The sequence below is a fragment of the Pithys albifrons genome, chromosome 2 (assembly GCF_047495875.1).
Source record: "Pithys albifrons albifrons isolate INPA30051 chromosome 2, PitAlb_v1, whole genome shotgun sequence".
NCBI lineage: Eukaryota > Metazoa > Chordata > Aves > Passeriformes > Thamnophilidae > Pithys > Pithys albifrons.
In genome coordinates this window covers 61345742-61465176 of record NC_092459.1, presented here as the reverse complement: position 1 = coordinate 61465176, position 119435 = coordinate 61345742, and the positions used below count along the sequence as shown (strand labels likewise).

Below are 119435 nucleotides of genomic sequence, written 5' to 3'. Positions count from 1 at the left end.
CACCACACATTTTTAGCCTGAGACGTTATAATTTGCTTGATTATTAGTCAATTCATCCAAAATATTCTTGAGAAATAAAACTGTTTCTCACAAGAAATATAAGTTTCAAAGTAAGAGTAGTAGCCACCTCAAAATCAAAAGGAAGGTGTTTTGCTTAAAATAGGCACAGTTATAACTGGCAAGATATGTCATCACATGTATATTCTCAAAGACAACAAAACTTTTTAGAAAAAATATGTGTATGTATTTTGAACATAGTGTTTAAAATTTTCTCTAAAGTACACTTGCAACAATTTGCAAGCTGTGTGAGAACTGAAAAGTAAAGATGGTGATCTATTTAATTGACTAAGATAACCAAAGTACAGGAAGGAAGCAGCAGTTAAAAATATGCAGCTAGTCTAAAGTCTTCACTAGCTGTTATCTAGATATCACAGGTTGCTGAGTTTTTATTTTCCTTACAAGTATTCCTTTTAATACCAGTGGGATATTTAAGTTAATATATGCCACTGGTAATTATTATTCCAAGTGTAGCTGACATTTGAAAACCAGTAATCACAGTGAAACACCATGTAAAATGTTAAATTTTATATAGGACAAGCCACCTAGTCATCCTTCCAATTATGCCATTTCAATCTTCCCATTTCTTTTAACATGACAGCCTAGAGAAGAGCAACGCAGCCATACTGAGAGGTACACAGAGCATGAATCAGGTGTGATTAGCCTTTCCTCTTTGTTATCCTTGAAATCACCTCACAAGGGATTCTTCTTAAACTTTGATCAAAAGAGATTTTTAATCTTATTTTATTTTCTTGTCCTCACATCTCTTCAAAGTAGGGTAGACTCAGGGAAGATTCATCTCCAAAGATACAGAGAGAGATGCTGATGAATGTTTCTTGCTGTGGCTGTGAGGGTCGGGACTGCCAGCTGCAGCCAACTGAGTAGAGCTTTATTCCTCCCAGTGATGACAAGAGCAGCTGTGACTCCAAAGCCCCTGTCAGCTCAGAGATAATTTGTTATGGATGATCTGTCAAGGGCTATCCCAGCTGATGTCTCTGTGCCACCTCTGCAAATAAATGAGAAGTTTTGCTTAGTGGTGAGCACCATGTTCCAGCTGAGCAAGCTCACCTTTCTGTCCCCAGCATGCTGTTGTGATGCTCTACATGCACAGCAAGGGCTGCATGACAACAGGTGTCACATCACTGGTTAGCTGTGACAAAGAGTTTTTGGGCAGGAGGAGGCAGCCAAGTCATGATGGCCTGGGGCAAGGCAAAGGTTATTCACTTCCAGAGTTAAGGCAGCAGTGAAGATCAAGGCAGAAGGACTAAAGTCATGAGGTTTCTGTGGGGCTCATCACAGTTTCTACTCATGCAGTTTGGGGATGCTCAGTGACAATTGCTGTATGTGGTGAGACTCAGTAGCATATGTGCAGCTGTATAAGAGCAGCACAGGCCCTCTTACCTTGGGAGAGTCAATATGGACATGTGCTTGTTTCTGCGTCATCCGATGTGCCAGTCCTTAATTCTACCTGGAGGGAAAGAGACATTGTTCCTTTCAGCCAGCAGCTGCCACTGCAGCCTTTCTCTGTCTCAAAACAGTTTTGAAGAAGAAAGTGTTTGCTAAGCAGCTGGACTTCTGTTTGTGAGGTTTGTTCTTTTGCTGAAAAAATAAAGGGAGGGACATGAGTTGGCAGCACTTATTCCCTTAATTTCTCAGCACCAGCTGCTATTGCTTCTGGAAGAGCCCAGAGTAATAATCCTGGTGATTTTATGTGGGTTGCTAAGCTTTGTGTTTAGCTACTATCACAATTTAATACATGTGGCTGGTGCTGCAAAAGGGTAACTATACACAGGGGTAGAAGTGAGAAGAAAAATGTTGGCAGGGACTTCTGTTAAGCTCTACCCTCAAAATAAACTCAGTCCATGTTGTGTGATAGGCTGCAGTGTGTTCAGCAGATGTTGAGTTTGATCACATTTTAGCCTAAGATTCTTGGGGCTTTTCTTTCCCTCATGAAGTCCAGAAGCACTTGGGGGATTAATTGAGTTCCAGCTGCTTAAATTCTAACTCAGAGTTGTAGGAGTCTCGGTAGGAATTAGATTGGTTTATTCTTAGATGTGGTTTGGTGCTGCCTCTCTTTGATTATGTGCTGTGAAAATCAGCAAAATCAGGTTGACATAGAAGGTGCTGTGCTTGGATGAGTTAGTGTGCCCTGAAATGAATGGGGCGAGTCATAGAATCATAGATTCAATTGGGTTGGAAAAGACCTCTGAGTTCGTCAAGTCCAACCCTTGGTCCAACTCCAGTCCATTTACCAGATCATGGCACTCAGCGCCATGTCCAATCTGCGTTTAAAAATCTCTTGGGATGGTGAATCCACCACCTCTCTGGCCAGCCCATTCCAGTGCCTGATTACTCTCTCTGGAAAGAATTTTTTTCTGATCTCCAACTTAAATTTCCCCTGGTAGAGCTTAAGCCCGTGCCCCCTCGTCCTATTGCTGAGTGCCTGGGAATCATATCCCAGTGCAGGTAGTTTGCAAAGCTGCCCATGAAACCTTGGCTTCCCTTTGCTTAAGTCATGCTTTCAGCAGAACCAAGTGCTGTGACTGCACTGGGCAGGAAAGACAGACAACCAGGAAAGGTAGAAGCGTGATCTGTTAGTGTCTGCAAATAGCAAGTGGAAATGTTCATCAGGTTTTGGCAAAAGAAATTAGATGGACAGTTTTAAGAGAGGTGCCTGATTAGTATAAAAGGTATGTTTTAATACTATTGTCATTTACTAAAGAAAGTGAAACCTGACATTTCTCTGATGAAAACATTGGGATGGAAGCTATTTTGTTTCCTCCTTAAAAATGTTACTTAGGTTTGCTACTGTGTAGCAAGGACAGACTCTTAACAAAAGCAGCGGCTGGTTTTATTAGTAGGGTATCATTTTCTTCCAGTCACTTTCTGGTGGCTGCCTTTCACCAAAGTCCTGAGCCCTTTTCTTGGCTGCCCAAGCCATGGCTGCTACAGCTCCATATGCTCTTAGAGGCTAGTTGTTTCCCAGGTAGAGAAAGCCATGCATTGAAAATGTCTGATTTACACACTGGTACATACATGCAACCCCGGGTATTGCTTGTTTGATCAATGTATTGAAGTGTTTTGGAGACTCAAAATGAATTCTTGATCTTCTTAGAATCTTTGAGCATCTAATATGGATCACAATGGGAATACATGGTTACCTTGTGTCTTCACACAAGCTTTGCTATTCACAAGTCTAATAATTTTAATCCTGTAATGTCTGAAAATTCTTAGTTGAAACACTGTGTGTTTTTTTTCTTGGGATAGCGGAGGTTGGTGCATTAATATGTAGTCAGCGCTCACATCTTGTCTGGGAGCAACCTGCATGCCTGACTGACGGCTTTCCAGAGCAGGTGTGGGACCCTCCTGTGACATTTGAGGTGGAGGGAGAGAGACACCATTGGAAGCCAAGCCTGGATAATGTTCAAGGAGGAAACTAGATTGCATCTCTGGAATGGTGCTGCTCGGGACCCTCAAAAAACCAAAAAGCAACCAAACAAAAAAAAACCTCTAAACCTGTGTTGTTGGGTTTGTTGTTTGGGGTTTTTTGTTTTGGTTTGTTTTTTTTTTTTTTGGGGGGGGGGGGGAGGGGGAAGGGAAGGGAGTGTTAGTTGGTTGGCTGGTTTTTTGTTTTTTTTATTTTGTTTGGTTTTTTTCTTGTTTTTGTTTTTGCTTGTTTGGGGATTTTGTTTCTTTGAGAGGGTTTTTTTGATAAAAAAATGCAATAGAGTTAACTTAATTGTAAATAATTAAATGGTAATTGGTTTTTAATTTTTGAGGATTTTTTTTTATTACTTTGCCACACTGACTGCATAATTCCCAGCAGCAGCCAGTTTTTACTCAGCTGAAGCCCTAAATGTTTTATTTCTTCCTTTTGGTAAATATTTAAAGATCCCATTGATAATCCCTGCCTCTGAGCCTGAGAGCAGGAAGCAGCACATTCATCACATGTAACAAAGAATTTTAATTCTTATTTAGGAAATTTTTTTAATGCTTTGAGGGAAAACATGGCTAAATCTTGACCCCAAATTAAATGCATCCCCTGAAATAAACAGTTCCAGGAAAATCCTACATGGCTACATCAGCCACATGTACTGTAATGAGCAGAGTGCTGGCAAGTCATAACATAGTCACAAAAGCACAAGGGACCTGCTGAGCTGTTTCAGGGTTTCATAGTAGCTATTCAGAAGCTGGTCAGGCTCTGCCCTTGAGCTTTTTGCTCCTCTTTAGAGCATGCTCCAGAGCAACAGTCCTGAGGTTGTTAGAAACCTCCTAGTCTCCAACCTACATGTGCTTTTATCCTGCTCCCATGTCTTCTCAGGCTTTGAAATATTCATAGGTAGGAAATAAAAAAAAACTTGGTCAGAGGTGAACCTTCCACTCCCTCTCTCTCCCACCTGCTGGGGAAGGCATTTTTTGCCTCCTCCACTGCCCTACCAGGAATAACCTCTTGCCACCACATATTGGTGAGAGATCAATTTAAGTAAAAATGCAAGTTCCAGTCTTACTATGTGATGACATACAGACTAAGGGCAAAGCTGGGAAATAACCCAGCCAGCCTTCTGAATGTCAACTGGAAAGATATTTACATGGGAGAAGCAGTACAACAGGCTCCTATATTTATACTCTCTAGAAACAATTATTGCATATCAATAGTAACAGGGGGTTTATGTTTAATATGGATATTGTCATTGTCATTATTTAATGGAAATTAAGGCTTCAACTGATAATTGTTTAAATGTGAATTTGTTTATGAAGAAAAGATGAATGTGAATGAAGCTAACATGGTGCCCTGCAAATAGACTGGAGCTCAGCTCACATTTTCTAAATTTACACAATGTGAACAGCGCCATTCTTAGTTTTGGATCATGAAAGGTGGATTTAGCATAGGACTTCTTGTACGTGTCTGCTAGGTTGGGGAAAAAACAGTAAAAATAAGGACATTTATTTTACATAGAACTGGTATGCTTTTAGGAACAAACCCCTTTCATTAAAAAAAAAAGATATTTTCAGCAGAAATGATTCGAACTCTGCTCACTTCCCGTGACCGGCCGCCCCTCTCCGTGGTGCTGAAGCAGCTCCCACCGCCCCCGCGGGCGCGGACGTGCGCCGAGGGCCCGCCCCGCATCCACCGCCCCCTCATCCTCCATCCCCGCATCCCCGCGCCCCTGCATCCCCCCGCACCTTCATTCCCCCGTCCCTGCACCCTCCGCCCCTGCATCTTCCACCCCTGCACACCCCGCCCCTGCGTCCCTCCCCTCTGCATCTCCCGCCCTGCTCCCGCCCCTGCATCCCCCGCCCCACATTCCCCGCCCCTGTACCCCTCGCCCCTGCATCCCCCGCCCCTGCATCCCCCGCCCCGCTCCCGCCCCTCCCCGCCGCCGCTGCGGCTCCTGCGCTGCCCCCGCCCCGCGGCCGCGCAGCGCCGGGCGGGCTCCGGCGGGGCTCCATGGCGGAGCGCGGGGCCTGAGGCGGCGGCATGGAGGCGGATTTCGCCGCCTTCGGGAGCCCGTTGTGCGGCGAGGTCAAGCGCTTCTGCAGGCGGGTGCGGGAGACCTACCGGGAGATCCAGGAGGACCTCACGCCCTACAAGGATGACCGATACTACCGGTACTACCGGGCGCGGCTCCGGCCGGGCCGCCGAGGGGGATCAGGGACCGTCTCGGGGGGCGGGCGGCGTGTTGGATGCCGGGCATCACGCCAGGAGGCACCGGCTGAGCGCCCGGGAGCGGCAGCCCGGCCTCGGGGCTGTCTCAGACGGGCACCGGGGCCCCGCAGCCCCGGCGGCGGAGGGGCAGCCTGCTCTGCCCGGGGGATGTGGGCCGGCAGTGCCTCCCGGGCAGAAAGCCTATCAACATCCCTACACATGCAATTTCCATCCGCGCTACACCTTCCTCTACGCTACACCTTTTCCACTGTCGTAGCAAGCTAGGGGGACGTGTTCCTGAGCAACCGTGAAACAATACCGGAATAGGGTAGGAATAGGTTAGGAAATCAGAGTGGTTGGCAAAGGTTGAGGGGACAAGAAACAGATATATTGCGTGGGCTACACCCACGTTTCTCTGTGCCTTGCCCTGTCTGCTGTTTCCATGACTGACCAGTGATGTCTGGAGAATATTGATGATTTGAGATTACACAAGGCTAGGAACAGTTCCAAAGGTGTTGGAGACCTGAGTTATAAATGAAAAGAATTTTTGAATCGGAGAAAGGTTCTGAAAAAGTAGAATGAAAATCAGGAGAAACAGATGCCAGGAACTATGCAGAGGATGAATGCTGTTCAGTCACACAAATACAGGTGGGGGAATGAACAGTCATATAACATTTTTGTGAAAAAAGGATATAAAAATTATAATCCTTTATAAAATAATCTCTTTCAACAATTATATTGTCTTATACATGTGAACGAGGTAAATAATTTGGGGTGTGCAGCAGAAGCACAGATCATAAAATGTGAGAATTAAACCATCTGCTTCAGTCACCACTCCAGACATTAGCTGGAGCTATGTCTGCTTCTGGGCAACACACTCAAGAGTCTGCCAGTGGAAGAGAGAATAAGGACAGGGATATGGATAATCAAAAGCCTAGAAAGCATTGCTATGAGGAAAATTTGGGGTTGCTACTGCAAAACTACAAATGCTGAAGTTGGAGGAACAGGAATTTCTGTGAAGAGAAACTTATGTTCATCTTGGACAAAACATTGCAGAGTAATATTAAATGAAGAAATAGAAGTTCATATTAGCTGTTGTGAGATTGCTTGCAAAAAGTTAATTTCTGAGCAATCCAAACTGCTTTAGCTCCGTGAGAATCATGCTGATATTTCAGCCTGCAAGGACACACGCCTGCTGTTTGTCCAGTAGGCGACGGTCACTCCTTGCAAGTGTTTTCATGAGAACGTCTCAACTGCCTTCCTGGTCTCCGGACATGGACCTCAAAACATCGGGATGAGATAATACAAACACTGGACTTGTGAGAGATAGGCTTTTAACCAATTAGAAGTTCTAGGGTGTTGGGGTGAGACCCTTTTAGCCAATAAGATGTACCTCTAACCCTATATAAACCGTGTGCTGTGTGAAATAAGATGTCTTCACTATAAACTTCATAAGCTTGTTGGTGAAGTCCTTTCTCTCCGCGAAAGTTTGTTTTACTTTAATTAGCTATTAAGAAAAAAATTTCTGAAAGGGAAGGATGGTAAAATACTATAGAAAGGATTATTCAGGGAGACTGCACCATCTCCATCATCTGAAGCCACTAAAAGCTTGACAAATGCAAGCCAAGAAAGTCTTAGGTCTGGCAGGTGTTCTCCTGAGACAGAAGGAAAAATGAAGTACCTTGTGAGGCCTCTTCCAGCTCTATTTTGTGCATCTGGACAGTTTGTTTGTGCACAGCTGTTCTGCTTACATCATTTGACCTAAGTACACTGTGTCTGTTTTTCCCAGTGAAGGGGCAGGTGGTCCATTAGATTGAATTTGTCTCATTGTTCACAACAGCAGCAGCTACAGAGCATCACAGAGTTTGGAAATGATGCCTGACATCTTGGCAGAGTTTAACATAACCATGGTCCTTCTTGGCAAAACAGCGGCTCTTTGTACCTGAACATGGTGTAAGAAGCCATGGGAGGTGATAAGGAGTGATGGAAATGTACCTGTGTGCACCTGGCAGCACAATAATGAATATTGGCACTAGAATGGAGAAAGAGGGGAGACATAAGGCTGTTGAATTAACAAGTAAGAGGTGCTAAGAGAGGCATTTGGCTCAGCTTTATTTCCATACAAAACGAGCTCTCCAAGGTGCACCATTATTAATTCATTTTTATGACTTTTAAGTGTGTATTGAGGGATTGTCTGTATTGAAAAGATGCTACCTCACTCCAGCCCTTAACCTAAGTGACTGGCATAAAATAAGTTTCTTTTACTGGCACTGGATACCTGCTGTTCTGTTTAGTATCTCCATTATTATGGATGGATGTAGCCATGGCATCTGCTTTTTAGATTCCTGGTAAGGAGAAAGGTTACTTGATGCTACCATACATTCTTCTTACAGCCAACTCTTACTTATGGGAAAAAGGATTGAATGCTTGATCCTCTTCTCCCTCTTTATTTTGCTTAGATGGTTTGATCAGGTTATGCATGAGCACACTCAGGGATGTAATGTAGAGACTTACTGATCTGACAGATGAAGGAATTTCAGAAATTTGCCTTGACCAAGGAAATCTGTGTGATTGTCTTTACATCAGATAAAGGAGGTTCTCTACAATAACCAGTTTACTAAAAGAAAACAATATCTTATACCAGACCAACAAAATGAAAAGATGGGAAAACCATATGAAAGCAAGTGTTTTCCCTTTCACACACTGTATCCACATATGTGAGGCTCTCAGCTACTGCCCGCCTTAACTCTTCTCTCCTGCTGGTGGAACAAAGTCATTGAACTATCAGCTAGTGGTTTCCATTGCCTCTTCAGAAATGGAGCAATCTCTACTCTGTTAAGTGGTAGGGAAAGGGGCCCATGAATTTACTTGTAATCAGTATTTCCTAGAAAAAAGAATGACTGCTGCAATCTCACTCCTGATTTCTATGAGGAAAACCTTCTCCAAGTGCCAACTGGAAAACTCAAACCTGAAAACTTTTGAAACAGAGCTGATACAGAAATGAAAAAGCACCACACAGTGACTCAGGAGTGCTCGTTGTATGCTGTGCTGTTCATGCTCATTCTCAGCAAGGGAGGGACTCAGTACAAGGGGATGACCTGGCTCAGAGACAGCTGATGAAGCTGTTATCCCAAGTAACTGTCCTATTGCTGCATGGATGGCTGAGTCATTTCTGATTCAGCTCTGAGGCTGGCCCAGTTTAGTGATATTTTTGGTGATGTTTTCCTTTAGAGCACAGTGCTCTTGAACATGTGTTTCAGCAGCTGTCTGAGCAGCCTATTTGTTGAGCTCCAGGGACAACTAAGGTTGGCAGACTCCTCAGTCATCCAAAGCTACATCAACCTTACTCAGCAGAGCCCCAGAACTCTCATTCACGCTATAGAGAGGAGGGAGTGTCTATGTGTAGTGGTTTTAGCTAGGCCTCAAATTAGCAGGCTCAGAGAATCTATGTGGATTGGGAGACAGCTCTCACCTGACTGGGTAACCAAGGAAATATTTCATACCAGATGATGCAAACTTAAGATATGAGTGCAGCAGTGGGAGGTGTTAGGTCAGTTTCACCATGGCTGAAGTATAAGAAGAACATGCTACAGCTCTTCCACTGTGCTAGGCCCCTGCTCCTGCTGCCCTATTTGCATTTTGTTTGAGTTTCAGGGAAGTAGAAACATTTTGTTGTTGCTCTTTTTGTTCTTTGCTGGGTGTCTTTTGGAGTGCTTATGAATCTAGAGTAATAGACTTTGTATTAACTGGGGAGTGGGAGGTTATTTCTTGTTATACATAACTTGTGTAAGTGTGTGCGATATTGTAGTTTTCTCTTAATTTTCTCTTTTCTGTATAAATACATATAGTTAGTTTCAGCATAAAACTAGTTTGAAAGGGTTTTTTTCCCCCTTCTCCCTCTTCTCAGCCAGAGGCTAACTCTGTTCTTTGGGCTGTTGGCATTTTGCCAGCTCAACCCAAGACGCTATGCTAGTGAGTTTGTTCCTCCCAACGGTCCAGAATAGTCTCTACCTTGTGCCTCTTGGTGTATTTCCCGCGAGCAAGTGCTAGTTTACTCAGCCGTCTGGGAGAGATGGAGAGGGCAGGGCTAGCTGTGGCTGAGCACACTGATGAACGCCATCTGTCTGGGTTAATAGTTTCCTTAGGCAGACACGGCACTGCATGGTGTGCCTGTCATAGAGGCTGTATATTTACAGACTAATGGGGGTGATATTAAATAACCTCATTGGTAACCCAAATACAAGGTTGGTCTGAACTCATTGCACCGAAGATTAGCTGGTGTCACATCATGTGATGTGGATAAGCTCAGTGAAGGCAGAAGAAGTGTTACACTCTTCCATCAGTCATGGGGACTGCCAGGAAGCACATCAGATTTACTGCAGCAACTTCAGGATTGTTCTGATTTACACCTCCAGACAAGTCACTTGAATGAACAGTTTGTTCATTTGTTTGCTCTCTCCCTTCTCCCACTCCAATATGTTCCTTCCTCCCTTAGCAAGCCTCCTAGCTGGGATGGCAGGGCAAGGAAAGCCCACGGAGGGCTGGCAGATGATGGCTCCACCACAGCACTAGGCCATTTTAAGTAGACTATTGGTATGAAAAGAGCTTTGTACCAATGTTACTAAAACACAGTTTTGCTATGCTAGTAGTGAGATACCAAAGCTTACCAGAAGACACCAGGCTTCTCAATCAGCTGACAATTATTTTTCAGTGGGAATTCAATAACTCTATCCCCCTTACTAATGTCGAAGAGTTCAGCTTGCTGAAAACATTTTGACAGGGAGGGAAGCAATTGAAGAGCCTACCTGATGGAGAGGAGATAGCAGAAGGGTGGCCAAATTATAGTCTGACATCAGAGTTGCATAACTACCAGTAATGACATGGTGTTCCTGAAAATTCAATTTCTAGGTTAATGAACCTGTCCCACTGACCAATCAGCTTACACTGGGAAGCCCTGTATATAATCTGTCCTACTTTAAATAAGGGATACATTTTAATTTCCTATCATGCAATAAGATGACATTTTGGACAACAAAAAGAAAAGAGTACGTGTAGAATATCATGAAATATATGACTTAACTTGCAGCTTTAATTAATGCTTGATGTTAATACAGGTAACATAAGAGATAATTACAGATGATACTGATACTCTAAGTTCCTCAGCATCTCCTATTAGTGTTTCCGGTTCATTAAAACACAGTCTTCAAAAATGTGGGAAAATTTCCTTCATTGTAGTTCTGTTCCTTTGGCAATGTGAATGACCCTGATATGAAGTACAAAACTAAGGCCAGAAGGCTTGAAACAGGAGGAGGAGGCTTACACTCTAGCTTCATGATGGCTTTAAGCCGCTATAAACCAGCTCTGTGTCCAGAAGAAGCCATCCTAACTTACATTTCCCTGGTCACACATTTCTGCCCTTTTTCTCATCTGCCCACAATTAATCCATACAGTGACTGAGTGACTGATACCTGAGTGAGTTTTTAGCTCAGATAACTTCTATTATTTGATTCACCACTCTAGAGCACTAACATGTGTGCTGGCAAAAACCAAAGAGCTCCACCTACAGAGAAGCTGGATTCCACCTTTTGTCACCTGAAGCTGTATGTGTGAGCCATGAAAGTATAGCGTCAGTGTTAAGGTGGTTAGTGTAAGAAGAATCCTGGCTTAGCTAGTATTCAGCCTGTTTATTCATAGATCAGCCAGCCTGCTCTTGCAAGCCTCATTCATCATACACTGCCCAGTTCCTACAACAGATGAAGCAGACAGTAGCTTCTTGAATTATTTCATCCCAGAGCAGGTCAGATAAGGCACTGAGTGGCACTGTCTTGCAAGAAGCAAAAAAGGGTGAGACACTGACTGACTCTCTGGCGAAAGAGGTGTTTCCAAGTGCCTTCCTTCTGAGTGTTTATTTCAGTGGCACAGTTTTCACAAAAAATAGTGTTCGAAGTAAATGTTTCCAGTGCATTCACAACCGTTTCAAAGCTGGTAGATGGCAAAGAGAAATGTGGTCCCATGGCTAAGTGAAGTGAGCTGGGCTTCAAGCTATGCCACCCACACCGTTGTCCAAGTTACTTTTGGTAAGGCTCAGTTTCTCTGTATTTCAAGTTTCCTACTTGTGCAATAAGAAGAATATGTTTTTGTTTTGAGGAGAATAAATTGACATTAGTGAGACAGCTGAGTGCTGGAGGAATTGGAGCAGTCATCCAAACAGCTCACTTGTGTGCACATAAATGGCAGCCTAACTGCAGAGTCATAACTGCAACTGCACTTCCCAGAACACTGGAAATGGTCACAGATGCTGTAAGCACCATTTCATCATTTTCAGGCCAGACAGAACTTGTTCTAGAAGTGTCCTGAAAGCTACACAATGCATGTCATAGTCACCTGTGACCTAATGACTTCAAATTGTGCCTTAGCAATGCTGACTTGTTCTGAGCAGAGGCAGTTTGTTGTCCTGATTACTAAGAGCTTTTTTTTCTTCCCTACAGTTAATTATTCTTTACAGTTTAAATTCTTGTTGATTTAAAATACACAAACATATTTTCTTAATCAATTGGTATTATGTATTTCTCAAGACAGCCTTTTTATGAGATTACTAACTAATTATCAATGCTGTAAACCACAGATCTATGTGATGGGATAAATACTGGTATCTATGACTGAATTAATTCTCAGCATGTTTCCTTTAGGTTCAATGGTGTTACATGAAAGTCACACTGGGTCCCACCGGTCACAAGTAATGGCATAACTGGCCATAAGGCAATGGAATGAAATTAATAATATTATTAAGTATTTCTAAAAAGTAGATGCAATAAAGCCATCTTACCATTCAAATAAGCTTTTAATGGAAGTATTTGACTGCTGAAGAGATAATTTTTAAGTTATATATTGACTGATTTACCTAAACATTTCTGGGGTCATCCCAAGATGGCTCTGCCTTATGTATATGACAAACACCAAAGGCAGGCAGTTGCTCTGGATTTCATTCCATGCTACACACCAGGTATCCCCAAATGTTTAAGTAACTGCAGTGCTGGCTTTCTATGAGCAAAAATGAGTACAAAATATAGCTTGGCTAAATTCCTAAAACTGCCTACTCTTAATCATCACTACCCAGGGAAACAGCTGACAATTTTTGTTGCCCCATCTTAGGACATTTATCAGAATATCAGAACAAAAATCCAACTTCATCCTAACATCTGTGCAAGAACAAAATAGTTCTAGGTGTGATCTAGATATTTTTATTAAGTAGTGAATCTAAAGCAGTCGCTTACTCCTAGGATTTAATTTCTGGTGCTTGCAGGCTGACTGAATTCTCTGCAAACATGATACATCAGTCACATCCCTTGAATACCACAAAGCTGTGTGCAGGTGACGGCAGCAAGAGCATTTTAATTCACCTGAAAGACCTGGTAAACAAATCATTTGCAAACTGGGCAGATGTCTCTGACAGGCATTAAACATGCAAATGTTCAGCATGGATATGTCATGTTGGTCTTTTCACCTAAAATGGATAGGTTTCAAATGGATTCAGAACCACTTCTCTGTCCTAAGTATTTTCTTTTTATATGGTGAAGTTTCCCTCTGATGCATGTGGTTGCTACTACTACAACACAAGCTTGAAAAGGGCAATGGAAATCTGGGAAATATTATTATTGCCCCGACACAATGACACATTTGACCTCATAACCAACGGTATGAGGTTCAACAAGACCAAGTACACTTTGGCTGTAACAACCCCATGCAGTGCCACAGGCTGGGGGCAGAGTGGTTGGAAAGCTGCCTGGCAGGAAAGAACCTGGGGGTGCTGGTCAGCAGCAGCAAACACAAGCCAGTGTGTGCCCAGGTGGGCAAGGAAGCCAAGGGCATCCTCCCTGCACCAGGAACAGTGTGGTCAGCAGGACCAGGGAAGTGATTCTTCCCCTGTACTTGGCACTGGTGAGGCTGCACCTCAAGTGTGGTGTCCAGTTCTGGGCCCCTCAGTTCAGGAAGGACATTTTGAGATGCTGGAGCAAGTCCAGAGAAGGACAGTGGAGCTGGGAATGGGTCTGGAGCACAAGTCCTACGAGGAGCAGGTGAGGCAGCTGGGGTTGTTCAGCTTGGAGAAAAGGAGGCTCAGAGGAGGCTTTATCACTCTCTACAAGTGCTTGAAAGGAATGTAGCCAAGTGGGGGTCTGTCTCTTCTCCCAGACAACCAGCGATAGGATGAGGACATGGTCTAAAACTGTGACAGTGGACGTTTAGGTTAGACATGAGAATTTCTTCACAGAAAGCGTGATAAGACATTGGAATGGGCTGCCCAGTGAGGTGGTGGAGTCATTGTCCCTGGAGGTGTTTAAGGAAAGACTAGACGTGGCACTCAGTTCCATGGTCTAGTTGACACAGTGGCGTTGGGTCACAGGTTGGACCGGACGATCTCAGAGTTCTTTTCCAACCTGGCTGATCCTGTGACTCTGTGATACGGTGATTTTCAGCCCGCAACGCTCGGCAGGGCAGGACCAGCCCCTCATGACGTGTGGCCGGGCCGTGACGTGTGCCGTGACGTGTGAGGTCTGCCGGGCCCGTGACGTGTGCCGGGCTGTGACGTGTGCCGGGCTGTGACGTGTGCCGGGCTGTGACGTGTGCCGGGCCGTGACATGCCGGCGGTGACGCAAGCGGAAGCGGGCGCGCGGCGCCGCCGGCGATTGTGCCACGGCAGCGGCGGCGCCGGGAGGAGGGGCCGGGCCAGGCCGGGCCGGGATGGAGCCGTAAGTGGTGGGCGGGGGAGCGGGAGGAGGAAGAGCGGGGGTCGCTGCTCCGGGGGCCGGGAGGGGCGGCGGCGCGGGGGGGCTGGAGCCGGAGCCTGAGGGAGCACTTGGTTGCTTGGGTCCGGGTCCGGGTCCGGGTCCGGGTCGGGGTCCGTTGTCCTGGTCCTGGTCCTGGTCCTGATCCTAGTCCGGGTTCGCGTCCGGATCCGGGTTTGGCTCCGAGTCCGGGTCGAGGAGAAACGCAGAGAAGAAAGTCCTTCCCCCGTGCAGGTGCGGTAGTTTTAGTTTTCCCCCTGCAAAGACCTGAATGTTGTCATTAACAGACTCACAGAAGGGGTCAGGCTGGAAGGGGCCACACCTGGTCCACCCTCCCTGCTCAAGCACTTTGCATCCAGGCGGGTTTGGAGTATCTCCAGGGAGGGAGACTCCACGACCTCTCTGGGAAGTGGGAATCTAATTCAGTTTATACGTGTTAATTCTCGCTGAGGAAAAGGGTTAAATTTATGTTTCCGAGACTGGTCTGCCACTCAGTGACTTCCTACCTCCTCAGAGGAACGCTCTGATTTCTCCTTTTCTGTGGTGAACAAACACCCACCCCTCTCGATATCTCCACTCTCAGATTGTCTGTTAAAGGAAAAAGAAAAACTTGTTTTCCTGCATATCTCTTTGCATGAACGGAGCTGTGGCCGTGCCTAATTATTCAGACTTAAATGAATGCAACAAACAAGAACTAAAAAAAAAGAAAAGAAAAAAACCTGCCCAACCCACTATATGCACATAAATGTTTAGCATAGCCATGGTTAGGTGTCGGTTGTCATATAGCAGTTCTGTATAGTACTGTTAATGTTAATTTTATGCCTCTTTTTATGTAGTCATGTGTTGCCTCATTAGCTATTAAAGGTTGTGGAATATGTCTGCAAGAAGAAATTCAAGGTCTTCTGAGGGACACTGAAGCAAGCAATGTCTTTAAACTGTGAGAAAGTGCAGGGTCTATGGATAGACCCAGTACTGTGAAAGTAGGTAGCATATATAATCATTTAAATCACAGAGTATTTGATGGTTTTATTTGGGAGTGAGCCTAAAATAGAAAAGAGCAGTTGGAGGCAGAGATGTTGAGCCTAATTTGTCAGGAAAACTGCCATGCATAAAAGTGAGTTATTTCTGATTCTAATATCAACTCAGCGCCTACATACTCCTTAATCTCAGTTTTGCCACAGCCTTCCCTTCTGTAAAGGGAAAGTCTTAAGTGAAAACTGTTGTATAACAGGCTGTTTTTCAAGATGGCCTTTATTAGAGACTGTTGTGCAGGCATGAGAAGTGATTTGAAGATGAGGAATAGCCTGAGAAACATTTTGCTGAAACTTTGAGCCAAAACTTTGCTCAAAGAGCAAGATTTAGCCCTCCTGTACATCTCACTTGTGAATGAATACTGAAAGATTGCAGTTGTTAGCATTGTGTGCTTCCAAAGTTCACTCTTATCACAGGTCGCATGAATGCAGTTTAGTTTTTACTACTATTTGATATGTCTTAGTATTTCTCTGTTTGTATCTCAGGGCTTTCTGCTACTTTACAGTTAGTTGCAGACATAATTTAATTATAAAATACTCCTGAGTTAGAATAAAGCTCAGTGTAGGCAGTAAAAGCTGCCTGAAAGATCTGGAGGCACTTGGATGGCTAGTCCTGAGCTTTCTGTTGCCACGGTCTGGGTGATTAAAGCATTGTCCACTGGTAGAGCAAAGCACAACTCTTTACTTGTTTGAACAGGTACTTCCTTCATAAGGAACCTTTTTTGATTTTCCCATAAATGCATTTCAAACATTTTATTCTTTATTGGGCCTTTCAGATGTAAGAAAGAAGCTGTTACTGGGGGATCACCAGCTTGCACTTCTGTATATTCAGAAACTTTATATAATCTCTCTCCAAAAGGCCAATGTTTAACAATGAACATATGGGAAGACCATCCAATCTGCTTTGTATGTTGGCTGGTGATAGGTGAAATGAGACATTTAAAACCACTCAAGGAAGTTCTGTTGTTGCAGTAAGGGGCAACGAAACGTATATAACCTGATAGGAATGCTATAAATAGTTGTTTGCACTCATGAGAAATGTAGTTAGGATTTGGCTGAGTTCTTACATTTGCTCCTAATAATAACATGTCCATGTTGCCCTATAGACCTATAAAGCAGCATATTCAGTCAGTGACTTAGATGAGACTTGAGGAGTACAGGTATGAAAGGAAGGAAGACACGAAGTGTGTCCCTACTCTCCTTGTGTTTGCTCTTGGTTAGGTATCAGCATCGTGGTTCTTAGGCAGGTGTACACCTGCCCATTTTGACTACTAGGTGTTGCAACACCTGGAGAGGGGTTGAAATAAAGAAGGAGCCAATGTCTGGAACATGTTTCTTCAAAAGCTCACAAGCCCATCTGTGCTTTGGCATAGGAGCAAACCAGGGTGATAATTGCCAATAGTTGTAACCCTCTGTTGGCTGGGTGGGAAACTCTGGTGACCTTCCTGCAAGGACTGTAGAGAGGGAGCAGCTTTTCATGCCATATTATGTATTTTGAAGGGTCTACAAAATTTCGTTGGAAATTAGGAAACTTATCAAAAGAACCAAGAATCTGTGCAGCAAGTGAGAAGTAACCTGCATCAGGCTGTGGCTGTTAAGTGGATGCCCAGATGTAACCTGTTCAGAACAGCACAAGCACATGTTATACTTTCCTGCAAACATACATTACTCTTCCAGTCATCAGCAATTCTTGACCCGTGAACTTTCCCATTCAGACCTGGTTTCTGTGTATTGAGAGATCCTCAGTATGTGCTCTTCTGTGAGGCATTTGGTATCCACTTGAAGCCTTATAGTTAATTTCGGCATGTCAGCATTTTAGCTGCTGTTTTTATATGTCAAGGATTATCTTGTTAAGATTAGTACTTTAGTATCTCAAGATAATATCCCATACTTGGAATACATAGGTAGACAGAGAATACCAGGCCATGTGTGGAATTGAAGAAGCCTTGGAACTGAGAGAAAAATGCACCCTTGACTAGTTCTCTGAGTACTAGTACAGATGTAATAGCTTTACCATGGTTTAAGTACATGAAGGCTGAAGTTTTTAACACACTAATTTAAGAAAAATACTGTAGTTATATCTGTGCAAAGGTCGTGCAGACAAGTTCTGGTTTGGAATGCCTCTACTAATTAGCATTTTTAAAAGTCAGCTTAGAATCATATTCATCTGTGACACTTCTGTGTGATGATCCCTGACAGAAATCTGATCCCGTTTATTTCTGTAATGTAATGTACGATTTGGCTTTATTGTCTGTGCAGTCAGCTATTCTGACTTCTAGACTGATGCAGAGTTTCTGCGGCCCGTAAGGGCGTGTGGCAAGGCAACTTACACTGTGTTTGCAGGTGCTGTGCCTGCAGTCCTGCCCAGCCAGATTGTGCAAACTTGTAACATTTACAGTAACTTGCTTGCTGTTCTCATTCCTTCAGTGGCGTTTTCCTCCCTTCCCCATCTCCTTCGTGAATTAAATTAAGCTTTGGATCTCTCAAACTTTACAGGAAAGGAATAATGTAATTTTTTTGTACTGCTTCATTTGGAGAGAATGATTCTTAAAGAAAATACAGGTTGTTATTATTAAATCCTTGTACTGGTTTAAAGCAAATTGTTTGCCTTGCTTTTAACGGCTGCCATGAATGCAGGCACATGGTACCCGGTCCCGGAGTTCAGGCTGGGCTTATGGAAAGGATTTCACCCCCTTTTCTACAATTTTATTCCAAGCTAAAAGGGAGTGCTACCATTAAAGTCTCATGGTTTCATTTGTTTCCATGACGGTCCTCATACAATTGTATCGTATAACACCATCACCATCCCATCACCTCCCCAATCCTAACAGCTTTCCCATAGAAACTGTGCAGCTTTCTATGATCTGGAACAGCAGTAGAAATTCAGCTGTTTGGTGGCTCAGTTCTGGCATAACTCAAAAGGAAGTGTTGGCTGTATTTTGAAATGTGCTGGATTTGTGCTTTTTTTAATTATGCATTTAACAAAAAGGAAGATACAGGAGGGATATGTTAAGCAGGATTAATTATCTTATCTTATTTCCCTTAAGCTAACAGAACTGGAAGTTAGCCATTTCCAAGAGAATGCATTTGGTCTTTTCGATATTTTTCCCCTCTCTGTTTTGTCTTTAACCTATTGGCAACCACCAAAGAGTTGTGGAAGAGATGTCATCACTTGTATGTGTACTTGTACTTAAGTGTCTAATAATAAACTTAAGTTCAGTTTTCTGTTTCCTAAGCTTTGTTGAGATTCAGACAAGAATTCAAAGCCCGAGCGTGCACATCAAGCAGATCTGGAGTTCTGCCTCACTCCTTGTTAGGGATGATCCTGAAGGGATGAAGTGTATATATATATATATATATATAAATATATTTATAAAACTCATCAAGATCCTGTGCAGATAACTGAGCTGTTAGTGATGTCAGTCCCTTTAGATTAAGCTCTCATCACAGGAGACATGGTGTCTTGAACATTTAAATTATTAATGTATGAACTAAAATGCAGCTTTTCATCTCTAAGAAATGCTTTCTCTTACTGAAGTCTTAGGACAATAGACAGCCCTAGCATAAAAAGAGTGGACAAAATTCTCACATTTTGGAGCACGGGTGCGTGTGCACATACATATGTCTAATAATTCCTAGTTGTTATCCTTGCTCTGTGAAGCAGCGTTAATATTTTTTCTTCATGTTACCTCAGAGTTCAGTTTAATTTTCTTTGTGGAAGAATGAATGGGGTCTATTTTCTGTCCCTTTGAAAATATGACTGACAACTAATTCTGTGCTTTCGTTTACTTCCTGTAGGCTGGCACCAATGCGATTATATACACTGTCCAAAAGGCATTTTGTTCTGGTCTTTGTAGTATTCTTTGTTTGTTTTGGTCTGACAGTCTTCATAGGAATAGCAGGTAAGGACATTATTTTAAAAAGATTACAGTTCTTGTATGCTTTGTCTAAAGCTGCTGGTATTTACAGATGTATTTAAATGCTAATGAGCTTACTGCCCTTGAGATGCCTGAGGAAGCATTACTTCTGACTTCTGGGGAAGTATTTCTTCCATGTCATTTTTTCATAGGAGCATTACCTACAAAGACTTGGTATTTGCAACTGCTTTGCAGGAGAGAGTCAGCAAAATAAAGCAAAACCAGGTTCATTGTAACATTTTTTTTAGCAGACTGCTACATTAATTTTCTTTGTATTTCTAGCTGTAAAATGGTGGTGCTAATACTTAATTTCCTGAGGAAACTGGTAACATTTTGTAAAGCCTTTTAAATGTTTCAGTAATAAATGCCACAGAAATAATAAATATTTTAGTAGTATAAAAATATGAACTTCAGTTGTCAAACATGTATGAGCTTAGTTCTCTGGTTTCAAAGAACTTTGTGGGAGTCCTCATGTGATCTGGGAGGCTGAGCACTTGGTGTCTGGGTACTTATCCTGGGGGTCAGAGAGATTTGTGGAAGCCTGGTGGACAAAGATGCAATGTCACTAGGGAGTTGAATAGCATGGGAGCTCTTTATTTTGTGCTCAACAGCTTTTACAGGTCTAAAACATACTTTCAAAGTAAGTCATTGTGCTGTCACAGCAGTGTTAATATCCTCACACTCTGATGTCAGGAAAGCTTTGTCGATACAGAAGTGGCAGACAGGGAGAGGGGAAGGGAGGGACTTGTACTCGTTAAGCAACCTACTTCCTATATAAGAATTACTTAAGGTTGTTACCACTTTCCCCCACTTTACTGTTTACTTCCATGTCACTCAGCATGCCCAATATGTTCTCCTGTGCCCCTCTCTGGCACTTTTTGACCTGTTTGTTGGGTTGTCTCCACCTCTGCTCTGTCCTTCACTTCCTTTAGAATGAGAAGGGCTGCTCAGGCCTGGGAGTCATCTGCTCCTGCCTGCCTTGGAAAGAAGGGGAGATTAATTGGAGGCAGCTCTCAGGGCTTTTCATGCCCATCTGTGCCTTGTAGACAGTACATTTTTCATAATAGCATTAAATAATAAAATTTGCCTGTGAAATAAAATTTTCTTTCCTACTGTTTGATTTATTGTAGCAACCTGAAGTCCAAACAGACTTTCAGTTCATAAAGATTAATCACTGATATTCCTGTGACTTGCCTAAGGATGCTGAAGGGCATTATTTGGCCACTAATAAAACATAGAAATACATTTACAAAAATGCATTTTATATGAATGATAGATTAAAAAAAATGGAATTACTTAATTTAGTGTAATTTGGCCACTTGGCTTTAAAATTGAACCATATTTGTAGTTGTGCGTTTTTACTGCCAGGCTGCAAGAAGTGAAAGTTTTTTTACATAAGACCAGGTAAAAAGCAGTGCTCCTGGAAGAGAAAGCTGGGCATTTCTTTCTTATGTGGTAGCAGAACCTGAGAGAGAGCTGTGTCAGTGTGTTGCATTGTGTCTGTGTCCAGAGTGATCTCATGATATGGTTACCTTTGGCCCAGGGCACTTGGCTGCTGTAAGGAGCACTTGGTCCTCTGTACCCTACTGGGGTCCCAGGCCTTGCCTGTAATCCTTGTCAGGAACTGGCATGACTGTGGGATTCTTGTCCTGGTAAGATTGGCTTGCTGAATAGTTTTGTTGACAAAGCATGAACACTGTTCATTATTATAACTTAGTTATTTTTAAAAAAATAGTGTTTACCATGGGAGGAGGGCTACTGAACACTTACTCTGATGTTTTTTGTGGCTTTTGTTGACAGCTGCTTGCTTCCTGTGAATAGAAGGAGGGGCAGTTACAGTAGAATGCTTTGTCATTGAAGGGTGCAGTCTGACAAAAGCTCACCAAACCCACTAAGTAAATTAAAGCAAGGGAGATACATCCATATTTTCCGTGCTACTTGAATACGCCGTTGCCCATACTCGACATCTCTACCTGCAGTTTGGGAAGCCTAGCACAAGTCTGGCTTTTCAGCTGAGAAAACAAGACAGTTGAATCTGAGGTGGCTGTTGCTCCTCAGTTCTTGTAACCCAACACAGATGCAGACTTGTTTGATGTTTTTCCTGAGTTGCACTTACTTTCTTTCCCTTTTCCCAATGGGTCTGTGTTATCTTCAGGGTGAGACAAGTGCAAGGAAAGTCCAAGGTGTAGAACTCATTTTCTGTACCTGTGCAGTTTTCCTGTTCAGCACCTCAGGGTGGTTCTTTGCTTTCAGCTGTAATTCTGTTAACTAAGCAAGACTGGAAAAAACTCAATAACAATTTAAATTATTCTCCACAGCATCATTGTGGTCATTGCTTAACAAAGCTTTTATATATTGCTTGCTAGAGGAGCAGCAGTTTATGGCACTAGAACTTTATTAGTTGTTTGGTTACTGCTCTTAAAAACTGTGACTGTGATTTCTCCCAATTTTGGTTTGTATCTTCCAATAAAAAAAAAATAGAAAAGAGGCTAATTCTTTTGGCTTTGTCAAGACTTAATTATTGACATATGATGATTTTTCAAATGTGAACACTTACTGAAACTGAATTATGCTCTTTTTTTTGAAAGAAAAAGGCTTTTCAAAAATCTGCCTTGTTTGTATGTACTTGAGAACTGAAAAGTTCAATGATGCAGAACTGACTTTATAGTGGGTGGCTATTAGTGATGTTGAACTGCAATTCTGATATGAAATTTTGACTGTGATGGGTGAAATTCATAATTTTCCCATTTAAAGTCTGTGAGATGGTCAGTACTGTTATTAGAGTGGTTGCAAGAGCCCAAGCAGTACTGCATATTTAGAGCTGTCATGACAGGTAGCCTAAAATACTTCTTGCACAGAGTGATCCCTTGGTGCTTATTTATAAACTTCCTTCTTTTCCATAATCTCTCTGTAGTAACTTTGAAGTCCATGGTCTTTGTGAAAAACTGCTTTTCTTTTTTTATTACTGAGTTTGTGGTAGAAAGAGCATATTGTGAGGATTAATAAAAGACATTAAATTGCCAGACAAAATATATACAGGGAGAGATCATTTGGACAGAGAAATCTTACTGTGACTGGGAAGCCTCCAGTAACCAAATACACGCACATATGTCCTGCTTTTGTCAGTACCTGCTTTATATCTCTTCTGTGTTTGTTCACACCCCAGTGTATCGACACAGATATTTTTCTACTCTTCCATTTCACTATTCTGGTTTAGTCCTTTCATGTTTTGTGTATGTACAAACACATTTGCATTCTTCTTCTCTCCAGTGCCATGTGTTCTTGCATACCTAAGAAGGCTGAGGGGAAATTGTACCCATCTCTAGAACCACTTAATCAGAGGATACACAGAAGATGGGCTAGAGTTTTCTCAGAGGTGCACAATGATAGGGGGATAGGCAACAGACACAAGCTGGAACACAAAAAGTTGCAGTGAGATATTAGGAAATATCCAGTTAGATATTAGGAAACCTAATCGACTCTATGATTTTCTTACTATATGGATGGTTAAATGCTGGAACAGGTTTTCCAGAAAGGTTGTGGGAGTCTTTGTCCTTAGAGATGTTAAAGACTTATTTGGACAAGGCCCTGAGCAACCTAATTAAACAAGAATGGACTAGATATTCTCTGGAGGTCTCTTCTAACATAAATTACAGTTTTATTGCTTCCCGTTTACTGCATACAGAACTAGAGGTAGCGTGAGTGGATGAATGCTTTGATCAGTACATTTAACTGTGTCTGTGTCTGTATCCAGAATAATTGGAGGAATGGTTGCATAAAAGGTGTGGTATCGAGCTGAACATCTCCCACTACAACTGGACATGAAACTCAATATTAAGTAGATTGTCTGCTTTAGGAGAAATTGCTTATACAACCTCTGTGCGGTTATCTCCGTTGATGTGATGACATACATCATGTATCATAGCCCCAGATTTCTGTAGAAAAAGAAGGGCCCAGTCTGAGTAAACTGAGAACTGTTGCTAAACAAACATGTGGGTATCTTGGCTTGAACAGACCAATGCAATGAAAATCCATCACTAGCCAGAAAGTACTGTGAGCAGGTACACTACATATGCATAACAAGGCGCAAGTGTCATACATACAAATACAATGGGTTGTGTTTGCCCTGGTGCCCGAGCCTTGAGTGCAGGCATTATGGATGCTGTGCTCCATGCAAACCAGGTCATGGTAACAGCTTGGCCATACAGACTTTATAGTTTGGTTAAACATGCTGGTTTTTTCAGGTGGTTTCTGCAGCCCTTGTTGAGCTTTGAGTTGCTATAACAAGAGGGTCACTGGTGCTTAGCCAGCTTTTTCTATAGCTGAGTACTTTCATGACTGCACTCCCATGAAAAGCTTGGGATATATATCTAAGTACTCTGTGATTTGTTGCAGTAGAGTACACATTTCGGGCTTCTGACATGGAGTTCTTGATTTATAACTTACCTCCTATTTAATCATGCCTAGAAATACTATGGCAGAGATGCTTAAAGGAGCATTCAGGCCAAATTTATAAATTATATTGAAATGTCCAAGTAATCTACCCTTCAGCTTAAACATTTGAAAAGTGGGATACTATTTACCTGCTTTCCGGGGAAGTATTTTCTACAGTCTTCTGAATACCTATATTTACATCATCACCTACCAGTAATATGTATACTTCAATATTGTTTTCCTTTTTCCTTCTTATATATTGTGTAGGTCCTAATGTAATTGAAACTTCTGTAGCAAGAACTGACTTAAATAACAGCCTAAAGGTAAGAGTTAAGTATCACTGGATTACATGACTGGCTTTATTTGATGTTAGTAATGTTAAACATTACCCTCCTCCCCACCAGTTATTTTAAGTATTTAAACTTTTACTGGAAAACATCTTATTGGTGCTTTCCAGTTTGCAACTGAATGTGCAATATTGTCTTACTATGGTGTTATTTCATGAATGGCCCACCAGCAATTTCTGGTCTCTCACTGTTGTGAGAAGGCCAGGTAGAGAATTCCAGGATGTTTCAGCACAGCAGTTCCTGAGAAAGTAACACTTGAGTTTTTCCCTGGTGAAGTAATGTTGGAGATTCTTGTGGGGGTTTCAGAAATACAAATTGAGAACATAAACTGAAAAACTATATAATCAGTGGCAATTAATGATAGCCCTCTTGTCATCATCTGGGAAGGAATATTTCTTTTTCTTGTTCACTGTCATGTGACCAAGGCATGGGATATTGCTTCCTAACACGAACCTTCACATTTTCGTTTCCATATTTTGGTTCTCAGTTTGCTTCTGGGTAGCTCTTCACTGTCAATCTGAAGTATTTTTTGTGAAAGTGCTAAAAAGGTTTTGGTTTGGTTTGGGTTTTTAAAGTAAATTTTCCGGAACATTTCTTTGTTTTTCATTTATTAGTCACCTGTATGGGTTTGGATTGATACTGTTATGGGTGGATTTTGGTTTTTTTAAAGCATATTTTGATTTCAAATAAGAGAAGTCTTTCCTGTATGTAGGTCTTTGCTGTTAATGTTATTTTCCATTCTTTTGAACCAAATGTGGCATTTTTAGAAACCCTAGTGGAAAATAGTTTTGTTTTCATAATTATAGTTGAACAGGTTTAAAATTGTGTAGCAGATGAAGAGCCAGAAACCTGACTTTTTATGTAAAATGCTAAAAATTACTTGTGTTCAGCCTGTATCTCAGGATTTTGTCTTTTGTGTCCGAACGTTTCTGTTTTAGTGCTACTGCTTTTATGGGCTTTAGGTAGTCATACCTATCCTTACTTCAGTGCTGTGCAAAATACACGTGCTGTTTAAGCTAATCCCCTGGAAGACTTCTATTTGAGTTGCTTGTCATACTGTCCCCTGAGTAGCATAAATTTTTCTCCAAAGCATTGTCACAAATGTGATTAACGTGGCTTTTATCATTGTACCTACAGATGGGTCATGTAACAGTGTAATGGCTGGTGCTAATCCTGTGGGTTTTTTTACAGCTGAAGCCATTCAATTTAAGTTCGCCACCACTGTCAACTTACAATCAGCAGCTGTGGCTGACCTGCATAGTTGAGTTGGATCAGCATGATGGTGAGAATCTGACATAATTCCCAGGAAACTGCTATAGCAACCTTTCTATTATATCTTTAATTTCATTTGTCACACACGCGATCCTGTTGCTTTTTGTCTGTGGTTGGTGTGTCTTTCCTCTGATACTTTTTATTCCCCTTCACCCCCTTCCCTCAGTAAAGACATGGACAGCACTGACTGAATTGTAAGCAACAGGTGTGGGAGAATATTGTTTGTTATTTCTGTGAAGACAGTACCATCTAGATAATCTATGTCTTTCCTCCTTCATTTTTGGGGGAATTAGATATGTAGATGGTAATGATACTAATTTGTCAATAAAGCTTCCCTGTATATATGTCAGAAATACTGTGTTGGTACTTGTTAATCTGTCAAGATTCAGTACAGGGCTTGACTCACTGCCTAAGTACAAAAATATTTACCCCCACTCCAGTAAAGTAAAACTGAGTAACATTTGGATAACACATGTTTTAAACTATATTTGGAACTCTATTTGAGATTTCATTTCTGCATGTGTCAATAGATTAATGTTTTCTGTTTTAATTACAGTATCCCTCAAAAAGAATGTTACTATGACAGTCAGAGTGCTTGGAGTGGTGAAGGATGGAAGCACACCATATGTCAATAACCAAGTTCACAATCGGACAAGATTACTCAGTTGTGCACAAGTATGTACTTGCTTAAACAAAACTGATGCAGTGCAATTTCTTTAAATCTATTCGTTTTAAATCTAATCTATTTACATTGCAGATAAGAAGAATGTGTTAGTTAAACCTGTCTCAGGAAAGACTATAGAATATGATTTCATTTATAATGGCAACCTAGTTAGTAATGCTGACCAAGTATCTACCTATCCATCATTTCCCTGTTAACTTCTGTGGCTTGTGTCTATTACCCATTAAAGACCCCTCTTGTTAGAGTTGCTCTTCGTGAGTAAAGCAGTGTGACCTGGTCAGTCACCTAAACCAGTTTAGCAGTACTGAAGAAAGAGATGTTGTAGTAGAAGATTGGATCGGGTTCCAGAGGAGAGAAAAATTCTCTTCCAGCTCTCCTCCCAGAGTCTGGTTGAAATCAGCTGGCAGTTGTGTTCTGAAAAAGCCAAATTTTTTGCCGCTTGTGAAGAAATGTTGAAGGCTTGGAGATTCTAGTATAATTTTCCCTGAAGTTTTTAAGCTTAGAAACATCCAAAACAGCTTCTCCAGATGCAAGTCCTTTAGGAAGGACAGAAGCTTTTTATCATAAGCATATACAGTAAATCAAGTGTTTTCTCTCTCTCTCTCTCTCTCTCTCTCTCTCTCTATATATATATATATATATATATGCACATATCTATGAAATTTGCAGAACTTAGTTAACAGTGTTCATTAGATGTAATCACACACAGCCAAGAGAACAATATGCTTGGGTTTTCTCTTTCTCCTGTTAACTTTTAAAAATGGGTGGTACAAGATAACCCCATCTTACAATCCAGTGACCTAGATCTTGACTGACAGTGATTCAAATCCATCCTGGTGCTTCAAGCAGGTGCTTTCACCAGCTTAAGTGGAAAGCCAGGCTTGTTCATTATTCAACCATTGACTTTATCCCTGATGGACTTTATCAGTTTCCTCTGTTTTGTCTGATATCTTTCAAGAAATTCTTGATTGGACTGATTGAGATTGGTGAGACATATAATAAATATCATCAATGTCCAACCATTTATAAACAAATTCTCCAACCTATGCTAGCAGTGCATATTCTGGAATAATTTGAAGACTTTTACATGCTATTCTCTACTCTATGTATTCACAGAAATGCAGTGAAATCATTGTTGCTCACCTTGGCTACCTGAACTACACTCAGTACAACGTATTTGTTAGCTTTGAAGATCTAAACAAGTTAACATATACCATCCAGAATATTACTTTCACAGTAAGTATAAAGTTTTACACTAGTAAAAGAAGTCTCTTAAATGCTGTAGAAGTGTGCTTGAGCTGTAACAAAAAAGTATCTGATTTTTGAAGATAAATATAAAAATGCATCATAATTAATTTTTCTGTCACTACTAATGTCAGAATTATTATAGCATTTGCTGTTGATAAGGGTCTAGACCAATTTTTTCACCTCTATAGGGAAAGATTTTTCTCTCAGAACTGCTGATCTGTTTTCTGTAACAGATACATTTAGTCTTAATTCCTGGCAGACGTTTTTAACAATAGGCAAGCTAGACTAGAACATCCAGTTTTCTGCATTTGCTTAATAGAGATGTTGCCTCTCTGAAGCATGGTATCTTCTTCCTTTCCAAAAGATATATCTGAATTAGCAAAATTTTCCAGACTTCACAAAAGCATGAGCTAGAAATTTAACAAAGTTAAGGAAAAACGAAGCTTCTTTTTTTTAACTGTGCTTATGAGGAAGAGAAAAATGGGGGGATTTTTCAACTAAAATAAGCAGGCTACTAATATAATTCACTAAAATAATTCCCAGGGAAATAACTATCTCAGTACATAGCACTGAAGACTGCTTATAAAACACATCATCAGCATGTGTTGGTTGGCTCTGGAAAGCGATTTAGAAACATTTGCATTGGGAGAAAATGGAACTATATCAAGTTTGTAATACAGGTTACTATGGTATGTTCTCTCTATATATAGCATTCAGTATGTCAGAGCAGGTAGCAAGCAAAAATCTTACTGTAAAGCAAAAATGTTTTTATATACTAAATTAACTTTTTAAATACTAGTATTTGAAATATTCTAGTTCATAAAGCACATCATTAAACATAAGCTCCAAGGGGAAAAACCCTTAAGCTTACAAACCTTTGTTTAGTTCCAGATTTCAAACAGGACAAAGTGTTGGGGCATTTATAGTTATACAGTGATCAGCTTGCTTCGCAGTCTGCCTCTAAGGCAGACCTGTGTACAATCCCAAAAAAACCCAAACCCAAAGCCCTGCTTTCCTGCAGCAACTAAAATTATCAAATTTATTTTATTGTTATGATTGTTTATGGTGGCCTCAGTTGAAATCATGGGTTGCATTTTGTAAAATAGGATTCTCTACATATAATTTTCATTCTACATTTACAGTTTAAAAAGGCAAGACAAAGGTTGACAGATTTAATACATTGAAAGGTAAAACATCTTGTTCAGATGAGCAAAGCTTATGTTGTACCAGGGAGTTTACATTTCAAAAGTGGCTTCAAAACACAAGCCTGCCAGGTATGAGATAAACTGTCAATGGGGCAGAGTTTATGCAAACTGATGTGTCATAGTTAATATTTGTGCCCTTACAGTAATTAGAGGAGAAGGAGCTTTCCCGCCTAACCTATGAAAAGATTTCTGTATTTCTAGTAAGCTTATTTATTCTTCCCTTACTTGATTTTCTTTTTTTCCTCTTTTGAGACAAGTGAGCAAGCTTTAGGAAAACAAACCCCTTATGGGAAGCTCCCCTGTATCTTACCGACCTTTTCATAATCAATTTATGCAGCTGCCCTTGGTAATAAAGAAGAACATACTCGGTTTGCTCATTTATTGGTATTCAAACTTGGAATGGAAGTGCAGTTGAAATCAATGAAGAAAATACCCTTTTTGTCCTGAGAAGTGCTTTAACTTATGAGAGGATTGAGCATGTTACCAAGTGGCAGGATTAAATGAGAAGCAAGACTGTTGGGCTGCTTTGCTTATCTTTTCTTCAGATAGTCCTGTGGGTACGAATTTCTCTTTGTCTTTCCATGGTGAAATTTGGCTATACCTTTAAATTTTGAAAAGCCTGAGAACTTTCCAGTATCTACATTAAGTGCTAATTATCAATGTCATATTTACTCTGTCAAAACATTGTTCATTGGCTCTTTCTTTTTCTTGTAGTGGAAGACCTACAATCCAACTTTTTCCCAAGTGGAAATATGGTTCCGATTTGTCTTTGTAGTTCTTACTTTTATGGTAACGGTAAGATTTTGTTTCAGTTTTTCTGGAGTATATTCTGTAGGCAGCTGATAACACTGCCTTGTCGTGCTGTGTAACCCCAGGCTGAGCTGACATTTCACTAAATGGGTGAACAAAATGTTTCTGAAATAATTATGTAGTTGCTGCTTTTATGTTTTTGCAAGTGGTATTGAAGGGACATTAAGAGAATAGGATAAAGGGGAAAACTTGCTTTTCTAAAGTCTGATTTTGGAATAAAATAAAGAATTTTGCTTAAACAAAGGAAATTGTGATTAGGTACTAGAAAAAATATTTTTTTGCAGTGCAGGTAGGCTCAGACTTTGGAATTGGATGGCCAGAGTGTGGGCTGTTTGTCTTTGAAAATGAGCCAAACTCAGTTGAATATGACCTTGATCTAACTTTAAAGTTATCACTGCCTTGAGTGTGAGGATGGGCCAGATGACTTCCAGAGGTTCCTTACAACCAAAATTATGCTATGATTTAGACTATCTCTCCTTTCCAACTTGATTGGTCCCCTGGAAAAGAAGTTTATCTGAAAAAAGCCAACATAAAATCTAAAATGCTGAATTTTTGGAGTAGGGACACCAAAGTACTGCACACTTGCATTAACATTTTTGTCACATAGATGATGTCACTCAGGTAACTGTGAATATAAAATGCAAGCTGCTTTTTTAAAAAATGAGTTTAAGTGGAAGTTGTTAATAGTGTGTGACCAGTAACATGGCAATGTTTTTTTTTCCACACATTGTTGATTTTCACAGTACAAACTGGATTACTTCTCAGTTTCCTTGAAAAATTAAATAATTTATATTGGGGTCAGCCTGTAAACTTGAAGCTGAAGTAGAAGCTAAGAGACCTGGCTTCTGTTTACAGTGTTCTCAGTGGCAAAGACCTCATGAAGAAGCCTTTACAATGTGCTCTTAACTCTGGTTAAACCATTAATACTGTATTCCTTCCTTACAAATTGTTGATGTTGTTGTTTTGTTTTATAGTGTCTGTTTGCACATTCTCTGCGGAAATTCTCCATGAGAGACTGGGGTATTGAACAGAAATGGATGTCCATCCTACTTCCTCTCTTGCTACTTTACAATGGTACTTGTATCCTGCAATTTTTAGAAAAGCTCCTTTTAAAGAAAGAAATAAAAAAATTTTAAAAAGACAAAAGAGAGAGAGGAGCAAAATGGAATTTCTCCTTGAACTTAGAAGCCACTGTTTATGAGGCTTCAGAAAGCTAAGTAAAAAACTACAAACAACCCTTTTCAAATGTAGTAATTCAAGGGCATAATGAGTAGGTGGATTTCATTCTTTTCAGTCACATGAAGGGGAGCTATTTGTTCAAGTCTCTGATTGGAATAGGTGCTTACCATACTGAACCTTTCAATTTGTTTGTCTGCTAAGTCTTATTTCTTCATTTTTCAGATATTCACACTGTAGTTAAAAATGGAGGCTACTTTTAGTCCATTAAAACACATAGAATTCTAGCACTTTCTAGCAGTACCAAAAGAATATTTGCATTTTAATAATTTTATGGTAATTTTTAGGATATCACCATTAGCAGCGGTTTAGTAGAAAGTCTAATAAAACCTGAAATCTTTTAGAAACGTTGGTAACCATTTGAGATTATTTCTACATCACAGAGGATTGCTGCTGGAGGCACTATTTTCTTTGTTAATTCCTTTAAGATAAAGCAACCTTTAATTCCATTTACTGGTGTAATTTGAAAACTCTAGTGGGTTTTGTTCCTCTGAAGATACATTCTGCTTTACTTTTCATAATAGAAGGTTTTTTCCCCTCAGTTTAACTTTTTTTTCTTATTTTGTTACAGATCCATTTTTCCCCCTTTCTTTTCTGGTGAATAGCTGGTTTCCTGGAATGCTGGATGATCTGTTCCAGTCACTGTTTCTGTGTGCATTGTTGTTGTTCTGGCTTTGTGTCTACCATGGTATAAGAGTACAGGTGAGGGTGCAACAGTATTTATGACTAACTGAGAAGACAGTACTTGTCTTTTTTCTGTTTCCTCAAAAGGTGACAAAAATGAAACCAACTTTTTTGTAAAAAGAGACATTTATTTCATTCATAAAATACAGTGTGACATATGAAGCTTTGGAGTTAAAATTATGGGGAAGCAGATTATCTTGAGCCTAGCAAGCCTAAATGAGATAGATGGGGCAGTCTTCAGAATTATGATGCCATGATACTTTGTTCTTGCTTGGATGGTTTTGTTGCTGTATGTGGTAGTTGATTGTTTTCTAAACTAGTTTAAAATACCTCTTAAGAGAAATATAAATTCCAGACCTCTTAAGAGAAACATGAATTCCAGACCATATTCCTGTATTTGCATTATCAGTTAAATATGTCAGACCTTATAAATAGGATGTTACTGCATCTTACAATTTTTTGTCTTCTCTAGTCACTTGTGCAAGATAAAAATACAGAAGGTAAGTCTCTTAATCTAGTTCATGTTGGGGGAAACAAATATGATGGTTATTTTATTCCGTCAAGAATGAATAAAATTTCAAATGCGGTCTCTCTTTCACCACCCTGTTGTTTTCTCAACAGGGGGAAAGGAAGTGCTTAACTTTCTATCTGCCCAAATTCTTTATTGTTGGATTATTGTGGCTGGCCTCCGTTACACTGGGAATATGGCAAACGTAAGTAATTTAAAATTTAGGCAGAAGTATGAGTTGAGAGTGTTCAGGAATGAGAAGATTATTTCTAACTAGTGGTAGAGATATGCATTTTCTAAAAAACAAGTGGGGAGGTTAGACATTATTACAATTTGAATCCTCCATATTTCTTCCAAATTTAGTTTGGGAAGGGGAGGATGTTATGTACAGGAACTTGTCATGACTCCATTGGAATAAATGCATTGCACCAACTTATATGGCAAAAACCTTTAGTTATAAACTCTATGTAGTAAGTTTAAACCCTTTCTTTTGAGTGGGTTTCTTGGTCAGTACGTCTTTTTGACCTTGTCTGGAATGATGCACGTACCACTTTTTAATTTTGAATCTTTTCTAGCATTAATGAAGTACATGATCCTACCTATCAATACAGAGTTGACACAGGTAACTTCCAGGTAAGTCAGAAGTGTTTTCTTGCCATGAAATTTTCAGGTAGAGTTCAGCAATACCCAGAGCTGGGGTTTGTTCTTCTATAAAAATCTATAGCACAATCTCAAAAATAGAAAACACCTGTCAGATGGTCTTACTCTGACTACAGTATTTTTCATTTTGCTTTAGATGAATGCATAGATCATATTGAGCTCCATCCCAATGAGAAGAGTAATTTGTCCTGCAAATCTGGAGACTCACCACAAGTTTAATTAAAGGCTCATGACTGTTGATTTTGAAAGAAAAATTTTTAGGCCTCCTACTAAGTCAGCTTTGTACATCTTTACTCCTGCCAAAATCCTCTGTCTTAGTAAATTTCAGACTTTCTTATTGTAAAGGAAGGTCTGATGTACATGGATCCTTGTACTGTTCTTGAGAGCTGTGTTTTAGAAAGTCATGCTGATTCATCTCACTGTGAATTTGGTGAAAAATGATGAATTCTATTAAACAGCCTTTCTTTACATTCCCCAAAATCCAGCCTGGATGTATCAGCATCCTCATTTCATGAGTCTACTTTTCGTGCATAAATGGACCATTCTATGTTGTGCTTTGGGAAATAATGATTTCTGTTGAGGGAAGAAGGAATAGACTAAATCTCATTAAATTATAAAACCTAACTCTTTTCTTACAGGGAATGAAAATCTTCTTCCTTGTGGTGGCAACCACATACGTTCTGTATCTTTTATTCCTGATAGTGAGGGCATGCTCAGAACTTCGAAACATGCCTTATGTTGGTAAGGAATGTTTCTTTTGATTCTTCCCCAAACAGGCTTCCTTCTCCTAGATGTTGGTGTAAATTCACTAATAGCAAATTTTCTCATTCTTTTTCAGATCTCAGGTTAAAATTCTTGACTGCATTAACCTTTGTAGTTCTTGTCATTAGGTAAGGCTTTTCAAAGGACATTTCTCAGTACTGTAACTTTTATAACCTTTTCTCAGGGCTTTGAGTATGTTTTGTTGATAATAAAATTGTCAGAGAGACTGAAGAATGTCTTTGATATGGCTGTTAGGGTAAGCATTTCTTAATTTTTTAGAGCTTCTTTAGGTTTTTTGATCTAACTTTATATTATTTCTATTACCGTGGCAATGCACTGCAAGATTTAGAGGTTCACTTAGCAGAGGTGTTTTCTGTACTGCTGAGTGCTCTGCAAGTGCACCATTCCCCTCTTCTGGAGCTTTGTAAGCTTCATTTAATCAATGCAGAAGTTTACTGTTGACTATTGGACTGTATGTAGTGGACAAAATCTGATGGGTTTTTCTACTTTTTTCAGCTGACTCCTAACTTTTAGTCATAAAAGAGTAATTCTTAATTTAGAATTATGAGAGCAAATATATTTTAAAATAAATGGTCAGCATATTAACATAATTATTTTCTATTGACCTACTATTTCAATTTTGTGGTTTAAAGACAGAGTGCACCTATATATATGCTTCACTTTTTTTTCCCCACAGCATTGTTATACTCTACCTACGCTTTGGAGCACAAGTGCTACAGGACAACTTTGTTGCTGAGCTGTCGACTCATTATCAGAATTATATCCTTGTGTTGTGATATCGGTCAAGTAGGAATGTTAATCTGTTTTCATGCAGAAGGTACTTAAAAATTATATACCTGAGACCTTTGAGTTTTAGGTGGAGTTTTGCAGTTCAATCTGTTTTGTTCAGGGTTTCGCATCAGCATTTTGTAATGGATCTTTGTAAAGATTATGAGCCAGACAGTCTCAGTCTAATTTGTTCACATTACTTTAATCACAACTGCTTTTGACACTCTCCTAAAGGAAAGAAAGCTTGCGTATGCATGCCTGGTGCATATCTAAGTCATTTTAATTAGTTAGTGTAACACATTTGGATGTGTTTGGTGCCTCAGTTTTTTTCTGTATACTATCGGTTGGCATGGCATGGGGCATACTAAAATAGGAGAAATTAATAGTTTAGAAGTCACTGTTTGTCTGCCTGTGGTGCAGGTCATAGCAGAGAATTTAAGTGACTTGAGAGAGACTATTTCTGATGTCTATGGACAACAGGTTGACAACCTGTATTCCTGGACCTGAACCATGAGATTCTAGTTCACTGTACCTTCTGAAAGTGCCTTTGTGACTACAGCTGCTCTGGTTACTGAGAAGCTTAGACATGTGTTGGGAAGTAGTAGAAAACAGTATGTAAAGCCTTTAGCATTTTCCTAAAAAGATGGTGAAACCATCTTCAGAGTTCTGTCTACAGAGAGTCCTTTCTCCTTCCTCCTCGACTACTGTGCCAAGGAAGAACTTTTTTAAAAACAAACATTGCAAAACTCACCTGAACACCCTCCCTTACCAAGCTTTCTTTTAGCACTGAGGGCAGAACCATTTGACTGACCGTGCACTTTACTGCTCAAGAGTAGACCATACCTCAGCAAATGTTACTTGTGTTAAAGCTTTGTTTTCAGTGGGGCTTTACCTCGAAATAGCTTGAGTACATTAGTTGTCACTGAATTTAAAACATGTGGTTTTGTTTAGCCATTCATGGTCTCAAACTACAGTAAGGTAAACATTCTTTCCATTGAAACAGCTTGTGTATGGATTGGATCTTGTTTCCAAAGTTAATGTGTATGGAACTATATGGAGCAATATCCTTGACACTTACTACCAGCAGAATTCTTATCATTTTATGGTTTACTGAACTTTTATCTCTACACATTAGCCTTTGTATATTCCCCCTCGAAGAATGCACTATATGGTAAGTGTAAGCCATTGTCTGACAAACTTGGATGACAAGAGCTACTGTATTAGTAGATAGTGTGCAATGTCTTTATATTTCCGTTGTCTCCTTACTGTTCCAGTCTGCTTTGAGTTAACATAAGCAGAAGCTGCACTGCTCCTGAGCAAATTAGTATTGGAAATGTAATAACTAATGAGCTAGGCTTGAATTCTTATGCACTTAGATCAAGCTTATAGTCAGTATGATGTTTGCATGTAATGCAACAACTTTTGAACTGACTCACAGACAGTCTTGAAGGAACAACATTACATCATTTGTACTTTGTTCTAACGAAAGTTAATACATTGGTATGCTGGCAAACAGGACTCTGAAATCAGTAACACGCTGTTGGAAAAGTAGGAGTGAAGCTGATCTCTACTATGGGAGGAATCTTGGAGAATGAACTGTGGGGAGGGCTGCGTATGGTCCATGTAAAAGGACATAGAGGATTGAATCAGTGACACTTTTGCTTTTGCATTCCTACGTAGGAGATACAGTCTAACTTACACAATGATTTTAAAGCATTTCCCTCTCTAACAGATAAAGATCTTTAAAATAAATATTTGTACTGAGTCCATTCTTTGCTTTAAGCACTGCGTTCAAGATACATAAACGTAGAAGAGCCCAGGCTCAAGGGACCTTGAAAGATCATGTGGTTCAATCTTTCATGGGAAAGGAAGCCTCGATGAGATTATCTAGTGGGCTGTCCAATCACATCTTGTCTGCTGAGAGCAAGCAGAGGGGAAGGCACTAAATAGTGTAGCTGGTCCTTTCTCTCAATTTTTACAGTTGAGATGGAACTGTTACAGAAAATGCTGTTACCCCATTAAGAATGGAAAAAGAACTGGATGGATGAGGAAAAGGTTGAAAACTTTCTTTTGGGTTGCAAGAAATATTTGTTTGTAGATGGCAGAAAGTAGAAGGCTGCCAGGAAAACATGTTATGGAAAATTGGTAAATCAAATTTTACTAAGCAGCAGAGATTATGCAAGAAATTAAGGCCTTAAAACAAAGTAGAGGGAATTGTCATAGCTAGTGGAAAGTATGTGTTTCTGTTCATCTCAGCATAAAGGTACAAGTCCTTCCTTCATCTCCTACAAGGGTGAAAAGTAACTGAAAAGTGGATAATCACTTACTTGAAGTCAAGGGATTTAAACTGGTCTACTATATTTGTAGATTAGAAACAGCCGAGAAGTCTGTTTTAAATACATACAAACATTTGATTGAGAATAATAAGCTCTGAATTAATATATGTACAAGTTGAAATAATACGACATAGGAACTGCACACAGGGGGGAAATCAACTTACACAACATGGAGAATATCTGTCTAAAAATGAGATGATTATGTCATCTCTTTCACTCTTAATACCATGATAATGTGGCTGAAGAGCAGAGAATTTAAAGGAGAAAATTCCTGTTTGGGATATAGTTTTGTTCAATTGTGAGTGCCTTGGAAGTTGTCATGTCCATTGCTACAGTGCTGTGTAAGAACTACAATCACATTTCTACATTTAACACACTAAATTAACTGTTATTTGTATTTTTCAGAATCACAGTTGAAAGACAATCCTGCTTTTTCTATGCTGAATGATTCAGATGATGACGTGATTTATGGGTAAGGTTATAAAATACTACGAAGAGTTACTTCTGGTGGGTGTGTATTATTTTTGTATTGTTCTTTTCCATATTCATTAAATACGTGAATGGTTTGTTAGTGAAAGTATTCTGCCTAAAGAACAGAAATACAGCCTTTTTCTGAAACAGAAATGCAGTGAGAATGCATTTTGTTTTTTTCTTTTCTTTGGTTTCTGAAAGGGATTGCCATGGCACTGATACAAACAGGTAAGCAAGTATTATGATGCTAGTAAGTCATGGAGCAAAGGCAGCAAGAGCTGTGGAAGGAAAGGGCTTGCTTTTTCCTCTGGGAAGGACAGCAGGAGTCAGGTGGAGTTAGTAAGGAGGCATCTCATAAGTAAATGCACCAGGGAAGGAGAATGGTGCTTCTTAAGTGTCCAGCAATTTCTGAATTAAGAATAACTAAGTCTAGCAAAACTTCCTTGACTTGTGTGTTTATGTAATATGACAATTATAGTAGCATTGCAAACCCATCTCAGTCAGGTGTCTCGGTGCTAGTCACCTGTTATCTGCCGTTGGTTTTTCACCTCTTACCAAAGACACTGAAATGGCTGGAACCATGGATGGGACCAATGCTGCACTAACGTGAACAAGTTGATCCTGGACTAACTATATCCACTGCCTGGGATAGCTTGCCTTTGGTTAGTTAGATGAGTAGTGGTATTGCCAGCTTGCTTCTGTACAAACCTGTGTGAAAATTGGCTTGTAGGTACTGGAGTAACCTTTATTATGCATTGTCCTCTGGAGAAAATTCATATATGCTGTTGATATCTCCCACAAGGAAGAAAAACAGATATCAGGTTTTTACCCAAGTAACAATTTGATGCCTCAATGTAGTTTAGAACTTTCCTGTTTATTTTCAACTTTCTATCTGAACACCATATTCAGAAGTTTCAACAAGTATCTGTTTCACAGGAGTGACTATGAAGAAATGCCCCTACAGAATGGCCAAGCTATTAGAGCCAAGTATAAAGAGGAGTCAGACAGTGATTGATTGATTTGGATGTAGACAGATTTGTTCAGCTGGAATTAAGCCAATTTTGAAGTTTTCCTTGATGGACATCTTCCTTGGCTTCCTTACAGTCTGCTGTCATCTGAACACTGACTCCCAGGAAGGACATCCTGCTTCTGTTTCTGTTTACAAAGTTAAAACTGAGAAAACAAATGCTTGAAATGGTTGTGGTGAAAACGTAAGAAACCAAAATTTTTACATGTCTTCTAGAATGCCTGATAGCAGGATGTCTGTGGACTAAAATCTGTAAGTCTATTCCATTTCAAAGTCTCATGGATTTGCTTCCTTGCTGCTTGTTTTTGGGTTTGTTTACTTTTTGGTTTTGAGCTTTTTATGATGATGTACAGCATACTGTCATTCATTTGTTGTATTTGCATTAGCTGCTTTGTATATTGTCTACTGCTGTATGAAGTGCCTCATTTCCCTTTCAATTTTCTACCTTAGTCTTTGAGCTGGAGGCAGGGAATGAATTGGTCTTTTTTTTTTCATTAATACAAGAAAACGCAAGCTTTCTATTCTTCCCTTGAATAAGTGACACAGACTTAAGACCCTTTTTTAATAAGTTTATCAGATTTGTAAGTGTAAGATACTTGTAAATTGTCAAGTTCTAGTGAGCCAAAATAGTCTCAGTGCTGCAAAATTATTTGTATATGTTTCATGATATCCTTTACTGCCATAACAGAAGTGTCTGTATTGATTTTTTTTAAAACAGCCCTTTCAAATAGACATATTTCAGCAAGTCTCAAAAATAGCCAGTACTCTTCACACTGGTCTTTTTGTATGCAGAGGAGAGAGTTATGTGTATGAGTTTCAAAGGGAATTATATTTTCAAATTTCCAAACATTTCACTTTTAGAGGTTTTTTTTCTACATCAGGATTTTTCCTTAACTTGTATTCATATGTAGTTAATCTACATCCTAAGAACAATTGTGGTTGCTCATGTATTGAATGTGCATGAGCGTTCGCTTGTGAGCATGTTCTGTGCTTAATTCAGCTGCTTTATCATACCACAGTCACCACCTGTACTGATAGGAACTTTTACTAGCACATTTTGGGATTATCTGTATTCCAGTCTGTGCTGTAACAAAGTTATATGGGAATTACTTAAGTCCCATAAATTATTATATTGTATATTATTATATTGTATATATTCCTTGTACAATGCTGCTGCTTCTCTGTTTAGAAGTTGGTTTTCTCCTACACCACTGTTCAGTTCTTTAAGTAGATGCTGTTTGCTTATAACAACTTTTGTTTTCAGATACTTGGCTTTTCTAAAAGTATCTCTTTTTCTCATGGATTTATAACTGAGATTTACTCTTGTAAAATTTCTTTGCCCTGCTGCTGCAGACACTCTCAAAAGCACTGTTCATGTATTAGAATATGGTGCTGGGTTGCACTAGGAAATTGTGCTCATCGCTGAAGTAGTTTGAGCAGAATAGTGCAAGGAAATCCTGCTAGAGTTGCTGAATTGTATTGGGGAAAAATAGATTTGTTCTGCTTTGATGGAACAACTGCTCTAGACCATTCCCATTGCAATAACCTCATGGTTCAAGAGTGTGAAGGGGAGAATTCACAGGGCAGCAAGTCACTTGGAGAGGACCAAAGGAACTGCTTCATGTGGTTGCATCCTTGTTATGATAGTTCAGATTAAATCAATGCTTTGCTAAAGACCTGTGTAGTGAGACATTGTGTGTGAGAGAGAAAACTTTCTAATTATGTAGAGCTGTGAAATTTTTTGAGTGTCTGAGATTTCAAACTTTCTGTGCCAGGGATCATTTATTTGTTAGAAGCCAAAGCACTGTTGTATGGCAAAAGCAAGAACTGCTGGGAAGGAAGAGAAGGTTTCTTCCTTTAATTGCATAATTGGTGTCACTTGAGAAGAACATAAAAGGAAAACTCTAAGATTTCAGGTTAGTAGTGGTTTTCTTTCCAGGGAACTACAGTAAAGCTCTACCTTCAGCACTTCCTTTTAGACTTTTTTTTTACAAGTATGGGGGTGTTCTGTATCCTAAAATCGGAGAGCCCATTCTAATTTTTACTATTCCTGAGATGACTGTCCTGAGGCTTACAGCTATTCAAATTTGTAGTCAGGCTTGAGAGCCAACTGGGATTGTTTGCATACCCCAAATCCTTTCGAGTTCCATTGGAGTAACACTGGGTATAGGAAGTAGGTCTTCAAAAACTGATATTAACATGATCCTTTATATATTCAGGTATTTTTTTGTTCTGGTATTGTTTAATTCTCTTCTAAATAGTTCTGAAGAGAGAAAATTTGACCAATGTGCAAAGTACACTAATGTTTCTTACCACAGTCTGAACTGGTTGTTACAGTTAACTCTGGAATAGTGTCACATTTTGTGATTTAATTAACTAAAGAATGTATTTATAATCTACCTTTGAGATTATTTTTTTCTAAGCTGTTCTCAACCCATTTCTCTTGTTGTTTTGTTGCATTAACTTTACTACATCACTACATTCAAAGTGGCAATAGAAAAGCTAAGAATAGGACATTGTACTTAAAGCAAGTATCTCACTATGAAAATAGTGAGAGAATAGTTTCCTTGTTAACTTTAAGAGATTGTATGTAAGCAATGTTTGCCATGCAAAATAGCTTTATATTTTGGAAGTGCTACAGTGTTATGGTAAGCTTGGTTGAAACACTGTTGCATCAAATTTAATTTACAGTATGATGACAAAAGCAGCGAAGCAAATGAGGCACTAGTTGTGGTAGCAAGAAATCTCAATTTGACTCCTATTTCTTCCATGATTGGAAAGCAGAGACAGTATTTGAAGAATGTTACAACATGGATTGTAAACAGCTTGGATGTAATAGGTGGCATAAATTCACCTGAGTAAAGTATTGTAACCTGAGGGTGAAACAGAGGAAATTGGGGTAAGAGACTATCTAGACTTTCATTACTGCTGAAGTAATTATCTCCATCACTAGCAGAGCTGTATAAAACAAGAAAAGTGCACAAAGAGGCCCAACAGCATACAGTGATCCTGCTCTGAAGAGAGGCTTTCTATTAAATAACTGCAAGACTTTCACCTGCACAGTGATCACAAGGGACATGCAAGAAATCAATAACAAAGGATGAGCCATTCATAACAACTATTTTCTGTAGTATTTGCTTTAAAAATACAGTTGGTGTTGGAATTGGTTGGAAACTTTTCTAGGAGTGGCAAAGTAGAGGAAGCCTAAGGCTTAACACCAGTGAAAACCAGCTAGTGCATCGAAGCTGTGGTGCAAATACTGGAGAGAATGGTTCCAGCTAGGAAAGACTTTGAACTATTGTCTTTCTCTGAGCCAAATGACAACTTTTTATCCATAGTCACCTAATTTCCCCACCCGTTTCCTTTTGCTTATGCCAGTAATAACCTTTGTATTACTGTAAAACTTTTTTTAGAAGTTTGTAAATATGTAAAGTGAAACTATGGATTAATTGTGTACCAAAATGGTATAAAAATGTGTAAGATAAATGCTCTGTTTAATGAGAAGCTGTAATTAAATGCTGCTTTGAGAAAGTGTGCATGAGGACATGTGTTAAGTATTCTGTGTATCCAGAAGTTGTTCTAGTAACAGCAAATATTGTTTATGTTGTAAAACTTCATGCTAATATGGAATATGAAGGAAAACTGAGTACTTCAACTGAGTGTTTTGGAAGATTTCATGTGCATAATCATTGTTAAATATGTTCATAATAAAGCTTTATACCTTTATATTGTATCTGGGTTTTATTTTCCTTCTAGTGAATTTTACTTTCCTTCTCATGAACTGTATCATTTTCATGACTTGCACATATTTTCAGTTTACATGCATTTTCTTACTCATATTTAAACTTGGTTAATCAGGTAAGGATGGGATCCAAGAGGCTGTGTCAGCACAGATGTTTTGTGTTGTTTGTTGGGTTTATCTTACCTTACCCTGCTGAACTTGTAGGTGGAAGGACTGGTTGCTAATTTTCCTAAATATGTTAACCAATTTACAAAGGGACCTAACATTCTAAAATGGCTTCACAGTGGCTTTGCAAAGCCTGCTGTGGTCATGCTGGCAGTGAGAACTCCCCTGATTAGTGTTGATGCCAGTGAGGAAAAAAAGGCCTAGACATGGTGAAGATGCTGATGTCATTTGTCAACTTCTTATGGTTCTGTATCTTCCAGGAGTCTGCTCATAGCTGGGAAGATGGCAGAAGTGATCAGCCCATCACTTGCTTTTTTGGGTGATGCAACAGAGGTTTTTCCTCCCATACAGCCTTTACACTCAAAACCATCTCAAATGTTTTTTTCTGCAGCTCAGCATATGCATGAACCAACAAACAGCAAAACATCAAGGGATTTGCTATTATTAACATGAACAAAGGACAAGGAATGTTTGAATGGCTTGACCAAGAAGCAAATAATGACTGAAAATGTTTCTTTTAAATGTAAATAAATAGCTGAATAGGTACCACACTACCAGCTCCACTCTAGCATGCTGATGGAAAGGAGATAAAGTATCTAAGCATCCAGATGAAAAATTCAGAGTGCAAAGATTTTTTATAACAATTTTTCCTCTCACCCTAATTACTATTTTAGGCACTTCATTTAATCCCTCATTTTAGTATTTTCTTTTACAGGTATTGTATAATTCTGACACTGAATACTTGGTGTTCTGTTTCTAGTTAAACCCGTGCTAAAGCCTACTCTGCTATGAAAATGTAAGGTATATACTCACCAGTCTGAGGTATATACACTGTGTTTAGCCCTGTAGCACTCACTAGGACCTACATAAGAATAATGAAGTGGCTTGTCATGAAGGAGATATATTTACAGAGATGATTTGAAACTGGTATGTTGGCAAAAATATTATCCCCTGTAATTTGAATTTGCAGTAATACATCTTTCCAGGTTATCGAGATATAGCAGTTCACAGAGGGTTCCTGAAATTTATAGCATGCTCCCATTTCTTTCATTAGCTGACAAAACCTTATCCAAGCCTATGCTGAAAACTGGTTTTAGTTGTTATTCCCCTGCAACTTTAGAAGGCAGGAGACTTATTGACGCCTTAGTCACATCACCTCAAGGCAGTTTTTTCCCCTTTCAGAAAGGATCACATTTCAGCAAACTCACTATCAGCAAAATCAACATGGAGGGGAGCAAGTAAGTTCAAGAGCTACTTCACACATGTAACTGGCTGCAGAAGTAAACCAAGTATAGCTTGCTGAGCACTTCTAGAATGTGAAAAATTTCTTATCTGTCTTTGTTCAATGCAGATGGTTATTTCTGTTATCGTTCCATGCCCTAAATACCATACAATCAGATGAAACAGGTCCCAAAAATGTAGTCAAGTTACTTTCTGATAAGCATAATCTAATTTTCTTGCAACTTTGTAGTGACTTTGGCAAAATTATGAAAGTGCTTTGCATTCTGGTATGTACCTCAATTACCTTAAAGAGAATTAAAAGAACTGGAACTTTTTTTTTCAATACCAAAAGAATTAAGTTTCAATGAGTCACAGCAATGGTTATGAATTTCAATAATTTAATGCTAACCAAGAGTACAAAGTGTGAAAGTGAGTGTCTCACTTATATCGGTCTTAAAAAAGAAATCTAGAGAAAGTGTTTAAACTGCAGCAGATTTCAGCAATAGCACCTTGAAGAGAAGTATTGAAGTGATAAGAAAGTATAGAAACACTGGTATGATACTAGGTACAAACATAAACCATGTAATATGTTCTCATATTTCTATGTTTGAAGAAAAGTTACTTAAAAAATACATTAAAAACAAGTTGTTCAGGTATTCACAGTTTAAGTGGAGGTGGAATCAAGTGCTGGAATAGAAAAGAGAAGGATGAACGATTTCAAGGCAATTATATTGCAAGTCCAAAGGCACTGACAATACAGTACATGGTCTTATTCTCCCATCGCACAGTGCAGGTTCCTGTAAACACAAAAAAAAGGTTTCAGAAGCAGAAGAAAGCTACAACGATTAAATGCATGCCCCTATATGCAAGTTTATAACTGTTTAAGAACCTTAAGAACAAAGCTTTCACAACAGCTAAGTGTTTCATATAGCATCACAGCCAAATAGAAAAAATACTGAACAGGATGCTATTCCTCCAAGGCTGTCACACTTAGGAAAAAAGAAAAGTATGCTGCCTAGTCTTAAAGAGACCAGCATTAAAGCTGCAAGCTGAAGAATCCAACAGTCATGCTCCTTACCATCACTGGAGTTGTCCCAGAAGCAAGAGCTTGCTGTATGTAGCCCAGCACCATTCTTTTGCATGATCACACAGGTCACTGTTAAATAGCAGAGCAGCTTTTATTAATTCATTACTAACATTCAGCTACACTTTGCTCAGCATGGCATACACACACACACACATATGCATATGTGCGTGCTTAGGAACAGTGTACAGACATGGTTCCTGCTGAAATGTTCCCCCGCCCAGCAGTGCACCTGACTGTATCAGCTTTCACAGCAGAGAGAAATGGAGCTCACCGATGTACTTGAAGGGCTTCCCCAGCTTTGTGAGCTGGCTCAGCGTTTGTTCCACCACGCTTGTTGTCCACTGGTTCACCTTGCTGTGCTGGTAGGCATTGCCACCGATCGTGCTCTCTATGGCCTGTGGGGGGGACACACACGTCAAGGAGCTGCACTGGGTGCCTCTGCAAGGCACACATGAACCCATTCCACACAGACCTCCTCACACCCACAGAGAAATCCTAAATACTGCTGAGCCACACTGCCTGCTGGGACTGGTTTCGATTATTAAACACTTGCAGGTCAGAGTCTGAGCCAAGCCTCTGAGCCAGGCCTTTCAGATTCCATCCTCTGTTCATTCTGTGATATTCAGATTATTTGGCATTTCTATCCCAAGAGTTATGAAAAGGGTCTTGCACATAAACAGTCCTGAACAGAATGAAAAAATGCACATGATAATGGCTCATTCACACATATTCTTCTGTGGAAATGAAATTCAGATTTTTCTGCATAATCATTTTGGGGAAACAAATCCCCAGATTAAAACAAAAGAGTCATGTGGTTGCTGGTTACTAACAGAGCAGAAGCCTTCAGCCAAATAATCCATCTTACTTATGAGGATAGTTTCCCTTTTTAGATACAAATAGAAGTACATTAAAGCAGTGTGTTTTTCATTGACACATTTTTCCTGAAACTGCTTCAAAAATAACCACAAAATTATTTCAAATTCAGAAGAGATAGGAGCATATATTAGAGCATATATATTCAATTTACAGTCTGACCAAAGCATTTATTTGGCAACAAGAAAAAGATTGCACCAGTTTACAAGACCGATTTCAAATCCCTCTGGAAGTTTTCTAGACAGAATATTCATGTTTCTTAGCAACAAGAATAGTTCAATCATTCCAAACAAGCAAGAACAAGAAGAGCATCTTGAAGAACACAGGAACATGCATATGCAGACAGTCTATAAAAAAGTCCTGTATTTTACTGAAACATAAAATCTATTTCTATAGGGCTTAACATAAAACATCCTCCTAGAAATTCTAATAGGGATGCCCTTCAACCAGAGAGGAGCACAGGAAATTATTTTAATTATCTTTTGGATTTGCAATACATATCACAGCTAAAGCTGGGTATTATTTTTCCTTAAAGTCTGTACATTGATTAAATCAACAGTTACCTCCTACACTTTGAGAGCAACCTATCTAGAAATCTATTACATATCAGTTATCAGATTTTACTGAATGCCTTTTAACACACAGCATACAACATACTATACTTTCACACCAACAAAATGAAAATGTTAATTTACCTCTTTAATGATGCTACTGACTTCATCAACCACGAAGGAAGTCTACAAAAGAAAGAATTTTAAATAATCAGTGGACACATTCTTCTATTTAGATCTGTTAAAAACATGCACTAGGAGTTTAATTTATGCTTGTCAGATTTCTGACAAGGCAGAAGATACCGAATCTTCCTTTTTTTGCTCATATGTACTCTGGCTTCTTGAACCCAGTAACGTTCTTAGCAAAGTAATGAAGAGATGAACTAATATTGGCTGGCCTTTTGAGTCAAAAGAGTTTTCAAATTTTAACACAGAAGCATTTTAAAATAACTTGTATAGCACTTTTGTGCATATATATTCTGCTTACGCATCAATGTCTGCACACCACAGTGGGCTTACAGAGAGACCCTCAGTGCACAGACACGGCCTGCAGTTAAAAGAAACCGACATCTCCAGGGCAGCGATGCGGACAAAGCATCAATTCTCAGCTGAAGGAAAAACTGTCATGGCAATCTCAGCTGGGGTTAAGAAGAAAACTGCCCCTTGGAAACCAAAGGCGAAATGTAGCTCCCTGGACCTTCAGCCTTCTCTCAATCTGGGGAGCAGATTAAGCACATGGAATCAGGGCAGAGCAGACCCCAACATCTTATTAATCTTAAAACTACTACCCATGTACGTGTATGGTTAGTAGGTTTTCTAGGTTTAGTCCCTCAGCTATTTTTGTCCCCTACGTCAGGAGGCCTGAACAAGCTGCCTCCACTGCTGGGTGGGGCAGCCACTCACAGGGCCAGGCAGCACTAATGGCACCCCACACACATCACATTGTCCCTGCTGGTACCTCGCAACCTCAGCTCACCAACCAGGGCACAAAAGCGCACATAGAACCAAACTAACTCATTTCAGCAGAGTGAATAGGGATGTAAAAATGAACTTAATCAAACATATGTTGACTGGGTTTTCACTGGGAGGTCAGTCAGCTTCTCCAGCTGACAAACACGAACAAAAGCGTAATTCATGGTGTGGGCAGGATGAAGTTACACCTGCCCAGGAGAATTTCAGCCTTAGGTTCATAAACCTTTGATCAGAAGGTGAACGGCTTAGCCATTTTCAATGATATGTGATATTCAGAAAGATGGGAGCTGCCGATCATTCTCCATGACAGAAGAACAGCACATTCCAGGAGACACACAGGCAATTCCTGTACTGTAACTATTTGGAGGCACTACTTGCTTGCACTTTCTAATGTTTTTAAAAGCTTTTATGTGCTGTGGCAAATTGGCCTTTATTTTCACCTTCTTGACTTTGATTTAATTTTCATATGCCTCGTTTATTTTCCTGGTACCAAATTTTACAGGTGCTTACATTTTAAGGTGCACCAGTGCATTTAACCAAGTAAGAGCTACAATTACCAAAATACTTTCTCTCACAGAGCATAAATTAAGAATATGCATGCCAGACACGCTGGCAGACATGAAGCCTGCTGTCAGGCAAGATGATAAACCACATACAGGTTTTTTTCTTCACGAAGTCTGGAACTCTGCTCAGAAAGGCCTTTGAGCATGAACATGATTCATGAAAGTAAAATGACTTAAATTCAACCCAAGTTCTCAAAGGTATTTTGATATATAATTTTTACTGAAATAACAAAGAGATTTGAGAATTTGCTCCTAGAGCTGCTGTTACTTTTCAGTCCTCTTCCTTTTTTGAGAAGAAAAAAGAGAACATAAATTTCTGATATCCAACTTTGGGATTTATGTGCTATAACTGAGCTGCCAAGTAATGCAACACTACTACTTCATCTTTTAATAAGATAACATAATCACTTTTCAGTATTAAAAATAAAGGGGAAGAAAAATTGTAAGCATTACAATCTCCCTGCAGTACCTCTCTGGCACAAAGAAACCAGACACGATGTTTCCAACACCTTATTTAAATAGGATGCTTCCAAGGCAACAAATGCAATCTGTAGAGCACAGTACTATCCTTTAGTAATTCTGAAAACGCCTTCGAAAGCAGCTATAAGAATTATGCTTGAGTATGTTAATTATGTATGTTGTTTATGTGTAACACAGGCCCAGCCTGGCAACCAGAAGGCTTTAGAACAGCACAAGCCTGACACACCTTCACCCCTCTCGCTGCTTCCCCATTGTCTGACCCAGGCACTTTAACAATGACACCGCTCAGCAAAACTGTCTCCCTGCAAGGGCAACACTGCCTGCGTGGTCATTTAGACCTTCATTTATCCCACTTAGTATCCTCCTAGCGGGGTACGACGCCCCATCAGCGCGCCTGTAACTCGCAGACCATCGGCTGGACAGGAGCAGGTTGCTCGGGTGTCCTCCCGACCTGCACGGCACGGGCATTCCTTCCTTCCTTCCCGCACGGGCAACAGCCCTTCCCGCAGCGTCTCACGCTGCCGGGGCAGCCAGGGCTCCCCCCACGGGCTCCTGCGGGACCCGCCCGGGGAGAGCAGCCCAGGGCACACCCGGACAGGGGGCGACTCCGGGAGGCGGCAGAACAAAGGCTGGGCCCGTCTCCCACCGCCCTCTGGGACACGCGGCTCCACCCCGGGGCGATGGCGGCGGAGGACGCCGAGGGGCGGGATGCGGGGCGGACAGGCGGTGCCTGAAAGCCTCGGCCGGCCCTGAGAGCGGGCGCCGTGCGAGCAGCTGTCCTCCCTCTGCCCCCCATCCCGTTACCTCCTCTGCGGACTGGAACTCGTCCATGTTCCCCGCGGAGCCGCTCCCGCCGCCGCCTCGCCCCGGCACCGCCCCCCGCGTTGCGCCTGCGCGCCCAGAGCCCGCCCAGATGGCGCGGTTCCCATGGCAACAGCGCAGCCGGCCCGGCGGGCAGATGGCGCTGGGGCGTGCCATGGGCCGCTGTGGCCTTGTCAAACAGCCTAAAGCCCTAAGATCCTAAACATCCCAAAGGCTGAGAGACGGGGAAAGGTGCGTGCCACGGCTGTGCTTTCCAAACGCATCGCTCGCCGTTTGTGTTCAGTGATCCAAGAGGTCCTTCCCTAGGAGGTCCTTAGGGGTTGGCCTCTTCTCCCAAGCAGTCAGTGTTAGGTCAAGGGGGCACGGGCTCAAGCTCTGCCAGGAGAAATTTAAGTTGGATATCAGGAAAAAATTCTTTCCAGAGAGAGCAATCAGGCATTGGAATGGGCTGCCCAGAGAGGTAGTGGATTCACCATCTCTGGAGGTTTTTAAACTGAGATTGGACGTGGCACTGAGTGCCATGATCTGGTAAATGGACTGAAGTTGGACCAAGGGTGGGACTTGATGATCTCAGAGGTCTTTTCCAACCTAATCGATTCTATGATTCCCTAGGAGGTCCTTCGCTAGGAGGTCTTTCCCTCTTTCCTGGGGAAGACAAGGTGGATCTGCACCTTGTTTCTGGAAATAGCTCTTGAAAAGAAGGCCTGCACATCTCATGTATGCTCAGGAATTGGAAAAAAAATAAAACCCCAAGGATACGGAAGGGAGTCACTGCCCAGCTTTGGTGGGCACCGTGCCCAGCCAGGGTCAACCCACCAAAAAAGAGGAACTGAATTCTTACAAGTCTCAGCAGATCACGTCATTTTTAGCAGACAGAATGTTGGGGTCACCATTTGTAGGGGTAAGGGGGGTGCTAATGACAGCCAGAAGAGATCAGGCACAGCCAGACATCAGAAGGCTTGATCAGAAGGCTTAGCACTTAGAGTTTATTTTTTAGTTACAGTTTCACCTTTTATCTACTCTTGTATACAATATGCCATCACACAATTGGTTAGTCAGTTCTAGTTCAGCTAAGCATACATGGAAACATTCTACTGGCTACAAGCTCTCCCACATTCTACAGATGGCTATCTGTCCTTAAGGGTGCACTCCAAACTGCTTTCCTTCAACAATACACTCTGGACTCTGAATCCCAAGGACCTGAGTTCGAGTCTCAGTGGGGACCGTTCCCTGGCAGTTCAATGCCTCCCTGCCATCCCATCCTGACAGATCTTGGATGCTGAGCAGTGTCAGCCCCGGTTAGTACTGGGTGCTGTGACAGTCATGAGGACTTAAACAGTGGGGCCAGTTCTGCGCACGCTGTGCCTCACCTAAAAAATCCACTGCACAGGCTGTAAGGGCACACCCATGTGGGGAGAGCCCTGCCCAAATCTTCGTTTGTGAAGTTTGGCCATACAAATACGTACATACACTCTAAACTGCTCCATATCAATCTCTTCATCAATTACCTCAGACATTAGAGGATAACAAACACAATGTGATCCCCACAACAGAGTAAGAATCAGGACAATTAAATTAAAGGGCACACTTGTCACTCTTTATATGTGCTCTGAGTCTGCAGTGTTTACAGACAGTCCAAATCACTGTTGAGATTGGAACTCCGAGAGCTGCTCTAGGCTGGGGGAGATGCTGTTCAGGCTCAGAGTGGTCTGGATGAAGCGCAGAAATGGTCTGGATGAAGGAAGAAATTACTTACTGGGTGCAAGTGCAAAGGGCTATAGCGAGGCAAGAATAACCAGCCCTACAAGTGCAGACAGGGCAGGACCAGCTCACTCAGTGGCTGTTCACAGACTATAGAATAGGGGGTGTTTGGGTACAATTTATCTCAGTTTGTAAAGCGGTCCCATGGTGTCATGGAGAGCACTCCGGACTCTGAATCTCAAGGACCTGAGTTTGATTCTCAGTGGGACTGTCCCCTGGCAGTTCAATGCCTCCCTGCCATCCCATCCCGTCAGATCTTGGATGCTCAGCAGGGTCAGCCCCGGTTAGTACCAGGTGCTGTGACAGTCCCGAGGACTTCACTGTCACTGTCCAAGCTCGCTTGGCGGTGGCAGATGAACCTTAGGACTTAAATGGTGGGGACAGTTCTGCACATGCTGTGCCTCACCTGAAAAAATCCACTGCGCAGGATGGAAGGGCACACCCATGTGGGGAGAACCGTTCCCAAATCTTTGTTTGTGAAGTTTGGCCATACATATACATACATCTCAGTTTGTCCTTTGGTGCTGTTAAAAAAAAACCTTACCGGGGTGTGTAAGTGGACACATAGCCTGGAGGATGCAGCATTCCTATTACCCTCTCTACAATAAGGGTGCAGAAGGACTACTGTGTCCAGTTTAGGGTGTTGTATTTCAGACTGAGAGAGTTGCAGCCTCAGAGCCTGAGTGTGCTGATGGGGCCTCAGCTGCCCTAATCAGGTTTGACCTTATCTCCAGTCCTGTCTCAGGCTCTGCCTCCTCTTTCTCCTAAAAAAGGAGACCCTGACCAGTCGCCTTACTCTAGGGCTCTGTGCGCACCCTGCAGGCAGCATCAGCCCTGCCCACTCCGCAGAGATACTGTGGAACTGTGGCTGGCTGCTGAGCACACCCTCAGCCCCATTCCAAGCCTTCTGCTTGCTGCTTCCACCTCCCAGAAAGCAGAGACAGAAAGGTGAGGAAGGCTGAACAAGTGATACTTGTTTGAACAAAATCATAAAAGCGTATAGTTTGTTTATATTCTTAGCATGTATAAAATACTGCAGCAGTTTTTTGCATCCAATGATAAGAAGGAAAAATACAATGTGCTAAAGGTGTGGCAATTAAGCTTTATTTGAATATTAGGGGAAAACTGGTGGTAAGGATAATATTCATCAGGCTGGGTTTGGGATGCTACTAATCTGTCACTGTGGGTAGCTGTAATCCTAAGGTTAGTTCTGGTCTTTCATTCGGTTAAAGTTTTGCCTGAAATAAAGGCCCATATTAACGAAATATCATCCATATGTGCATAGCTCTGTAACCCCACTAACAGCTACTTTCCTTCCATGATGCAGTTGCAGAAGGTAATTGAACTTGACATACACAGGTGGGAATGCTTGAACCTATTTAACCTGATAAGATTATAAAAATGCAGGCTCTTAAACTTTGCCACATGAGTAGAATTGCTCTGCTTTGTTTAATTTTAACTAGAAATAAGGAATCTTAAGCCACTTGAAACTCTAAGAAGGGCTTCTGTGTTGTGCATACAATTTGGTACAGCCAGGAACAAGAAAGGAGATTGACCTGTGAGAATAGCCTCTTTTATTTTCTGTACTTCTAAATAATCAGGATGTAATTTTGAACTTCATTACCCATATTTAGTTCTGTAATAGACTGATTTGGGATATCTAATCCATACGATATTTTAACCTTCAGGTGTTAACTGAGATCAGACTTCCAGTTGTGAGGTAAAACAACTTTCTTCTTTTTACAGATGCATAAAAATTAATTCTTTGGAACTTTTGTCTGTTCTAAATGTTTTGTTATACAGACCTAAATAGAAAACTTCTTTGTTTCCAGGAAAGAACTGTTTATGATACAAGCCGAGTTTTCTGCTTGAGTCCTGCAGGCGTTGAGGTTAGAAGCGTTTCACATCTATGGCATCAGAAAAAGAAACAATGTAGAACTCAAAGCCAGCTCTCTTCCTGTGTGTGGCTTGAAGACTGAGCATATATTAATACATCAGTTAGCTTTTATAGGCCCTTGTGCTGAGTCTCTTTTTGATGTCGGAAAAAATAATCTCTCCTCTTTGCTTGTTGCTGGTAACAAATCCAGAGACTTGACAAAAGCTTTTGTAACAGTAGAGCTCTTTGTTTAGTGCATTTGCTTTTAGCTGTTTTGGGGGTGCTTCTCTGAACACGTGTCAGTAGTATCAGTGCTCAAAGGAAGGAAAGGGGGTGGTGAACAGCCGCCAGTTTTCTTTAAGGAAATATAAGTATATAATGAGAGTGCTACTCATCTTTTAAAAGCAGTTTACTTCTAGATGTCTTTCCTTGGTGGCTGCTGATGAGGTAAGGGCACTGTTTTAATCTGTTCTGTATGGCATTGCACAGGGGGAAGCATTTTTACCTGCTGGTAACAGCAAAGATTTAATAGAAAAGCTGCAACTGCATCTTAATTGTGTTGGGTTTTGTTATTTGTTTTTATTTTTACTGTAAGTTTTGGGTGGAATGTAATTAGTATCACAGACAAAATTTTGGCAAAGCATTATCAAATAACTTAAAAGTAATTTGCATGGGCACAGGTAGGGATGTGGAAATTAAATTGTTGCAGCCAGGTAGTACAAAATAGCATTGTAATTTTCTTAAATAAATGAGATTGGCCTCAGCAGAATAGAAAATGGCCACAAATTACAGTGGCTATTGTGATTATTTTTACTCTGAACCTTCTTAATCTGTATCCTAGCTACTGATGTATTATATCCATTTTCTGGGTTAATGGATGAAATAAACCAATTATCTCAAGTCGGTAAAGACTGTCACTTTAGAGACTCAGTTTATTTATACTTACTTAATTGTCATTATTTTGTTGATGCTTACGGATCTGAAAGAAGATCAATAATGCATTACATGTAAAATTGCCTTGAGGAAAAGCTTGCAAAGTCAGGCATTTTCAAGTTTAAAAACTTAAAAAATGAGCTCCCTTTTGCAAATTTAATCTTCTGTTAGATGGGCCTTTTGATTGATCTTCAGTTATAAAACTATATACTATTTTAGGGTGATAAAAAAGCATGGTTTTTTGAGATTACACTCTGCATTCATGTCACTCTCTCCTAAGACATAGCCAAGTGCTCCCTTACAATGACTGTGACTTCATATATTTTCAAAAAGCTACTGATCTGTGTGTAATTTAAAATAAATAATGCAATAATAATAATAAGTGCATAATTGAAAATAATGTTTGACAGAATATTTTATGTGAACTTTGTGCTGGAAAGGAAGAACTGACATGGTATTTACTGAAGAGATTTCTACTACTTTTAGTTTTACGTAGAAGATGCTCAGCTTTGAGGTGAGCTGACCATGTCAAACAGCTATCTAGCTGAATTCAATGGGTAAATGTGAAAGGAGGGCATCTGTGAAGTTTATAAGGTTGTTTCTTCCTGTCAGGGGGGATCATTACTGAAGACACTTCTTCATTAAAACCAAAAACCTAATCTAATGCAGACAGCTTTGGTGTAAGAGAAAAGCTCTTCTTTTGCAATGCTAGAGAGCTTTTCAGTCCAATTTGAATACCTCTGTGAAATGATTACAAGTTCAAGTCTGTTGTAGGGCCAAGGATTGTCTCCCATTTGGAGAGTTATAATTCTTTTAGAATGCTTTGTTTATTCTTAAGGCTACCTCATCATCAAGCTAGATTTTTAGTTATCTTTGGATGTGCAAGAAAAATTGACAGATTGCAATGATTGTCAGAGTTGAAATCTTCATGAAGATCAACAAACCAACAACTTTAGGAATGTTCAGGTGTGATATTGCTAGAGCTGTTGTCTTCATGATGTATTTTAAGCTTTATTGTTATGATCTTGCTGAGTGGTGAGAGAACCATGGTGACTTTTCCCCCTCTCTGCATAGTGCAGATGCAGTAGGATGGAGGGCCCCAGCCCTTTACTCTGCAGTACATTTGTTCAGTTGTTTGGTACCAGACAATGGTCCTGGTCTTTCCCTCCTGGCCCCTGCTGGCACTCTACTGTTGGCATTAGATTCAGTGCATATGGTTTATCACTATGAACAGTGTATGGAGTGTAGCAATGGATTAACTGGGTTAGATGATGGTTCTGGTGTTTGCAGTATCACTGATGGACTGAGGTTGAATGCCTTTCTGGAAAACCCTGCCTGGGCTAGGGCAGAAACTGTCTCCCAGGATGAACAGCTTTGAGCAAGCCAAAGTGGAAACAAGTGTAGGCTGTAAGCTGTTTCTTCCATCACACCATTTAAATTTGTGCAAGTTTGAATAGCTGAAATTAATGGTTTGTTTGTTTGTTTTATGTGTCTCTAAATAAGATCCTGTATGCCCTCAATATTTTTCATACACTAAGATGTCATCTGAGAGCCATTTCTCAAAACTGTCTTGATATGTGGAAAACTTTGTGCCCTTCTGTGAAGAAGAGAGGTAGTCCTTTTTTAAAGAATTTGAAGAAGGTATCAAATAGCAACTACTCCTGTGCTTGCTTATCTGCAGGTGATGTCTTAGTAACAATTTGATGGTGGCATGTTCTTAATAGCTCTGTAAGACATTAATGTATTTTCTTTAAGATCATTAGAGTAGTATTATTGGATCCACCTGATACTGACTATCATGAATTTGCCAGCTTTTACTGATGTTTCAGTGGGATATTGTGATGATGATGTAGATATGCCAGAAACCTTCAGAGTCTATAGCAAATGTACCTTGCCCTGTAAAGGAAATTTTGATATCCTGTATAGTGCAGAGGCCCCTGACTTTGTACTGACTTCTCTTTCAGGTTGTGTTGACTTAAATGGGTTTGAAGGCTTTAAACATGCTCATCAGTCCTGGGAGGTATCCTTAAGGTAAAAGATGAAAGCAGCTGAAGGATGTAGGGGCCTTTGAAAGTGACACATACTGTGTTAAAGATTGCTCAGGCTTTCTGTGTTTCAACTGAGTAATTTCCTGTGAAACTGCAGTTGGTAAGGAAATAAAATATGATTGTGCCTATCTCTGTCTCTTTTGTTTCCACAGGAAACCAATCTTTCCCCCCTCCCCTCCTCCTTTAACACTGCTTCTGAGAAATGCTTTGTCCTTTTGTTGTCTGTTGAAGGATTTCACAAAAAAACCCCATACAAGAATGGAAAACATACTGTTTATAAATATATATTATCACCTTCTGTTTTTTTTTTAGTGGGAAACTAGGTAACTGAAAATGAAGTAATTGGGGCAAGTTGTATGTAAAGTAATTTTCTTCACTGATAAAAGTATGTTGACACTATATATACTAGGTTTTAGTGGGTGGGGCTTTTTGTTTGGTTGGTGGGTTTTTGTTTTGTTGTTGTTTTTATTTTTTCTAATTAAATTCAGTATCTTGAAATAATGCGATCAGCATTGCATCAGAAATGCAGATGGTTGGTCAGATTCTCAGCTGAGGTCCATCAGTGAAGCATCAGTAACTGCTTTGGGAAGGCTTTACCCTTCTGTCCCAGTGTCTAGACCTTTTGCCTAGAGCCTGACTGTGTGCATTTACCTGAGATTGTTTGAAACACTTAACCAGTTTTCATATACACATCCTTAATATTTGGTGTACTATAAGTAGAATTGTCTTACATTTCTTCTAATACACCCTAGATGCTTGACAGTAGTATAGAAAATGAATGTGGTGTTAAGCTGGTTTAGATTTAATTTTCTTTGTGGACTTTGTTGCAAAGTATATTAAAATTGTTTTACTTTTTAGTGTGAGTGTTCTGCAAAAATGAAGATCATAGAATATATCCAAACCACAGTTGAGATTCTGTTTTAATTTTATACTTCTCATATGTTTGTACAATAACATCATCAGTTGGAGGCCAGAATTTTTTAGTGAACTGAGCTGAAAATAATAAATATCTAAACTTTTAAGTGTTTCTGTGTATTAACAGAGATAATAGCATTATTTGGTATTAAACTGTTTATCTAGAATTAACAGGCATAGATAATTGATAGAAGCAACTCTTAAGAGTGTCTTTCCTCTCAATCTTGTGATGTTTTGTCTTTTCAACAAAATAAGATTAGAAAGAAGCACTTTTTCCTCAAACATTTCATCACAAGAACTATGTGCCTGAGTGTTACTGCACAATATGGTAAGACTCTGAAGAACAGGACTGTCTTAAAACCTCTTCTGTGTCTAACTTCATGCATGAAAGGTTTGAAGATAGCAAAACGTGTTCTTCACATATTATTTGAATGTCTTGAAAAGGTGAGGAGAAGAGATGATAACATGTATTCTTTTTTTTATAGGCCAAATGTCCCAAATCTACAAGACCAATAAAACCCCCTAAACCAGTCCACACACTCCTTTACACCATCTCTTGGCAAATTGTCTCTCCATCTGGTGACAGTTAAAGCACTATCTGGGACATTGCTGCAAGCTCTCATCTCTTTTGGAACCACTCTCAGTGGAAAAAAAAATAGAAAAGAACAGGAGGTTTGAGGACATCAAAAAGTCGACTGCTGTGACATTGGTGACTATTCATATTCCCTGCTTAGCAGAGACACTTAAATGATGATTTATGTGAAGACAGACCAAATTATTTTTCTTTCCAAGGGTATGACACAGTGAAATTTCACCAATCAAGTGAGAGTGCAGACACTTTAGTAAATACTACCCAGACCATTGTTCTGGCTGTAGTAGAACCCATAGGACAGGAAGTCTATAAACCAAGTGAAATTTGAAGAAAATGGCCTGCGAATTTAATCTGAACTTCCTTAAAGAATTGGAACGAGAGGCTGTTCTGAAGGTCCTGTACCGTGATGAGATGGTGAGAAAAACAGAAGAGGCAAGAATAAGGTATCGGCTGCTCCCCTATTCCTGTATTCTGTTCCTTTTTTTTTTTTTTTTTTTTAAGAAGAACATTTCTTCAATTTTGCTCTTCCAAATGCACTCCTTTTTTAACCTCTTGTTAGCTCATGCCTTTTCTTTTCTTTTCTTTGGGAAAACTGAGGGTTATCCAGAGCATCTGGAATTTACCATTACATTGACTCTACATTAAAGGTGAGTCAATACTGTTCCGTGAATAATGTACTTGATGAATTTTACCTTCAGCCTTCATAGAAGCAACTTCCAGTTGCTGCCTGTATTTTTTCTATGAAGGCTTTATGGCATTCTCATTGTGTCCTTGTGTTTGCATATGTAGTCCTGGTTACACAGAACACGTTCAGATCTTTGTCTGGCTTATTTAACTTATGTTATGCCAAGACTGGGGTTAAGACTCAGTGGATACCTGCTCATTGTGCTAAATCCATCATCGTCCCTTCTCACACACAGCAGGTAGCAAGCACATCATGCTGTTTTGAAGGTTGTTACTGGTGTCAATAGGTGCCATTGATTAGGAAAAGGATTTTATTAAATAACTTCACACTATGTAAGTATCTCAGTTGGAGAGGATAAAGGATAATTCTCCAGCATTTTATTTGTTTTATATCATGGCCAGGACAAGGATTTCCTTGCAGCTTGTACCTTTTTGTGACATTGCATCCCTCTGTAAAACAAGGTATTTGTGTGGATTTAGTTTTTAGTCTCTTAAATGTAGAAACTTAAACTTGGTTTACAGCAAAAAGTTATGTAAGTATTACTAGAAATATTAAATAAAACAATTAAGTGAAAAGTAAGTAAAAGATTATATAGAAAGTCTGAACTGGTTAGAAAATCCCTTTCAACTGTTGGTGTTACTAACAAAAACATAGATCTTGGCTATTGGTACATGTAATGGAAGCAAAGTTATTGAAAGGGAGAGGTTTTGGTCTTTGGTGCTGGTGTGTTTTTTTCCTCAGCTTTCAGATGATGCATTTGTTATGATTAGTTTTACTTGGTAGAAGATCTGATTCTTGGATAAATATGATAAAAAACTTCAAATGAAAGCTTTTGAAGTGAATGCATAATCATTTGCATACATGATTTCAATGCCCTCCTCAAGCATGCCTAACATGAACAGAACCCCATTTATACTAAACTATTTCTGTTAGTACTCACAGTTCTGTCACATGTACAGCCACACTGCAAAAGTGCTGTGTGTGAATGCCTTCAGACAGGGCTTAACTGAGGTCACACTTGAGAACATATCTCTCGCTAGTGATGGTATTGCTTAACCAGGGTATTAGCTTGGGACTTTCATGGGGATTTTGGTCTATTTAACTTTTTCTTTTTTTTCTTTTTACCTGGGGGATTAGGAAACTGAAACTGCACCTGCAGCAGCTTCGATGGAAAGGGGCAAAAAATGTAAGCCATGAATACCAGGAGAAATCTTGTGCTCGCTGTCAGAAATCACTTGGGTTACTGCTGAACAGAGGGGCAGTTTGCAAGGGGTGCAGCCACCGAGTGTGCTCTGAATGCCGTGTCTGCCTCAATCCCTGCCTTTGGAAATGCACCATTTGTTATGCTCAAGGGTAAGAAATTTTGCTGATTTGAATAAATGCTGGCTTACATTGGTCATCCAGTGGATACCCACTGGTTTTGTGTATCTGTTGCTTAAGCAATTAATGAACCAAAGCCTCTGGCATAATGAAAATGTTGGCTGAAGATCTGGTTGCAATGAAATGGATGGGAACTTTGTGTTACACTTCACATAGTCGGAATTTCCCATCCTGCGTTTAGTAAAATGGATCCTCGGGGTAGGTCAGAGGCAGTGTGGCAAAGATGATAACAGCAAAGCATAGAAACAATCTAAACCACAGAGAGAACTCCTTCCCCTGACTCAATATTGAACCAGTGCATCCTAACAAGCTGCTGAAGGTGCTATACTTTAACGTATAGCAAATTTCTTGACAATTTCCTAATCATTATTTTATGCCTTTTACTACAGCAGAGAGAAACCTGATGAATAACAGGAAGTCATATTTTATAAAAATTTAAAAAGCAAAAGGTATTAGTAACATTATCAGAATTTGTTCAAATATGGCCAGAAATCCAAATTTATTTACTTTGAATTAGTTAATTTTTCTTTTACTATCACCTTGGTTTTGTTTTCCAGGACAGAAGGAACCACCTTTCTTTTATTATATTGGTACAATTTTTATATCAAAATACTTTTTCATAGTCCATTGTATTTGTTAAATCTTTGTAAAACCAAGGGTTTAGAATATTTCCACATTTGATGAAAAATAAAATTATAGAATTGAGCAAAATTATTGTATTTTTAGATGGTTACAAAAAATTTGAAGAAATGCATATGGGAACATGTTGATTAAAGTACCTTTTGATTGTTTTTCAGAGATGTGAAAGTAAAGGCTGGTGAATGGTTCTTTGAGGAACGAGCAAAGAAATATCCAGGTGAAGGTAATCACTGGAATAGACCATAAACTTTTATGCAATCTTAGTTGTCACCGAAGTGGAACATAGAATGCAGTCTGCCCCTGCATTTAATGTTTCTTCCATTTGATGACAGGTGTCAAAAATTGCCATGCAGTGTGTCTGTGCACTAAATAATACATGAACACAAACCAGCAGAATGCATTTTGAAGTATAACTTTGTTTGAGTAATAAGAATAAGAAAATTGCTGGCCATATCAATTTGAATTAATGATTGTGTAAGAGTTCTAAGAAATACAAGGACATGAAATAAATATAGAAATGTTAAAATATATATGCAGGAAGGAAATGATCTTGCATCCATCATTTGTCAAAGTTAAAACTTCAGTTGTTTTCACTGGGAAAGTTCTAAGGCAGAAAGAAGTGATGGAATGGAATAGAAAGAAACATGTGTAGCTATAAATCAACAGAGAGCTAAACACTATTTCATTACTTTCAGCCAGCTGTGCCATTGTCTTGTGTTCAGTCTTTTCAGTGCCACTAAAACTACAAACCCTTAAAAGAAATTATGGAGGATGTGGATGGATCATTCCGTGGGGAATGTGTTTTGCCAGCCAAGGGGCTCTTAGTTTTTGTTTCACCTCCAGTAACTAGTGAGGTGGAGAGGATTTCTTTCCTCTTTCCCTTGAAGCGCCTGTTCAGATAGGCAACTATTTCCCTTTGTGTCCAAATGTAGTCAAACGTTACAGTTTCACTTTCAGTATCTACATTACATCTAGGTTTAAGAGTAGCTGGTGAAAAGGAAGAAACTGGGCCTTAAATGCCTTTTGGGAAACTTGAATTGGAAGATTTTTATAAGTGTAAGAATGTACTCAGGAAAGTTTTGGGTAGTAGGTGTTCATGAAAGACAGCAGGTAGCATATTAAGAAACTAAACTGCAGTTCCTGCTAAAACAATTCATTTAAAATTTGAAAGATTTCACTGAAGTCCATCCTAGCTAGCACAATTTCTGATTTTAAAGTATTAGTTGACTGATCTTCAACATCACAGTTTTATCCAATAACCACTGTAAATAATTTCTGCTCAATCTTTTCAGCAAGTCTAAAGCTGCTGGTTTTATCAGTCTCTCTCAGTTATTGGAAGTATTGATGTTCTCTTTTTCCAGCAAAACAAATGAGTTCTCCCTTTGAATTATCAAAGCTTTGTGGGTGCTTGAAGCATTTTACTGAGTTTAATAGTAATACTGTTGAAGTCAGAAAGATCTAAGGATATAAAGAAGACAAACCTGCAGGGAGAAATGTGTTTTGTTTAGCTCCTTTGATTAGACCAACTGATATAATTAAACGGGTAAAAAAAATGGCGAACTTTAAAACACAACAGCCGTTATTCATCCTTCAGTCCTGGAGAGACAGTGCCCTCTTTTGGTTTGAAAATATAGCATAACTGAAGTATTCACTGGAAAGTAAGTTTAACTGAAAGAAAAAAATCATGTTACACTGAAATTTTCTCATGTTGCAGAGGGGAAAAAAAAAGGGCAAAAGGTTACAGCAGTATACTTTTTATTAGGTTCTTTTTGTAGGTTCTACCTAAAAAGTAAGATTAGTATTTTCATAGAAGTGGTAGGTTGCTTTTGATGACTAATAAAATTAAAATCTAAGATGGCAAATATGATTTATTAACAATACGGTATGAATACTGGAGTGCTGATTGAAAGTGGTAGTATCAATGAGCTGATTATTATTTCCATCACCACCAAAGTCTATTATTTTTATGTTAGCAATATTATAAATTATGTCTTCAGCAAAGTGTGGATTACATGCTACTTTCTATATTAGAAATTATTAGTGATTAAAGATACTCCAGATAATTTCAGTTGGTCATTTGTTATATGCTTTTAGCCCTTCTTTGTGATCCCCTAGGAACAAACTAGTTTTATGAATCTTCATTCTTCGTGCCTGATGGAGCGCTTGCTCCTTGGTGTTCTTTACACCATACAGCTGCTCACCTGAGCAATGTGACATGGTTGCTATTTCCCTGCAGGTATAGACTTAGCAAAGGGGTTTGCTCACATTTGTGAGTTAGTCAAGCAATTTTCATGATTATGTAGGTCTCTTGTAGGAAAAGTGAGAAGACTTCTTTGTGAAATGCAAGAGATGGCCATGTTCCTGCTCTTGTACACATTTTCAAGCTTTCCTTAGTGTCTGAGTTTTATGGCTGAAATGTTTTAGTGCAGTGGGCCTGTGCACTACCTGCCTCCTGGATGTCAGGAGGCTGAGAGCACTCAGCAACCTGTAGGAATGGGCTTGTTAGCATCTGTGTGTGATTGTCCTTAGTATTTGTGAAGAGTTAGTCTGAACATGTCACCTGTGAGAGGTGAAGGTGAAATCACAATACAGTTTGTGGTTCAGGAGGAACTTATGTAACTTGACTTGTATGCTGGTGCATTGGGTGGGAACTGGTTGCACTCTTGACTTGTTGAGCTTCTGTAAATACAGGCCAGTTCTTGAAAGGCACTGATTTTAAAAATACAGGCGTTAGTAACTGCTGTTGTTGCTAAATGACCTTTGAATTTTTTCTCCCCCCTCCTTCACAGGCAGACATGAAACAGTTGGTGCAAAACTCTTGAAATCTTACCAGAAACTGAGGTAAGGGTCATAAAAGGAGAAACGGTCCTAGAACACTGAGAATTTGTATGGGTGATATATTTTGTTATAAACCAGCCAACAGTTTCCATTTTTTTGTTATGAAAAACAAAATTCAACACTCTTGGAGTACAAATGACAAAGGCATAGAAAAATTGTCACTTATCTGTCAGCAATTCATAGAACAGGTCTCAAGTGCAACAGAGTACTGTTTAGAGTTATAGAGTATTACTTGAAATGAAGGGACGTGCATTATTTTTATCTGTTTATATTTTTTGCATAACTGTTTTTACCACTATCTGTCAAATTTGCACGATATTTCTAAATGTTCATAGATGAAAATTATTTACTAGGTGTCATAATAGCATCATTATTCGCTCGATGGGAGATATTACTGATATGAGAGTTTTAGAATAACTACCACACAGGAACCTCTGTATTCAGTTAGAGACTTCCACTTACCAAATTTAAAAAAAGGTAAAAAAAAAAAATCTGATTTGCAATGAATAATACTTTGACTAGAGGCTGAAGCATTTTTGTACTTAAATTATTACCAGTGGTATATAATGAAATAACTAACTGCTTTAACTGTATGGTACTATATTAACCTTCTTCCTTTAAAAAAAAAAGCACAACACAATAACAAAAACAAAAAACAAAACCACCGAAATTCAAACCAACCAACCAACCAAAAAACTCTCCCCAAAACCCCACATAAGATACGAAGAGATGGCCTCAATTTATTGTAATTATCTGGCAAGGACTAGCTGCACAAGACAGAAACTTGCAGTCAGCTAGATAAGATCCTGATCAGAGCTTGCTTTTACATAGATGTGATAAAACTAAAAGAGAATTAAAAAGGAAGTTTACCAGCTGCCTTAAGATCTCTGATTGTGCTGTGATAACAGAATCAGGCAGATAACAGTAAGGGGGTTTTTTTGTTGCTTCACAGACCAGAACTATTACCATGGATGGAATGGCAGGAATGCTGTAAAGGGTCTTTAACAGCTCTGGACCCAGGCAAGGAAGGGTCCTTTTAGTGTTGTAAATAAGGATGACTGTTTTCTGAAAACATCTCTGAAACAGAGATAGGGTGTGTTATACAGGAATTGTGTTTTAGAACTCAGAACACAGACTGTAATCCTGCCAGCCATAGAGAAGTCCAGGGAGTTTGTCATAAATTAGTTCTTCCTGGTAGTTCTAATTTAATAATTTTACCTAGAGCAGACCAAGATGAAGAAGATAGAAAGGTAGTCCCAATTCTTCAGAACTGGCAACTCTTAAAGACAGAGTGTCAACCCAGATCTTTATAGAGTAAAGGAAAGACAGACAATAATGATACTGGACATAGTTTACTTATCCATCTGTTGGCATAATATATTAATTGTTGTTAACTGTTTATCTCTTAAATTTCTAGTGAAATTTCTGTCGTACCTCCAACTCCACCTCCTTTCACAGAATCAACAGCAGGAACGAATGTGATGGTCAATGTGCGTATATGCAAAACACACATATCCATGCACCTCCCAGGTGTTATTCATACGTAAGGGCCAGCCACAGAAATGCAGGAAGTTAACTGCTGTAACGTCACACTGCCAAAAAAATGGTGCCTTACGGTCTTTGTCATTATTTTTATGCTGCATTGATACCAGGAGAGAAAGATTAGAGACTATGAGGGCTGTTTTCAACTAGTTTTCAGTTTTTGAGGGAAGTGATTAACCACTCTACTTGACACTAGAATACTGCATCTGGTTTTTGATGCCTCACTACAGGAAGCCTGGACTGGGATTTCCTGAGATCCCGCAAACCTGAAGGATCCCATGTTCCTATGACATTCAATAGTTATTTATAAAGTGATCATTTCATATGTCATTTTCATTAATGAGTGAAGAACAATGAATTTGGTAGTTGCCTTTGCACTCCAGTTTCTAGTGGACAGAGTAGTAGGACATGGCTCAGAACTCATAGAAATTGCACTGAATTACTATTTTGGTTCATTTTGAACTGAATCTTCAGGCTCTGGTTTTTAAGCCCACTGCAATCCTGTAAACATTCTTATGTGCTTACCTGGAGTTCAACAAAAATTCTTTGATTCAGAGGGTACAGGAATATCTGTAATAGGTAAAAATATTAAATACAACAAATCAGTGATGTAATGAGTTGTATTTATGAAATTGCTATGTGATCTTCCTACAAGGAGTTCCACTTATATGTCAAAGACCATGGAACTGGAAAGATTGCTTTCCATCTTCATACATTAGTGTGACAGTTTTTACCCATGTTAATGCATGTCCTCGGATATATTTGCCTACAGAAGTGAGCAAAGGGCTACAGCCTTACCATCTGATGCAATCATAGAAAGTTTAAAATGACAAATATTTTATGTTTTCTTACTCTTGGCATCTCCTGTTTGCAGGAACTTGGACAGTCTAAAAGGTTTAATAAATCGGTGGAAAACTTGTTTTTGTCTCTCACAACACATATAAAAAGTAAGTAGCTTTCACTGTTTTGTCATTCTAGAGTAATGTAGTCAAATGTTTCCATTTTTGGCCACAGTGTTGGCCAAGAAATAGTTATTAAGAAAAGGATACGGAGTAATGGCTGAAATTATTAATGCTGCACCTGTGCCAACCTGAAAATTAATACAGTAAGTCTCATTCTCCTTTGGTATTTCGCTAGTTGTTAAATAAGCTGATTATATCAACCCAAGAATGTCTTTCTTGTAAAAATGGAAAATATTGTTTAACACTGGTTTTAAGTTTATCCAGTGTTCAGATGTGATGTATTTAACTCATGCTGGGACAGAATAATGACCAGTTCCTGCTGTAGTGGTCTTCATGTTTTCTGTCTGACTGAAGCACAGCTGACCCTGTCAAAGAGTGTGTCATTTAACCAAAGTAGAGTTTAATATTTTCAGTCACTGGCAGTTTTCATAAGGATTTTCTTCTTTCTTTCTGTCTACTTGTGTGGATTTTTCAATACATACTTCTAAGTGACACCCAGTCATAACAACTCTTCTTTAATTTTGATGTTTTTGGTTCCTTCTATTGTCTTATGCTGCCTGCTATTCCTTGGGGTGCAGGCTGCGTGTTCATCTCTAAGACTAACTACACCAAGGACAGCCAGCCTTTGTGAAAAACAAATTAAAGGCATTGATGACCAGAGAAAACCAACCTCTGAGTCTTAAGAAGATTACAGACACTTGCAAATTTGCATGTTTGAACAAACCTTAGTATTTTCTTACTGGCTTCAACTTACACAACGCTGCATGTGAGATTAGACCTGAATAAATCTGGCTTTAGTGCCTTTCTGCCTTTTCCCCTAACTCTTGCCTTAACTCTTGTTTGGTCTTTCCTTTAGCTTTTTCTACCCATCCTTATGGGTTGTTGTGCTTTAACTATGCAAATTTAATGTTATGTGAACACATATTAATGCTATGCAGAGACATAGTGACTGTTGCTGCTAAATAGAAGGATAGGGTGGTGTTGGACACTATTTCTGGAAGCAGATAGCTGAGGCAGCATGGAACTGGATGCAAAGTAGTTTATTCAGCTCTCTAATAGTTTAAAGTCTGGTCACATCCCACAGTTCTTGGTGAAGACTGCCAGGATGCCAGCAGCTCATCTGTTAGTTCACTTACTACCAAATGGAAGGTCCTACTCCACCCATATCTTCCTTCTCTGTTTCTAGTCTTATGCTGCCATCACTTGAATTAACACTAGTGTTTCTGGACTCCTCTGGAAACTGATTTAGCTAATTTAAAGGGTAGAACATTTATTTAGACAAAACACATAGTTACTTTTCTGTTGTTTTAGTCAGTTCAATAGTCTCAAGGTAGGACATACACATTGGAATGTGTACAACGTAGGGTACCTGACCTTGTGGTCAGGAGCCAGGGCTTGAGGAGGAAAGAACAGTGGTTGGAGAGGGAGATGGCAGCAAGTTGCTAGTTCAGCTCAGCTGTGTGTGAAACCCCACTCAGTTGCTATCATTTTCAGTTAGGGCAGAGCAGTTTAATTTGTGAGAAAATAACAGGCTGTTGCAATCACTGAAGTCAATAATTAAAAAGTATTGAAAGAGATACTTAAAGAGAAAAACTTGGGTTTCTTGTTCTAAGAAACCAGCTTTTTCAGACAATATGGCCTCCAATGAAGCCTGGTGCTGTGTTGATAAATGCTTTTGGTCACGAGTGTCTAAAGTTAGTACTCTGTATCTTATCTAAATAAAAATGTCCTGGTTTGCAGAGGTATTTAATATACCCAGCTCTTGTGTATTGCAGTAAATAAACGTGGAGAACCTTGCTATGCCTCTGATTCTATCACTGGAGCCAGTGTGTGTGTGTCTGAGAGCAGCAGGAACAAAGGATTAGCGCGTGCAGCACAATGTAGCCATTGTACAGTCTGCTCTTTCTGCTGTTACCTCCTGTTCCAGGGTGGTTTGGCAGCAACAGGAGATTAAAATCCAATGGTTGCCCTTTGGTGAACGTAAAATGAATTACTGGTTGTAGGTTCATTTGCAGTGAAAAGTTGCCCTTGGCTCTGGAGATGGTGTCCATTTGGGTAGAGAAGCCAAATGAGGAATACATATGAAAACTGAACATTCATGTTTTCTCACAGTAAACTGTTCTGTAGCCCATTCGTTTTAAGAGAGTGTGAGGCAAGCTGGTGTTTCTGCTTGGACTGCTACTCAGATTGTATCTATTTCACTAGAACTCTCACTCCAGTCTTTTTATGATCTCTGATTTCACTGTGTATTTTAAAAACCTGGTTTCATTTACAGAGATGGCTTAATTGAGCTTGCATTTGAATAGATCACATGGTTCCTTAATGGTGTACAAAGAGTACAGTAAACATCTGAGGACTGATTGCTGCTAAGAACAAAACTAAACCAGAGTGTCTTTAAAAATCACACTTGAGCGCCAGTGTTTTTGAATACCTCATTGTCATATTGTCTGCTGGCTGAGGTTTCTCCACAGAGGTTCATGTTGTGAGAAAAATATTTCTTTCTCCTGTATGAATTAAACATATGATAGCTTTTTCATGTACCACTTATAAGTTATTAATTCTTCATGAGAAACTGGGATTGGCAACAAAGTGTCTGCAGCTAAGCCTGCTCATGTTCAACTTCAGAAATGATGGATGAGTGCTGCCTTGCCCTTAAAGTGAAATTCTGAATGTACACTGAGGAATAAAAAATGAAAAGCAGTACATTAAATGTCCAACTGTCCTGTAGATTTGACAATAAACTAGATGTTACAGAAGTGCTAATGTATGGACATAAGCTCATCCATATGAGTAATGTTATTGAAGTCGATGAGGGCTACTCATGTTCTTAAAATTGTATGTGGTTTGGGACCACAGTATGTAATATCTCTCCTTTCATACATATTCTGGGTAAATCTCTAAATATTTTCCAATATGCTCTGCTTTCTGATTTTCATTGTCCTATTGCTTTATGTTGTTATAGTGGTCTTGCTTTTATCCTGATCCAAACCAAACTGCTTTACAAATCAAACTATACTATGGACTGTAATAGCTATTTCTGCAAGGAAACTGTATTTGGTGGCATACAATTCCTTGCAGAATCTCTAATTATAGGCAACAAGGAGTGTAATTTCCAGTTGAAACAGCAGGAAAGGTTTAGACAGGCAAAGTATAATTACATAAAATGTGACAAGCACTTGTCTTCCCATCTGTTTCTTACTCTTAGGAGATCAACACTAATGTTGAGGGATGAAAGTTTGAAAGCTACAGAATTAGACTATAAATTCAGAGGATTGCTTGCAAAGTTTGTTATAGTGACTTTTCTCTTTATTTTCACTTCAGAAATCTCAAAGTCCCAGAATGATATGACTGACAGATCTGTCCTAACCACAGATTGTGGGAAGAATGTGGAAAGAAGGAGGCAAAGAAGAAGCCAGTCTGACACAGCCATCAATATTACAAGCAAGGTATCCATATTATTATATGCAGTCTCTAACTTAAGAGCTGTTTCAGGAATGAAATATGTTTGTCAGAGCAATGACTTACACAGTGGAATTCTACTTTTATTGTATGAACAGGACTTAGCTGATCTTCACTGACCGTGGTCAGAACTCCAATTCTTCACAAGATTTTTGACAGTCTGCACAACTGATTTCAGCCCACAGTGGAAATGTTAGACTGAGATTTTTACAAAGACGCTCACACAGGGAGTGAAGGGATGGGGTCCTTGTACTCACAGACTCTCTTGAGGCTGATTTGATGTCTGGTTGGTGTGATTGCTGGGTTGCAGGGATGTGGTCTGCCTTGTCCTCTTTTTGCCTCTTTAGCTGCTGAACAGGACCAAGCAATGACCATCCCAAAACCATTCTGGCAGTCTCTGAGCATTTTTTAACTTGGCAGGGAGAAAACACTGCTGTTAGTTGCTGTGCAACTTTCCTTTTGCTTTGGTTACAGTCTCTAGTTTCAGTGTCTTCTTGAGAAGTTTGAGAAAAATCCAGTCATCTGTTTTCCCACATACTGTGCAGGGCTGAAGATGATGTCATGCTTCTGCTTTAAAGTTACACTGAAGATTTTGTTTTATACACTTTTAGCTCTCAAGTGACTGAACTTCATTCATACTCAGTTTTCCACATAGTGAGTACTTACTGAATTGCCTGTTCATCTGAATGAGGAAAATGTGGTCTGCTAAGTGCCTGAATTAGATGCTGAGAAAAGCTCTTGCTTTGGGCCAGACCTCATGGCACATATTACTCACAGCTCCCTTGGTGCACATTGTTCACTTTCCTCTGAAGTGTCAGGTGCTGATAAATGGAAGGGGTGGGATGTCAGACTGCATGGACTAGCAGTTTGAAATGGCCCAGCAAGGTCTGTGAATTCTGTGACATTAGTTCTGGTATTTTTGTATGCAATTGAATTATGAACAGAATTGGCAAGGACTATTAATTACTTGAGTACTGCTTTTATTGTGACAAGCTGAATTCCAGCGTTACCTTTCTTCCACTGGCAGAGCACTACTCTTTTAATGTATTGAAAAGCATCAGAGTTGGAGTTAATGTGGATTTAAACTATGCGTCATCACATGGTGATCACAAACAATCTATTATGTTTTAAAGATGGATACAGATTCTTTGGCTTGAGAAATGTATCAGTAGGAGATTCCAAATTATTTGTATGAGTTTTAATTGCTCATTTAAAGATTTAGGACTTAATTTATGTCTAGGTTTGCATTGCAGGTTTTGCAAGATAGATTTCAATGTTCTTTGTGTGCCAGAGCACTATTTTCTGAATCATAAATCGTTTGTTTCATTTAAACCAGTTAGACTATACTTAAGCTACAGTTTTAGTTTTGTTTGAATTACTGTTGGGGTTTTTTTTGTAAATGTAATTTTTAACACTTTTTTTTAATATTAAAGGAAATGTTGATCTTCTGTCTGTTGCTTTGTCAATCACTTATTGTCTGTATTACACAATAGAGAAGTCTTTCTGATCCAAGTGGAAGCTAAAATTCAGTGTGTAGTAGGTAGTTTTCATAAGCAAGTGAAATTGGTGGTGTTTTAGGTTTTATAAAGCAGAAACCAATTTCTGTGCGGCAAAATACACTATTTTGGTTTTGTTTGGGGTCTGTGAGCCTATTTTCTCAATGCATTTTCTGTCTGTTTCTCTCTCACAAGGGAATGTGATTCTTACATCTCTTCTTAAGGTAGGGCAGTTATTACACATAACAATATCTGTGTTTTGTAATAACAGCACACTGTTTAGGATTTTGCCCACCCTGTTTTTTTTCAGAAATAGTCTCAATTTATTATCTTATCTGTTGTCCTCATTCTTTAGTGCTTTCTGCTGATTGTGCAGGAGGAGTTCTCAGATTTGTTAAGTATGTATTACCTATTTTTTATATACAAAAAAGTTCCAATTCTTTTTGTTGATTTAGTCACACTGTATTGTTTCTAGTCTTTCAGATAACCTCTGTTACACAATTTTTAAAATAAATTATTTTCTTATGTCCCAACCATATAAAATTTCTTACCTCACTCTTTTTGGACCCATTGAACTGTGAACGCACTTTTCATAGGTTGTATTATCCAGGGAAAGTGGTGTGCCAGAATGAGCTAAAATCTATTTTCAGCATATTTCTAGCCATATGTATTAGTGGCACTTCATTCTATTAACTGTTGTTCCTGGTAAGAGAGGTGGCTGAAGAAAACTCTCAAAGAGTTTCTATCTATCTATCTATCTATCTATCTATCTATCTATCTATCTATCTATCTATCTATCATCTTCATATATATGTATCTTAGTTTTTCTCAAATTATAAGGGATTTCATGGGGAAATGGGAAAGGTGAATGGACATAGTCAAAACAAAGTCAAGAACACCTTGAAAATTTAAGCTTTTTATATAAACAAAGTTAAATAAGATCTTGTAAGTCTTTTTCTGTTTGAGTCTCAACTTACATTCATTCTTGCATAGGTAAATATGGGCGTATGTCATACACATTGTAAAATACTATTTTTTATTTCCTGAAGGCAAAATAATTTTTTTCTTTCAGAAAATTACTGTTTTGTTAAGGGCCAATAAAGCCTTTTATCAGTGTATTACTACTTTTGGTGTATTATTAGTAGACTGCTGTTAGTAATTGCTGTGGTAGTGATCCTTAGATTAGATGGTGGTATGTAGATTTTAGAAAACTACGAATCTAATGGATGTACTACTAGCTGGGATGAGACAGTCATAAATCAACATTTAAATTAAATTACTGTGTTATCTTTGAAAGTGTTACCTGCATGACCTTGATCAGAGTTAATTGTAGAGTTAATTGTAGCTATTTACTGAATTTTCTTTTGATAGCATTCCTGAAGGAATCATGAAGGTATTTCTTAAATTAAAAACAAAAAAAATTACTTTGTGAATTTCTTACAGGTGAAAAGCACACCCAGTCTGCAACAGCTCATCACTGGAACCCAAAATGACAGTGAAATTCTGACCAAAAGTCATTGGAAGGAGGAAGAAGACATAACAACCAGTCCCACAAGTGATACAGTTTTCTGTGATGGCAGAAAACATGTAAGTTAAAGGGTAAAACACAACAAAACAGGTGCTTAAAGGGAGCGGATATAAAAACTTGTGCAAAATATTGGTATATTTTGGTTTATATTACAAAATGAAGGAAGAATTTTACTTGAGTTTGTATCTGATAAAAGACTGACTGCCTTTGGCACAGTCCTCATAGTAACACTGTGAACTTTCCGAAGCGTAAGTCCAATCAAATTATTAATGGATAATTGACAGATGGATATATCAATTAATAATGAATAATTGATAAAGCAGCTTCTTCTGAATTTTGTGAATGCAAAAAACATTCTTCTCATTTTATATTAAGGCTGGGATTGTGAATGTAGCACTTTCTAACCTTGTAGCTCACTTTTTCTCTTCAAGCTTCGTTTAGTAGAGGGGTTTTGTCAGTGTGCAAGAACTGTGGTATTGGAAATGTCAGTGGAAATGCAAATGTCAGAATTTGGGTGAATGAAGAGGAAACTGCTAGTGATGGAAGCCAGGGCAGCAGTTCACAGGCTTAGGGGATGATGTTAAATCATCCTCTGATGGATGGCAGTTTTAATACTGCAAATGAGAGAGAAGGGAGCCGGTTATAAATGAATTCAGTGCCTGCTTTAAAGCCTCTGTGATTAACTGTGGAAGCTAATTTCTATGTATTAGCAATGAGGTTAAGCAGGGTGAAATATCCAAAGAATTCATGACTGATTTTGTAAAATGATTTAGGGAATCACAGTTAACCCAACCTGCTCACTTTACAGAGATATACAAATGCACACAGGGACCACGGTGCTCTCTTAGTTTACTGCACTGTGGAGTCTGAGGTATTAAGCTGACAAATGGGTAAAAGTTTTGGATTGCATTTGTGATTCTAATGGCAACTATTTGAACTGGGCTATAGACAGCTCAGGCTTAAAAAAGAAATGTTTTCTACTATCTTGTAAGGCGGGAGGTCAAATTCCACTAAACTTCCCTTTGTGAGTAAGTGCTAGATGTTGAAGGCCACTCCATAAAAATGTATCTTCCAAAATATCAGATGGCATTGCTGCCAGGCATGCCAGCAGAAGTACAGTACATGAAGTCATTGCTAAATCCCTGTTCACAGAACCAAAAGGATGGTGACTTCTACACTGAGTATATGTGATGCCTGATTAATGGAAGATGTGTGGTGATATTCAGTTCAAACATCATTAATCAGAACACCTTTCCAGCCTTCCTAATTAAATAAGGTGTTCTGTGAAATAAGTATTAGGAACTTTCACAGAACTTTTTTTTTAGGATGTATGAGCTAAAACAAAACTCTGTGTTCCATTGCCATGAAGGATTTTGGTGAAAAATAAGCAACAGGTGAATAAAAACGTCACTGAGTGAAAGAGCAGAGTTGAACTGAGCTGCAAGGGAGATTGATTACACTGATGCGTATCTTGTGGAGAGAGCAAGATTACATACAACAAGCATCAGGTCAAAAAAGTCCTTGCACTTCTTTTGAATTCCTCAGTAAGCACTCTGGCCCTTCTTTTGTCATGTATGTGTGTTACTTAGAGGAGATAGCTGCTTTAATCTAATGGATCTGTTGGTGTGAATTGAATATTTAGCATGTTACACAAACTAAGCAAAGCATCTACATGGAAGAGAGTACGATCTTATAAACACTACTCTGCACTCTTAGCTACTGCGTTGTGCAATTCAGAACTCCTTGGTTAACCAGTCCTGTGTGGGTTGGTGTTTATTTTCAGAGGGAGGAGTGATCTAACACAGATATCTTAGCAATCTAGGGCAACGTTGCTGTGAGACTAATCACAACAACCGCTGTGTCTTCGTGACAAATGTCACATAAAAAGTTTCTAGAGCTCCCCTTATGAATATCATCGCCAGTGAATGGAGCCCAAACTATTTTGAGTTGATACTTTGTTACAGTGCCGGCTAGATAGCGCCATAACGTTACCTGTCTGGGCTGGATCAGAGAAGGGATTATAGTCTCTTCCCTCGTTGCCCTGTCATGGCCTCTGTAAATGCTAGGTACAAGTGCTCTTTATATACGTGGATGGACAGCATCCAAACCTTTGCCCCAAAGGTAAAAGTAGATGAAAGCAGGACAAAGTGCTTGAGGTGAACTAGGAAACATCTCCCCTATGCACCAGAATACAACACCTGGAAGTCATTCTATTGTAATCTTTCCTGAATGGTCTGCAGTACAGAGTAAGCAATTTTTATACAGAATTAGGGCATCTTGTAAGGTACTTACTGATTGTGCAGGCCACTTTTGTTTCCTTTAATACATAATAGAACTTAATGTCTGTGGTGTACCCTACGATGAACTACGTATTAAACGGAGTCTAATTCAATGTTTTGTATGCTCTTAAGTTTGCAGAGGGTTTTTAAACTCCCTTTCAGACACTTGTCCCAATTTTCTCATGGGAAACAACATAGCAGTTTTATTCGAAGATTACTGCTAGATCTAGAAGTCACTTAAGAAAACATTTTCCTAGCCTGGAGAACTTATTGAAAGAAAGAGGGCAAAGCAGTAGAATTGCAATTACAGTTATAATTTTCAGGGCTATTATAGAAGCAAGAGAATGTTTTATACAGGTTATCTTAAATTTTGTGATTTACAGTAGTTTTACAGTTGAGTCTATAAAGATACTGACTATTAAAAGGAAATAAATGAATTGTCCTGTTTGATCTGAAACTCCTTTTCCCAAATGTTTGTCTTTTCTTAGGGGAGTTTGTTTAGTCTTAACAGCACTTGTACTGAATCCGGCAATTTTGACAAGGCTAATGTCACAGGAGGGATAGAGTTTGCCTTAAGATATATCTTCAAAGCTTGCATCTTGGAAATTCACATCAAGAGATGCAAGAACCTGGCTTATGGAGAAGAGAGGAAGAAAAAGTGTAACCCGTAGGTATTCTATAGAGAAAGAGAAAAAAAATAAGGAAAATATTCTGTTTTTTAAGATACTAATGCATGTTATGATTGAAATGGATTGATATGATGGTATGCATACTGGCACTTTCAGAACACTCAGCGTATATACCAGCCCTTTGTACATATACACACTGCAAGACAAATAGGTTTCATACCAGTGCTTATTCCATTCTGACCATTTTCTGCCAGGAATTTTCTTTTCTCTTGCTGTGAGCTGGTGGTTGGGTACCTGTGTTACTAATGAGTACCTTTGGACCTCAAGAATAGTTGTTGATAGAAAAAAGTTGTTGGTAGTTCTTAAGTTGTGCCCAGAAAATTAATGTGTAAGTGGCTGACACATGAGATGTCCTGTTCCTAATTCATCTGCTGACTCACAGTGGGTCACTGGGTGATTGCTGTACTATTTAGGTGTAATAAGAGTAGATATTTCACCTGCTGCAATGGATCTTAAACTCTAAATCTGCTTAATAATAATGTATCATTGTAAGAGGAAGAAGTATCTGCTTCTGTGAATAAAATATGTCATGGAAGTTTTTGTTGGACAGTTAAACCTTATTTATTTCTCTGTTTATTACTTAATGGTCTTCTCTGACCATATAGCAACATTTGATAGAATATCACCAGGCAGAATACTGTTCTTGCCCCTGCTGCCACACCGTATTTGAGCATTCCACATTGGAATTGTGGACTTGCAGTCACCTTCACCCAGAAGGTGGATGGGTTTTGTGCATCTTGGAGAGAATGTTCATCAAGGCAAGCTTGGTGATGAACAGTGCCTTGCTGGAACAGCAGCTTGTGGAGCAGGGCAGTTTGGGAGCACTTCAGAAGTGGGTCAAGGTTCTTTAAGTTCCCTGGTAATTAAGCCAGGCAAACAATTACAGGAAGCCTGAAAGGCAATGTGGAAGTGCTGTGTAGTGAACATTATGTTCTCTATTGGCATATATTTATATATTTCTGTTGGTTTCCAAGCCTACAGAAAAAGTACAGTATACTCAGCATGAAAATCAGACTTTTAACTGATGTTTAAAACCTGTTGAATTATTTATCTTATTTGCTGGTTTGAAGTCGGACTGGCTAGTTTTTAATTAAATTAATCTGAGGTCATAGAACAAGAGGTTTCTAGTACTTGCATATTTTAAAAATAGTTTTACCTACAGATAAGGTTGGAAAAAATAGAGAAGATGTGCGAGTTCTGCACTGATGACATGAGATACAGCTGATTTTATATATCCAGTAAATTAATTGAGGCTGTTTTAATATTGGCTTAAATCATAGTATGTGAAATATATACATCAAATAGAGTTTAAAAATATTATGTAAACAATCACTCCTTTCCCTGACAAGCTATGAGCATTCACTATTGCTAAAACTCTTTAATTAGAAGTCATAACCCAATTACAGCCCTCTGAACTGATATTAAGGGGAATATTTGATATTAGTGTTCACTTGACACATGAGAAGCTTTGGGTAGGAATCATTAATGCTTGATATTGATCCAACTCAGCTTTCAGAATTTTTTTTTTACTGGTTTTCCTTGTATCAGTGTCAGGGCAATTTGGACCACTTTAGGCACTCTCCCATTTTCACTCTAGTGACTGTTAACAACAATTAGCATTTATAAGATTTATGAATTGTTATGTATTATTTATGTGATAATTCCTTTTTCTGCTACATTGTGCCTGGTGTAATGAAAACAAGGTATTTTCATCAAGCTGCTGATCCTAAAGTTGATTGAATTTATATTATTTTTCTTTAAGCACATAATATGGTCTTTGTTTTTATCATAAAACTGTCACTACAACTGGCAAGTTGAATTCTTTAGGAGCTGTTTTGTCAGAGGTCAGGAGTATGAAAACAGAAGATTCCTACTCAGATTCTAATCCTTTCCCCCTTACAATGGAATTGAAACACATTAGCTGAATGATACGTGGGTTCCTTGGAGTCTATCTTCTTTTACTGAGAAAAGATATAAATCACATTTTGCCATTTTAGTCATGGAAACTTACAAAGTCAATAGAATTGTTTAAGAATTAAGAAAAAACCTCCTCTCATCTAATTGCTTTCTTAATTTGATCTCCCCTGCCCCTTCTGATCATTTTCCATGTATCTTTCTCTCTATCTGCAAGGTATGTTAAGGTTTATTTACTTCCTGACAAATCTCCTCGGGGTAAGCGAAAGACAGCTGTCAAAAAGAGCACAGTGGATCCAGAGTTCGATGAGACTTTGAAGGTAAGTTTTGTAACTGTATGCTGCTGAGTGTGCTTTTCCATGGTACAGTCCTGCAAGTTCCAAATCAACCTGATGGGACAAATTTAGGAGTCACTGACAATAATAATTAAAACTACGTGTTTCAGTCCAAGTAAGGTACAACAGTAAATTGCAAACTTATTAGAAGAGTCTGCCTTTGTTCAAGAGAGCACTTTTAATGTATACCAGTGTTGTTCTGAGTTACCTTGTGGCAAAAAAGCAAAGTGTCTTCCAAAGACACATTCATTTTGTACATTCAGGAACTGGGTGTATTGCAGAACATTTGGAATTTTACACAAGTATCCCTTTGCTCAGTGACACTGGGAGTGTCGTTCTGTAGTTAAATGAATGCTCACTGACTTCTACCATCTCTAAAACATTGTCTACTTCCTTTTCCCTGTGCAACTAATGCCAGGCCATTTCTTTGTAGTATCTAATTTCAAACATTAATAATCCTACCAGAGAACAGTAGTTATGATTTCAATTCCTTAATGCCTTGCAGTATTACTTCTTGTATTATTGCAAGAACTGTGTGTAGGAAATAGGAGCCTTTATTCTTACTTCACAGCCACTTGATGAAATACGAAGCTGAGTACTCTCAACTGGGAGAGGCTGGATTAGTTTGGTTTTTCCTAGCTCCAGTTTTGCACTTGGATCTCTACAAACCAATATTTTTGTGTATGTGCTTTGTCAAATTACACTAGGACATAAGATGATGAGTTTTAGCCGCTTGTTCTATGAGTGACATATTGTCTTGGAAGAGACTATTAAACAAAGCTAACTGGTAGTTTTGCTTCTCGATCTACATAAAAGTTTCAGTGGTACCTCCAACTCTTGGCATGTATAAATATCAAGAATTAGTAGTGAGTGAAACAGGCAAGATATTTGAAAAACTACAGTGAAAATTTGGGATTTTTGCAATGCATGTAATTTGCACAGCCTGACGTCTGTATATAAGGTTTAAGTTGTGGGGGGAAAAGAGCCTGCAGTTGAAATCATTGGTCCTAATTTTATAGTCCTTTTTCAATGCCAGTCATGTGGAGCTGACAAAACAAGAGTGAGAGCCATGCCTGAGTTGGCTGCATAAACTCTAAAGGTGTTTACTTAAAATCTAGTCTGATTATTAGTTTATCCAGCATAGTAAAGATGTTCAAAAGTGCCTAGCACTATTGCAGGTAGACTACATCATGACACTGAGACCTAACTCTCAGTGGGATTCAGCTGCAAATTAAGGCACCTGCATTTAGAAGTGTGAGAGCTGCATGTGTGAGAGCTGTTCAAGCGCTCCTGGGAATCACTGGAGCCCAGGGTGGTGCAGGGTGATTGGCCACAGTGCCTACACCCAGCTTGTGATTCAGCAGCCTAAATACTGCTAGTGATTTCCTTGGCTGTGCCATTGCCTCCAGCTTTCAGTGCAGGTCACCTATGGGCTGGGTATCATGTCTGCCAGTCTCATGTGTGTATATTAGATACCAACAATGTCTCAAAGGGCTCTATGTTTGGGGAACTGGATCAAGGCTTTAATTAGTGCTCAGCTGAGTTACTTCCTTGCCCCTGTTAAGCAGATCTCCACTGACCAGAATGGGAGTTTTAGCACCATCATTAGATGTCTTCATCTTGAACTGACCCTCCAGAGCAGCCAAATTCTGCTGGGAGTGTAAACGGAAATATAAAAAAAAACCCCAACCAACCAACCCACAAAAACCCCCAAACCACAACCCAGCAAAAATGGTCAAAAAATATTTAAAATTCTAAATTAATAACCAAAATCTGTAACAAGATAGATCAAAGTATTTATGGAATGTTGTTTTATATCTGAATGAGCATAATTTAGCTTTTAAATAGCGGGGTAATATGCAGATTGCAAAGCATACTCAGGCAATGTGGTTCTGTCTGCATCCAGATACCTTCAGCCAAGCTGTGGCTGGGCTTCCCATGAGCAGGTCATGAGCATGGGCCTGTGTTCATCCTGTGTCTTGCTCTGTAAATGCTGTTTATCTTTCTAGTACAAGATTGAATACTCCCAGCTGAGAAGTCGGCAACTTCAGATCTCTGTGTGGCATGCAGGAGCACTCAAATACAGGGTGTTTTTGGGGGAAGTAGTGATTCCACTGGCAGCATGGAATTTTGAAGAGGACTCGATGCAGTTGTTTGACTGGTATCAGCTCAAACCCAAGGTGATTCTTAGTTTTTCCTCTTAGCTGTAGCTTAAGAGCAAGATAGAGTGAAAGCTATGAAAAAGATCACCCTTCTGAGATCATTGAGGGGAAAAATGCTGTCAATCCAGCTCATAAGTAAGATGTATTGCAAACACAAATAAGCTGTGAGAAAGATGTAGAAAGTGATTGTCATATGAACTACTGTATGTCCCTTTCTTCAGCTTGAAAAGCCTGAAGATGATTTTACCCAGTACAGCGGTGAACTCCTCTTGTCTGCAAGACTGTCAGTACCAGCCCAGTATAAAAGTTTCCAGTTTGAAGGTATAAAATGTTTCATCATTCATAGAGGTATTGTTCAATGTAAATGATTCTATGATTCTGTGAATCCCTTGGCTAGAAAAAAACTGAGATCAATGAAAGACTGGCAATGTGCCTATGCAATATTCCTGTATGAGGTTTTTAACAGCTACAGCAAATGGTGCTTTGTGGTGTATTATATTTTAAATTATTTAAAATTGAAACATTTGCCAACTACCTATATTTGGTGTTTTTAAAGCCAACAAAAACTGTACATTATAATGGCAGCAGGATGATGCATCAAGCTGGTTTGCATACTGGTGTTACCAGTAGAGGTTATTCTGGTTGCGAAGCAGTGGTTTTACTGTCCAAGGCAGAGATTGCCAATTTAGGGAAAAAGTGGAAGGGCAATGTCTGCAAGGGTACTAGACCAGCATCCTTGGCTTTCACCAGTGGTCTCATTTTAGAGAGATTGTTTCACCTGGGAGGTGTTAGGTTCAAAATGTATAGTAAGGGTTCAGGTTTTGGTAAGGAAAAGTTGTAAGGTACATTAAGTATTGCTGTAGTATGTCAGAGCAAGCATCTGCTGGTAAAGGGAAATAAACACTCTGAGGGGGAGGGATAGGCAAAACATTTTCCTTACCTCCCTAGATCATAGTGAGGTGTGTAAGGGTTCAGAGCTGTAGTAATGCTGTGCTCTGTGTTTGGACCACAGCAACAGGTAGAGACCAATAGGAAGCTCTAATTAGCTGTTTGGGTTTTGTTCCCTTTTCTTTCACAAGTGACCTCAAATTTACCAGCTCGCTTTCTTCAATTTTTTCCTCTCTGTGCGGGCCTGTGTATTGAGTCTCTGCTCTGTACCTAGAGCTGTGAGAGGAGCAGTATCACATCATGAGTTTGGCAGTTACTTCTGCTTCGGACTGTGCCAGAGAAATGCTTCTGTGGGTACTGCCCTGTGTTTATATTTCACAAATGCAGCAGAAAGCTTTGTCTTTGGAACTGAAATCATAAAGCAGCCTGCTACTCATTGCTTGGTTTCCTTTGTGTGTGTGAATCATACACTGTACAAACATGTTAAAGTCTTTCAAATGTTCCTGGTACAGCCTTATGACTCCTTATCTCAGCAGTACCACTTAGGCATTCCCCTTCTTACTTATAGCAGCATCTTAACCTAGGAGCTGAACCAACTGGGCATTTCATGTGATAAGTGCTCCTTTTTCAGGAAACAAAGACCAAGGGGTTCCCAACTGTCAGCTTCAGGTTATGATATTTGGGGCCAAGAACTTGCCTGTGCTGAGATGTCCTGGAATGCTTAACTCTTTTGTTAAAGGGTATGTATGAGGCCTAACACTTCAAACAGGAAATGTCACACAGGTTCTGTGCAAATGTGTGTATCGGCATGTTTTCAGTAGGAGATTGGCATGAGAAAGTGGCATCATCCACACTCTTAGAATTCCTTGTAATGGTTTCATTTGAGTGTCTGCAGAATAGCAGCAGTCTGCAGAGTGGTCATGGGTCCCACCTGCCTTTTTGGTCCTGAACTTTAGAATTTAATGATGTCATTAAAATTTATAGTTTGCCAGTTTAAGTATGTGCTTTTAGATATTAGGAGAGGGAAAAATAAGTGCAAATACAGTATCGTCACTCCTAGTTTCAGCCTTTGCAGAATTAAGTGCATCTTGGTGTACACAGAAAATTTTTATCCTCTTCATTCTAGACCTTTTTAAAGAGAAGGTTCTGAAATTTTCTCAAGTGTGCCAAGTAGCTTGTATGTGGGATCATTTTACTTTCTTGTTGTCAGGCATCAGATGCCATTGGAAGTATGATACTGAGGTAAACTTGCATCTTATAATGCCATTTCATCTTTGGTGAAATGGGTGAGCATTTTACCTGCTGAAAGACAGGTTTCAGGCAGTATTGGATAAAAGCATGTGGAGTAAAGACTCCTTCAAGCAGTCAGTGACAGCAAAATAAAAGCAGACCAGAAAAGCCTATTTGCACCCACTCTAAAGGCAAGCAGAAAAAGGTGCAAGTCCCAAAATAAACTCACTAGCACCATACTCTCTCATGCACTTAAGCTGAACTTTTTTTGCTATTTAAGGCAAACCAAAGTGCCTTAGTTTATTATTGCAACTGCACCATTTTCTTGTTGAGAAATCAGTAACCTATTATTGTTTTGGGGAAGTTGTCTTATCCTTCCAGACCAAGCAGAGGTAAAGCAGAAGTCTCCTGTCCTGAAGAAAGAAGCCTGTCCTCAGTGGAAACACTTGTTTGTCTTTGATGGTGTGACCTCAGCTCAGCTACGGCAATCATGTCTACACTTGACTGTCTGGGACAAGTCAACTTCCAGCTCAAGTGACCAGTTCCTAGGAGGAGCCAAGCTTGGTCCAAGTAAGTTCTTTATCACTAGAAGTTGAAGGCAATTTGGGAAAAAGCTCATTTTAGTTTACATCCTAAACAATGAAAGTTATACTCTGCTACTTATCACCTGTTATGTGCTTACACATACAGTCCCAGCCTCTGTCATAAGTAAGTTGCACTCTTGGGCTCTGCTCCTGCAAGAACTGGTCCATGTGCTTTAGTTCAGGTCTGTGGAGAAGTTAAATGTTGTCAGTGGAAATTTTCAGGAAAGCCATTTGTTGCATGGTGACTTTTGGGGTCAGAGCAGTGCTGAGACAAGCACAGAAGTGGTTTGGCTCTAATTCACCCAGAGCTTATTCCTTTAACTATTATCTATGAATTGGCTAATTTTAAATAATTTCTCATCAAAAGGAAGCACAAGAACTAATGATCTACTAGACTCCAACCTTGCTTATGTTTGTGATTATCATTTTACATCCACAAATCAATCCAAACAATGAAATACAGAATGTGAAACTTGCTCAGATGTCTGAGGTTTGGGCTCTGTTCTAACCTAAGACCTAGCTTTTTTTCTTAAGGCTGAGAAAATGTCTGAGAAACACTGCTTGCTGAATAGGCCCTGTTTCACTGGTAGTTGACAGGGAAGCATTATCACGTGAAGGCTGACCAATGGAGTGTCCCACCCCTGTCCTCCCAGAGAGTAAGTGCTGTAGTTTCAGTAGCCAAAATGAAAGGCTCAAAAAAGATTGAGGCTCAGCCATGAGGTATCAGCATGTACTTTAGAGGAGTATTATCACTAGTGATAACTCAATGTCATGCAGTCTCCCTCGTAAACTTTTATCTGACCCAGCATTTTCCTTTCTGCTAGCACCTTCTTCACCTGCTTGTGAGTGATCCAAGCCCTAAGCCTAGTAATGCATTCAAGTCACTGGAGGTGAACTGAAGCAGACTTTGTGCCATTCTGCTATTATTAGAGTGCACACTTGCTTCTCTGCTTTTAATCATACAACTAAAAACTTTTCATTTGCTGCAGGCTGAGATCTTCAAAGAGTGATCCTAACTTACAGAATGTAAATAATACTTCAAAACTAGAAATACAATTTTTTGCAATTCGTGCCTTAGGAGCTACAGAACAGCTAATATTACTGTAGAAGTGGGCAAACAGGTTCTTTTGTTGCCCAATGGACTGGTTAAGGCCAAGTGAAAAGTAACTCTCTGACCTTTCCTTTTGCTTTTCTTGCAGAGGAACTGTTTGGCTCTACAGACCTTGTTTCTCAGTCAGAGCTCCAATGGCAGGAAGTTTTCAGCAATCCAAACATGTGGACAGACTTTACACTTGTACTGCATTCCAATAAGGACAAATTTAAATCATGAGAGATTCTCACACAGCAACCTTGCCATGTCTGATGTTTTAAATTCAAATGGTACATACACTTCAGATCTGGGGAAAGGTGTGCTGCAATTGCACCCACTCCAGCTTTTGAGGAATAGAATTATGTATTTGAAAGTATGTGACATTGAGTGTTTTATTTCTTCAAAAGTTAAGATTTTAACCTGTTGCTCTAGCTGGAGTATGAGGGTTAATATTGTTTCTTCAGGAGTGACAGCCTCAGTTTGAGATGCACTATACTGACAAGGCCACAGTAGCCAGACAATGGGCCCAGCAGAACTGTCATTTTATTTAATCACAGCTAGGGATACTTCTCAGAGAAAAATAACTGTTACCAAAGTTACATGCTTTCACTCTGAGGCTGATGTTTTATACAAAGAACTGAAAACTAGCTTATCTTTGCTTGCTGCAAACAGGAGATGCTAGTGACTCTGTGCTTCAGAATTATCTACACTGCCACTATTATTGCACACAGTGCTAAAAATCCTTGGCCCGTAGCCACATGTGTCTCTAATGTGTGCTGCATCATGGTGCTTAGAAAGCTAAATGTATAAATTCTCCCTCAGCAGGAGTGTGGGACAACAGCTAATAGACTAAGAGTGGGTGTAGTAAGTTCCTTCTTAGCAGCTGCCACTGTAAGACAGATTTAACAAGTCTGATCCATTGGGTGTACAGCATGTGATGAGGGTTCAGGCTATCATTTATTCATGTGGATTGGTGGAAATGCAAGCGTAGGGTGAAACTACCATGTCCATTTGCCTTGTCTCAGATGTAGTGTTACAGGCAGCAGAAACTTCATATGTACAACTCTAACCAGCACTGCTGTATTATGCCTTTCTTGCAAGTATCCCCCTTTCTTCCTTTCTAAGTCAATGTGGGTTTTTAAACCTTAAATCCTTAAGGCACAAGGACTCATAGATTAAGCTCAGGAACAAAAGAGCAGGAGCACACTTTACCCAAACACACCCCACACAAGCAATACTTGACTCTACATCCTTTGTTACTTTGCAGATCTTTTATTTAGTTTACTGCTGCAAATAAAAAAAACCCACACAAGATTCAACTCACATATAATGCAGCATAGATATTGTAAATGGAAGAGAAGTGACAACATACTGTATCTCACCTTCTAACAGATTTTCAAGGAAAGGGGGAGATTGGGGGAAGAATGGTCACAGAAATGCTCTCTAGTAGAGAGAATACAACTGTGATATAAACAAGCAGTCCCTTCATCTTTGGAGTCTGAAACTTTAAATCAAACATTTAAAAAAATTAGAAAATTTGTTAGAAAAATAGGTGCAGTAAAATTGTATATATTGGATCATGTGTACATATAACAGTTTTCATTAAGTAAAAAATGATCTTTACAAATAATGCTTTATAGTAAATAATCAGCTGCAGTGTGTCAGACTTACAGTGTTGTTTAGGCATTTTTACAGATGCAAGTCTTATTAAATCTGAAAAGTAACAAAATATACAGAGCAAAACTATTTCCTTTAAACTAGTACTGCAATCCACATCTTGCATGTTTTATATATATATATTTATAAATACTACACTATAACTGATCAGTAATGAAGCTGGAATGCAAACACAGTGGTGTATTAGATTCCAACGGAGTATTTGCTACTTGTTATGTGAAGAGGGTATCACTGTCTCTATGCCACACTTCTGAGCCATCACTGCAGAATTTCTCCAGTCAAGAACAGCAACCAGAAAAAGCTTTATTTCTATACAAGGTAGTTCTGGGGTGTTGTCAGTTCTTTTGTGGGGGGAGGTGGGTTAGGGAGGGGGAACACGGGCATCAAGACCAAGCTAAAAAACAGGGTGCACAAGCACATGTGCAAGGTTGTACACACATATATACAGGTGCTTGCAAATCCTGAGTTCCAGAACCTGTCTTCTCAACTGCTGGACCTTACACTGTAACTAATAATACAAAGGCATATGGCACAAAATTCACCCACAGATGCTTATTTTTTAGACCTGGCAGAATCCAGCACCTGCACAGGACATGTACCTTCAACTAGAAGCACAGCCTGTTAAAATTTGTCTTGCTTAAAGAGAGATGTGACATAAGGCCTTTTGGCACTAAGCAAAGGCATGAGCAAGTTAACAGGCTCAGTGGTACAGTAAGTTTTTAACTATATCAAATTTCACAGATGGTACAGAATAAAAGGGAGATTCAAACACCTCTTGGTTTAGAAAACATTTGTTGTGTCATACAGTGATCCCTCCTCAAGAAAAAAAAATGAAAAGCAAACAAAAAAAACCCAACACAAAACCCCCCCAAAATAAGAACACAGCATTAAGATCTGCCTTTCCCACAGTCCTGTCTTCTTACAGGCGTCATTACATTGCCTCGAACTCATCGATTCTCTGCTTGGTGTTGCCTTGCCGGATCTGCCGCAGCGTTTTGTACTTGTCACGTCCCTGGCGCATGTTCTCTGAGTGGATAATGTCATTTTGGGTCCTCTTATTTTCATGTCTAGCCTGGGCCAGCTCATCTGTCAGCGCCTGCAATATGAAGAACATCAAATACAGGTTACATATGAGAAGCTTTCAGCTCATGACAGTAGTGTTTTTTGGTGAGAGCTGCCAGTTGTTAGATGACTGGATAGACTGGTGACATGGATACTACACAAGGTTTCCATAAACATTATGGATGCTTTAAGCAATCCCAAAGCTTGAACAACAAGAGTAACTTTATATACCTTGTCTTTATTTCAAGCTGCCTATAGGAACTGTAAACAAAGAGAAATTACCATCCTTTGTGTGTTTAACCAAGTGGTTAAATGATGCTTTCCCGGAAAGATGGTTTCAATTACTCTGGCTCCCCCAACATCATCTTACCCTCAGCTGACTCTGTACACGTGCATTCTTTTCTGCTTCAGTAATGCGCTCTTCCTCGTTGCGGTCATTCCTGATCCCCTCGCTGGAGAACTCCGCGCTGTAGGCAGAGTACTCAGAGCCTTCATCTTGCAAGTTATCATGGACATGGTAGTTCACTGGCTCATAGACAGGTGGTGGGGGTGGAGGTGGAGCAGTCATTACCAAGTGTAACTCCTCCTTTGTCTTTACCAGATCCTCCTGGGCTTCCCTGGCCTTTGGGAAAAGAGTGAAAAATATTTTAAATGCATTTCTTGCTTTAAACCACCTTAATGAACACTTTAATGCTTATCTTCCCAGCTTTTAAAATCTACTATGAAAAGGAGGAGAGAATTAAATCTCTGCGGCTGACAGTACTCTATTACAGTCATATAAAAGAACGTTTTTAATTTGTTTTACAATGAATCTTCTTCCAGTAAACCAGCCTAGGGAAAAAAGTTCTGTGGGAAGCTGCAGTCGTCTTCATTCTGTTCCCCATTTGAAGAGCAGTAGGCTGAAGAGACACAGGTTCCACAGGGCAAGAACTTGGATTCCCAAGCTGGTATTTTTAATGCAATCATGCACTAGGCAGTCGCCTGCCTTCCTGCTTCAGTGGTTCCACCCTTCCATGCAGCTGACAGCCCTACTTAGAGGGCACAGGGAGCACCAGGCACTTGTGTGATTTATCTTTGGTTTTAGTGCATCATGTTATTAAACTATGCCAACCCAGCTAGCAAGGAAGCCACCACCAGCAACACACACTACTCAAAATGGACAGCTGCAGTGTGGCTGCATTTGCAGCATCTTCTCTTGAGCGATGTAACATTTTAAGATGTTGTATCATGGATTACACACATCCTTTATCCCCCTGCCCCTCCCCCTTCATGGCTCCAAGATAAAGACCACTTTTTTTAGGTTTTATACGGCTTTCATTTTGAATTTTGACTGAAGGTTTGTTGGAATAAAGGTGTTTTGCAGCATATTGCACATTCACCCCAAGGTGGACCGTTCTCACTGCTGTACAGATGTTTGTTTCCATATGTTTAGAGAAGTCACACCAGCCTGAGCACCGCAGTGTGCTCTGCTCAAGTGCAGAACTTCAGAGCAACTTTGTAAAGCAGATACTCACTCTGATTTGCCACTCTTCAACCTCACTCTCTTTACGCCTTCTTGCCTCTTCAAGAAGTGCAATCTTGGCTGTATACTCTGCAAGTTCTGTAGCCTATTTATTAATAAAACTGGAATTATAAGGACTCTTAAATAAACCCAACCCAGCCACCAAGCTCAACAAAGAAACACTGTTAACTATAATAAAGAAATTAAGAACAAATAAGTAGATTGCTTACGATTGAAACCACTGCCACAAGGATGCTATGACATGTTCTAGTACTTTTTAGTGCCCTATGTTTTTTCCCTGGACAAGATATCTTTGCCTCCCTCAAGAGCACAGTAACCCATCTTATCCTCAAAATGACTGGGTCTTACCAGCTGCTCCTGGCTCTTTATCTGGTCCATAGTTTGTCTTTCCAGCTCCTCCTTGGCCTGCAGAGCAGCCAAACGGTCAGCTTCCAAACGTTCTGCTTCTTCCTGGGCTCGTCTCCTTTCCTCCTCCAGTTGAATAGCTCTTTGGATCTGATCTGAGAGCTCTGGAAGAAGACAGATCAATGTGGTTAGTCCACAAGCTTGGTCAAAGCTAAGGAACTACAAACAGTCTCTTGGGTAACTGCAGAAGTCATGACAATACTTTACTCCAGCTTGCAATACTCCCTTCATTTCACTGGAAAGGCTTGTTCCCAAAGTACTTTTTCTGCTAAGTGTTAAGTAAAAAGTACTTGAGGACTGAACTTTTGCTCACTTAAACCTGCTTGGCAATAGGGGAAAACAGAATTCTTACCCTTCAGTTCCCAAATGCAACCTGCAGATCTTATGCTACTTTCATACTTTGCATTATCTGAGTAGTGTGCACACATATGTGCACTTACCTACACAGGTAAGTACTAGTAAGCCTTGCCAAGAGATCCCAGTGTCACCAGATTTAGTCAAGGCATAGGCAGCGACCCATGTAACTCCTCTATAGAGCATGATACGCATAGTCTGGTCAGCCAGGACAAGTACTTTACCTTTCTCTGCTTTCTGAGTCTTCACTTCATACTCTTGTAGTCTCACCAACAGCTCCTCCTTCTCTCTCAGCATTTGCTCTTTCTCCCTTTCAATTGTCTCCCTCCTCCTCTTTTCATCTTCTAGTTGTTTCCTGTTAGAAACACATTTCATGCTTGAAGCTCGCTTGCAGACTCAAGCTACCACAGAAAGTTGGCTGGGCATCTCTCCAGGCAGCTCAATAGGAAATGGCTGCCACAAAACAAGAGCCAGGAGACAGAAATAGGCTGTTCCTTCATCACTTCAGAATTTTTGCTCAGTTTTGGATGCCCCATTTCATTTGTATTTTTGTTGGCTGCCACAGAGATTTAGAACACCAAATAGCTACTAGAAGCAGAAAGAAAAAACAGGACTTGTGCTGCACAGCAAACAAGATTCAACTTTGTCACTTCTGCTGTAAGGAAAATCAAGGAGGTAAAAACAAAAGCACCGAGAGAATGAAGACAAACAATCCACAAATTTAGGAGAGAGGCAGCATGAATTCTTGAATCATAAGCAACCTGCAGCCAGTGGTAGAACTGCTATTCCTTTTTCTTGCCTGTAAGAGATCTACCAGTCCCCTCATCTCTCTTTACAGTGTACACACACGCCTCAGTGAAGGTTTCCCCTTTACTCCCAACCATACTGTGGTCCAGCACATAAATCAGATTTAACATTCATGTGTCAGGAGAACCCTTCTCTAAGTGTGCACCACCAGGGCCCACTGTGCCTTCACTTGCACATTTCCTTGCAGCTCTTGAGACTGCAGAGGACAGTAGACCTACATGGTCACAAGAAGAGTAATGCTGACAGTCCTACTGCAGGACACTCTGAGTCAGTGCTCTGGGGCCACACATGAGCCTCATGAACCTGGGATGGCTCTCAGCCTTGCCCAGGAAAACCCCTGTTACTGACTGCTGACCTGTGGGCACTGCTGCTTGCTGAACCCTGCAAGTTCTGTGTCATTTATTTCTGCCACCCCATGCCCGCTGCCTGTATCCAAGCTCACCTTTCCAGTTGTTTCTGGTGCTTCTCTTCCCGGGCCTGGGCTTTCATTTGTTGCACCTCAATAGTGTCAGGCTTCCTGCGCCGCATATACAGCTCATGGTTGCCCATGCAGAGCTGCAGGATCCGCTTGTTAATTCTCAGACGAGGGGCATAAAAGACAAAGTCCTAGAAGAGGGACATAACACAGTTATTTCCAACCACACCTTCTCTTCTTCCAGCTACCTGCAGAGAGAACACCTTGCCACTGATTTCACTCTAATTCAGACATACACGCGAGGCCATTTAAGCACAGCAGCAGGGACTGACAAAGTCATCTGAAGCAGACTATTGTTATTTATATCCTCCTTTAAAAGTCTACATAGAATTGACAAGCCACACTTCTAGAAAAAGCATCTTTCAGAAAAAATTCCAAACCTGACGAAATCTCCTTTACATGGATATTGTTAAATGGTGCAGAAGATTCTGGATAGGCAGGTAAAGATCAACCCACAGACCTCTAATACTCAACAGTATTTCAATTTGCATAGTTTTGTGAATGAAAGATAAAGCACAAAACTAAAAATGCAACACATTAAAGTAACTTTTTTTCCTAGACTATCCCTATTTGAATCAATATTCAATGCTCACATGTGTTTTTCAGGGAGAGAGAAGAAATACCTTCCAATGTAATTCTTTTCCTTTTCATGGCATTTCCTGGTTAAGTTGACCAAGGCTATTTACAAGAGTGTCAAATGAAAACTAATTTTTTTAGCCATCAAACATACAGGTTATTTGGAATATCAGGTTGCAGGCAGTAGCAAAACAAAAATACTCTAAAATTTCTGGTTCAGCAAGAAGAACAGCTTCAAATTTCTTATTATCTGTGTTATAATCAGACTTTTATAGAAACTATAAAGCAGACTGAATCTTCTAGAAGAAAATCTGCTACAAAAGGGATACAGAGGGCCAAGTTCACTACCTGCCTGATGATTTTTCTGAGTCCACTACCCCACGCACTTACAATGAAGTCTGAGCTTACACAGTGAACAAACTCTTTGTGCCTTATGTGTGTACTGTGTGTCCAGAGCCATTTTAAGCTGCACAGCCCTACTACTGCTGACTGTAAGCTATTCATCTGACCTCCTCCTGACAAGCAATTTTAAAAACAGTTTGTGCACATTGTGATAAACAGGTCCTGTCCTGAGGCAAGGCTCACTTACATGGAATTAAATACTGAGGGAATAGACGGTGCTTGTATTTGTCATTCAGGGCCATAACCAAGGAACAAAACATTTATATAAGAACATAGAAGAATTCCCTTCTTTCCTCACCCCCAGGTCTCACACAACTGGGAGCACTGCAGCTTGATATTTGAAAGATAATGTGCTGAAGATGTTGGAGTATGGGGGCAGACAAACCTAAAAATTTAAAAGCCTATTTCAGGCAGGGCAAGATGCCACAAGACTATACTCTTTACACCACTGTCCATTTAAACACAGACACGTAGAGTCCTCCAAATTAAAGAGGAGCTTCAAGCCCACATCTTGGGTTGACTGAGTATTTTGCTGCAGTCATAACACCTACCTTTCTAAAAGGAGACACAAGTGCATGAAAGACCCAGACAACTTACTGAATGCTTGGAATTAGTGTCCATATAAATTCTTCTTTCAGGCTAAGCATTAAACGTACGACCACCCAGTGGGAAAAGACAATTGACCCAGAGGGTGAAAACATAACCGAGGTTTTCAGTGCTAGCACCTTTCTGTATCAGCCTCTTGCTGATCTCAGCCTCCATTTCAAACTCAGTCAGATTTACTGTTGGGGAGTGGGTGGAAAGCTGTGCTTTGTATTTTGCAATTACGTACAACACACGTAAGATAGACTTCTATTGAGGAAAGCATGCCTGACAGACCAGATTTCTATCTTTGTGGAGTTTTGTTGGTTTTCACTAACAGCATCACAGAAAGAAGCTCCACTCCCCCAGGCTGTTATCTGGAAGAAACCCCTGCAGCACACCATACACTAGTATCCTTTAAATTACTGGGAGGACCTTTTTCTGTTAGAGATACTTATAACCCATCATCCTTTGCCAAAGCCAAACTGCTTATTATTTCTCAGGGCTGTACTTACCCACCAAGGTCAAATACTGGGGTGGGGGAAGAGAAGAGGAGGACTTTCTCAAATAGTTGCACAAGACTGACAGAATGACATCCACCTATACCAGTTATTCCACTATATGTTCTCAAGGTCAAAGTAAGTTTCTAATTCCTCACTAAAATAACTCTGAAAACATACTTTTAAGTATTGAAAAGAAACATTCACAGGTAGCTACATTTCAGTTCTCCACAGAAGTCATATCCCTGATATTTACATTAGCATTCAAGAAAGTCAATGAATATCACAGTCCTTAACTGGCCCTTAACTCTGCCAGAAGTGTGGAAGTGAGCAGTGGTGGGTGGGAAGCCCTATCTATCCATGTGATTTTGCAGGACCATTTGAATTGCTTTTATAATTTTTTTTAACAAACATTTTTAATGCTTTGGGGTTTTTTGTTTTTTAAATTAAGGCCCAAAAATGAAAGTTACCTACCAGTTTCCATGCACTGAAAGAAATGGGGAGAGGATTCACAAAATTAGCAAAGAATCTCAAATTTAGGTATAAAAGATACCTAGTTTGCTAGAAAAAATAGGACTCTGCAGTTGTAAAATCCTTATTTTTTCCACACTGGATATCACTATAAGCCCTTCATTTATGCTGCATTGAAAAACAGATAGCTCTAAAATACACTCTAAATACTAAGGCTCATTTTGCATCTACAATATCTGCAGCTTTCTCTTCTCCAAAGACTACTTTACTTTGAGATGGTATCAGTTGTTCATATACAGTATCCAGGTATCTGTTCTAGATATACTCACTGGTGCCTTCTTGTCAATAGGCTTTATAACAAACTTCTTGTCATTGAAAGAGATGTTTCTGATTTCACTCCAGGGGAACCCAATCTTTGGAGTTAGTCTGGAAAGAGGAAAAATATTTTTAAGAGACAATGCAATAAACATTTTTTTCCTCACATTGCTTCTAACACACAGACTCAGTGTAATGCAATTCTTCACACAGCTCTGCCAACAGAGAGAAGACAGTAAGTGAACCAGAACCCTACAGGGAGCAGGAAAAGAAGCCCAGTCACCTCCCTTAATGAATTTCCTCTAATTTTGGTCAGCTACCCTCCTGACCTTTGGCTAAATATTAGGGATGGTCTCTACTGAAGCCCCACGCTCAGCTTCATCAAACACCAGCTTTAAGTTTGTTTGTTTGAAATCTGGGCCTAAAATCCACAGCATGCAGATTTTATGTGCTGTGCTTCCCAGAGGCTTCTCATACACCATTACAGGCATAAACCAAAGTAACTGAGCTGCTCTCCACACCTTATAGCACCCATGGAGAAGCCTACCCTGCTGTGTGACAACTAGGCCAGTCACCTCCATGCTGCCGCCACTTCTGAAGTGCTGAACAGGCACAATTGGTAGGAGCAATTATGTCTTGTTTCACAGAACCACAGAATGGGTCAGGTTGGAAGAGACCACAGTGAGTCCAACCTCCCTGCTCAAGCAGGGTCATTCCAGAGCACATGGCACATGATTGCATCCAAATGGTTCTCAAGTATCTCCAGTGAGGGAGACTCCACAACCTCTCTGGGCAGTCTGTTCCAAGTGGAATTTCTTGTGCATCAGTTTCTGCCCATTGCCTCATGTCTTATTGCTTGGCACCACCGAGAGCAGCCTGACTCTGTCCTCTTGACATCCTCCCTTCAGATATCTCCTCCCCTAGATTTACAGGGAAGGTTAGTAACAAAGAGCCCTGTTCTTTCCTTCCATACAAACTGCTCTTTCAGCCCATCCCATGAGTCACCAAGCGGAACTTTACTGGCTGGTCATTCAAGGAGTTGAGTCATGTGGCTCTCCCCTGTTGAAAAGCACCCCCAGGAAGCAAAGGGCAAGATTCAGATTCCCAGCTCTTTCTCATTGCTGAGGACTTCAGGTCTGTTGATTTATTTGAAATTATTTCTCTAAGTTTCACTAATCATCTGAGACTTTTCCTCCGCCCTAATTTCTCCAGATTCACGTATATAAAAAGCATCCAGTTTTTCATGAGATCAAATGTTTCTGAGCCATTCCAGTACTTCACCCTTACACATCTGACTAGCTGTGCAACAAGTTCTAGTATTACAAGGACTTCTATATTTGACTTCAATGAAGTCCTTTAATTCCCCCAACCAAATATTTCCATTTTTATGTTTAATATCACATTATTTATTTTTCTTATTCTTCTCTTATCAAGGGAGGGTACATTCTCCAGAGATAGCTGTTAATGATTAAGAATTGTGTCTTACATAAAATATCAACTAACAATCTTCTTGTTATTATCTAACCCCTCCAATGTAAATGTTGCTGTCACAATTATTTCTTGCAAATGATTTGAAGACATGTATTTAATGTTTAGCACTTAGAGAAATGTCTCATCACAGTGAACCACTCAAATTCTGTAGGAATTTTTTATATGGAGCTCATTGGTTAAGGGAAAAAAGCTGACAATTTTGGAAGAATTTCATTCTTTGTCAGAGAGATAGAAAGCCACTACGTTGCAAGATTTTGCTGGGTTCAATTAAAAAAAAATCCCTGCTTAATTTCAATCCAGACATCCAGAATAAAATCCATCCTCTTCAGAACTTTTCACTCCCTAACCTTTAATTCAACTGCAAGATTATGCAACAGTGTGTGTGTGCAACATTAAGTAAAGACTGTAAAGAAAATTATTTGATTAGATTAACTAATTACTCCAGCCTCCATCACATTAGCTTAAGTGTTTCAATCCTAGATAATACAGTATGATGGACAACTAAAATAATTCACAAATTATTAAGTTCTATTGTAGATTCTCTTCTTTAATGAAGGAAGAAGAAAAAAAAAAGCTCGACCTAGAAGTGGGACACTGACATACACTGCAGTATAGAGGCTCACTCACCTATAACACAGTCTCATTTTCCTCAGGCTGAACTTCAACAATGAAATCCCTGCTTTTTCACCTTTGGCCCCAGTCCCCAAATTTTGCACACACAAACCAGAGGCACCAGACACATTACTATTTTTCTAGTCCCCATATCTGCTGAAAAGACTTAATTATATAGTGGCAAGAGTTACAGCAGAAATAAGCAGTTTATTCCAGCATTGTATTTGTTTTGCAAATGCTCTTGATAGCTCTTTACAGTCAATGGCTACACTCTGTCTGCTTCTGCAGCTTGAAAAACCTGTTTGTGTGACCATGGTTACATAGCAAGACTAGTCATTCAAGACTGAAGTATTACATGAGCGAAACTACTTTTCTTTCAAGTGACACTCCTTGTTTTCTGGGTGACAGCACATATTAGCATTGCAGAAAAGACTGCCTCTCTCTTTGCCATGTTAAGAGAAGCTCTAGAGAGTTCCAATTAATATTTGGGTTGCATTCAAAGCTTTTTGGAGGCAAAGATGTAGAATAGGTGAAATCCCTTCTGTATTACAATGACGGTCTGTTACAGATTAGTGACATGAAACAAAGATTTGGAACATAAGGGGGGCAGGGGGAAACCCAAATAGTCTAGACAGCAATGCTCCATCTAAAAAATAACTATTTTAACTCCCTTTCAATCCTTCAGTTGTGGAGTATTAGAAGAGACCAGCAGGCTTAGACACAGCTGTTCTCACCTTCCTCTTATGTTTATTTATAGATGTAGTCTATTATTTCCCACCTACTATCCAATTAATAGTGGCTCTGCCTGTACCAGAAGGGCTGATTAAAACTATGCATACCTCAGCAAGACCTCATTTCATTCCTTGTTCACAGTACCTATATAGGTTAGCTTCTCCCTGAGTTCTGGGTGTTATCCAGCTTTGCTTTTGTGCCCACCCCATAATCTTTTTCAAAACCAGGCAGTTGTACACACAATCTATCATTAACTTCAGGATATGTTCGCATACCTGGGTTCTCATATTGTATCCACTGATGGCAAGCCCAATGACCTGACTCAAGAAAAAGCCTGGTAAACTCCTGAGTTCAGGATTCAGTGCCACAACCGTGCATGATTAAGCAGATGGCACTGTACAACTGCCATGGTAGGCAGCATTAGCAGGTCAGGCAAGTCATGAAAGCACAGATGATGTGAAAGCCCATTTCCCAGCTTCACCTACTGATCCAAAATTGAACACAAGAGAGTTCTTAACTTTTCCCTGATCCTATAAATGAAAAATGGCTCTTGGATCCCACACCAGCCCTCTCTGGGAAATCAGAGGTAAAAATAAAAGTCTTACTTATCATCCTTTTCATAGATGTTGAGCCCCAAGGCATCAACACCCAGCCAAAGGTCAGTTCCCTTCTTATTCTTGATTTCAAAGTAGTTGATTCCATACATCTCCAGGTCTTGGGCAATCTTCAGGTATTCCAGCATGGCACTCTCTCTGGTTGAGACAAAAAGGAGAGCAGATGTTGGTTTCTCATTTATCTATCTCAAAGCATGACATCCTCAGAAGAAAAAAGTAACTTTTACTAAATCCCTACATCAAACACAGGAGTTAAAACTGAACATTCACAATTTGGGATTCAGTTTAGAACACATACACAGAATACTCCTATTTACCAATCCCTAGTACTTCCAGACAGAAATTAGCAACATTCCTCTCTCTCAGCATTCCTTGTCTCATGGTACAATTGGTATGAAAGGTGTAATATCTGAACTTTCTCCATCTGTCACTGCAAATGCTTCCATAACTAAGGTTTGACATACACTTTACTTCCCCCCCCCTCAAAGTCATCACTGATACAGTGCACACAGGTCCAGGATCTTCAGGAAGACACATTGTTCTCCTTAGTACAAGATGTCCTACTGTGTTTTTACTGTGTGATTCAATAATGAACTAGAAAATACACACCAGGAGTTGGCCCACAAGCAACTCATAGACTCTGTTTCAAAATCATGTTGTAGAACTGCAAGCTTGAGGAAATCAACAAGTAACAAAGTGATCAGCCCAAGGACCAGCACAAAACACTCACTTGAGCATGCCACTGTGTTCAGCATGCCACACCTGGATCCGTTCTTCCCACTGCTCTCTGGAGAGTTTATGCTGATCCATTACCCTACACAAGGAAACAGGTATTAACAAGATTAGCTATTCTGCAATATTTATTGATGCTGATCTTTGTCACAGTCTTACTCTTACCCTTGTGGTAGCCTTACCATAACCAAAAGGAAGACCCTAACTCAGCCCATCTTTGAACCCTGTGAAGCAGAGCAATTCAGAAGAAACAGAAACCCTCTGCAAAGGCTTTCTGCTCACTGACCAAAGACATGAGAGGCATAAGCAAAACACTGCAACAAATCATGTACACACTGTAGACAGCAGTGGATTAAAGCAAAAAAATGGTGCCATTCCTGGAATTAGACATTTCTGCAGCCTCATCAGGAAGCATAAACAGAAGCCATTGGTCTGATAACATCCACTGATCCTGTGTGGGGGTGATCTGTATAGCCTCAAAACATGCTTTCCACATATGAGATGTTTAAGACTTTACATTAGGATTAAGGATGCACAACCCAACCTTCTTCAGGAATGACATTCTCAACTTAATGCTCTTTTCTTCTTAAAGAGGAGACATTCATACTGCCAGATCACAGTACAGCAGCAACATTTAGAAAATAAAAGCTGAATACAAAAGTATACTTCTCTCTATAAACAATGAAAGGAGAGGCAAAAACATATTCTGATATGACAGATAAAAATAAAATAAGGGAAAGTTCAAATATATACAATTCAATTAAAAAAAGCAATCATGCTTTCAATGAAACTCCTTGTACTTAACTAGAATTCAAATTAAAAAAAACCAACAAAACCCAGTAACAACAAAAGCCCAACCAGGGAAAAAAAAACGGAAAGTACATCAATCAACTCCTTCACCTTTGGGGGATCAGACGTTCTGAATTGAGGTATCCAGGCTTGTGCACCTCTTTGTTATAATCTCCAAATTTGGCCTGCACGGCATAGGAGCCAAGAAGTACTGCTGTTTCAGGAGGACAGTAGATTTCATCACTGAGGATCCCTTCCTTCACCTGCAGGAAGAAGAGCTTCTGCGTGATGTCCTGGATCAGCTCTTCAGACACATCCTCTGGGAAGAACTTGGCACGGAATTTGAATTGGAGGGGATTCTCCTTTCTGATTTCCTGAGCAGAAACCTGAGGACAGAGGTGACACCACAAATGAGCAAGGCTGCAAACAATAGAACAGATTGCTTTCACACAGAAAGTCTTTGGAGCATTTGCCTCAAGAGATGAGTGACTGGCAATTCACTACTGATATTCCTTAATTCTGGCTGCTTATTAGTATGAGAACATGGGGAAGATGCATTATGTTTTCCAACTATACCAGAAAAATTCTGTTTGCACAGCAAAACTTGGGCACTGAAGAATGATTTACTATGCTCTATCAGATGGGAAATCAATCCAGTATGTATTTGACAAAGAATAGCCCCCTGACATTAAAACAGGTGTGTCACCAACTGCCCCATCAAGAAAAACAGTTTATACCCTCATAAGAGTTGCGAGTTCACAAACAGGAGCACATCAGAGGCTTCAGTGGTCTGTTGCAACTGCCCAGCCTTGAAGTGACCCATCTTTTCAATCAGTGTAACAACCAATCCTGCATAAGCAGGGCCGAGAGCAATCATTAGCCAAGATGCTCCTCCAGTCACAAAAAGCGTAGCTGCTTCTACTCGAAAAAATACAGTAGCAAGCTGCTGCTGCACATCTGAAAAACGCTTTCTACAACTCAGAGTGAAAGGACAAACTTCCACCATGCCAAACAATTTCCACAGGTATCACAAACCTATCTCTAAGAAATAATCCTGGAGCTACGAAAATTAAGGAAGAATCAACAACAGGTACAAGGTTTATAAAGTTGCAGCCAATCACACACCAGGAATTACATAAGCTTTAACCTTTGGTCAGCAATTAGCCCAAAGTCTGTTACCTTTTTATCAAGCTTCAGCCAAGTCTGGAAGCCTTTATTGTCCACATACTGAAGACCAAAGTACCACACTTCTCGCAAACCTATAGTTTTAACCACCTGCAACAGAAAGGTAAAACGAAACAATGTTATTGTAGAGAACACTTCACTTGAGGTCCAGGTATCCTTTCAAGTCCCACATCACCTGTGATGGGTGCAGGCAACAGTCTAAACCTACTCAACTGCCATGTCTTAATTTCATCTTGTAGACACAAAGATACACAGCTGCCATAGCAGATGACAGCAAAGACATAGCTAAGCTACTTATCCCACTCGGTTTCTAGAAGAAGATGATCCTGGGGAAACCAGGTGAGACAAACAGCAGGTAACAGGCCACCAAATGCTAGACTGATACACTGGCGGAAGGTGGGGCTTCTACTTGCTTTTATCTACAGGCCCATCTTTAAAGTGTGCTTGGTGAAGCAGATGAATTATTTCTCTCACCAAAGTTTATGGTGGGATGGTCTCTAATGGTGTTAGTACTAACTACAACCAGTTAGCAGTACTAATGGCTCAAGCAATCTTGTCTGCCTGTCACCAAAAATTATTTGCCTAGAGAAAGCAACTGAGCCATACTTCATACAGCTGCTGCAGTGAGGTCCTTGTGTGGCACAAGATGCAACTATTCTCAGTGAAGGGTATTATTTTCTTAAACTCACAAAAAGGCTGGTTTTGAAGGACAAAACACATTGATGGCCTCACATTAGGGCAAGTTTCATTTCATATATCCTAAATATTAACCACCCGGACCATACAGAAACACAATCCATTGACTGGATGGCACACTTATTAGTGAGAACAGTACTGTTTGGACATGTTACTTTTCCTCAGCAGAGGATACAGCCTAACAAGTGCCTGACCTCCTTCTACTTTTGACAGCTTGTTCTTATAGACAAGGGGTTGGCTGCCATGTCATCTACCTATAACTGCTGCACTCTAGTCAGAACCAAAATCTGGTATTCCTTGACATTATTTGCAGAGTAGCCCCTCAAAGAGTGATGTAGACATCACAGGGAGCTGAACTGAGTGGAAGGCAAGAACTTTTTAAAACCACTTTGGAAGTCAGGAAAGTGTGACAGACTTGAGAGGGTGTAGTTACATGTGCTTCAACAAGTCTAAGATCTCAATCGAGGACCTATTTTATCCTCCACATCTACAGTGTTGCTGCAGACACTCTGGTTTGAGAGCAGACTTGAGAGAACCAATGTTATGTTAGTTAAGACTGATTAGAGTTCATGTTAAAAAACCGAAGCAGAACAACAACAAAAACCACCAACCCAAACAAACAAAAAGCCCGATTCCCACAACTTTTTAAAAAGAACTGGGGTCTGAAAACACTCTAGCTTTTACTTGACCAAAATTTCATTTCCCTCCTCCTTCAATGTGGCTTATTTCATCACAGAAGAGACAAGTTTTCTGACAGCTAGATGTAGTTTTATGAAGTCTAGCAGAAAAGCAGGGGTATGTTAAGCCTGGTACACTTCCTGTTGCACAAGAGTGTTGCAACTTTGTAAAAGAGTTGCATAAATCAAGCAGTTATCAGGTCATTGTTTCTGAATTTCTCTTACAAGACAAAAAGTACACTTTTCTCATAAATTGAGTTAGAAAGCTTGTGGAAGTTATGACCCAAGTTCTTAGGGAAAGGAGAAAGGAAAGAAAGGAGGAAATATTAAGCTAAACTTCACAATTTTGACTTTTTTGAGTTCCAATAAAAAGAACAAAAAGTGTTTCAGCCTGTATTCTGAGAAATGTTCTGTAAACTTCATCCATAGCAAAACAAGGAAGAAACAAGAACCGAGGCATTATATTCACCATGGGAGACACCTTCCCCACTTCCTCAAACACATGAAGCATCAAATCTTAAGTCTGACTATTCCACCCACTAATGCATTCACCTCCAGAAAATGCCAGTGGCACACTCTCCTCCACTTGAATTCCTTTTACTTGTGGTCAGGAAGGCACATGACTACCTAGGAGATACTCCAGCCAGCTGCAGAGCCCAGTGTGTTGGTTCTCAGGACACTACAGTCCTCGTTGCAGAATAAACACTGCACAGGTCTGGTTTGAGTGGAGTTGCACTCAATATTCACAGGTTTCCACTGTTTTCCCACTCTTACCCCCTTATGCAGGACACAGTCCTCTACCAAAGCCTAAAACCCAAAGGCACTGCCAGAGGACTTTTTCCAGCTGACACCTAGGCCAAAAATCATCTTACAGTTTTTAAAAATAGCTGGCTTCTTTAACACTCCCACAGTAGTTCTGCAGTTCAAGCTGGGCCACTCCCCATACCTGTGAAAACCTGTTGCCTCCACAGGCTTAATCTGAATGTAAACTCCACCCGAGATAAGGACCTGGCTAAAAGGCTTGCACAGCAGAAGTGAAGAAAGGATGCCAGAAGAGTTGCAGCTAAACAGGGTCTTCATCTTTTCTGGTTTTGAGCTGCACACTTCTACCTTAATCTCTCTTGATATGCAAAAGTGCTCCCCAACAAGGTGTGAAATACGTATAAGAATTTTCAATCACAGGTTTTAAAACTGTAGCCATCAGATGTAAGGATCATGAGGTGATAGTGCACTACGGAGATAGGCTAAGTGCTACAACAATCGATCTTCAGAAAGCCTGAAGTACCTAGTAGGCAAGCTAAACCAGAAGTATCTGGAATCTGAAACATCTTGCCTTTTTCCATGTTCTCAGGATTTTGAACTTCTCAGCTAAAGGTCTAGAAAGTATTTTCTCTTCTGCCAGAGACATGGCCCTGACTTCTAACAGAAATAAACATTAGTTAATATATATGGGGTGAAAAAAAGTCCTAGTTGAATACTTGTCACAAGGAACACAGAACATACTTACAGTCTAATCTAAAACATTGCTTTTAAAACCCTGGCTTTTAGTCATTTGGATTTTTGTACCCTCAGAGATGAGATCTGATTTCTCTAATTTGGATTAACATGAAAGGGGCTGGGTGAAGAAGCTACCTTGATGCAAAGGTGATTAACAGTGAATGGAATCATAGAATTACAGAACGGACTGAGTTGGAAGGGACCTTAAAGACCACCTAGTTTCACGCCCTGCCATGGACAGGGACACCTTCCACCAGACAAGGTTGCTCACAGCCCCATCCAGCCTGGCCTGGAACATTTCCAAGAATGGGGCATCCACAGCTTCTCTGGGCAACCCGTGCCAATGCCTCACCACCCTCACAGTAAAGCATTTTTTCCTAATACCAAATATAAACCTACTCTTTCAGTTTAAATAATTCCCCCTTGTCCTGTTACTACATGCCCTTGTAAAGTCTCTCTCCATCTGTCTTGCAGGCTCCCTTCAGGTAATGGAAAGCCACAATTAGGTTACCCCAAAGCCTTCTCTTCTCCAGACCGAACAATCCCAAATCCCCCAACCCTTCCTCATAGCAGAGGTGCTCCACCCCTCTAATCATCTTGGTGGCCCTCCTCTGGTAGGTCAAATGCCAAATGCTGGTTCTATAAAAATGCAGGTTTCATATGCACTTCAACAGATTTCCAGACAAAGAATACTTGATGTTTATCACACATCAGTAACAATCAAAAGGAATTAATGTTAGATTTCATACACAAGTTACAATACTCTGTTTTGTACTGTGAAGTTCTGCAGTGATTAGAATTTTATTTCCTCCTTTCATGCCTTTCAAGAACCCACTAAAACTTTTTTTCTTGTTTGTTGGGAGTTTTGAGTTTTGTTGTTGATTTTTGGGGCTATTTTTTTTAGATGAGTTTGTGGGCTGTTTGTTTCGTTTTGGGTTTTTTGGGTTTTCTTCTTGATGCACAATTGCCATGAGGTGTAGGTAGTTAACTAGTGAACTGACTGAAACAAAACCTTAGGACCAACCAACGGACATTGTTTAGCCAGTACTGCCTACTTGAGTTGAAGCTCAACCCCCCTTTGCTATCAAGGCCAGCGAGTACAGGACGGGAAGTGCAAAGGAACTGCTGAAAAGCTTAAAATGTGTAACTGAAGTCTGTGTAGATCAGTTCTTAGTTTTCAGGTCTACAGCAGAAATGGCTGGAAGCTAGTATTTTCTTTTTTTATTTAATTCAGACCAGGATGTAAAATTTTTCTGCTGAAATCTGAACCTTGCTTCAGTTTTAGAACAATAAACTACTTAAGACAATAATAACAAAGTTTTACAAAGTTCATGTTGTTTATTTTAGTTGCCTTTATCTGACCTCCCTAGGTCCATCTGCAAACAGATCTGTATATTGTTAATTCAGCGGCAGGAAGAATATCAGTAGGGGAGCAGAGTCACGGCCACTCATGCCCTCCGCTTCCCTGGCAGTTCCTGAAGGCAGACTGTGCAAACCTGTGCCCTGTCCTGCTGCACAGGGGCTTCTTACAAGGCATGTTGCCTTTAAATGCTGTGTGGAGATCACAAACTCTTCTGGTTTTCCAGTGTTTTACAAACTCAAACACCTGTGCCAAGTGGCTCCCTCCAGTCCAGCTTCTGAATGAATGTAGCCATGCCAGTGCCTTCCTCGGCCATCTGAAGGCCTGATTCTGAAGGCTTTTATGCACAAGGAAAATATTTCAACTTTAGAACTGCAGAACTACATAAGAACTAAGTTGCATTTCAAAGCAAGAGATGCATTTTTACATGCTACCTATACTGTTCAAACATTTTAGTTCCCTTGTGACACTTCATCACCCAACATGCTAGGAAGACAGGTTTCACTGGCACCTAACATATTTCCAAGGGGATTTGCTTTTTTCTTTTACTGTGTTTGAATTTAGAGATCTTAGTTCAGATCAGGGGCCTTCGATTAGGAGGTAGAGGGAAGAAAGACAGATTTGGAATCCAGTCTTAAGAAAATACTATACTCTAAAATGTACTCCAGACTTACAAAACAAGAACCCATACCAATACTCCACTGACCTGGTCAAACAGCTGTTTGCCTGTAGTGTTTGGCTGGATGGCAAACTCCAGCTCTGCATCCATAGTAACAACTCGAACATTGATCTAAAGAGAAAAACAAAGAGCATTGGTTAAGATGTATCGAAAGTTATTTCTAGGTGTTAACACAGTACTCTGTGTACAACAGTCTCCATGCTTTGATGCACTACCATAATCTCTATAATACACACACTTAAGCCTCAATTAGAATAGTGTTATCACACCAGCAAACTTAATTGGGGCACTCATTTTGCTGACTTATCCAGATTGCTTTGCAGGTTTTCCTACTCAACACAGGATTGCACTGATCTTCTGGTTAAACAAGAGGGCATTTTAGACTTGACCCTTTCCAGGCCTAAACCTCTTGGACTGAGCTACTCTGAGTGCACAGTAGAGCTGCCTCAGGCCATCCCTTGGATTACGAAAGGCCCTAATGACTAAATTAAATTTAAGACTTATAATTTAACTTCCATTTATATTAGAGCTGGAATTAATCTGAGGTTTTAAAGGCAAAAGGCTGCAGATTATTCTTACAAAGCAATCAGCATTAACCTGATAAACGTTCATTCTTTCCTTCATAAAAATCTACTCAGCGCATAAAACCAGCAGTAACAGGTACTAAATGATACCACAGGGCAAGAGTTCACTAAGCTCTTGCTGTCAGTGAAGAAACAACATAACCAGATTTACAGCAATGGCAGTAGACTGCAAGACAGAGGTTACTACTGAATGCAGAAGGCAAGAGTGTTTAATGATTAGAAAAAGTCTATTAGCAGTTAATCGGGAGGCAAAGCAGCAACTAAGTCTGCAGGGAATAGCATAAGGACCAGTAAAATGGCAAAGCAGGGAAGGATTATCTCCAACTGTTCTGACTACAGGAGACTATATTGCTTGCAATATTGTACTGCTTCTCAAAAAAACAAACAAATAAAATAACACCCCACAAAACAAGTTTAAAAAACCCAAGCTTGGACGATCATGTAGTATAGTTCTACTAACAACTAGATTTGTAGCTTGGTATTTTAAAGGGAAGAAAAGAAAAAGTGGGCACATAAACACAAGGACAGACAAGTAAGCCACAGGCAGACAAGATTTCATTACAATTTCCCAACATTTTGCAGGTGTCATGTTGCAGAAAGCCAGAGCTAGCAGAGCCTGGTACATCTGAAGAAATGAGAACTAAGAGGCAGGAGAGGAACAGAATCACACTACAAAGCTTTGACCTTCAGCAGTTCCCAGCCACTTACTTATGTATATTTAAACTCTAAGAAAAATGTTGGGTGAAAAAATGTTACTGTGAGTAAAACAAGCTGCCTAGCCTAGTTTCAGTCAAATCTATTAGAAAATTTTGAACTCCTCTTACAGCCAGGCACTAAATGTCTAACCAGCTTTTTCTGGTTTAGTGACAGACCTGGCAATATTAGGTTAATAGTTGAACTTCATGACCTTAGAGATCTTTTCAAAATGAAACGATTTTATTAAAGCTCAAGTATCTTTTAGCCTTTATAGAGTTGTTTCTTTCTCCCAGATGACAGAGGACCATCTTACTTTTAAAAAGACAACTGAAGGCAGTTTCCAGACTGAACCAGAGAGGTGACTTAGTGCTCTTTTACTTTCAAGCTGTGTTTTTTAAGCAGTGTCCTTTAAATTACAACTTAAAAAAAATTCTCTAAATGCACTATGAAAGAACAAGCACGAAGGGAAAGGGAGCTCATGGAAAACCTAACTGTAGCATTTGGGATCCATAACAGAACATGGAATTATGCTTAATGTTTTCTTCCTATGCCTTAAGAACCAAGGGTTTCCCAAGCAGTATTTCCAGTGTAGAAACAGACAGGAAGTTCAGATATCAAATTCTCTGGAACAGCAAGGCTGCAATTCAAAGATGTGACCTTAAAAAACACCTGTTGCTTAATTCCTCTCAACAATAAATACCTAATCATATTCTAATCCCTTTCTACTCACTTCAAGAAAACATATGCTTGTAATCTTAAATTTTGTACTGGGCAAATTATTTGTACTTCTGGCTGAAACACCACAGCAGGTGTAAAATAAGTATCACTTTACAAGCTAAAGAACTTAAAAGGATATGCTCCCTACTCCTTACCAGAAAACCTGAGCACAGAATTCCAGCTAGTACCAGCATGTCTTTTCCTCTATTTCTCCTTGGTTATCTGGTAGTAAAAAAGGTTAACCTTCCAAGTCTAGAGGGAGTATCTTGCATTACTAAAACCCCAAAGACTCTTCTGGATATAGGCCCTTTTCTGAAGGATCAGCTACATAGCAAGTTATTTAGTGCTAAAGCCATTTAGCCACTACATATTTTAAGACTTGTTTTAGTATTAAGGCCCAAAATTGTAATAATCTGCTTTCCCACTTCAATCATGTAAAGCCAGAAGCATGCAGGAACATGACTTGGTTATCCAAAAGGCTTTCAAGGACACTTGGGGCATGTGGTAAAAGTTAACTTCTCTGTTCTTAAAGGGCTGCATAACCAACAGGACAAATGGGAATTCTCTGGTGCACTCTCAGACAAACTTAGCCACAGGACAGGCAGAGCATGAAGAGACAGCATCTGTCCCTTCCTAAATTGATGACTGCCTGGGAAAATTCTTCGAGTCTCTTTCCTGCCATATTAAGTCCTCTTGCTTCTCATCTTTCCAAACCTTAGCCTTGATTTCAAGAAGAATGTAATGGTTTTAAAATGTTTCTAAATGGGTGTCCCACAACCACTCCACACAAGTTTTTAGCCATAGAGAAGCTGGTACTAAGCGGGCAAACAGCCTAACCCACTTGTAACCCTGGTTTAGACAGTCTGAAGAAATTGTGATGCCTGTTACACTGAGCGACAACCACTTTCGCATTCATTCAGCTCAGACCACATGAAACTGCCCATGGCGCCAAGAAGATTAAATCAACACCCAAGGTGCTCACCCATTCAAGGTGTTGTTGGGGAGGAAAGCAGGAAACAACTCTTAACTAACCTAGGTAGGAACCCAAGATGACACTGCCTCTTCAATCCCTTCCTCTCACAAACACCCAGTTTCAAAGTGTGTTGGACACTGTGCATGGACATGTAGAGTTTTGGGGTTTTCTTAAGTCTGACTCCTGAGCCCGTTGGTCCAGAATCCGCCAGAATCTGGTTGCAGGCAACATGGTATCTTTGAACTTAACCACCCGTCTCCTGATATTGCAGCTCCCCTGAAAAACACCCTACACTGAAGGGGGGAAAGGATAGCAGAACAGAAAAAAACCCCCACGGCTCTATACACACTAAGCCATCATGATTATTTTGCACCCCTGATGCATGTGATCACTTGCATAATAAATAGTTTAGTGAAACCATTAAGTTGTGCAAGTCATTTAAAAGACCATACCATTTATTTTCAGCGAATACATAATATAAAGAGCAGTAAGTACCAACTTTTACCCACATACACAGGATAAACTGGTACTTAAGCGTGTTGCTTATCATTATCATTAGGCAGTTCTAAATGCCTCAGACAATTCTCAGGAATGTTTTCTTCCTCGTTCTAAGGAGGGATAAAGACCAGTCTTAAATAGCAGGTTTGCAAGTGCAAATGCTAGTGACTTATCCTTCCAAGTGGTGGCAACTAGCAGTATCCCAGTGGAGCCCCTAGCCAGATGTGCCTTCTTTCTTCAGTAAGCACATCAACCACATTTTAAGTGTCGTACCTGGACAGTACATACTATTAAAAGCAGCATGCAGGGCTGTTAAGCTTTCTTGGACATACATAAACTGATGGTATGCATATGGACATGCTTGTGCTGCAGGAATATGAAAACAAATAAGAGAATGCAGTGTTATTAGTGATACTACTAAGAAAGCAGTAGTATCCTCACTTCTGCAGGTCTGCTCATCCACCCTACAAGCAACAACTATTATTGGAATAAATAACAGACAAGCTTCTTGGCCCGGGCCACAATGCATCTGCTTGGACAAAGTAATCTCATTTTGACCTTAGCAACCAGAGCTGCTCGTAGACATGCATAGTGATTAAGTATCTGGTAATAGGAAAAACAACTTCATGTAGCAGCATCAAAAGGGCACTGAAACTGCTCTCTATTCTTCCACATTCCATTCAGTAGTGTTCACTGGTTCCAGGTCCAATAACAAAGAAAGATACTGTGCTAACTGATGCAGTAACTGTAATCCCAGCTCCTGGAAACGATTTTGGGAAAATTTTCAACTTTGGCTAGGGAAAAAATTCCTAAAGGCTCCAGAACTCAGAGTTGACCTGCTAACACTTCAGTGTTTGCATTCCTGTCCTTCACAAGTAGAGAAGACAACTCTGAGAGTGTCATGTAGCATGAATAACCCAAGCAACTGCAGAAATATTAGTTCAATTTATTATACTGGTTTTTCGTATTTATGAACACCAACATGTCAAGAACACAGCTGAAGCCAATTCTGTTTCTTCACTGACAGAGTAACCTACCTGATGGATCTAACCTCATCTATTAACATATTTTATGTGAACCCATGTGACACAGACAAGGCATACAACAAATCAGCCATGTGAAATTATAGCCAAACAAGTTGTGCATCTACATTCTCCACAGCATTGTTCAAAGCAGGAGACAATGGCATTAACAGCACAAACAAATGATCAATTCTATTCACTAGTACAGGATTGCCAAAGCACAGATTCCCTTCCAGCTGGGCTCAGCACCTTCATCTTGCTGGAACTACTGCAGGGACATGTATTCTGACCTTTCTGCGTCTAGCCAAGGTCTTGAAAATGGGATGTGATTGTGGTGGGATTGAGGGAGCAAGAAAACGAAGTTAAGTATTCTCATGGTCCCTGGAAGACAGAGTGCACTTACAAGTTCACAAACAGCATTTAGCTAAGAATAAATAAGAAACTCATTTGGAGGACAGGACTGGAATTCAAAGATCTTGGTAGATCTGAAAAATTGTTACAGATATTACACTTGGAGAGGTGAGCATGGACAAGAGGAGGAGATGAACAAATTACAGTCTTGCAAACAATGGGTCTACAGCAGGACTACAGACAAGGATGTGGTCTATTATAATCCCCAGAAAAACACCACATTTCCTGGTGTGATGCTATTACAAAGAAGGAAAAATTACATTCTTGAGTGTATTTGTCACCGGAAGCATTACAAAAGGTGCCTATTCTGTTCTGCCTGCCTGATGACTTGCTAGTCGGCATGCTGTCACCCATATTTGAATGCTTCTTTGGGAAGGGGACAAGTTAATCAAAGAAAGTGCACTAATCTGCAGGTCAGGTGTTTCTGGGTTGAATGTGGGTTGGGTTTTTTTATGTTTGGGGTTTTTTTTGTTTGTGTGGGTTTTATTTGTTTCAGTTTGGATTTGATTTTTTAAGCATGTTACTGATCTCTTCCAAATGGGACCTGTCTAAAGCATGATGTGTTTACAGCAAGATGGTAACTTTTAGGCCCACACAGACAAAAACAGCACACCCTCCCCCACCCCCTCCAAGAGAATAAAACAAAAACAAGAAAAAAACCCAAACACAAACCCCCATCCTCTTATTGCAAGGTGGGTAACATGAAAAGAGGCAATAATTGCTGGAGTGGTGAGGTATTAGGCTGATATATATATAAATATATATATATATATATATATACATATATATAGGATGCTATATATATTAGGATGCTAGGTTAGGACCCCAACCCTAACCCACTTCCATGCAGCCTTAAGACACAGGTTCGAGTCCTCCCCAGTGCTGCATTTTTATCATTTAAGGGCTCTCCCAGAAGCTAAAACAAGAAGCAAATGACTGACCCACCATTTATTTTCTGGTGACCATGAGAATGGGAAAGCGATGTACATTAAAACACTGAAGAAAGCCTTCACATGCTCCCCCTCTGCTCCCATGGCAGAATCTTTTGTACAACACCTCAAGTTTCAGAGCGGGCAGTGGCAGCACAGCACAACAGTTGTGAGCCTTCCCTTGCACACTGCAGAACACAGTTTGCTGACAAGGAAGAAAACAGCCTCATCAGTTCACAAAACATGAATAGGGGGCAGCCACATTGGCATCCCCTTGGCTGATGAGGAAAGCTCATTGCACCCATCTGAGTGACCCAGTTTCTCAGCATACCGTGCTAAATCAAAAGGACCTGGCTGTGAACCCAAGGATGTGTTCCATTTCAGATCTCATTGTGTTAAACATTGCTTCCTCATTGCAAATAAATAGGAACATTAAGTCACATTCCAATGGAATTCCTCCGAGTCTATGAAGCAGTTAGGTATTGCTGAATTTACAACAGGTAAAATTAGAGCTGAGTAGGCTGGTCTTTGTTCCTTAAAACCTTGCTCACCTTCCCAGAAGAGGGACAAATATCACTGAGGGTAAATACAGTTGTATATAATAATCTGTAAGTTAGTAGTTACTTTAAAATTGTCCAGCATGATTGTTAGCCTTAACTACTAGTCAACTTTAATGCAAAAGCTTGTACAATCATATTTTTGAGGGAACTAATCCTCAGTATTTAAGGAGCAATAACTATATTGGGTACACTTAACTGAAATTTTTTAAGTTTACTCAAGGCAACAACAGGCCAGGTATTTGCTGCTCTCATGTACAGTGAAAAAGATTAGTAACAGCTTCTGTAGCAGTTGTTCTGAAGAGATGTAAAGTACTTTGAGGGGAAGCCAAGCATAATTTTGAAGTAAAATCTGAAAGCCAGACTTCTGGATGAAGTGGAATGGGGGGACTGATGTGAGAAGGAAAACCCTGACTACCCAGATCTGGGGAGACATCCAGAAATTCCAGTTCCAACAAAGCTGGTTGAATTTTCAGAATAAACACCCTCTCCCTGCTGGCACACACAAAGGGGTCACAAGAAACCCAAAAGAAGAGTTTGGTTTTGCAGCCAGGTCCCTTAACTCTTCTTTGTAAGACAGCATGAAGCCTTCCTTACAATTAAACATGAAGATAATACGAGAATGCAAATTCAAATTTTTTTTTACGTTTAGATGTGCAGAAGATGCCATACTAAATTACACACCTATCTCAGTTCCCTTAAGGAAAGCCTGATATCTCTTTGTCAGCATGTAATAACTGCATAGCAGGCATCTGCATGAAAAGTAAAGAAGCAGCCATGGCTGTAATTCAGTTCTTTATCTTGGGTCATGTAATAATGCTCTGCATGCTACAAGATCATGAATATTTCATGTAGGTGTGGCTAGTGCAGGTGATTCTGCATCTCTGGCAGCCCTGGCTCCCAAATTTCTAGGCCACAGCCAGGCTTCCAGCATTCTCCACCTCCGGTCAGCTCTGTACAGTTAACATTAGTTGCTCAGTGAAACAGTAAAACCAAATAAGTACTATTCCCAGAGAAAATCTTCACTGAAGTTTCCCCCAGCTCCTTCCTAACAAGCTGCATCATTCTGTCTAGAGTTAGGAAGAAGCTGAGAAACAGAGACATAGGTCTTTTAAAAACTTTAAAATTTACATTTCTTTAAAATGTAAAATTACCTAAGACAGCCCTATGTTCTGGCAAGATAAAGCAGTGTAAGTCTGAAAGGCCCCAGGATACTGCCCTTGAACAAAGCCCCATGCCCTTCATGTGCCCAGGTGTTTTTCATGCAAAACACTTGCCCTCACTCTATGTGAGAGATGTAAGGAATGGTTTACTTTGAACATAGAGGACATTAGGAAGAGGCAGGAGTGTTTTTGCTGTTTCACTGAAATACATTAACATTCACTTGAAAGACTCTCTGATGCTGTGTAACTGCTAGCATTTTCAGAGTATCTATGTACGAGCAGCAGTCTGTTCTTTAAAGAAGGACAACTGGCTCAACATAGTACCACTGCCTGGATGTGCCATTTGCCCTCAATGGATGTTAGGACAGATTTAGGAACACAGACTGCAGCAACAATAAGTCCTTTGTACATAAAGGATAAATACAGGGGAAGCTGGGGGCCACTGCATCAAACTGCTTCATACACAGAGTGTTTTATCATGACAGCCGTTGCATCTAATTAAACAATGAAGTTGTGAGACTAAGACTTTACACATGAAGTTTAAAGCAAGCCCCACAACCAATCCTCAAATAAGCTTTATCCCAAGAAGTTGCTCAGAATCCAGAACGAATCAGATCTTTTGCTGTCTTCATCAGAAACATCAGCATGGGGCCAAGGGATAGAGGTTTGAGATCTCAAGTTTTAATATAATTTCAGAGTCTTCTAAACAATTTAGTATCTCCAATATTCATATGTCAGTTACATAAGGCAATATCATCCTTCTGCAATCCCCTCAATGGAAAATAAAAAATAACTTAAGTGTCTTATAGTCTTGATCCAGAACACAAACACCATTTCCCATCTCTGCTTTGCTTCTTCACTTGGAAGTGACAGGCAGGCAATTTCTGCAAAAGCTGAACTTCACAGTACCAAGTCACAACAAGCAGGGACAAGGTCTGAAGGCACAAATAATCTAAATAAAAGCTGTAATAGCCCCAGAGTTTCCCCTGAATCTGAACATCAGTACTGGTGCCTTTTAGTCCAACAGAGATATATGTTCTAGAGGGTGATGTGCATGGAAAACCCTGAGCCATTACAAATAGTCAAATGTTGCCTGGTCTCCAGGTGAGTAGTCATCAGACAACATGGCCTGTCAGGGTACAGCTCTCAGCACTTCTAACAGACAGCGTACGAATAGTGAGAGCATGAGATGTGGTGGTTGTACTTCCAGGGTGGAAGAGCAGCACATTGCATTGAAGCAGGGTGGGCTGTGTGAACACAAGGAGCATCTATGACTTAACTCTCTCACAGGACTATGACCTGAGAGTTCAAGGCATCCAAGAAACAATTGACTGTACTCTTTCCAGATGGAGACATTATAGATGCAAAGCAGTATTTTCATCAGATGTGAACTGGAAGAATTCCAAGGATGTTCAAGTAATTACCATGCAAGCTTCAACTAAGCTAGCTAGGACTTCTCAGGTTGGAAGAAAATTAACTGAGGCTGATGTAGGAGCATATAAATTCATGAGTTAAATGAAAAGGGTAGACAACGAACATATGTTCATTGCTCTACCAACAGAATAACTACAGGGCATCAACACTATGAACAAGGAAAAAAAAAATTCAATAGCACTTTAGCAAGGAATTCTGTAGATAACTTTCCAGACAACATGAAGGTTATCTAGGACAGCCTTTGTTAAAGCATACTGTGAATGCTGGAGCTCACATGGTTTCAAGGGGAGAGTGGACAAGTTCACAGAAATCCATTTAGTAACTCATTATATGGGATCTTTCAATGTCTAATACTTCAGAAGAAAGCAATGGTGCGTATCTTTGAAATACTCTTCCTCAGGCATCAGCTTTTGGACAACATCAGAGGTGTACTACTAGGCTACAGGGGCTTTCTGCCTGACCTGCAAGGCCAGCCACGTTTCTATAGACATCAAAGTACAGAAGGAAAAAGAACTCTGTTTACTTAGGGAGAAATAGCAGTCTAACAAGTCCGCACAAGGCCCAGGAATGACGTATGTTCATTTTGTCTTCTAGATACAAATCCATTTGTCAGAGAGGGATTTTTATTTTTTTTTATATCCCAGCCTTCTGTTTTACCTGTTTCATAGCAGCTTCTTTCACCTTAACTCATGGACCTCAGTGGAATGCATTAGTGGCATTAGTGAAATTTGTGAGTGGGATTATGTGATGTGATCACCTCTGATAGCTTGATAACCTGATCTATGTGAAATACACTACAACGTTTCCACTTCCAAGGAGGTACTTCAAACAGTATGCAACAGGTACTATTTGCTCCCAGATAAAGGTTGGGCACTGGAGTCCTGAATGTCACCTAAACACAAAGATATTGCTCTTGAGGAGTTACAGATCATAAAGGAAAAGTGATTGCAAGGGTCAGCAAAATATCCCTTCCTAGTCCCTGTAACAGTTTAAGGGCTTCTGAGATGCCAACTCTTCACAGGCCACTCACCATATAGAAGTGTGATGGTGAACAAATATGCACCAGTGGTTCCCAAAGTCCCTGAGCATGGTGGGAGTAGAAAAAGTACCTTTCAAGACTTTGTCTGCACAGCTGTGTCAGTTGTTAAGGAGGAAAAATTATTCTGTCCCATACTGAGATCACCAAATATCAATTGTGCAAATCCAACCGCCAATTCACACCACAGTTTGTGCAGCAGGAACTGTGCACAATCACTCACCTCTACAAAGAAAGAGTTAAGCAAGCTAAGTGTATTCAGCTAGGTATTAAAGAATAACTTCAGCTGCCACAAATAACTCTGAAGCCCAGACCTTACAATACAGATTTTGAAGTTACCTACTGGGCTACACAGGCTATATTCAGGCACCTGAGTACCAAGGCGAAATTCTTTATTCCCTAATCCTTCAGGTAGCAGGCAGCCTGTAGACCTGCTCTAGGCAAGTGCAGACTGCTGGTCTCCTGGTAGAACTGAGCTGCCCTGGGACCAGTTTATAAGCCTACTCAAGATTGTTCAAGTGAACATCCATCCACTCATATCCCCAGAAAACCTTCTCACACACATTACACAGAGGATAGAACAACTAAAGCAAACATGAACATTTCCATGCAAGAACAAGGGAGGATGAGATGATGGCAGTGACACTTCTGAGTTTTACACAACAGCTACAGCACTTGCTCATGACAGTGAGAGGGAAAACTAAATGCACACAAACGTGCTCTCAAACAGGGCAATCCCAGACTCCCTCCTAAAAGGTAGCAGAAGGCTACAGGCTTTGTATAGGGGTGTCAGTACCTCTTCCGCTGACCCTACAGAGTAACTAGCCAAATACAAGTCCATGATCATCAAGCAACAGTTTTTCTTGCTTACTCAATTAGAAGAATCCTTCATGTTAATTCTTAGACTCGGGACTCTTACTTTAATTGACAGCTGTTAGTATCAGGTGTTGATCAGCCCCAGCTGAGCACATGGCTGCTACTCATGCTTTCTCAAGCTGAGAGCAGGTGCAGAGAAGGCAGGTGAATTTCCCCCACAATGGAGTAGGAACTAGAAACAAGATCTGGATCTGAACAGATGAGCAATATGGAAACAATATGATTAGCTGTTACACTGAGCTAAACCCTGTTTCCACCCTTACATAGCAAAAATATTTCTCTCTCCTAGGTTATGGATCCCATATACTGCTCGGTAAAAGCCAGAAACTTTAGTTGCTTCTGCAAGGAGCTGTATTCTCAGCTCACAGGCTAAATGTTATCTCTGGCAGAAACCAGGCTCCAAAGCAAGCACACAACGCAGCTAAAGTACATTACTTAACACAGTGTGCAGCTTGGTTCAGTGATCTTGGGCAGCACTGCCTTCTATCAAGGTCAATCGAGTGATTATGGGATTTACAGTGCTCATAAAGCTCTTTGGGCACAGTGTGCCAAACAAGAACGACACTGATGTGGAAATCTTCAGTGGTCATCAAGAAGTCTTATTCTCAAAAAGTCCTGACATACCACAGCTTTTTTCACGGACAGGGGAAGATGTTCATGTGGGCGGAGGGAGGGAGCAGAACAGAAAGGCTAATCTCTCCCCCTCTGCCCTTTAAGAAGGCTAAGAAATTCTTTAAGTAGTGACTAACATAACAGTTAACACCCTTGATTTCTCTGCAGCAACAAACAATCCAGAACAAACTGCCCTCGGAAATGCTTACTCAGATCATGCAGTGAATAAGGTTTTTGACTAAACTGTGAACTCATAACTTTAGTCATCTATAAACTACTCCCTAAATTTACTACTCAGAATCCTCCAGCTTTCTTTTGCAGCAATGAGTGGGAGTTCTTACATTTGGCAAATGGAAGCTTCCTTAGGTTTCCTTTTTGAACCAAAATGAGTATCAATCTCCTGATGTCAAGTAAACCATACACGGTATCACCCCATGTACTGCAATTGGTGCTTACAAGTGTAGTATTTTATTCTTGACTAAATCTATAGCTATCCATAAACTAACGAATGTTTTAATTAATTATGAGCACTTAAGGATATGAAAAAGTATTTTTACTTCAATCCACCTACAGCAATCTGCTGTGAAGAGCTCTGAGATAAAACCACCATGTGTAGTTAGAAGACACAGTCAAGAATAAACCCAGAAGACCCACGAACAATCATTACTGTTAATTGTTTTCATTTAGAAATAAACTCCTTTCACTACACTCATATAGTTTTTTAGGCTGGCTTATTGAAAACTTGTTGAATTTTAATGCCATAATCTGTTCACAGACAGATAAAGGATTGGCAGAAGACTTGCATGCTATCTTCAATTCCTTTTTTAGAATACATGTATATTCAGCATCAAACAGGTACGGAGCGCTTGCCTAACCACTTAATGTCCAGTACACACTAGCACATTATTAACAACACAGAGCTGGGGAAAACCTTTTAAGACACCAGTTCCAGCTCCCCACTCCTACAGGCCACAGCATCAAACTGTCCTTGCCAAATTTTATCTTAAGGAATGTTAGGTCTTGGAATAGTCTTCTAATATGATCTGCAAGGAAGGAGAAAAAAAAATCCTACCCACCCACAAAAACCCTCACCACATACACTGAACTGCTCTAAAGTTTTAAATTCTCAAACCACACATTCTGCTTACAGCAATTCCTCCTCCTCTTTGGTCTTTAAACTCCTGTGAAGGAAGAGGTAACTCCCTGAATTCTACCAGGCCACACTAGCCAAGCATCCTCTTATCATGAGGTGATCTTCTGCCCCTGGTCATCCCAAAGCCCTTCTCGAGGTTCTGCTTTGAAGTTCTCTCCTGGACACAGATAAGTGCAACCTACACCCACTGAAAGATCTCACTAGCACCTTCTATTAATGCTTTCTATTAGAGAAACCCTATGCATTGCAGATTACATAGACAATAGCACTGTCATTCATTCCACCACTCACTAACCCATCTCCTTCTATCCTATTTAATGAGGCACCTTCTCTCCCCATCCCTCCAAGTATAACTATTGCAGGGGGACTTTATTACTCCTGTCCTTCAATCCCCTTTATATGTTGCCCCTCCCTCTGCATCAATAATACCTCCCCTTCAACAGCACGCCATTACCAGATTTCATCACTGTGCTCAGCTTTATGACCACTGGCCATTAATGAAGGTATTAAGAAAGCAAGGTGTCTCTGGATATTGTTCACTTGTATTTTCTCTTTAGCACCAGAAACTGTTAGACTGTATTTTCTGTTGTTTTCTCTTAATATAGTTTTATATACGTCCACACAGATATTAGAAGTTCTTGTCTGACACTACATCAATCAAACGATCTGTTGCAAGGCTGGCTCAATTTCTTGTGAAGCTTTAAGGGTTTTTTCCCCAAGAGGAACCAAAAAATCAAAAACAAAGCTAAAAAACCCACATCCACCTTCAATAAAATAACCAAGAATGCTGGTAGGTCAGATCAAATTAACAGCTCTATAGACCAAAGATCACATTTCCTTCCCTTTCAGTAAGTACTGTTCATTAGCCTGCAGCCATGCTGTTCTAACCACAATTTATTACATTGGTTTGTTTTGCTAAAGAATATAATTCACTTAAAACACCATCCAATCAATGAGTCAAACAGAAATAAACTAGCACCATGAATCTAGGAAAAATGCAGCGAGCACAGACACTCTAGTAATGAAAAGATGCAAGGTTAAGCAAGTAAGTTTATTTAGCATTTCACTTGTTTCCCGATAACACAAAAGACATGGACAAGATGGCATCTCTTGCATTTCCTTACGTATTAATTCCTGTAAAGTTTGATGAACCTTTGTACAGACTAGGTGGAAATCATGCATCTGAACTGCTTATGAACTACACGCCATAAACCCCTATGAACTGGGTAAAGTTATATATTTATAGCTTACCTTGGAAAGATTTTGTTACTTTGTAACTGTTACACAAGCAGAATGCCTGTGTTAAATTATATATTAACACGTGTCTATATTAACAAATATACTTATTTCAGAATTATTTTCAGGACTGTTACTAAAATTTATTTTGAGCAAGATAAGCATGTACCAGGTACAACTAATTGCAACCAAACATTACCATAAAGTTGGGAATACAGTTGGCTTTCTAGTACTTTGGTACTAAATTAAAATATAAAACTACTATTGTTCTAGTGTTAATGGACTTGACATTTGTTCACTGAGGAACAGTAACTTAAAAATGTGATCTGTAAGCTCTGTGCATGCATGCATAATTTTTGTTAAGAAAAATACTTTCATATAAAAGTTTAGCTTCCTGGGTTTGGGGGGTGGAGGGGAGAAGAGGAGGTGCTACCAAAGTTTTGGTTTCTGCCATCTTAACCTTTACTTGTAAACAAGTGATGACCAGTGTGTCAGACTTCACACACAGCAGTGTGAAGTCTGCCAAGCAACATCATATTTACATATACCATGTAGACAAGACACATGCAAACAAGCACAGCTAATAAATATTTAGCACCCATGTCAAATACCCATCAGAAACTAAAACTGCTTCCCTGTTCCTCCCAAGAGGTCATGCTATCATTCCTCACCCATGCTAAAGGCTGTTGTCACATTTGTCCTGCCTCTGGAGTGACAGCTTTACATCCTCTCTTCATACTAACTGACACAAATCCTGTTTAGCTGTATTAAGATCAAATGAGCTGAGTTGGGGAGGATCCAAATCCAGTCTCAGTCTGAAGCAGTCAGACCAAACAGTGTTTTACTAAAATAACCTCTGCAAAATTCCTCCTTTTTGTTTACAGTAAGGTGATAGTTAGCCCTACTGAACAGCCGATTAAATAGTAAGAATAAAAAGCTCATATTGTACAAACTATTGATATAGTTTTGTCCTTTTATCTCAGCCAGGAGGTCATGTCTCAGAAATCATTAAGACTACCACTGCCTTCCCCAGTGGAAGGTGGTTTACACCATCCACCTTTGTTATTCACTGGCTAGTCTGCCAAGAAACAAAGAAAAATCACCATCTATGAGGGAATACAAACATAGCCATGCTAAGCAAAAAGACAAATACAGCTGTATTATTTTTTAAGAGTTTTTCTACACCTATCCATGGCTTCCAGCGCGACTTAGTCCTAAACCAGGATTTCAGATTATTCTAACCAGGATATTTCAAGAAAGCATTCTGTAATTAGCAAACATCTAACAGGGCAGAGAGAGATTATTCACACACAACCTTTCATATCAATGCTTTTTAAATTATATATTTGCTTCCCCACTTCCAGAAGGGTTCTTTCAGTCTACGTTATTATATTCAACAATATTTCACCTCCCACTGATGAAATACACACAGGGAGACTGAAAATTATGACTGCTCAAAGGGACTGAACACCATTTGGTGTGGGGTTTTTTGTTTGCTTTTTTTAATAGGTTTACAGAAACTGCAATGTAAGTTAATCTAAATACTTTAAGAAAAAAAAGGAAAAAGTTCAACTTCAGTGTTATGGTGGTAAAACATCAATTGCTTATTACCATAAAGATAAGCCTGTTTACTCCTATTTCATTTATGTGAGCTAATACATAAGTCCTTCACTGCACTTTAAGAAATATTGCCTCTATTGAAAATAGACAGCAAGAACAATCTGTTCTGACTATGCTCTTCACAGTTCAAAAAGTGCGTCTGCTCCAATGACGGCTCAAAGCTCCGCACTCGGCAGTTACTCCCCACGGGAATTACCGTTTCTAACTGGCACAGCACCAGCAGACTTTCAAATAAAACAAGCAAAAAACTGACTCGAAGGTCGGAGGGGGGAGGCGGTGAGCAGGTGGTGGTGGCAACAGAAAGGAGGGTTGATAAAGACAAGTTCGTTTAATTAAAAAAAAAAAGAGACAGAAAAGAAGAAACAGGAATTTAATAGTGACTGGGAAAGGTCACTATGGAGAACAGTTTTAAGAGTCTCGGGCATTCAGTTTTTAAATAACAAAAAGAGGGAACGAGGTTTCTCCTGTCCGTACAAACGCACACACGTTTCCTGTAGAGAAATGCACAGGCCACGCGCATACTAAATGGAGCCAGCGCAGTTTTGCTACCTCTGGTGAACCGGGAGCGCGATGAAAGCTCCTCTTTTGCGAGCTGCCCGGGAGCTCTGTGCGCGCCCAGCACAGCAGCGCTACGGGGGACGGCGCCATCCGCCGCCCTCTCTGTCGAGCACGGCTCCCGAGGCTCCATATGCCACCCCGATCCCGGCGGCAGGACGGCCAGGCACCCTCCGTCCTGCCCGCGGCGCCCAAGCAGCCGCGCCGGTGACTCCTCCTGCCGAGTGCGAGCAGCCGCTGATGTGGCCGCGCAGCGCCGTGCCCGCCGCTCCCTCCTGGCGCCGCGGAGAACTTCTGCCCGCGCTCCGGCCGAAACGCCCCGTCCCGGGACCGGGAGCAGGGACCGGGACTCAGCCCTTCCAGCCCGGCCAAAGCCCACGCCACGATCCCAGGAGGCGCCCGCCCCGCCCGGGCTCGGGCTCGGGCAGCTCCTGATGGGCGGGCGGGCCCCAACGCGGCCCCGAGGGGCACCTCCCGCCCGCTCCCCGCGCCCCACTCACCGGCTTCGGCATTTTGGGGGCTGCTGGTGCTGCTCCTACCCCCGAGACAAACGTTCATGCAGCGACTGCCTCGCCTCAGCCGAGCGCCCCGCGCGGAGGAGGAGGAAGAGGAGGAGGCGGAGGTGGAAGGAGCCGCTCCCGGCCACGGCGGCAGCGTAGCCCGCGAGTGCGGCGGCGGCGCCCGGCGGCGGATTAAGTACGGCAGGTGGGGCCCGGCGGTGACTCACCGCCGCCGGCCATTGCCCGCCGCTCCCCCCGGCGCCGCACGGCCTTGCCCAGCCGCCGGGCACCGCCGCCGCCGCCCTCGCTGCGACGGGCACGGGGGGCACCGCGCTCTGCAGCCTCCAGCGCCCCCCGACCCCGGGGCATGAGGGCGGACAACAGGTGTCGGGGGGCGGCGCTGCCCCGACAGCCCCCAGGGCTCGGCCGAGCCTCTCTGTGCCG

At 40.1% G+C, this 119435-nt stretch overlaps 4 protein-coding genes across 11 annotated transcripts; 2 read left to right on the top strand and 2 right to left on the bottom strand.

Annotated features, from left to right (window-relative positions):
• Positions 1 to 5425: 5425 nt before the first annotated feature.
• On the top strand, positions 5426 to 41632 carry TMEM181 (transmembrane protein 181). 3 transcript variants are annotated; one of them, XM_071549238.1, is made up of 17 exons: positions 5426 to 5667; positions 19317 to 19420; positions 24137 to 24192; positions 25408 to 25498; positions 26045 to 26163; positions 27287 to 27406; positions 29338 to 29418; positions 30408 to 30507; positions 31241 to 31371; positions 31975 to 32066; positions 32437 to 32494; positions 33160 to 33262; positions 33360 to 33411; positions 33981 to 34063; positions 35154 to 35243; positions 36814 to 36880; positions 37984 to 41632. In XM_071549238.1, exons 1-17 carry the CDS (start codon positions 5537 to 5539, stop codon positions 38003 to 38005), a joined length of 1500 nt encoding a protein of 499 aa, XP_071405339.1. In that variant the 5' UTR covers positions 5426 to 5536; the 3' UTR covers positions 38006 to 41632. The 3 variants fall into 3 exon arrangements, with proteins under 3 accessions (XP_071405339.1, XP_071405338.1, XP_071405340.1); XM_071549237.1 differs by having other exon boundaries at positions 37816 to 41632; XM_071549239.1 differs by lacking the exon at positions 5426 to 5667 and adding an exon at positions 14372 to 14451 and having other exon boundaries at positions 37816 to 41632.
• A 1784-nt stretch (positions 41633 to 43416) lies between these two features.
• On the bottom strand, positions 43417 to 48438 carry DYNLT1 (dynein light chain Tctex-type 1). The gene is made up of 5 exons (XM_071547946.1): positions 48365 to 48438; positions 45690 to 45731; positions 44393 to 44516; positions 44113 to 44190; positions 43417 to 43831 (listed from the first exon to the last, which is right to left on the bottom strand). The coding sequence occupies exons 1-5, from the start codon at positions 48389 to 48391 to the stop codon at positions 43761 to 43763; spliced, it is 342 nt and encodes a 113-aa protein (XP_071404047.1). The 5' UTR covers positions 48392 to 48438; the 3' UTR covers positions 43417 to 43760.
• Positions 48439 to 51071: 2633 nt separating this feature from the next.
• On the top strand, positions 51072 to 84740 carry SYTL3 (synaptotagmin like 3). Of its 5 annotated transcripts, XM_071549232.1 has the most exons (18): positions 52082 to 52466; positions 54917 to 55100; positions 56401 to 56624; positions 56708 to 56950; positions 58330 to 58545; positions 59370 to 59434; positions 62001 to 62052; positions 63467 to 63539; positions 64466 to 64538; positions 67875 to 67999; positions 70952 to 71095; positions 73804 to 73982; positions 76136 to 76238; positions 78263 to 78433; positions 78637 to 78736; positions 79935 to 80043; positions 80898 to 81103; positions 82317 to 84740. In XM_071549232.1, the coding sequence occupies exons 4-18, from the start codon at positions 56841 to 56843 to the stop codon at positions 82445 to 82447; spliced, it is 1857 nt and encodes a 618-aa protein (XP_071405333.1). In that variant the 5' UTR covers positions 52082 to 52466; positions 54917 to 55100; positions 56401 to 56624; positions 56708 to 56840; the 3' UTR covers positions 82448 to 84740. The 5 variants fall into 5 exon arrangements, with proteins under 5 accessions (XP_071405332.1, XP_071405333.1, XP_071405331.1 ...); XM_071549231.1 differs by lacking the exon at positions 52082 to 52466 and adding an exon at positions 51072 to 51091 and having other exon boundaries at positions 54917 to 54983; positions 56401 to 56950; XM_071549230.1 differs by having other exon boundaries at positions 54917 to 54983; positions 56401 to 56950.
• Positions 83459 to 119175, bottom strand: EZR (ezrin). Of its 2 annotated transcripts, none has more exons than XM_071549236.1 (13): positions 118992 to 119175; positions 102447 to 102530; positions 97505 to 97600; positions 96437 to 96711; positions 95535 to 95618; positions 94796 to 94942; positions 91370 to 91466; positions 88477 to 88640; positions 87452 to 87582; positions 86817 to 86977; positions 86461 to 86553; positions 85317 to 85568; positions 83459 to 84980 (listed from the first exon to the last, which is right to left on the bottom strand). In XM_071549236.1, the coding sequence occupies exons 1-13, from the start codon at positions 119001 to 119003 to the stop codon at positions 84816 to 84818; spliced, it is 1761 nt and encodes a 586-aa protein (XP_071405337.1). In that variant the 5' UTR covers positions 119004 to 119175; the 3' UTR covers positions 83459 to 84815. The 2 variants fall into 2 exon arrangements, with proteins under 2 accessions (XP_071405337.1, XP_071405336.1); XM_071549235.1 differs by lacking the exon at positions 118992 to 119175 and adding an exon at positions 118486 to 118853.
• Positions 119176 to 119435: the final 260 nt, after the last annotated feature.

Bases quoted from the DNA above. Each gene is read 5' to 3' on its own strand.
- SYTL3 (XM_071549231.1), top strand. From the start codon at position 56,841: ATGGCCTGCGAATTTAATCTGAACTTCCTTAAAGAATTGGAACGAGAG. The intron at 71,096-73,803 runs GTAAGTTAAAGG...GTCTTTTCTTAG, and splicing joins TCTGTGATGGCAGAAAACAT to GGGAGTTTGTTTAGTCTTAA. The intron at 80,044-80,897 runs GTATGTATGAGG...GTTTTGGGGAAG, and splicing joins CTTAACTCTTTTGTTAAAGG to TTGTCTTATCCTTCCAGACC.
- DYNLT1 (XM_071547946.1), bottom strand. From the start codon at position 48,391: ATGGACGAGTTCCAGTCCGCAGAGGAG. The intron at 44,517-45,689 runs GTAAATTAACAT...TCCCCCCCACAG, and splicing joins TCAGTAGCATCATTAAAGAG to GCCATAGAGAGCACGATCGG. The intron at 44,191-44,392 runs GTGAGCTCCATT...GCTATTTAACAG, and splicing joins GAAGCCCTTCAAGTACATCG to TGACCTGTGTGATCATGCAA.
- EZR (XM_071549235.1), bottom strand. From the start codon at position 118,584: ATGGCGCCGTCCCCCGTAGCGCTGCTGTGCTGGGCGCGCACAGAGCTC. The intron at 97,601-102,446 runs GTCAGTGGAGTA...TTTCTGTTGCAG, and splicing joins GCAAACAGCTGTTTGACCAG to GTGGTTAAAACTATAGGTTT. The intron at 85,569-86,460 runs GTGAGTATCTGC...CTTTTCCCAAAG, and splicing joins TTGAAGAGTGGCAAATCAGA to GCCAGGGAAGCCCAGGAGGA.
- TMEM181 (XM_071549237.1), top strand. From the start codon at position 5,537: ATGGAGGCGGATTTCGCCGCCTTCGGGAGCCCGTTGTGCGGCGAGGTC. The intron at 19,421-24,136 runs GTAAGGACATTA...TATATTGTGTAG, and splicing joins AGTCTTCATAGGAATAGCAG to GTCCTAATGTAATTGAAACT. The intron at 30,508-31,240 runs GTACTTGTATCC...ATTTTGTTACAG, and splicing joins TCTCTTGCTACTTTACAATG to ATCCATTTTTCCCCCTTTCT.